At 42.4% G+C, this 144,179-nt stretch overlaps 7 protein-coding genes, 1 long non-coding RNA gene and 1 pseudogene across 13 annotated transcripts; 5 read left to right on the plus strand and 4 right to left on the minus strand.

Annotated features, from left to right (window-relative positions):
* The first annotated feature begins 13,097 nt into the window (after positions 1–13,097).
* LOC110522328 (elongation of very long chain fatty acids protein 4) lies at positions 13,098–25,475 on the plus strand. The gene is made up of 7 exons (XM_021600648.2): positions 13,098–13,445; positions 16,778–16,873; positions 19,177–19,364; positions 19,912–19,992; positions 23,563–23,734; positions 23,941–24,068; positions 24,266–25,475. Exons 2-7 carry the CDS (start codon positions 16,807–16,809, stop codon positions 24,548–24,550), a joined length of 921 nt encoding a protein of 306 aa, XP_021456323.1. The 5' UTR covers positions 13,098–13,445; positions 16,778–16,806; the 3' UTR covers positions 24,551–25,475.
* A 13,913-nt stretch (positions 25,476–39,388) lies between these two features.
* Positions 39,389–40,166, plus strand: LOC118964449. Its single transcript, XR_005051488.1, has 2 exons — positions 39,389–39,618; positions 40,038–40,166. It is a non-coding gene; the product is annotated as an uncharacterized LOC118964449 (long non-coding RNA).
* Positions 40,167–42,365: 2,199 nt separating this feature from the next.
* On the plus strand, positions 42,366–48,267 carry LOC110522329 (protein SOGA3). The gene is made up of 10 exons (XM_021600651.2): positions 42,366–42,627; positions 43,030–43,940; positions 44,924–45,148; positions 45,284–45,442; positions 45,543–45,611; positions 45,729–45,998; positions 46,204–46,584; positions 46,713–47,342; positions 47,747–48,058; positions 48,251–48,267. The coding sequence occupies exons 2-9, from the start codon at positions 43,140–43,142 to the stop codon at positions 47,855–47,857; spliced, it is 2,646 nt and encodes an 881-aa protein (XP_021456326.2). The 5' UTR covers positions 42,366–42,627; positions 43,030–43,139; the 3' UTR covers positions 47,858–48,058; positions 48,251–48,267.
* Positions 48,268–48,383: 116 nt separating this feature from the next.
* LOC118964450 (uncharacterized protein KIAA0408-like) lies at positions 48,384–54,523 on the plus strand. 2 transcript variants are annotated; one of them, XM_036975912.1, is made up of 6 exons: positions 48,384–49,440; positions 50,659–50,927; positions 51,666–51,995; positions 52,400–52,509; positions 52,647–53,535; positions 53,619–54,523. In XM_036975912.1, the coding sequence occupies exons 2-6, from the start codon at positions 50,784–50,786 to the stop codon at positions 53,874–53,876; spliced, it is 1,731 nt and encodes a 576-aa protein (XP_036831807.1). In that variant the 5' UTR covers positions 48,384–49,440; positions 50,659–50,783; the 3' UTR covers positions 53,877–54,523. The 2 variants fall into 2 exon arrangements, with proteins under 2 accessions (XP_036831807.1, XP_036831808.1); XM_036975913.1 differs by having other exon boundaries at positions 48,387–49,440; positions 52,427–52,509.
* Positions 54,524–83,862: 29,339 nt separating this feature from the next.
* Positions 83,863–87,333, minus strand: LOC110522331 (E3 ubiquitin-protein ligase rnf146). Of its 4 annotated transcripts, none has more exons than XM_036975917.1 (3): positions 87,240–87,333; positions 86,118–86,180; positions 83,863–85,874 (listed from the first exon to the last, which is right to left on the minus strand). In XM_036975917.1, the coding sequence occupies exon 3, from the start codon at positions 85,871–85,873 to the stop codon at positions 84,737–84,739; it is 1,137 nt and encodes a 378-aa protein (XP_036831812.1). In that variant the 5' UTR covers position 85,874; positions 86,118–86,180; positions 87,240–87,333; the 3' UTR covers positions 83,863–84,736. The 4 variants fall into 4 exon arrangements, with proteins under 4 accessions (XP_036831812.1, XP_036831810.1, XP_021456327.2 ...); XM_036975915.1 differs by lacking the exon at positions 87,240–87,333 and adding an exon at positions 86,511–86,733 and having other exon boundaries at positions 86,118–86,217; XM_021600652.2 differs by lacking the exon at positions 87,240–87,333 and adding an exon at positions 86,511–86,732.
* Positions 87,334–92,469: 5,136 nt separating this feature from the next.
* On the minus strand, positions 92,470–100,958 carry LOC110522332 (R-spondin-3). 2 transcript variants are annotated; one of them, XM_021600653.2, is made up of 7 exons: positions 100,743–100,958; positions 100,427–100,540; positions 94,218–97,806; positions 93,954–94,094; positions 93,582–93,728; positions 93,251–93,430; positions 92,470–93,172 (listed from the first exon to the last, which is right to left on the minus strand). In XM_021600653.2, the coding sequence occupies exons 3-7, from the start codon at positions 94,297–94,299 to the stop codon at positions 93,132–93,134; spliced, it is 591 nt and encodes a 196-aa protein (XP_021456328.1). In that variant the 5' UTR covers positions 94,300–97,806; positions 100,427–100,540; positions 100,743–100,958; the 3' UTR covers positions 92,470–93,131. The 2 variants fall into 2 exon arrangements, with proteins under 2 accessions (XP_021456328.1, XP_036831813.1); XM_036975918.1 differs by lacking the exon at positions 100,743–100,958 and adding an exon at positions 97,954–98,006.
* Positions 100,959–113,202: 12,244 nt separating this feature from the next.
* LOC110522335 (histidine triad nucleotide-binding protein 3) lies at positions 113,203–115,488 on the minus strand. Its single transcript, XM_036975463.1, has 5 exons — positions 115,247–115,488; positions 114,841–114,939; positions 113,795–113,949; positions 113,531–113,653; positions 113,203–113,416 (listed from the first exon to the last, which is right to left on the minus strand). The coding sequence occupies exons 1-4, from the start codon at positions 115,451–115,453 to the stop codon at positions 113,581–113,583; spliced, it is 534 nt and encodes a 177-aa protein (XP_036831358.1). The 5' UTR covers positions 115,454–115,488; the 3' UTR covers positions 113,203–113,416; positions 113,531–113,580.
* A 58-nt stretch (positions 115,489–115,546) lies between these two features.
* Positions 115,547–117,002, plus strand: LOC110522334 (annotated as a pseudogene).
* An 11,629-nt stretch (positions 117,003–128,631) lies between these two features.
* Positions 128,632–137,215, minus strand: LOC110522336 (histidine triad nucleotide-binding protein 3). Its single transcript, XM_021600658.2, is given in 6 exon segments — positions 128,632–128,991; positions 129,661–129,787; positions 129,917–129,986; positions 130,095–130,212; positions 136,608–136,699; positions 136,702–137,215. Coding segments are annotated over 6 exon segments (540 nt in total). The 5' UTR covers positions 136,742–137,215; the 3' UTR covers positions 128,632–128,898.
* Positions 137,216–144,179: the final 6,964 nt, after the last annotated feature.

Consider the following 144,179-nt stretch of genomic DNA (forward strand, 5'->3'; position numbering starts at 1 on the left):
TCCTGTCCTGCCCTCAGTGGAAGAGTTTAACTATTCTCCAACACCATCCATCCGTGATGAGCATGTCCTGCACTGAAGCCTACGAACACCTCAACCCCTGTCCTGCACTGAAGTCAAGCCTCTGAACACCTCAACCCCTGTCCTGCACTGAAGCCTACGAACACCTCAATCCCTGTCCTGCACTGAAGTGAAGCCTCCGAACACCTCAACTCATGCCCTCTTTCAATCACTGCTGTGTTCCCTTCCCAACACGGTGTAAGTAGCCATCTCATTCCCATTCATCATATTGTACTATAAAACTTTTTTTTTATGCTTTAGGTTAAAATAAATAGTCTTTGACCATTTTTTTAACACGCTTTGTTGTCTTCACGCCTATACCGTGGGACTCCCGTCCTCTTAAATTGTTCAAGTCGCCAGCCTCCACTGCTCTACTCCTTATATGTAATGAATTGTCAGATATCTGGAAATATATAGATAAAGATATCCCCTGACATTGACCTTTTTCACCCAGCGGTGTGGCACGACATGATTTCACCAAGTAGGACACATTCCTGGATCGTCTTTATTATTGTCCAGGGAACAACATGTCCATCAACCAGTGACATCATCAACATGCACAAGACGTATAACGCACCCTTTGTACCCACCAAAACTCGAAATTGGCGTGCTGTGCACTGCTGCAAAATCTGCACTGCTTTTCAACATTAGAGGTAAGCTGTTCCTTTACCGTGACCCTCAAGTCAAAACATTGCAAGCATGATGATACTGAATGTTATAGACCACCGCTTAGCATCGAGCTAGCCTGCTAAGAGTAATTCATTTCAAAAAGTGAGCAAGCTAGGATTTAGTGAGCTGGCACTGAAGTGCCATCCCATGTTTTTTATTCGCTGACAATATGTTTGGATGATTATTGTTGAATTTGTTGAAGTCTTGCAAGTAGCTTAAAGTAAATGGTGGGAAAATAGTTAACTAGCTAGTAACAATATCATTATCAGCTAATAGGAAGTTAATACTAAACAAATGTGCCATTTAATATTAGGCAAATGCTCAAGCACAAACATATTATTAAAAGTATGGTCTAAGGGCCCGGGGCTGGGTTTCTACTAAGCTAACATTGAATTGTTTTAAGAAGGTCATACCAAGGATCATTTAGCTATTTGATTTTGTTTGTGCAGAAATTCTTCACAGTTTCATCAGCTGGTCTCAGAAGATCCCACAGGTGAAGATGTGGATGGGGCGGTCCTGGGCTGGCGTGGTTACACGTGATCTACGGTTGTAAGGCCGGTTGGACGTACTGCCAAATTCTCCAAAAACAACATTGGAGGTGGCTTATGGTAGAGAAATGAACATTCAATTCTCTAGCAACAGCTCTGGTGGACATTCCTTCAGTCAGTATGCCAATTGCATGCTCCCTCAAAACTTGAGACATCTGTGGCATTGTGTTGCGTGACAAAACTGCACATTTTAGAGTGGCCTTTTATTGTACCCAGCACAAGGTGCACCTGTTTAATGACCATGCTATTTACAGTTTTTTACAATCGCTAGGACCCATTTCCCAATACTTCGGTCACTTTTTCGAAACACTTCACACAGTTCTCTTAACCAACTTTCAGCTTGGCATAGCAGTTCATTTCACATCCAAAATGCACTAAAACTACCAAAACACTTCATACATGTCTCAAATCGTCTCATTCTTCCATAACACTAGCAAAGGTTGTCACCCAACAAGTACTCTTTGTCACTCATAAAACAACTACCTAAAAAACACTAACAACAGGAAGATTTCACAATGTTTTCTTTGGAAAAATGACTTTACAAAACAAGAATGACACCTCTCTACTGTATAGAATTCACTGCAGTATATGTTACAGGAATTAATCAGACATCATGCAATATGCTTCAATATGTTTATGTCATTTTTTTGCATTGAGTGATTCCAAAATACAAAAATGTGTATATACACCATCTACCAATACAGATACAGTAGCAATGCTGGTCAACCCTGTCTTCTGCATTTGGCCACAGGTTCTCATCCACATCCACATCTTGGGCAATACACCTAGGAAATAATATTTTGGCATGTTTTTATTCATAGGCAGTCATCCGATGGTTGAAGAAGACAGATTCTGGAGTCAGTGGGCCTCCTCTATGGGGTTGAAGAATGGAGAGTAAGGTGGAGAGTAAGGTGGGAGGAAAAGTGACACCATCCTGGGATGGGTGCAAACCACTGTGACTGCATGGGAGTGGTGAAATGTTACATTGTCCCACACAAATACAAACGTTGGCCGATTCACTGCAACCCTTTCCTCACCTGGCACAACCCTTCCATGGAGGTCATCCAGGAATGAAATGAGACGCTCAGTGTTGTATGGCTCAATTTGTGTAACAGCAATCGATCAGAGGATATTGCTGCACACATTGTGATGTTGGCACCCCTCTGGCCCGGGACATCCACTGTGGCTCTTTTCCCAATATATTCCTTCCTCGCTGCCGTGTTTTGGCCATGTTGAAACCAGCCTCATCCACAAAGATGAATATGTGGGGTGTTTGCCTGGCTTCAATCTCCATGACTCTCTAAAAATAAATCCACAAGGCAACATAAGAGTTAGGCTATTACGGTAGTTTATATTACACCTAATAACATGCCATTGTGTGCCTCTGCCCTGCTTGGTTTTGTTCAAAACCAGTTCTGTATTTATTAGTCATCTTACCTGAACATATTGGTTCCTGAGTTGCTTGACTCATTCAGAGTTCCTCTCAAAGGGGACAGTGTACAACTGCTTCATCCTGACTTGATGTTGTTTCAGGACTCTAGAAATAGTTGTTATGCTTACGTTGTGAATATTTCCAAATGTAATGTCTGCCAACACTCTGTCCCGAATCTCTGTGAGTTTTATGCCATTGTTTCTGATGACCATATCAACGATTGCAGTTTCCTGCACAGCAGTGAAAATCCTACCTGTCCCGCCTGTGGGAGGTAACATTTGGGTCAGAAATACAAAAACAATTACACCCACAAGTGGGTTTGGAGGCTGTGCTCAATTTACTTCTGTAATGTGCAGTTCAGTCAGATGCCCTTGCAGAATGCACATCTTACCTGTTGTTTTGACAGAAATTTCTCACAATAGATGCCACTGTTGAGCGTTGCAGATGTGGCTGCACTCTCAGACCAGCCTCTCCCATCGATAGAACATGATTTATTACATTATCAATAATAGTAGCCCTAATCTCATCTGAGATTACAGCTCTTGATCTTCCTCTCAGTCTTCCACCACGCATACGTACTCCTCTTCCTCTCCCAGACACTCTTCTTCCTCTGTCAGGCACTTCTCTATCTCTGGCTGGGTCCATGTTTATATTACAGTGCAGCATTATTCCCAAGATGTCCCCTTTTGTATAGATGGTAATGAAATTGAAAGACTAACTCCTGGGTAGGTGTTCAGCTACAATGGGAATCAGCTGTGGTTGGTCCAATTGTTTTGATAGTGTTGAATTTTTTAGATTTGGAATATATTTCAATACGATATTACTATAGAAATGTAGCAAATTGCTGTCCTATTCAATGTTGTGTTATGTTAGGTTTTGAACTTAAGTTGAACCGTTTTAAAAAGAGTATGTAAACATGTGCAAATTGGCCTGTAGGTACATAGAGTTTTGGTGATGGTTGTGTCTGAGTGAGAAAATAATTCATGAAATTTGAAAGATGTAGTCATTGAATGCATTCTGTGCCAAAGCAATGACAAATGATCCACAGTTTAGCCCACATAGACTGCTGTTTTGTGTGAAGAGTTTTGAAAAAGTGACCTAAGTATTGAGAAATGGGTCATAGCGATTGTAAAAAACTGTAATCAGGTTCTTTATATGCCACACCTGTCAGGTGGATGGTTTATCTTGGCAAAGGATAAATGCTCACTAACAGAGATGTAAACAAATCTATGCACAAAATTAGATAGACATGAGCTTTTGGTGTATGTGGAAAATTTCTGGGGTCTTTTATTTCAGCTCATGAAACATGGGACCAACACTTTACATGTTGCGTTTATATTTCTGTTCAGTGTAGTAACTCCACAGCAATAGCCAGCCGAGTGTACATTTAGGGTATTTCACTGGATTGTACTATATGAAATGTACCTCTTATTTTTGCTTCATCCTTGTGCTTTATTTTTAGATGTTTCATGGTTCACAAAGATATGTGCGAAATCAACGCATTGAAACAAGTCTTCCCTGAATCAGATGTTCTCCTATGCTGGTATCACATCCTTCAATTAGCTGTCAAAAGTGTGAATGGCCATATGACTGTTAGTCCTGGATCATCAAGTGCTTGTAGCCATTTAAAAAAATCTTTATATTCTTCAAATACTAGTATGGCAATTTTATTCTAAATGTTATGTCTGTTGTAGTGAACTCAGATAACATGTTTTTATTCATAGGCAGTCATCCCATGGTTGAAGAAGACAGATTCTGGAGTCAGTGGGCCTACCAATAAAGACTGAAAGCCTGTGCAATGGTATGTAGTGTTTTACTAGTATAATAGCTTTATACTGCTAATGGCATGGACTGTATGTTGCTGTAAGTACCCCTGCACAGTTCCATACTAAGGAAAAAAATTATATTCTGTTTTTCAATGCAGAGGTTTGACTTTTAGGAAACTGCCAAGGGTTTCAAGCAGTACAGGGAGAGGCTTGGCCTTTACATGGGAAGATTTTGGATATTGCTACAAGTTTGGGGAATCTTACATCAGCAATTTGGTTTCAACGGTAAGTAAATCCAAAATCACAAAGACACTTTTAACCTTATTGTTATAGCAATACCTCATCCTTATGAATAGTCATTCATCATTTGATCAGGTTCAGTACAGATTGCATCACATTTTATTTTATTACTATAGCAACCTTAACTTCTCAACTGCAATAGAGGGAGATCCAAACTTTGACACTGGTGTAACATTAGATTTTTTTTTAACTTTGCGAGTTGCTGATATAAGCTTGCAATCAAAGGAGAGGAAGGAGTCCATGGTGCAGTTCTGCTATGCTTAAGGATTTCATCTTAAAGATTTCAGGGGCAACCATACGTTTCAGCAAAGGACAGGAGGTTGGAGGTATTGAGGGTGCTAAGCAGGGACCGCCACAGTCATGAGGATCCAGGATCACCATAGTGATGACAATCTGGGACCACCACAGTCCAGGACGTTCCAGGACTGCCACAGTCATGACGATCCAGGACTGCCACAGTGGACAAGAAGGAAATTTGACTAATATAATCCAACAAATTTCCATAAGATTAGCTTCTTATTATATTTTTAGCTAGTTTTTAGCAAGCTAGCTAACTATTTCCCCTCTATTTACTTTAAGCTGCTAACTATACTTCAACTATAATCAGCCAAATATATTATTAGCTAATAAAAAGCATGGCAAGGCACTTCAATGCCAGCTAGCTTTAACGCTAGTTCTCACACTGTTTTCCCTTCATTACTTTTTAGCTAGATAGCTTGCTTGCTGCTAGCTTAAAGCTAAACCGTGCTCTAAAAATAGTATAATCCGCTAATAAAAAGCATAGCAAGGCACTTCAATGCCAGTTAGCTTAATGCTAGTTAGCGTTCTGTTTTCCCTCCATTACTTTTTTAGCTAGATAGTTTGCTTGATGGTAACTTAAAGCTTACCTGTGCTCTAGAACAATGCTAAGCAAAAATCGTTTTCAATAAGGTGCCATTTTTTTTATATTTTGGGTCATGGAGATGGAAAAATATTATGAAACGTTTCTACCTATTGAAAAGCAGTGCACACGTTGATTCTGTATTTCCTGGAAAGGCAGAGTTTTACTTTTGCACAAGTGAGGAGGTGGGACTGTGCTCGCACAAACTGATGATGTTACAAGGGTGCATGACTGTCTAATTAGTTGATGAACTTGTTGATTGAGGGGTAAAATAATAAAGACAATCCAGGAGTGCATCCTACTTGGTGAAATCATAATGTGCGTGTGTGTGTCTCAGTCCCCAGATCTAAACCCAATTGGGTCCCATAATATGCACTCACTACTGTAAGTCGCTCTGGATAGGTGCGTTGTGCGTCTGCCAAAATGTAAACAGTTATGGAAGATTCTGGCGCGGCACTTGAGACAGCATTTTCCACTTAGTGAAGCTGACTAAAGGCGTTAGCATCCTTCCTAGACGTAAGAGTTTGTGAATATATTATGACTACGTTTTTGTCGTTTTGGACTTCGGTGAGTTTTTTTGGGGCGGTTTGGAGGCAAGCCGAAGTTCGGAGCTGAAGTCTACGCCCCTTTGTCAGTGATTGGTCAACAGTAGGGATTCTTCAATAAAGCCTTTGTTGCCATTCAACGAGAGACAACTCGTTTTCATGCAAATTCTTTCATTAAGAAATACTGCACCAAACATAATTAGATGTAAAATTGCACAACTAAGATCTCTGCAAAAACGTCACAATTAATCACACATTTCTTGAGTTACTTTTGTGTATATACTGGCTACAGCATCTCAAAATAGACAAACAGTACTATTGCCGCTTTTTTCTCATTTTGTCACGACTTCGGCCGAAGTTGGCTCCCCTGCCTGTTCGGGCGGTGCTCGGCAGTCGTCGTCACCGTCCTACTAGCCGCCACCGATCCCTTTTTCGTTCGTCTGTTTGTTTTGTCTTATTAGTTTCACCTGTGTTTCTGTTGTTTGGTTTAATTAACTTCCCTATATTTAGTAGGTAGAGCCGCCCTTGTTTTGTGCGGGATTGTCTTTATGTTACGTGTGTGCATTTTAGGTAGTGGTGGATTTTCTTTTCTTTAACTTGGCAGCCTGTGGTTTTTTGGTTGTCTCGTTGTGTGTCCTGCGCCCTGTATTTGTTGGGCTTATTATTTTGTTGTGCCTGAGTAAAGCACTTAACCTCAGTGGAACTCTCTCTGTGTCTGATTCCTGCACCCACCTAGTCCCGCGTGACACATTTTTCAAGCAAAGATCTTTTATTAAGGGAGTATGCGAGTACACTTGTTTGGTTCGGCTAGCCGAGTTCGCCTAGGCGCCAGCCAAACTGAAGCATGCCAACGCCTTTATTCAGCCCACTATCTGATGCTCTCCCCAGTCTGCAGACCTCCCAGCAGGCATTTGAACAGGTGTCACGGTGCAGTTGCCATCAAGTGTGTGTGTTTGTGTCTGTTCTTGGAGCCCAAACACTGCACCCTGCGTGTAGTATCTGAGCATTTATGTTTGTTTGGTTTGGCAGCGGTGCTGAGGCAGAGCCCGTAATGAAGGCTGTATATGGTCGATTGACAGTGAGAGCAGGTGGATCTATGGAACTTTTTATTTCTTGCTCTCTCTCACACTGATACACACAAATAAACAATATCTCTCTTGCCCCCTCTTCTCTTTTTCTCATGTATTGACTATCACTCTCTGTCTCTCTCTTCCGTTTTCTCTTGCTCCCTTTCTTCTCTCTCTCTCTCACTCTCTCTCACTCTCTTTCTCTCTCTCATTCTCTGTCTTTCAGTCTCTCACACACACATACACACACACAGTGCTGTAGAGCCCTGCTGTTGGCTCTTGTGCTTGGCCCAATAAACAGATTCCTGCATCAGATTACTGAGGGGAAATGAGAGAGATGTGCTCCTCAGGATCATCATGCAACACAGAAACACTGTGACCCTTCAAAGTGCTGCTTCCTCCTTCCTCTCCTCTCCTTTCCTGTCCTCCCTACACTCATCTTCACAGAGGAAGGTGCAGGCAGTGTGTGTGTGCGTGTGTGTGCATGTGCGTAGGTGTGTAGGTGTGCGTAAGTGTAGGTCTGCACCCCTGCCCACTAGCTCTGCCCTCCCCCTCCCTAGAATAGCAGAAAAACTGCAACATTTTCTCTCAGACTCATAGCAAAATGTATAGAATAGCATGAAATTAGCTTTAAAACAGAAACATTTTCCCTTTTCCCCATGGCAAAATGGATCAAATTGCAGGAAATTAGCTGCTTTCCCCCAAAAATGTGTACATAAATAAAACACAATGGGGGAGCCTCGTGAAACTGTTGTACGTGTGTGCGTGCGTGTGTGTTAGATGTGTCCGATTAGTCCATCGTGAAATTGAAGACAGGAACGGGTACTGTAACATATTGTGTAATATTTTCCCCTCCCTTGATTCGTGAATGAAGCAGGGCCTTGGATGCGGTTTGGAGAGGACCCTCCAGTTGGAACTTTGACATCCCTAATGGAAAAGTACAAAATAACAGACAGAGGAATAAAAATTAGAGTGTCAAAGGTTTGAGCGAAGGATTTCCTGACTTTGGGTATCATTATGATGTCCAAAAGCAACAACAACCCAAATATACCCTCTGACTGGTTATCTAAGTAGAACTAATTGTGTCAGTGAAGCAGTGAAAATACAGTAGGTAGTCAATCTTTTACTTTCAATCAAATTAATTCAATGGAATCTTGGGCAGAAATTTGAGAATATTGAATATTCTGTGCAATAATTACCATGAGCCTACTGCCAGTGGTGTAAAGTACTTAAGTAAAAATACTTTAAAGTACTACTTTAGTCGTTTTTTGGTGGTATCTGTATTTTACTTTACTATTTATATTTTTGCCAATTTTAACTTTTACTTCACTACATTCCTGAAGAAAATAATGTACTTTTTACTCCATGCATTTTCCCTGACACCCAAAAGTATTAGCTACATTTTGACAGGAAAAGGGTCCAATGCACACACTTATCAAGAGAACATTCCTGGTTATCCCTACTGCCCCTGATCTGGTGGACTCACTAAACACAAATGTTTCATTTGTAAAGTATGTCAGAATGTTGGAGTGTGCCCCTGACTATCCGTCAATAAAAAATAGAAATAAAATTGTGCAGTCTGGTTTGCTTAATATAATAAATGTTTTAATGGTTTATACATTTTAGCAATTCCATTTACTTTCACTTAAGTCATTTTCTATCTTTACTTTTACTCAAGAATGACAATAGAGTACTTTTTCCACCACTGCCTAAAAAAAGAAAACTTGGTTACAGAGAATGTAGGCCAGAGGAAGCTCTCTTCTGTAACCAACAAGTAAAGCTGGGTTGTATCTAATGATGGTGTGACACTTCCACCTAGCGGTGAATTCAAAATATATCTCAATGTTGACCACCTCAGTGACTGGACTATAGGACTAATTGATAGGCTAATGGTTTGACACACTATGGGACATTGGCACATATCCAAAAGCTACTTACAGCCACAGACCTATAGCCTAAATAGCAACTAGAGAGAGAATACACACATTTGTTGTATGAAGCATCTCCTCTACCCAAATTAAGCAATAATAGAATCACTAGGCTATTTATATTTCTGATTTAAAAAATGCCTCGTATAGCCTATTCTTGGTATAAATTAAAGTCCAAATCTGCAATGACAATACTGACAATGTAGAATATCCTACTAATGGGTGTAATCAAGGCCAAAAACGCAAATGCATTTGCAGCAAATGCATTTGTCCAGGAGGTTCCACACACGGTGCAACAGCAGAGATGCGCCCTTATATCAAGCTGTCAATCCCAAACCATCCCATCACCCCAACCAACTATTTTGGCGGACCCTTGTTGTCACGTGTTGTTGACGAAACGCTAAGGGTGACTTCCAGAGAGTGGAGAGGGGATCAATAAACACATCAACTTCGGAACACACTTCTGACTTGAATGATGCAATTCATGTTCTACTTTTAAATCATACAAATTTGAATGAACAAATTCCCTTACAATTTTCTTTGAAATTGTGCAAACTCCAAACATTTATTGAACTGCATTGTTGGTTAAGGGCTCGTAAGTAAGCATTTCACAGTAAGGTCTACTACACCTGTTGTATTCGGCGCATGTGACAAATAACATTTGATATGATTTGATTTGATAACACAGTGCGTTGTATGGATAGCTCTTTGCTCTGAAGCCTACAGCATTGCTGGCTTGGTCGAAGAGAGTCATGGGTAACTGCATACATGGAGTGTGTCTAAAAGTGGGCGTGTCAACAGAACTGGGAGGATCAACAGAAGTGGGTGTATAGTAAGGGAAATAGATAATTGGGCAGATTTGTTGCCACTTAAGACCATTTGTGTGGCAGATTGGGCTGCACAACAAGTCGATTGATGACAACTGGAGAATTCTAGCTAAGCCTAACCCTTTTCCTAACCTTAACCTCATTCTCCTAACCTGCCACATGAATTATCCTAACCTGCTATGCATTTTAGCTAACCCTTAGGTATCCCCCTTTCCCTAACACATTTCCTAAACTTAACCTTATTCTCCTAACCTGCCATGTTAATTCTCCTAACCTACCACGTTAATTATCCTAACCTGCTACGTTAATTATCCTAACCTGCTACATTAGTTATTTGAACCTGCTATGTAAACATTAAACTGACCCGCAGTGCACCTGGCTATGGCCGTTCTAACCAATAATGGAGTGCTGATGTTACACCCATCGCTGTTGATCCACCCATTGATGTTACACCCATCACTGTTGATGAACCCACTGATGTTACACCCATCACTGTTGATCCATCCACTGATGTTACACCCATCCCTGTTGATCCACCCACTGATGTTACACCCATCACTGTTGATCCATCCACTGATGTTACACCCATCCCTGTTGATCCACCCATTGATGTTACACCCATCACTGTTGATGAACCCACTGATGTTACACCCATCATTGGTGATCCATCCACTGATGTTACACCCATCACTGTTGATCCACCCACTGATGTTACACCCATTGCTGTTGATCCACCCACTGATATTACACCCATTGCTGTTGAGCCACCCACTCCTTTTGCAACGCCGACTTTCTGACACTCCAAGTAGGCAATTACCCATATTTGGTTAAAGTGGCTATCTGAGAGTCTAATCATTTTCCCTCCTTCAGCTTTGAGAGACTTGTGCAAATGTCAGAGGCACGCGTGAATTTGCAAATGGAGGGCCACCGGAGAGGGAGTGATTTGCGATTCAGCTAGAGAATGATAGAGAAAGCGTCCCATTAGTTTCCATTATGGCGTCTGAGCGCACGGGCAGTGCCATTAAGGCAATCTCCATTTTGAAGTAGTCCATTTTCTTCGTCACGATTGTCTGATCCATCCTGATGACCCGGTTGGACATGACTCCAACAGGGTCATCAGGAGGAATCAGCCAATAAGGTTGGAAGTCCCACCCAGTTGACTACATTGAAATGGTGGAAGCCCTCAATGGCGCTGGACATGCTAAATGACCATTTGGCCACTAGAAGCCTTTGTCATTCTATATGGATTCAGCCAAGTTCTTGCTAAGATTCATTTTTAGTCATCAAATGTATTTATATAGCCCTTCGTACATCAGCTGATATCTCAAAGTGCTGTACAGAAACCCAGCCTAAAACCCCAAACAGCAAGCAATGCAGGTGTAGAAGCACGGTGGCTAGGAAAAACTCCCTAGAAAGGCCAAAACCTAGGAAGAAACCTAGAGAGGAACCAGGCTATGTGGGGTGGCCAGTCCTCTTCTGGCTGTGCCGGGTGGAGGTTATAACAGAACATGGCCAAGATGTTCAAATGTTCATAAATGACCAGCATGGTCCAATAATAATAAGGCAGAACAGTTGAAACTGGAGCAGCAGCACGGCCAGGTGGACTGGGGACAGCAAGGAGTCATCATGTCAGGTAGTCCTGAGGTATGGTCCTAGGGCTCAGGTCCTCCGAGAGAGAGAAAGAAAGAAAGAGAGAAAGAGAGAATTAGAGAGAGCACACTTAAATTCACACAGGACACCGAATAGGACAGGAGAAGTACTCCAGATATAACAAACTGACCCTAGCCCCCCGACACATAAACTACTGCAGCATAAATACTGGAGGCTGAGACAGGAGGGGTCAGGAGACACTGTGGCCCCATCCGATGATACCCCCGGACAGGGCCAAACAGGAAGGATATAACCCCACCCACTTTGCCAAAGCACAGCCCCCACACCACTAGAGGGATATCTTCAACCACCAACTTACCATCCTGAGACAAGGCTGAGTATAGCCCACAAAGATCTCCGGCACGGCACAACCCAAGGGGGGGGTGCGCCAACCCAGACAGGATGATCACATCAGTGACTCAACCCACTCAAGTGACGCATCCCTCCCAGGGATGGTATGAGAGAGCCCCAGTAAGCCAGTGACTCAGCCCCTGTAATAGGGTTAGAGGCAGAGAATCCCAGTGGAAAGAGGGGGAACCGGCAGCAAGGGCGGTTCGTGGCTCCAGAGCCTTTCCGTTCACCTACCCACTCCTGGGCCAGACTACACTCAATCATATGACCCACTGAAGAGATTAGTCTTCAGTAAAGACTTAAAGGTTGAGACCGAGTTTGCGTCTCTTACATGGGTAGGCAGACCATTCCATAAAAATGGAGCTCTATAGGAGAAAGCCCTGCCTCCAGCTGTTTGCTTAGAAATTCTTGGGACAATTAGGAGGCCTGCGTCTTGTGACCGTAGCGTACGTGTAGGTATGTACGGCAGGACCAAATCAGAGAGATAGGTAGGAGCAAGCCCATGTAATGCTTTGTAGGTTAGCAGTAAAACCTTGAAATCAGCCCTTGCCTTGACAGGAAGCCAGTGTAGGGAGGCTAGCACTGGAGTAATATGATCAATTGTTTTGGTTCTAGTCAGGATTCTAGCAGCCGTATTTAGCACTAACTGAAGTTTATTTAGTGCTTTATCCAGGTAGCCGGAAAGTAGAGCATTGCAGTAGTCTAACCTAGAAGTGACAAAAGCATGGATTCATTTTTCTGCATAATTTTTGGACAGATTTTTGCAATGTTACGTAGATGGAAAAAAGCTGTCCTTGAAATGGTCTTGATATGTTCTTCAAAAGAGAGATCAGGGTCCAGAGTAACGCCGAGGTCCTTCACAGTTTTATTTGAGACGACTGTACAACCATTAAGATTAATTGTCAGATTCAACAGAAGATCTCTTTGTTTCTTGGGACCTAGAACAAGCATCTCTGTTTTGTCCGAGTTTAAAAGTAGAAAGTTTGCAGCCATCCACTTCCTTATGTCTGAAACACATGCTTCTAGCGAGGGAAGCCATTTCTAGTGTCTTCCCCATTCTCCTATCACTTGAAGGGGCTGAATAAGGGGACAGGGTGGAAGTTGATCATCTCTATCAAGCAAAGGGGCCATCAGTCTTTCCAGTCAGTGTAGCGGTCCCTGGAGTGCAATAACCGCATGCGCAGTGCCATCAGTCTCGTCGTGTATCCTGAAGATCGAAAACAGAGAAGATGAGCCTGAGCACCCAGCACGGAACTCATGCATGATTTCCGCTTGCCTTTTGTAGTTTTTGCCTAATTCGGGGTTGATGTCGAATTGTCCAGCAGTGTTGGAGATCAACAGCTATAACGGCAGAATACGGTAATTTAAAGGTGTTGGGCATCACATTGCACCGGATGTCATTACACGCACCTAAATCTCGAGAAGGTATGTAGATATGTATTTTTTCTCCATTATAAAGAAATGGTTAATACCGAAATAAAAACCGTGTGCTTAGGCTATGAGTCTTTATATAGGACATTTGGGGAACATATTAGTGCACAACCTTGGAAAGTGTAGGCTTAGTCTTGTTTAATTAGTCATGAGCTGCTTTGAGGAATTGAACCGTTACATTCTGTTTCGTTCGTGCATTACTTTTATTCCATTAGGCCTACTCCCTCCTCCTTAAAAAACAGTGAACTTCTATGTGAGCGTGCATGACAGATGGCAATAATGTAGCCCGTAAATAGACTTGGCGGAAAGAAACGTGTAGTAGGCAAGCACGTTGTTAGAATAAGATGGGTGGCACATAGAAACGAACGCACTGGATACAGCCTATAAAATGTGTCTATAAAGTGTTTAGAGACTATTTTCATTATATTTTCCTACGAATGGTTGTCCTACTAAAGTTTTTGTATGAATTGTTAACCACATAATTTCCCCTGTTCAATCAACCACATTTTGACAATCCCCTGTCGCCCTGCGAATGTGGGTCGTCCGGCATTTGCACTTACATCTAAGCTCGTAGATCAATTGGATTTAAGCCTCTTGAGTGCTCCGCCCGAAACCTGCTGACACGCCCGGGGTCTTTGTGTGCGATCATGCCCGTTTCCATGGGCGACCGGGTCTATTCGCTGGGTGACGTTTTTTCTCCTTCCATCCTCTCCTTTCCTCTTCCGTTTTGAAAACAAAACTAAACCCCCATTGTCAGTGAATGCATATGTTTTTTCAGGGTCCCCCAAACTTCCCAATACATTTTCACAAATTCATTAGGCCTAACATGATCTATATGCATATGAGATGGTTCTAGTGTATGGTTCTTTAGTGCATGTTATTATAATAATATAACATTAACTTTATTTGTATATTCCTTTTCAATAAAAGTATCAAAGTGCTTCATGTCATAAAATATCAAATAAAAGTACTAACAAAGTAATAAAAACAAGAGGAACATCTTTAGGCCTCTGCATTCTCATCTGTGGCGACTGTTATTGAACTGATCCACGGGTTGAATAATAGATGAATAAATGGACACCTGTTGTAAGATGGATAGGGATAGGCCTATACTGTTGTAAGATGGATAGGGATAGGCCTATGCTGTTGTAAGATGGATAGGGATAGGCCTATACTGTTGTAAGATGGATAGGGATAGGCCTATACTGTTGGAAGATGGATAGGGATAGGCCTATGCTGTTGTAAGATGGATAGGGATAGGCCTATACTGTTGTAAGATGGATAGGGATAGGCCTATACTGTTATAAGATGGATAGGGATAGGCCTATACTGTTGTAAGATGGATAGGGATAGGCCTATACTGTTGTAAGATGGATAGGGATAGGCCTATGCTGTTGTAAGATGGATAGGGATAGGCCTATGCTGTTGTAAGATGGATAGGGATAGGCCTATACTGTTGTAAGATGGATAGGGATAGGCCTATACTGTTGTAAGATGGATAGGGATAGGCCTATGCTGTTGTAAGATGGATAGGGATAGGCCTATGCTGTTGTAAGATGGATAGGGATAGGCCTATACTGTTGTAAGATGGATAGGGATAGGCCTATACTGTTGTAAGATGGATAGGGATAGGCCTAGGCTGTTGTAAGATGGATAGGGATAGGCCTATGCTGTTGTAATATGGATAGGGATAGGCCTATACTGTTGTAAGATGGATAGGGATAGGCCTATACTGTTGTAAGATGGATAGGGATAGGCCTAGGCTGTTGTAAGATGGATAGGGATAGGCCTATGCTGTTGTAAGATGGATAGGGATAGGCCTATACTGTTGTAAGATGGATAGGGATAGGCCTATGCTGTTGTAAGATGGATAGGGATAGGCCTATACTGTTGTAATATGGATAGGGATAGGCCTATGCTGTTGTAAGATGGATAGGGATAGGCCTATGCTGTTGTAAGATGGATAGGGATAGGCCTATGCTGTTGTAAGATGGATAGGGATAGGCCTATGCTGCAATTATGTAACGTTGTTCTCCATAGCTCATATGTTATGCATCAACTCAAATCATGCTAGAGTGGCACACTGTAACGGTTGTCGTCGGGAGAAAGAGAGGACCAAGGTGCAGCGTGGTAAGTATTCATTGTAATTTAATAAAGAATGAATACTGAAACAAAAACAATACACGACAAACAAACAGTCCTGAACGGTGCAACAAAACACAGAATATAAAATAAACACCCACAACTCAAAAGTGAAACCAGGCTACCTAAGTATGATTCTCAATCAGGGACAACGATTGACAGCTGCCTCTGATTGAGAACCATACCAGGCCGAACACAGAAAATCCCAAATTATAGAAAAAAGAACATAGACAACCCACCCAACTCACGCCCTGACCATACTAAAACAAAGACATAATGAAAGAACTAAGGTCAGAACATGACACACACATTTGTCAACTTTTTAATCAGTGTTTTTTTTTCTAATCTTGTTGCAGAATGGGTAACCCTAGGGATGGGATAACCACACACATATAGACCTACAGCCATGTGTGTGGAGACAGAAAGAGAGAGAGAGACCCTCTTATGAACATTGATCTCTCATCTCTTATCCTCCGTAATGAACTTAAACTGCTTTTATGGCAGCGACCGGCCAGGTCTCTCACAGGTCTCTTATGCATGTTAGCATTACCAGCAGCTAGCTAGCGCCTCGAACAGTGACAGCTGTGTAGGGGGTTGAGGAGGCACCCCGCCTTATTAATGGTCAGACAAACACTGATCAGTTGTTCAGTCCTCTTTCAGATCTGTGCAATTAGTGTGAGGCTGGAAATAAACCCTGCACAAACAGTTTAGACCAGGGAATGTTCTTACCAATTGGTGTTGCATGTGCAGAGTTTGGCAAACTCAGGTTTTGAACTTGATGGGCATCATGAAAACTTGGTGCGGCACACGGGGGATGTGTGAAACCTACTCCTTAGAGTGAAGTGTCCCCACTTGCACTAGTGGATAGCTAGTGTTTTGCATGGCGGCGACTGGTAAGACACTTCAGGAGGGCAGTCACGCGTGCTTGCAAGGCACAGGTCCTGGGTTCGAGCCTCGGTTTGAGCCGCATCAGGAGAAAGTGGTACTCACTAAACAAGCAGTGTGACATCCTTTACATTAGAACCAAATGTTATGTTAAGGTTTTCAACTATCTAAAGGGGCTAATTGCATTTCTTGTCTAGCTTTCTTTACGCTAACACACCTGCTCCTTTTCCCAGATGAACTCGCTTAAAAGCGAGCTCAAGTAGTCTGTCATGAAGTTTCTCCTCTATCTCTCACTGCAGCATAAGCAGGACCAAATCCAGACGCAGTCATGGAAGCTCTCACCCACTTTATGAATGACACGGTAGAGTTCTACAGATGGAGCCTTACTATAGCAGGTGAGTTAGTGTTGATCTCTCTTCTCTCACATAGCAGGGGCAGTCTGCTAATGTAACCACACACATGCACACAAACCCAGGTACACCACACACACATACAGTACCAGTCAAACGTTTTGACACCCCAACTCATTCAAGAGTTTTTCTTTATTTTTTTACTATATTCTACATTGTAGAATAATGGCAAAGACATCAAAACTATGAAATAACACATAAGGAATCATGTAGTAACCAAAAAAGTATTCAACAAATCAAAATATATTTTATATTTGTGATTCTTCAAAGTAGGTGCCCTTTGCCTTGATGACAGCTTTGCACACTCTTGGCATTCTCTCAACCAGTTTCATGAGGTAGTCACCTGGAATGCATTTCAATTAACAGGTGTGCCTTGTTAAAAGTTCATTTGTGGAATTTCTTTCCTTCTTAATGCGTTTGAGCCAATCAGTTGTGTTGTGACAAAGAAGGGATGGTATACAAAAGATAGCCCTGTTTGGTAAAAGACTAAGTCCATATTATTGCAAGAACAGCTCAAATAAGCAAAGAGAAATGACAGTCCATCATTACTTTAAGACATGAAGGTCAGTCAATCCGGAAAATTTCTGGAATTTTGAAAGTTTCTTCAAGTGCAGTCGCAAAACCCATCAAGCGCTATGATGAAACTGGCTCTCATGAGGACTGCCACAGGAAAGGAAGACCCAGAGTTACCTCTGCTGCAGAGGATTAGTTCATTAGAGTTACCAGCCACAGAAATTGCAGCCCAAGTAAATACTTCATGGAGTTCAAGTAACAGACACATCTCAACATCAACTTTTAAGAGGAGACTGCGTGAATCAGGCCTTCATGGTCGAATTGCTGCAAAGAAACCACTACTAAAGGACACCAATAATAAGACGAGACTTGCTTGGGCCAAGAAACATGAGCAATGGACATTAGACCGGTGGAAATCTGTCCTTTGTCTGATGAGTCCAAATTTGAGATATTTGGTTCCAACTGCTGTGTCTTAGTGAGATGCAGAGTAGGTGAACAGATGATCTCCACATGTGTAGTTCACACCGTGAAGCATGGAGGAGGAGGTGCAATGGTGTGGGGGTTCTTTGCTGGTGACACCGTCTGTGATTTATTTAGAATTCAAGGCACACTTAACCAGCATGGCTACCTCAGCATTCTGCAGCAATACACCATCCCATCTGGTTTGCACTTAGTGGGACTATCATTTTATTTTTCAACAGGACAATGACCCAACACACCTCCAGGCTGTGTAAGGGTTATTTGACCAAGAAGAAGAGTGATGGAGTGCTGCATCAGATGACCTGGCCTCCACAATCACCCGACCTCCTTCCAATTGAGATTGTTTGGGATGAGTTGGACTGCAGAGTGAAGGAAAAGCAGCCAACAAGTGCTCAGCATATGTGGGAACTCCTTCAAGACTGTTGGAAAATAATTCCAGGTGAAGCTGGCTGAGAGAATGTCAAGAGTGTGCAAAGCTGTCATCAAGGCAAAGGGTGGCTATTTTGAAGAATCTCAAATATATACACTTTTTTCGGTACTACATGATTCCATGTGTTATGTCATCGTTTTGATGTCTTCACTATTATTCTACAATGTAGAAAATAGTCCAAATAAAGAAAAACCCTTGAATGAGTAGGTGTGTCCAAACTTTTGAGTGGTACTTTACATACTACTGTTGACTGTGTCATGTGACTGTTAGAATGTTCTTTTTCATGTTTGTTTGACTAACCTAGAAAAAGTATCCTTCTTTTCATTTGACTAACCTACACAGCACCCTCCAACAACACATAAGCACTGTAACTCCTATGGTTGTCCATATGTCTGCCTATGCTGTGTGTGGGGGTCAATCACTGTCTCAGCATTCAAATTGAATAGATATTTAAATAACTTCTTCAAATAACTATTTTTACAATACTCCAGTCCCACCTGTCTACACTAATCTCTATCTCAGTCTGTCTTCAGTTCATTGTCAGTGATACCTTACACTGAAAGCTACACCTGCAGGCTACGTGCACTAACAGTGTGTGTGTGTGTGTGTGTGTGTGTGCGTGTGTGTGTGTGTGTGTGTGTGTGTGTGTGTGTGTGTGTGTGTGTGTGTGTGTGTGTGTGTGTGTGTGTGTGCAATACAATACACTATTAGCGCAATATGGAACTAGAGTTGAGTATGTCCTCAAGACACCATTGGTGCAACATTATGTAGTCTTACATTCATACATTATGTGGTCTTACATGTGAGTGTCTGTTATAATGACCGGTTCTGACATTACCCCTTTCCTCTCCTATCCCTCTTCCAGACAAGCGGGTGGAGAAATGGCCAATGATGTCATCGCCCGCCCCCACCCTGGCCATCAGCTGCCTGTACCTGCTCTTCCTGTGGGCGGGGCCTAAGTACATGCAGAATCGCGAGCCTTTCCAGCTAAGGAAGACCCTCATAGTGTACAACTTCAGTATGGTGATACTCAACTTTTACATCGCCAAAGAGGTAACCAGCTCCTTTCCTTTTTCAACAAAAGTAATTCAGGAAATTTTCCATTTCGTTTCAGGCCATGGTATTTATGATTCCCAGTCCCAGTGTCAGTGTCTACAGATTGGAAAGGGCTTTAAAGTTGATAGCAATATGACACCTGCTCCAGCTAATGTATTGGTGGGCAAGGTTGAGCCATCACCAAATGGATGATGTAGCATGCCATAGACCAACCCTGCCTGAACTCAATACCATACTCCCATACCATACCCAGCACTGCACCTGTCAAACATCCTCTACAGTTACATCTATATAGTCTTTTTAGAACTGTAGGCACAGAGGATACAGGGTCTAGGGCACAACTCCAATCCTCAAAGCCTGCAGTACTGGTGGTTTTCATTTCTCCCTGGCAATTTCTTTCACACGTCCATTCACCCAGGTGTAAATTGGTCTCTGTGGCCCTTGAGGACTATTGTTGTGTATCTGTGGTCTAGAGGAAAGGGACTACCCCAAACGTTGTGTACTTAACGTTGTGTCCCTAACATTGTATCCCTGTGGTCCTCAGCTCCTCCTGGGTGCGAGAGCAGCGGGATACAGCTACCTATGTCAACCTGTCAGCTATTCCAACGACGTCAACGAAGTCAGGGTGAGCAAACTTGACACACTACAGACATACTCTTAATTTGATCACTCTGTTGTTGCAGAGTGTCGTGTCTGTGACTATCATTAAATGTGAAGACTTATTTTATCATGTCGTTGTTGTTTTCTTTGTTGGGATCGCCGGTCCGTCTGCTGGAGAGTCAGTTCATCAGAGACTCTCTGGTTAACTTCCCCAAGAGTCACAATGTCTTTCGTAGTTGTCGCTTTCTCAGTGGCTCTGGATAGCGTCTGTTGTAATGATACGTCAGGCATACAGATGGTTGTTGCATAGAATAGATGCTTCCGCGGTTGTTGTTATTCTCGCACTAGATTTACGTAATTTCAAGCTGCAGACTAGTAATTCTATGTCTAGGATTTGCTCATATTCTGTAGTGATCGATAGTCTCAGAGTTGAACCATTTCCAGCCGTGTAGCCAACGCTCCACGCTGTATGGTCTTGTCCTTTGGTAATAGAATTGTAGCCATTTCAACGTGGGGACGAAGTCCAAGACCAAGTGAATTTCGTCACAGGGGTTTATATACTTGGGGTAGAAAAGGGGGTGTTTCATCATTCCCACCCAATGTCTGTGTTCATTTGGGGCGGGACCACCGATTGAGAATAAGCTACAATGGAAAATAATTCTCATTTAGAATGCTAACATCACATTGTTGTCTTCACAAGAGACAACAACAACAAGAGTACCATTATTCATTCAGTTAGATGCAAACCTCATAACTGGGAAGTGTGGACAAGCAGAGATATCCTTATCGTCCTCCTTATCGTTAGATGCAAACCTCATAACTGGGAAGTGTGGACAAGCAGAGATATCCTTATCGTGCTCCTTATCGTCCTCCTTATCGTTATCCTTATCGTTATCCTTATCGTCATCCTTGTCCTACTACCTTTCCGTGATGTCACAGAATAAAATAACTTTTTTTTATTTTTACCCCTTTTTCTCCCCAATTTTGTGGTGTCCAATTGTTAGTAGCTACTATCTTGTCTCATCGCTACAACTCCCGTACGGGCTCGGGAGGGACGAAGCTTGAAAGTCATGTGTCCTCCGATACACAACCCAACCTAGCCGCACTGCTTCTTAACACAGCGCGCATCCAACCCGGAAGCCAGCCGCACCAATGTGTCCATGCACCTGGCAACCTTGGTTAGCGCGCACTGCGCCCGGCCCACCACAGGAGTCGCTGGTGCGCGATGAGACAAGAATTTCCCCACCGGCCAAACCCTCCTGACGCTAGGCCAATTGTGCGTCGCCCCACGGACCTCCCGGTCTGTTACGACAGCGCCTGGGCGCGAACCCAGAGTCTCTGGTGGCACAGCTGGCGCTGCAGTACAGTGCCCTTAACCACTGCGCCACCCGGGAGGCCCAGAATAAAACAACTTTGACAAGATTGTTCTTTAATTACCCACGGAACATTCCCACATTCTCAAAAATATAAATATTGTTTAATTATTCAAACTTTTGATGTCCATGGGTCTCTCTGTGTTCCACAGTTTACATTCCAATCTCGAACACTACAGAGCACAGAGGCAGCATATTTTATGACCGCCATAAAACAGCCGACTTCCAGCTCTCCCCCTCTATGAGAGAGAGCACGCTGTAGAGCGGACCCACTCTAACCTGATCCTTCAGATCACCACAGGAGAGTCATGACATTCCCCCTCTACGAGAGAGAGCACGCTGTAGAGCAGACCCACGGTTACCTGATCCTTCAGATCGCCACAGGAGAGTCATGACATTCCCCCTCTACGAGAGAGAGCACGCTGTAGAGCGGACCCACTCTAACCTGATCCTTCAGATCACCACAGGAGAGTCATGACATTCCCCCTCTACGAGAGAGAGCACGCTGTAGAGCGGACCCACTGTTACCTGATCCTTCAGATTGCCACAGGAGAGTTATGACAAGAGAGCATTAAAAAAAAAACCATTGTATTCACGATTTAAAAAGGCTTCTAAAGTTTGTAATTTCCACTTAAACATTTCAGACTTGATTTTCCAAACGAAAAATGTAACAACACCTACTAAAATGTCCATGAATTATCATCCACATAATAATTCACATTTCTTGTTGCAGCAGCATTATTTTCCTGCTGTAAGAAACTGGTCAAATTAAGATAGTACATCTGTACACTCCTGAAATCGATTTGGTGGACAGACCAAGAGCTAGAGCTTGTCTGGTCATTCTGTTCATAAGCCAGAAAAGACCAGACATGATAGCCTTCTACCCATTTCTTATTGATACAGGCTGGGTCTCTGTATTTGAGGTGTAGAATGAGGTCCAGCTTTAGCAGCATGTGGTTCTCTGTAAGTCTAAGCAGCCGTGCTGTAATCTTATTGTAGACTATTACTCTATGTGTGTGTGTGTGTGTGTGTGTGTGTGTGTGTGTGTGTGTGTGTGTGTGTGTGTGTGTGTGTGTGTGTGTGCAAGAGAAAGAGAGAGGGAGAGTAGGAGAATGTCAGAGATAGATCTACGGTGATTCCAGGACAGAGGGGGTGTGACCTTTAACATAAAGGGGAGGAGTTATTAGGTCTCACCACTTCTGTCCCCGCCCATGGCATGATGGCATTACTGAGGGATAAGAGTGACACTCAGAGCACTGTGTGTGTGTGTGTGTGTGTGTGTGTGTGTGTGTGTGTGTGTGTGTGTGTGTGTGTGTGTGTGTGTGTGTGTGTGTGTGTGTGTGTGTGTGTGTGTGTGTGTGTGTGTGTGTGTGTGTGTGTGTGTGTGTGTGTGTGTGTGTGTGTGTGTGTGTGTGTGTGTGTGTGTGTGTGTGAATTACAAAGGGATACGACAGAGAGAGAGTATGTTGGTGGGAGGTTGGTAATGGATAATGACAGGCTACTTTGTCCCATAGATAGTCTGACATACAAGAGGTTGAGCTCTACTTTCCCTATAGGGAACAAGCCAGCAACAAGCCTGATACATCCCTCAGTTAATATCAGTTATCAGATTTTACTGTACCAACCCCTTATCAAGCCACTTTCTCTACCAGACCGCAGGCTAACATGCCATGTCATTCATCAATGACCCCTTTCATTGTCATCACCAATCCCCTATGGACGGAGTTGACGCTAACATTGTTGACTCTGACTTTAAAATTAGGCAGATGATCCAATCACCGTCTGAGCATTCAAATTGAATAGATATTGAAATAACGTGTGAAAATAACTATTTTTACAATACTCCTGGTCCCACCTTACTCTATCTCAGTATAGTCTCTTCAGTACAATGTCAGTGTTATCTTACACTGAAAACTACACCTGTAGGTTACATGCACATGTGTGTATATGTGGGTGTGTGCATGTGTGTGTCCTTGATACATATGTGTGTAGAGGATGCATGATGATGAGAGTGTGTGTGAAAAGCAAGGTGGCTACCTTTTGATCTCCATAATCCCAACCCAGTGGAATCCATAGAAACCTACAGAATCCTCTTTAAAGTGTTTCAGGAAATTGGGAATCTTTATTGTCTTTGAGACTCGTGTCTCTGAAACCAGACGGTTTTGAGCACCAATGATGTAATCTTGTGTTAAAGCTCACTCCCTCCCTCTTCCCGTTGGCAGATAGCATCGGCTCTGTGGTGGTACTACATCTCTAAGGGAGTGGAGTATCTGGACACAGTGTTCTTCATCCTGAGGAAGAAGATCAACCAGGTCAGCTTCCTCCATGTCTACCATCACTGCACCATGTTCATCCTCTGGTGGATCGGAATCAAGTGGGTCCCTGGAGGACAATGTGAGTACCTGGGGGGTACATTGGCGTATTGTGTGTGTGTGTTCATGCATTTGTGTAGGGTGGGTGATTAAATGTTCCCACCTGGATACACCAGGTTCATCTCTACCCTTCACTATCATACTGTTCTGAAATAGCATACTAGCCACTCATAAGCAGCCCGACTTGTATCCCCTTGGAAATACCTTTATCCTTTAACCCCCTCACAGCGTTCTTCGGAGCAGGCATAAACTCGTCCATCCATGTCCTGATGTATGGGTACTATGGCCTGGCCGCTTTCGGACCCAAGATCCAGAAATTCCTCTGGTGGAAGAAATACCTGACCATTATTCAGATGGTAAGTCTCCCTCTTGCTGTGGCCATAGCACAGCTGTTCAGGTAGTGTGTGATTGATACCGAAACACATCTTTGCATGTCAAAATATATTTCATTGTTTGGAGTGTGCGGTCTGACTCATTCATCACGGATTATATTGGGATTATTACATTTGGATTGAGCATGTCAGGTCTGTTGTGTGTTTTGTGTACGTCACAGATCCAGTTCCACGTGACCATTGGGCATGCCGGCCACTCTCTCTACACTGGCTGCCCATTCCCTGCCTGGATGCAGTGGGCCCTGATTGGCTACGCCGTCACCTTCATCATCCTATTCGGCAACTTTTACTACCAGACCTACCGACGCACCCCACGTTCTGCCCACAAGGCGGCCAAGCCCGTCACTAACGGTGTCTCCATGGCAACCAACGGCTACAACAAGCTACAGGAGGTAGAGGAAAATGGGCAGAAGCAGCAGAAAAAGGGAAGAGCGAAAAGGGAGTAAGGAGAAGGTGGAGAGGATGGAGGAAGCCTCTGTCAGACCAACACGAGGACCGTGGGGTGAAAAGGCAGAGGAGATAGGGGGGTTCAGGGGTGAAAGTTCAAAAGTCAAATGGGATTCCACCACACCACTGCCCCTGCAGGATGTTTCGAGGATGTGATTTGTGACCAATTTGTGTGTGTGTGTGTGTGTGTGTGTGTGTAAGGGGGGGTGGGGATGATTTGGTGAGGTTTGTATTCTGGGATTTGGTAAGGTTTGGGTATGGAGGGATGGGGGTAGGAGGAGGGTGTTGGTTGTCTTTTTACAACAAAAGAAGATTGCTGCTCTTCATGTAGAGTCTGTGCTCTGTCTCCTTACTTTGGGGTCCTGGTCGAAGACAAGACCTTAAAAAGACCACAACACAACCACAGGGACTCCCAAACTGCTCAGCAGCTGCAACGTTTCCAACCAAAACTCCACCACCATTTTGTACTTTTCTTTGTTTAACTCAATGCTGATGTAGTGATGCAAATGCTTATTTATTTTTGTAGCATTGTAAATGGTATTTTACGTATTCAATTATTTCAATTTAAGAATCTTCCAGAAACGTATACCAAAGAGGATTTATATTTCATTGCGTGATGAGTAAGGGAACTACTGGAGGAGCATTATTGAGGAATAAATAGTTGTTTTACAGTACAGGGGCTGTTCTCAATTATATTTGTGGCAGTATTACTTGTCTACGTGAAACACACAGACTAGCTGCAAGCCCCCTCTGCCATACAGACCTGCCCTAAAGTACATAATAAACACATACACAAACACAAGAATTCAGATCCCTTGACTTTTTCCACATTTATTTACGTTTACAGCCTAATACTAAAATTGATAAAATACATTTTCCCTCATCAATCTACACACAATACTCCATAATGACAAAGTACATTTTTTTTTTTTAAACATTATTCAAATGTACTAAACAGAAAACAGAAATACCTTATTTACTAAGTATTCAGACCCTTTGCTATGAGACTCTAAATTGAGCTCAGTTGCATCCTGCTTCCATTGATCATCCCTAAGATGTTTCTACAACTTGATTGGAGTCCACCTGTGGTAAATTCAATTGATTGGACATGATTTGGAAAGGCACACACCTGTCTAGATAAGGTCTCACAGTTGACAGTGAATGGCAGAGCAAAAACCAAGCACGGAGGTCAAAGGAATTGTTCATAGAGCTCTGAGACAGGATTGTTTCGAGGCACATATCTGGAGAAGGGTACCAACAAATTTCTGCAGCATTGAAGGTCCCCAAGAACACAGTGACCTCCATCATTCTTAAATGGAAGAAGTTTGGAACCACTAAGACTCTTCCTAGAGCTGGCCAAACTGAGCAATCGGGAGAGAAGGTCCTTGGTCAGAGAGGTGACCAAGAACCCAATGGTCACTGACAGAGCTCCAGAGGTTCTCTGGAGATGGGAGAACCTTCCAGAATGACAACCATCTCTCAAGCACTCCACCTATCAGGCATTTATGGTAGAGTGGCCAGACAGAAGCTTCTCCTCAGTAAAAGGCACATGACACCCCACTTGGAGTTTGCCAAAAGGCATCTAAAGACTCTCAGACCATGACAAACAAGATTCCCTGGTCTGAGGAAACTGAGATTGAACTCTTTGGCCTGAATGCCAAGCATCACGTTTGGAGGAAACCTGGCACCATCCCTACAGTGAAGCTTGGTGGTGGCAGCACCATGCTGTGGGGATATTTTTCAGCGGCAGGGACTTGGGAGACTAGTCAGGATCGAGGGAAAGATGAATGGAGCAAAGTACAGAGAGATCCTTGATGAAAACCTGCTCCAGAGTGCTCAGGATCTCAGGCTGGGGTGAAGGTTCACCTTCCAACAGGACAACGACCCTAAGCACACAGCCAAGACAACGCAGGAGTGGCTTTGGGACAAGTCTCTGAATGTCCTTGAGTGGCCCAGCCAGAGCCCGGACTTGAACCCGATCTAACATCTCTGGAGAAACCTGAAAATAGCTGTGCAGCGACGCTCCCCATCCAACCTGACAGAGCTTGAGAGGATCTTCAGTGAAGAATGGGAGAAACGCCCCAAATACAGATGCGCCAAGCTTGTAGCGTCATACCCAAGAAGACTCGAGGCTGTAATCACTGCCAAAGGTGCTTCAACAAAGCACTGAGTAAAGGGTCTGAATACTTATGTAATTGTGATATTTAAGTTTTTAATTTTTAATACATTTGCAAAAAATAAAATAAATAAAAAATATATATAAAAACCTGTATTTGCTTTGTCATTATGGGGTATTGTGTGTAGATTGATGAGGGGGGAAAACAATTAAATTCCTTTTAGAATAAGGCTGTAACATAACAAAATGTGGAAAAAGTCAAGGGGTCTGAATACTTTCTGAATGCATTGTACCTGGCATGTGTATGTATGTACAAGAGAGTGGAGGAAGTGCATGTTTAGTGCATGGTATTATAACTATAGGAGATTGGGTGGGTAATCATCTGTGCAAGTTGTTAGTGTATCATTATGAAGATTGGGTGGCTACCATACTGAACATGCAAGTTGGCTGACCAATACCTTTACTCCTAGACTGTTTATCTATTGTCTGTTGTCAAATTGGTCCTGTGCATTTATATGGTTATCTTTTTTTGCTGTTGTGGATCTTATGGGTTTTCTGCATAATTTTCCTCTCTTTTTTTGCTGTGCAATGTAGCTATGGTGCAACTGGGAAACATGTCTAACTCAAGATGGGGAAAATGATACCTCATCCCAAAGGGCTTTAAAAAAACAACAACAGTATATTCATTATTTTGTTTAAATAAAACACATACAGCTACTGGCTACAATGGAAATAAAGAGGATGCCAACACCCTCCTTGTTCTGTGTGTATGTTAGTGTATGTTAGTGTCTATGTTTCCCCATCAATGTGTATCTTCGTTTGCATGTTTTGTCTTTTATTTAGGACTTTTAAAAAATGAATACTTGAGCTAACCAATACCTCAAACCTTCAATATACTCTTTCCTAACCCTAAACCTGCTAAAAACCCTTCTTTCTCTACCGCCATCTACAGAAGCCTTTAGAAATCTCATTCTCAATGTTTGCAAAGGTCTGTGCATATCTTGCTCTGATGAGTAGGATTCCTCCACCTCTCCTCTCCTCTACCAGCCCACCCCACCCCCCTCTCCCTCTGTCCCCTGGGTCAAGCAGATTCCTGGGAGTAACGGGGAGGAAGAGAGGCCTGTGTCTCTGGGGCTTGGCCAGACAGCTCTATTGTAATCTGTGGGGAGGGGGGGGGGGGGGGTAAATTGGCTTTAGCTGTAAAAGAGCTTATGTCCACGTCACACAGCTAGTTAACCGAGGAATTCATGTCACTGTGGAAAAGAGGAGTCTTCTGTAATCTTCCATTGGGTCATTGACACTCACATATACAGTATGTACATACATGCATACTGGTATGAATATAGTACACTGAGTTCACAAAACATTAGGAACACCTGCTCTTTCCATGACATAGATTGACCAGGTGAATCTAGCTGAAAGCTGTGATCCCTTATTGATGTCACTTGTTAAATCCACTTCAATCAGTGTAGATTAAATAAGGATATTTAAGCCTTGAAACAACTGAGACATGGGTTGTGTACGTGTACCATTCAGAGGGGGAATGGGCAAGACAAAAAATGTAAGTGACTTGAACAGGGTATGGTAGTAGCTGCCAGGCGCTGCTGGGTTTTCCCGCTCAAGACTTTCCCATGTGTTTCAAGAGTGGTCCACCACCCAAAGGACATCCAGCCAACTTGACACAACTGTGGGAAGCATTGGAGTCAACATCGGCCAGCATCCCTGTGGAATGCTTGCAACACCGTGGGATGCAACTCAATATTAGGAAGGTGTTCCTAATGTTTTGTACACTCAGTGTAGATAAATATATATATATACAAACACTGAGAGAACAATATGCAACATTCACACATAGTAACACACACAACTCCACATACAGTATGCAACGCACACACAGACCGGCTGACACTCTCCTGTGCCAGGCAAACACGTTGTTTCCATGTGTTGGATGTGTTTGGTATTATTCCATTGATTACATTCCAGCCATTACAATGAGCCCGTCCTCCTATAGCTCCTATCACCAGCCTCCTCCACTATCGGCATTGGTTTTCTCTAGCATGTCCTCAATACACTGCCCCATCCTCTTACCTTCTCCATTATCACTGCCACATTTTACTGTCTTTATAAACTTACAAACTACACTGACTCACACCACTGCAACTTCACATGAACCCCTTCCCCCTCTAACTATATTTCCGGGATGGAGGAGAGGATGAAGTGATGAGTGTGTAGAGGCTAGAGGTGTTTGTCCTCCCAGGGGATACAGCGGGATCTATGCCGAGCTCTAAGAGGATTGCAGTAGGCCATGGCTTTCCATCAGGGTCACTTAACACAGGTCACCATAACCTGTACTGCACCTGGGCTCTTAGCACTGCTCTGAACTCACACTACCTCCTAACCACAGATCTAGGATCAGATTACCTACTCAATTCTAGCCTTCATTATTAGTAGGAGGAACAAAATATCTGACCCTGTATCAAATCAAATCAAAGTTTATTTGTCACGTGCTCCGAATACAACAGGTGTACACCTTACAGTGAAATGCTTACTTACAGGCCCTAACCAACAGTGCAATTTTTAAGTAAAAAATAGGTATTAGGAGAACAATGAATAAGTAAAGAAATAAAAAAAACAACAGTACAAAGACAGTGAATAATAACAGTAGCGAGGCTATAACAGTAGCGAGGCTATAACAGTAGCGATACAGGCACCGGTTAGTCGGGCTAATTGAGGTAGTATGTACATGTAGGTATGCATGTATATATGCATGTATACTATGCATATATAATAAACAGAGTAGCAGTAGCGTAAAAGAGGGGTTGGCGGGTGGTGGGTGGCAGGTGGCGGGACACAATGCAAGACAATCGTAAAGGGGGCACGACAAAGCCTATTCCCCCTCAGGAAACTAAAAAGATTTGGCATGGGTCCTCAGATCCTCAAAAGGTTCTACAGCTGCAACATCAAGAGCATCCTGACTGGTTGCATCACTGCCTGGTACGGCAACAGCTTGGCCTCCGACCGCAAGGCACTAAAGAGGGTAGTGCGTACGGTCCAGTACATCACTGGGGATAAACTGCCTGCCATCAAGGACCTCTACACCAGGCGGTGTCGGAGGAAGGCCCTAGAAATTGTCAAAGACCCCACCCACCCCAGTCATAAACTGTTCTCTCTACTACCGCATGGCAAGCAGTTACCTGGAGCGCCAAGTCTAGGACCAAAAGGCTTCTCAACAGCTTTTACCCCCAAGCCATAAGACTCCTGGCTACCCGGACTATTTGCATTGTGGGTGGGGCCTATTCCTGAGGGGGAATAGGCTTTGTCGTGCCCTCTTTACGACTCTCTTGGTGTGTTTAGACCGTTCTATTTCTTGGTGATGTGGACACCAAGGAACTTAAAGCTCTCAACCTGCTCCACTACAGCCATGTCGATGAGAATGGGGGCGTGCTCGGTCCTCCTTTTCCTGTAGTCCACAATCATCCCCTTAGTCTTGGTTACATTGAGGGATAGGTTGTTATTCTGGCACCACCCGGCCAGGTCTCTGACCTCCTCCCTATAGGCTGTCTCATCATTGTCAGTGATCAGGCCTACCACTGTTGTGTCATCTGCAAACTTAATGATGTGTTGGAGTCGTACCTTGCCACGCAGTTGTGGGTGAACAGGGAGTACAGGAGGGGACTGAACACGCACCCCTGAGGGGCTCCAGTGTTGAGGATCAGCGTGGCAGACGTGGCAGATTGCTACCTACCCTCACCAAGTCCAGGATCCAGTTGCAGAGGGAGGTGTTTAGTCCCAGGATCCTTAGATTAGTGATGAGCTTTGAGGGTACTATGGTGTTGATCGCTGAACTGTAGTCAATGAACAGCATTCTCACGTAGGTTTTCCTTTTGTCCAGGTGGGAAAGGGCAGTGTGGAGTGCAATAGAGATTGCATCATCTGTGGATCTGTTTGGGTGGTATGCAAATTGGAGTGGGTCTAGGGTTTCTGGGATAATGGTGTTGATGTGAGCCATTACCAGCCTTTCAAAGCAATTCATAGCTATGGACGTGAGTGCTACGGGTCTGTAGTCATTTAGGCAGGTTGCCTTTGTGTTCTTGGGCACAGGGACTATGATGGTCTGCTTGAAACATGTTGTTATTACAAACTCAATCAGGGACATGTTGAAAATGTCAATGTTTTTATAGTTGGGATATCGCGTTCAAAAGAAGGTTCAGACATCGCTGGAGGACGTCTTGCATTTGGAGGACATTGCATTTGGAGGACGTTGCATTTGGAGGACGTCTTGCATTTGGAGGACGTTGCATTTGCCATTTAATGCATATAAAGACAATACAAAAAAACAAGAGAATATTGTTTTACATTGAGGTTTAATTTCATTAAATCAAAGGCATATTTATGGTAGTGCTGGAGCACAATCCTTTGTACAACAAACATTCACACACCAACTATAGAAATGGGTTTATAATAGAAGACATATTCATCACAATTAGAACAAAATGTTGGTATTTGTCCAACATTTACACAAAACAGCAATTCAGAATAATATATATAGTTATATGCATCAATGTATGTACAGTAATCTTAAAGAATGGACTGTGAAATAAATAACAATTAAACAAGTCCAAACCACTTCCATCATTTGAAATAGATTTTCAGCTCCTACTTATTTCCTCCTTATTTCTGTGTATGTGTTTGTAAAGTCACTCCCTCTTCTACACCATCCATATCTACTTTTCAGTCTCATAAAAGGGAGAGCCTGTGCAGACGGTTGGAGGGATGCTGCTCTGAGGATTTTCTCTTTCCTCTGTTTTCTCCTTCCTCACTGCCTCCATCTGTTTTAAGGCCTCCAGCTCCCATTTAAACAAGGCAGCAGCAGCAAAATCCTCAAATGGCATCCTTGAATTGTTTAGACATTCTGCTGTGTAAGTGCAGGTGACAGGGGACGTGACTGGGACACTGACCATTTCACTCTCTGCAGTAACATAATGCCATAGCTGTGTGTCTCTAGGAGCTTCTCTGGGCTGGTGTTAAGAGCAGAGCAGATCCACATGCATCAGGATCTCTTCCGCCCGTGGTGCTTGGCCAGGAGCCCATCACTGGCAGCTGTAATGGGCTCTGTCCATCGGCCGTGGTGCAAGATGAAGAGGCAACCTCATCTCTTGATGGGCCCAGTGGAAAAGCTGTCAAGGGCAGCGGTAGTGTGGCTAGCAAAGGTGTACTTGGCAGATCTGAAACAGAGGGCCAATATAATTTTAATGACTAAGGCTTTCCTATACAGTAACCTATATTGTCACACCCTGATCTGTTTCACCTGTCTTTGTGCTTGTCTCCACCCCCCTTCAGGCGTCGCCCATCTTCCCCATTATCCCCAGTGTATTTATAACTGTGTTGTCTGTTTGTCTGATGCCAGTTCGTTTTGTTCGTCAAGCCTACCAGCGGTTTTCCCCTTGACTGTGTTTATACAAGTTAACATAAGAGAGTTTATTCCCTCAGAAATTGGTACACTGTACTTAAAACAATAATTACATTATAACTTGTGATAGAGTTTTAATACAGTTGAATCAGTTTATAGATTTTTTTTGTATTCAATTCTTTATTATAATAAAGTTTATTCCCTCAGTTCAAATAGTTTTACAGGAGGGGAGGGGCCCACAATGATTAACTAGTCTTACAGGAGAGGGGCCCCACTGTGATCAACTAGTTTTACAGGAGAGGAGGGGCCCCACTGTGATCAACAAGTTTTACAGGAGAGGAGGGCCCCACTGTGATCAACTAGTTTTACAGGAGAGGAGGGGCCCCACTGTGATCAACTAGTTTTACAGGAGAGGAGGGGCCCCACTGTGATCAACTAGTTTTACAGGAGAGGAGGGGCCCCACTGTGATCAACAAGTTTTACAGGAGAGGAGGGCCCCACTGTGATCAACTAGTTTTACAGGAGAGGAGGGGCCCCACTCTGGTCAACTGAGTGCCTCTTCAGAGCAAGGCATATATGTCCTGTGAAATGTAATGTCAATACAAGCAAAATCTGAAGATAAACACATAAAATGGAATGTTCCACTTTCAATATTCTACCTCAGCATTGACATGCTTCATGATCAACACCTATTTATTAATTACTTCATGCATCAAACCTAAATAGTTGTTTTAGGTCTGTTTAGTGTAAACAGTTTGATATGTGAATGTAAATACATTGCTTTTTATTTTCTTGAATTGATCTTAAACAGAGGCCCAATATAATTGACTAAGCCTTTCCTATACAGTAACCTATATTGTCACACCCTGATCTGTTTCACCTGTCTTTGTGCTTGTCTCCACCCCCCTCCAGGTGTCGCCATCTACCCCATTATCCCCATTGTATTTATAACTGTATTATCTGTTTGTCTGTTGCCAGTTCGTTTTGTTTGTCAAGCCTACCAGCAGTTTTCCCCTTGCTCCTGTCTTTGTCTAGTTCCTGTTTTCTAGTTTTCCCGCTTTTGAACCATTGTGTGTGTGTGTGTGTGTGTGTGTGTGTGTGTGTGTGTGTGTGTGTGTGTGTGTGTGTGTGTGTGTGTGTGTGTGTGTGTGATATAATTTGAATTACCTGTATCCAGCAGAAACTCTTCATAGCAATCCTCTTTTGTTGTGGCAGGAGCTGGTGCCAAAGGGGAGCCTGTAGGGAGGACCACTGTTAGAGCTGGGCCTGCACTGCTGGGGCCGGATCGGTCTCAGCAGAGAGTAGAGCCAAAATGTAATTCATGTCGTTCCTCTCCTGAAATAGGGGCACAATTACCTTAATGCCGTTTGGAACAACTTCAACATTTGATGTGTAAGAAAATGAACGTCTAATTCTGAAGTGAGATGTCCAAGCACGGCCGCAGGTAGCGAAGAGGCGCTGCGTGACTTTGGGGTGGGAGCCGGGTATAAACTCAGCAACAAAAAACAAACATCCTCTCAACTGTCAACTGTGTTTATTTTCAGCAAACTTAACATGTGTAAATATTTGTATGAATATAACAAGATTCAACAACTGAGATATAAACTGACACGTGACTAAGAGACACGTGACTAACAGAAATGGAATGATGTGTCCCTGAACAAAGGGGGGGTCAAAATCAAAAGTCAATATCTGGTGTGGCCACAGCTGCATTAAGTACTGCAGTGCATCTCCTCCTCATGGACTGCACCAGATTTGCCAGTTCTTGCTGTGAGATGTTACCCCTCTCTTTCACCAAGGAACCTGCAAGTTCCTGGATATTTCTGTGGGGAATAGCCCAAGCCCTCACCCTCCGATCCAACAGGTCCCAGACATGCTCAATGGGATTGAGATCCGGGCTTTTCGCTTGCCATGGCAGGACACTGACATTCCTGTCTTGTAGGAAATCACACACAGAATGAGCAGTATGGCTGGTGGCATTGTCGTGCTGGAGGGTCATGTCAGGATGAGCCTGCAGGAAGGGTACCAAATGAGGGAGGAGGATGTTTTCCCTGTAACACACAGCATTGGGATTGCCTGCAATGACAACAAGCTCAGTCTGATGATGCTGTGACACACCGCCCCAGACCATGACGGACCCTCCACCTCCAAATCAATCCCGCTCCAGAGTACAGGCCTCGGTGTAACGCTCATTCCTTCGACGATAAACGCGAATCCGACCATCACCCCTGGTGAGACAAAACCACGACTTGTCAGAGAAGATCACTTTTTGCCAGTCCTGTCGGGTCCAGTGACAGTGGGTTTGTGCCCATAGGTGACATTGTTGCCGGTGATGTCTGATGAGGACCTGCCTTACAACAAGCCTACAAACCTTCAGTCCAGCCTCTCTCAGCCTATTGCGGACAGTCTGAGCACTGATGGAGGGATTGTGCGTTCCTGGTGTAACTCGGGCAGTTGTTGTTGCCACCCTGTACCTGTCCTGCAGGTGTGATAATCGGATGTACTGATCCTGTGCAGGTGTAGTTACACGTGGTCTGCCACTGTGAGGAGGATCAGCTGTCCGTCCTGTCTCCCTGTAGCACTGTCTTAGGCGTCTCACAGTACGGACATTGCAATTTATTGCCCTTGCCAAGTCTGCAGTCCTCATGCCTCCTTGCAGCATGCCTAAGGCACGTTCACGCAGATGAGTAGGGACCCTGGGCATCTTTGTTTTGGTGTTTTTTAGAGTCAGTAGAAAGACCTCTTTAGTGTCCTAAGTTTTGATAACTGTGACCTTAATTGCCTATCGTCTGTAAGCTGTTAGTGTCTTAACAACCGTTCCACAGGTGCATGTTCATTCATTGTTTATGGTTCATTGAACAAGCATGGGAAACAGTGTTTAAACCCTTTACAACAAAGATCTGTGAAGTTATTTGTATTTTTACAAATTATTTTTGAAAGACAGGGTCATAAAAAAGGGACGCTTCTTTTTTTGCTGAGTTTAATAAAGCTGAACTTTCCTTAACTTTTCCTATTCATTCTCAATGGTAAGTCTTATCACAACATATGTAATATATTTATGTCAACTGCTTGGTTTTGTGGCTCTGTTCCACTCCACATAGGCCACTGTAGAAAGGGCAATTTAAGTATGTCTATACTATAACATTAGCTACGTCACGGAGCAAGCAGCGAACAACCATCACTGTAGACACAAATCTCAGTTATTTAATGTTAGTTATTGCAGACCGATCTGGCATTTCTCCATCTGGAAATTACTAACAACACAACTGCAATAATTTTCATAAATTTTTGTCCAAGATACAGTAGGTAGCTAAGAAGCTAACTGGCTAGCATCTTTTCTTTCATTTATGTCCAAGATACAGCAGTTAGCTACGAAGCTAACTGGCTAGCATCTTTTAATTTTTTTCTGCGTCTGACGAATGTTCTTTTTTGTGATCCGAACACCTCAAACTGAGATTTGTTTGTCCATAAAAAAAAATTAAAATCTTCCTCTGTCCAGTGTCTGTGTTCTTTTTCCCATCTTAATATTTTATTTTTATTGGCCAGTCCGAGATATGGATTTGTCTTTGCAACTCTGCCTAGAAGGCCAGTACACCGGAGTCTCCTCTTCTCTGTTGACGTAGACACTGGTGTTTTGTGGGTACTATTTAATAAAGCTGCCAGTTGAGGACTTGTGAGGCGTCTGTTTCTCAAACTACACACTCTAATGTACTTGCCCTCTTGATCAGTTGTGCACCGGGGCCTCCCACTCCTATTTCTATTCTGCTTATTGCCAGGGCTATTGCCAGGGCTTCTTAAAGAAAAACAAACAGGTCTGTGAGAGCCGGAATTCTTACGGGTTGGTAGGTGATCAAATACTAATGTCATGCAATAAAATGCAAATTAATTACTTCAAAATCATACAATGTGATTTTCTGGATTTTTGTTTTAGATTCCGTCTCTCACAGTTGAAGTGCACCTATGATAAAAATTACAGACCTCTACATGCTTTCTAAGTAGGAAAACCTGCAAAATCGGCAGTGTATCAAATACTTGTTCTCTCCACTGTACCTAACTAATCACACAGAATTACATATACACAGAATGAATCATACATTGATGGACCTTATTATGTCATAAAGAAAACGTCCCTGGTGGACGGAACAGATACGACGGCTGGTTACACAAAGATAGGGTGTTGGGTTTGAGTGAAAGAGCGGGAAGACTGAGTAACAAAGGGAGAAGCTGTGCTATCATAAATACAGAATCTTATGCTTTCTAAATAAACGCCCATTTGAAAAAGGAAAATGAAATAAATATTTACTCTGAGCTGCACTTCGATCGGTTGGTCGTAGATGGGAGGCCGGGTTGTCCTTTGAAGAATGTCTGATGGTAGAATGGATATTGGTAGTACCGTTGTCTTGCGGTAGAACACATACTCTGTCCATCCTCTCCTAGCCCACGTCTACAGTTGCTGCGCTAACGCGACGGCTAGGAGGTATCACTTCTTTAGTGAATAAGGGTTCAAATTCATACCAAGTTGACATGCTATATGCTCATGCTATATTCTGGCTGGTATAGTCGAAATTTATCCTTCCAGCGTGTAGGTCGTCACCTTCACATTGAAATTAGATGTTGATTTCGTTAGATTCTTGCTGAGGTTGGCTTAGTTCTGAAGGTGGTCTTTGTCCTTTCAACGTGGGGACCTCAAGTCCACACGTCCTTGGAACAGGTTATTATCTGAGCCCTTTTAACGTAGGATCGTCGCCCTAATGTCCTCGGAACAGAAAGTTACATTTTTGTCAAGGGCTTTATGTATGTCTACTACAGAACCAATGTCTGTTCACTTGGGCGGGGCCTCTGAGTGAGCAGAGTGGTGTTCTTCTGACAAACCGTTCTCTCATTAAGAAGCTAAAAATTTAATTTAATCTTTTCAAAAATAGTTTCATATTTAAATACTTAAATTGCACAACAATTCCATGTGAATCTGATAACTAGAATGTGTAGATTTTCCAAGATACAGTTTATGTCGTCCTATCATCAGTAATCATGTCTCAGACGCCAACTGAACTGACATCATTTTCATTAAGTCCCAACGCATATTTTCAACTGGTTGGATTACCGAAATATGGTTCCTTTTCCCATATTTTGATGTCACCAGACTCTCTATGTTAACAAAGGGATTTCCAATAGTCACATTGGTAGAGTAGAGAGAGGAAAAAGGGGAAAGGTATTTATGGGGGTCATAAACCTCCCCCACTCAGGCCAACGTCATGACAGTACGTACACACATGCAATGTAACCTAAATTGTTCAACTCAAATTTGATTTGATTTGAATGATGACTAAGCCCTAGAGGTTTTGTAACTGCAATACAGATCTGAATGTTTGATATCCATTTTACTATACACTGTTGATAGTAGCTGAAGCCAAAGCTCATCACTGAATGTCCTACTACAAGGACTCGATCAGGATGACAAACGTCTGTGTCATATGAACACAAACACACCAGGGATTACGGCATGACCACTCAGTTCACTCTCCGCTCACTTACAGTCAGTAATTGAGCAAAAAATGTTTTGGTTTGTCAGTCAGCTGTTCAGAGCGCTCATAGTTTCTTTTTTGTTTAATTCAGTCACTAAATGCATATTATGAGCTTTTCCCAACTGCTCAGTGTACTCACCCTGGTAATCCCTGGTGTGTGTACTCACATAGTTTAGATTTATGATTATTTTCATTTAACTCGCAATTTTTAAGGTTAGGGTTAAGTTCAGGCTTTAACTCCAAATGATTAAGGTTGGGCATGACCTCTGACTGGTTAAGGTTTGGGATAGACTCAATACAAAAAGATCAAAACCAACTTTCTATCATTGGATTCGAACATGCAACCATTAGGATCAGGCAGATGCTAAGTGTTTAACACTACAAGCTCTCACAGTCTAACTTTAGGCATTAACTCTGAATGGTTAAGGTAATGGTTAAGGTTTCCACTTCATCTCCCAACATTCTCAGACATGAATGGACATTGAATACTGACTTGTATCACAGGGTGACCTGGCTGGTATAACATGATTTTTGAATGACGACTTCCATCTCTGTACCCCACACACATACAATTATCTGTAAGGTTTCAAACACCGATTCAACCACAAAGACCAGGGAGGTTTTCCATTGCCTCGCAAAGAAGGGTACTTATTGGTAGATGGGTAAACATATTTCCAATTGGGTGCCGCCCTAAGGGACTCCCGAACACGGCCGGTTGTGATACAGCCCGGGATCGAACCAGGGTCTGTAGCACCTCTAGCACTGAGATGCAGTGTCTTAGACCGCTGCGACACTCGGGAGCACCTATTAATTACACTTTGGATGGTGTATCAAAACACCCAGTCACTACAAAGATACTGGTGTCTTTCGTAACTCAGTTGCGGAGAGGAAGGAAACCGCTCAGTGATTTAACCATGAGACCAATGGTGACTTAAAACAGTTTCAGAGTTTAATGGCTGTGATAGGAGAAAACTGAGGATGAATCAACAACATTGTAGTTACTCCACAAAACTAACCTAAATGACAGAGTGAAAAAAAGGGCGAAGCCTGTACGTAATACAAATATTCCAAAACATGCATCCTGTTTGCAATAACGCACTAATGTAAAACCACACACAAAAAATAACTTTATGTCCTGAATACAACACGTTATGTTTGGGGTACAACCCATCACTGAGTACTACTCTTCATATTTTCAACCATGATGGTGGCTGCATCACGTTATGGGTATGCTTGTCATCTGCAAGGACTAGGGAATTTTACAGGATAAAAATAAATGGCATAAAGCTAAGCACAGACAAAATCCTAGCGGAAAACCTGGATCTGTTTGCTTTCCAACAGACACTGGGAGACAAATTCACCTTTCAGCAGGACAATAACCTGAAACACAAGGCCACAATATACACTGAAATTGCTTACCAAGATGATGTTGAATATTCCTGAGTGACCTAGTTCCATTTTTGACTTAAATCGGCTTGAAAATCTATGGAAAGACTTGAAAGTGGCTGTCCAGCAATGATCAAAAACCAACTTGACAGAGCTTGAAGAATTTTCAAAACACGTCAATGGAAGCCCATATGGATTTGGCTTCCCACCAATCACATCAAAAGCAAAACGTTATTGACAGAAATGTTTTATTATTGCATCTTGTTGTCCTCTGGTGGCTAGCTAGCTAGCTAAAATTGGCCCTTTCCTAAATTAGCCATGGATGGATATAGGAATTTGGACTTGTGATTTTACTTAATTCTCTGTACTGGCCAATGATTATAACGGTGATTGTGCTGCCATCCTGTTAGAAGGTAACAGATTATTTTATTACAATGGTTCAATTGGATTTTCATTGTGTGCAATGGTGTTATTTGCCCCCTAGTGGATGTTTCTGGTACTTAGAAAGACTACGCAAACAGGAAGTAGAGAATTTGTTCTGCACGCATAGAAGCAGCTACAAACAACGCTACGGTGCAGGTCTTTCAATGTAGTTATTTCTTGTCACGCTTCAGCCTTGGAAAATATTTGTTTGTAAGTTCAATTCAAGCATTTAGCTAATGATTATAATATTGTTATTGATAGAGTTGCTTACATATCAATGTTGGTTGCATTTACTCACAAATTGCAATGCCTTTCATGTATGTCGTTAGCTGTATTACTTTGCTCGTGCGTCATGCAAACGAATTGTAAAATATACAATACTGTAGTTTTGTTACTGTTCCTAGTGTAATATGCTTTGTTATTCTACATAAATGGTTGTACATTATTAGAGTAATGAAAGGAGCCAATTACCATATGAGTAACAATTAGCTATATGGTTTGGCATCATGCCAGATGCATGGTACCTTAGCGCGTGCTTTGTATTTATGCAACTTCAAATGTATAATGTACAGCTACAGTGTTTCGGTGTGAATTGAATACTAAAGTATATTCTTTTCTGTATTTTGCAGTTTCACAACATAAACGTTTTCAATATATTCATTCAAGAAAAGTCACGCCTTGGGAGTTTTATTGAAGACTTAGTTGTTAGCTATCTGTCTAGTTTTGCATGGGAACGCAACTCAAGGGCAGAATAGTGATTCTAATCCAACCATAAATCCAAACATTGTGCCCCCGGCTTGAGAGGATGGAAGTTCAATATGTAGCTAGATGTAGTAGGCTAATGTTAACTATACGGCTCATTTTTGCCCATGAAAGAAAGTTAGGCTAGCGAGCAAGCATTTTTGACAGGTGGCCTAGGACAACAAAAACTAAAAGAGTGTACTGTATGACAGTCATAGACGTTTCATCAACATGAAAGAGAGGAGGATGGCATTGGCATTTCTCTACAAGTAGGGTGACTCAACATGTTTCTTTCTACTTGCACAATGCACGCATGCACACACACACAAACACATATGTAGGAAACATTAATTTGGTTGACCATGCTGTAGGTCATGTAACTGTTTATGACATTCAATTTGCTTTGTGGACTTCACCTGACAGAGGTTGCTCTCCGGTTTTGTGATGAAACAAAGGTGTGGTTGAATTTATTCTGCCACTGTGCATTCGTATTGTCTGCTTTAAGCCCAGGGAGCGAATGATGGGGGAGCCAGTGGGGGACTCAGCTCCCCCCCTGAATTAGAAATTAGCTCCCTTAGATGCAATAAAGGTTCAACATAAATAATGCTAATTTAACCATTCTTCCATTTGTTTAAAATGCATGGGTAAAAATGTTTTACAGAGGTAAATATGAAAATAAAAGCTTTCAAAATAAACAAACACCCCCACCTCTCTGTCATGGTTTAAACCATTTATTTCTACTTTGCTGCACAAAACGTCTCCCTGTCAACGAATGGTAGGCCTACTGTAGAATTCTATAGCTGGCTATACAGCTGCGCTGTCCACTCAGTAGTGCTGAATTTCGGCCTCAGCTGAGCTCCTTTAAACGCATCTATTTCTATTTGTACTTCCTAATTTTCACCATTTGTTTCCTATGAGTCCTTGATAAAAAAAAATTGCTGTGCCTTTATTTCAATGCATTAGATTTAGGCTATCTGTGATTTATCATTGTTTGCTTTTGTCAGTCAGCTGTTCAGAGCGCTGAAAGTTTTTTTCAGGTAAGCTGGGTATTGGTGTTCTCCGTGCCGTCCGGAGTATTATTTTTATTTTCTGGATCAACTGGTGATGGTCGGCAAAATCACTATACAACTAGCCTACAGCTAGACACCAATGTGCATCCAATCCATCCAACAAGTAGGCTATACGTTAATGACAGTAGGCCTATAGTTGACTCTTTCGGTTAGAAGCAATCGAATTTGCAATGGCATATGTTTACATTATTTGGGATTTGTGTGCCCATAAGCACTGTTTTCACGGCGAAACATTAGAAAATGTTACATAGGCCTACACTTACAGTGCATTTCCCGAGATTCCAGATTTTGGAGTGGAGAACATCCACAGGTAACCTACTTTTTAAAGTGATTTGTTTGACAATCATTTGAAAACATCCTTATTGGTTGTGTTCATGCCACATTAAAACAGTAGCCCAATTGATTTTTAATGCTAAATTACATCTTTATTATTAGGCCCCCTAAAAAATTGTGTATGAGCATGCGCCCAAGAGACCCCACCCACCTCACACTGCTTAGGCCAATATGTAGCGGTGGAAAGGCATATGAACTCAGAGTTTATAGAGCAAACCATGCAATTATCACAACACATAGGCTGTAATATGGAATGCCTGCCTGCCTGCCTGCCTGCCTGCCTGCCCGCCCGCCCTCCCTCCCTCCCTCCCTCCCTCATTATATCTGAGTTAGTTGATACAGTCAGTTGGTGGTACCTTGTCTACACAGCACAGATGAGCCCTTTATGATGGTGCTGATAGATGGGTGGAGACCACCCTCCCATGGCCACCACAAATCATTGCATGCAAAATATGGGTTCTTGAACTTCTAGTAGTACTAGGCCTACTGGTTTCCTTTTCTCAATCTTTGTATTTGATTGGTCAGAGAGTATGCTGTTCCCCGGTCAGAAGATTGTAGAGATTTGGAAAAATAATTAATTTGAAAACAAAACAATAACTATAGCCTAATCATTGTGTGGATGTTTTTCAAGTTGTGTGGATGTAGTGTAGTGGTGCTCCGGAGTGGCGCAGTTGTCTAAGGCACTGCATCTCAAGAGGAGTCACTGCAATCCCTGGTTTGAATCCAGGCTGCATCACATCCGGTTGTGATTGGGAGTCCCATAGAGCAGCGCACAATTGGCCCAGCTTCATCCGGGTTTGGCCAGGGTAGGCCATCATTGTAAATAAGAAATTGTTCTTAACTGACTTGCCTAGTTAAATATGTATATATTTTAAGACAGTAAGTAAAGGCTACAATGGGTCCTTTACAATGGGCCTGGAGAAAGATATTCAAATGTTTGTTTTCTGGTTTGACGTTAAAATCACCCGTCATGAATACTGTGTGGCTAGTCGTGCCCCTGCAGTGCCTGGTGGTACCTTGTGTCAGCGTCTCTCCAGCCCACTAGCGCTGGGCTGAAACTGCACTGTCTCTTGCGGTAAGAAGCCTAAATAAAATAACACGTTTTTGGTACGACATTTTACAGAAAATGCATGGAAATTTGTGTTTGTAGCCTAATTTATTAACGAATGTTTATTTTTTATTGAACAAAAGTTACCGCACTTTACAAAACTCACTATAGAAGTAGAAACCCATGTAATTGTATATCTTGTATCACTATATCCAGAATAATAGCCTCCTTATCCAGTCTATAAGTTAGATTCTATTGACCTTGTTTTTTTAAGTCAAAACTACTATTGCAATGTCACTCTGCAGACGTCATATCTCATTTGCAGCATAGGCTACGAGATTTAGTTCATTTCACCCAGACTTTCTATTTATAGTAGGCCTATAAATTGTGGAACCGGTTGACCATCATATTTCATTGTATCTTTTTCAGTTTATCTAAAGGATAATAGGCCATATCAATACTTATATTAAGGTTTTATTATTTCCATAAATAATAATAAAATCATACTTTGAGATGGGCGAGTGGAAAAGTCAGGACTGATGGATGACACGATGAACTCTGCCGCAAGCGGCGCTGCGGATTTTCCAGTGGCAGCATCAGACAATAGCACAGCGAGGCTGCATCGGGCTCCCTCGCCGACCAAAAGCCAGGAATGCGCCCCAAAACCGGCCCAGAAATCCTCCAGTAGATCCAAAAATATAGTTTCCAAAGGAGGATCGAGGAATAAGGTGGGAAACGAGGGGCTTAGGACCGCTGTCGTGAGGGAGAAGGAGATCGAGAAATGCGACGTGGAAGCTTTTCACTCGGATGGTGCTGAAACCGATGCTGTCAATTGCAATGCAAAGAAGGCGGATGCTAGCAGAGAGGAAGGTACGGAGGAGATATTTCACCAGCCGATAGATTCTCAAACCCGTCGTTCCTCGTTACGTTTATCCTGCCTCAAAGGCGAGTCTTCCCAACATATTGGGTCATACCGGCCAGACGGCTCCAGCACCGCGGGTTCGGTGAAAGGGAAAGCGAAGAAGCGGGGAGGGGAGGCAGTGACAGCATCAGCAGGCTGCCGCAGGAATAGAAGCGGGGAATACGTGGGCTGCGTGCCGGGCCTTGGTCTGTGGAGCGGTGGTTGCTTGCAGACTGAACTCATCCACTTCCACCTACATAAGAAACTGAAGAGAAGCGGCAGTAAGATGCACACCAAGGCAGAAAGGGCTCCGGGCGCGGAGGCCTCGGCCGAGACGGAACCGGCTACAGAGGCCATAGATGCGGAGCCCGTGACACAGCAAGACGAGGGCCCGGAGGACGAGCTGGAAAGACTGGTGGATGAGAATGAAGATCTCAAGGTTTGGCGTCACTGACGTACAATTCATTATGTTCAATGTATGCAAACACACTGTTGGTATGGACCACTTTTTGTTTGATAAGATTAATTGTGAAATCAGGCCTATTGCCCAAAGTTTGGCACTGACATAGCCCTATGCTCATATAATGCATTTAATGCATGCTTAATGAACTATTATACATAGTAGGCCTAAGTGAAAAGGTAGACTTATTTCGTGTTTGATGATAACACTGCAACTGAGTTAGTATTGCTGACGTTATACCAGGCATATTCCCCAAGGTTTATCATTAGGCCTATACTGGAAAACTGTATGTTGATACAATGAAGCAAGCATCTTTTTTTAGCCCACAAGTAGTCTAACTGGACAGTTATTATTCTTTCCATAGCATTACAAAGAACTGATGTAGAAATGTGTCTACTTCCCTTTGGTTTGTTATTGATGCTTGCGAAAGCTATATGATTTAGGTAGGCCTATAGCTTACAGAGCCAAACCCTTCCTCCCTATTCAGAACAATAAAAAGCACCATCCTGTGTTTAGCCTACTTCTAATCATTGATTGACATACAGATGTAGGATCTTAATTTGAGCCGGTTTGCTACAGCAGGAAAATAATTCTGCAGCAACAGGAAATGTGAATTGTTATGTGGATTATAATTAATGGACCTTTTTGTATGGGTTGATACATTTTACATAAGGCATAATCAAGTCTGACATTTCAAAGTGGAAATGACAAACTTTAGAAGCCTTTTTAAACCTCAAAAACAGGACAGTTCTCCAGCAACAAGATGATCAAATTAAGATCCTACATCTGTAATGATGACCCTATTGATCAGTTCAGATTGGTTTGTCCCTATCCAATTACATCATGTTCTGAGGACCGAAACACTCAACACCAATAACACTAAAGCGTGAGCCCCACGTACCCTGTAGGCTACTACTACCCTGTAGTGCCTGACTGACTGATCACTCCTATTGATGTCCCAGACGGAGATCGAGGAGATGAGGACGGAGATGGACGAGATGCGTGACACTTTCTACGAGGAGGACACGTGCCAGCTGCAGGAAATGAGGCGTGAACTGGAGCGAGCCAATAAGAACTGCCGGATCCTCCAGTACCGGCTGAGGAAGGCTGAGAGGAAGAAGCTGCGCTATGCCCAGACGGGAGAGATCGACGAGGAACTACTGAGGAGCCTGGAGCAGGACCTGAAGGTAGGGAGGGAGGGAGGGAGGGTACGTAGGCTTGATATTTAAACTCATTTATTTAGTTAGTTGATGCGCTGTCCACTCACCTAGTGGTTGATTCAATCAACTTTTAATCAATGTCCCTGATTCTGTCTAATGCAGGTAGCGAAGGATGTGTCTGTGAGGCTCCACCATGAGCTGGAGAATGTGGAGGAGAAACGTACAAAGACAGAGGACGAGAATGAGAAACTGAGGCAGAAACTGATTGAGGTGGAGGTGACCAAACAGGCCCTTCAGAATGAGCTGGACAAAGTCAAGGAGGTAAGAGCACACACCCACAGTACACTATATCATCTATATAGCACATATATTGCTATAATACATATTACATAGGGTTATTCTGTTATTCAATTCCTAACAGTCACAGAAGAGAAGAGGAAGCAAGGAGGTTCAACGGTCTGACAAGAAGTCTGCCCAGACCCCAACAGAGGTGTGGCCTCAAAATGAACTGGTTTTATCCTAGAAATAAATAAAAAGTGATTTTGTTGCAAACACCAGCGAGAGTTGTCTGTACATCTGAAATCTTCCTTCCACTTCCCCCTCTCAGGACCACAATGAGGACCTCAAGTGCCAGCTGGCTTTCATCAAGGAGGAGGCCGTGTTGATGAGGAAGAAGACAGCTAAGATCGACAAGGAAAAGGACCGGCTGGAGGCGGAGCTACAGAAGTACCGCTCCTTCTACGGGGATCTAGACAGCCCCCACCCCAAGGGTGAGGCCGGGGGACCCCCCAGCACCCGTGAGTCCGAGCTGAAGCTGCGTCTGCGTCTGGTGGAGGAGGAGGCTAACATCCTAGGGAGAAAGATTGTGGAGCTGGAGGTGAGAGAGACAGGATGTGATGCAGAGGGTTTGATGTAGGTTGTATGATGTATGTCATCAAAGAGACCAGGAAATAAGTTTGCACTTGGGAACACAACTATTCCAAGCATTTCTGTTAGTTCGGTTCAGAAGCTGCTTTCAGAGGGAGGATGCTAGTGATTCATAACATAACTGATCAAATGTTTTTCATGTCATGTGTTTCCAGGTGGAGAACCGGGGACTGAGGGCCGAGCTGGACGACCTCAGGGGAGAAGGGGAGGGAGAAGGGGGGTCCGGTGGCGGGGCTGTAGGCAGGGTAGGGGTGGGCCGGGGCCATGGGGAGGCCATGACAGAGCTGAGGCAGCAGCTGCAGCTGGTGGAGGACGAGGCAGAGTTACTGAGGAGGAACCTGGCAGACGCTGAGGATCACAACAAGAGGGTGATGGGAGAACTCAACAAGCTCAGGTTTAAGGCTGGGACCCACGAGGGAGGAGCGAGGCATGGAGGAGGGGTGGCAGGAGGAGGAGGACTAAGCACAGAGAAGGCAGATGCACTGCAGGAAGAACTGAAGACCGCCCGGCTACAGATTAATGATCTCAGTGGGAAGGTGGGATGGTTTTCCCCCTTTATTTCTGTGACATAACATACATTGAAAGTATGGTATATGTTAAGCAAAAAATACATGGTCATAAACATAGCATGCCTCCTTCATCCTGTCCTCTTCTCTCTCCCCAGGTGATGCAGCTGCAGTATGAGAACCGTGTTCTGCTCTCCAACATGCAGCGCTACGACCTGGCCTCCCACCTGGCCCTGAGGGGGTGCACAAGCCCCCGGGACAGCGATGCAGACAGTGACGCGGGTGGGACCGGCCCAACCGTGCAGCGCGAGAGTGATGATGACTCCTCCTCCTCCCGCATCCTGCCCCCGCACCGCAAACGCGAGGGCCCAGTGGGCGGGGAAAGTGACTCAGATGAGGTGCGGAACCAAACCCGCTGCCTCACACCCACCCGAGGTCTCTACACACCGCCCCCAGAGGTCGCCGCCCGCTTCCTGCCCCGCAGCCCACGGGATCGCCAGCAGATGATCGACATCCGGGTGGAGGCGGAGCGTCTTGGCAGGACCATCGACCGGTTAATTGCCGACACAGCAACCATCATCGCAGAAGCGCGGGTGTACGTTTCCAATGGTGACCTGTACGGGCGAGGCAGCGGGGGTGAGGAGGAGGATGAGGGGGGTAGGATCAGGGAGCATGAGCTGCTGTACAGGATCAATGCCCAGATGAAGGCCTTCAGGAAGGAGCTACAGGGCTTCATAGACAGACTGGAGGTGCCCAAACCTGAGGACAGGGAGGAGGAACCACTTTCGGTAAGTGTGTGTGTGTGTGTGTGTGTGTCTGTTCATAACCCAGAAAAGACCAGACATGTTAGCCTTCTATCCATTTCTTATTGATACAGGCTGGGTCTCTGTATTTGAGGTGTAGAATGAGGTCCAGCTTTAGCAGCATGTGGTTCTGTGTAAGTCTAAGCAGCCGTGCTGTAATCGTATTGTAGACTATTACTCTGTGTGTGTGTGTGTGTGTTTTAATTAAAGAGACATACGACCTGGCCATAAGCCACTTTCAGATATGGTTTGGCTGTATCACCACAGTCTCTTCTCTTGTCCCTGACCATTGAATATTCTGCTGAATCTATTTTCCTTCTTTCTCTGACCCTATTTTCCCTCTCGTTTCTCCTCCGTTGACACTCACGTTCTGTTCTTCCTCTGCCCAGATGTTTCAGCCCATAATTTTACTCATCCTCATACTAGTCTTATTCTCCTCCCTCTCCTATGCCACCATCTTTAAACTTGTCTTTCTGTTTACCCTTTTCTTCGTCCTGTGATCCCGCCTCAATAGCATAGCCACATCCTTTGTTTGTTTGTTTCTGTTGATTTTTACATTGGTTGTCAAGGTCAATGCACAGGAGCCTCCCTATTCAAGCACAGGCCACAGTCACATAACTGGATTTACAGTATGCTTATGTTCAACACTGGAGAGTACATTACCCACTACCCACCACTTCCTTCATCACCCCCAAGTAAAGGTGAGTTAGCTAATGACACCTGTTTTGCCTAATTCCAAAATCAAACCCATTAGCCATGAAGGTAGGCCACCACATCAGGTAGCCTAGTAGATATGAATTTTAAACAAACATAATAGTGACAATGCAGCTGAATGGTGTTTGCCCCTAACAACATCTTATTTTGTAACAGATTGTGACAGTGCTGTGTTGTAGTCTTTTTCAGATTTAGCCTATAGGTCTACATTAATCAACGATTATGCTGCTTTTACCTCAAAAAGGTAAGAACAAATGTGTTTTCTCTCCTTCCTGTCACCATACTCATTCTGGTAAATTAATGAGGAATGAGTAGGCATACAGTAGGCTAGCTCCTATACTGAGGAAAAACGTATGACTCCCGGACATCGTACCAAAAAAACGTATGTCTCCCGGACATCGTACCAATAGATTTGAGTCAATAACACGGTCACACAAAAGGTTCATATTACCTTAGTCTGAGGATTCCCACATTCCTATCCACACCAAATATATTTTGGTTTTGAGCGATCAGATGCGTTTTGCAACGCTTCTTGTTTATGTCGACAAGTGTCAGTAAACTATTTGGGTCAGAACCTAGCGGGGATCAAATGACGCGAGCGGTGATATTGTGCAACCTTCACCAACAGCAATTGACAATATGAAAACAAATCAACTGTAAAATAGTGGTGAAATAGGATCAAAGTACCTGCCAACGCGCCAGACATCCAGTTTTGCGGCGTAGCCTTTCAAATCCAAATATTAGCGCAGTTGTCACATATCGGTAGTCTACATTTTGACATTATAAATGGTAAACAATTACGAGTAGCTTGGAGTCACAAGACGAAATCTGCCAAGCACCCCAAAGCGGAGTAGCAACAGGGGTGCCTATTGGCTCAGAGAACGGCAGCTAAAATAGCTATGTAAACACTTTCCCTCTCTCCATTGCTTTGTAATTATAGACAGGATGGTGGTGAAGACAGTCGTGCTAGAATACATTTGACATTATCATACTTGATCCTGGCCCCAGTGACGCGGTGTAAATACCAGGCGCACTATAAAGGCAGGGTCCCCCTCTGGAACAGAAGTTGTTTACCCTGGGGGAAAAAGGCACCTGCTCCGGATTTAACCCCGCTGCCTAGGAGTGACAATCCACGCGACTTTACGTAATAGAGTGGAGGCAACCGAAAGGGAGAGCTGTGGAAGAGGGGAGCAGAACCGCCACCGGGCAGACACACAGTTTGCGAGCTAAAGAGAGGGCCACTGTGAAGACCTTCACTAGACTAAAATCTGGATTAATTTTCTGCTATTATTTATTATAAGTATATGCCACTGCAATATACCTCCAGCGATTGGCAATAAAATCTTCAAGGAAACTATTGCACAGCCAGGTAAGGCCACACTCAGAAGTTAATATTTTATTTTGTGGAAATATATAAAGCGTTCCATTAAGTTTTGTTGTAAGCGTTGTTTTACCCATAAGGCTAGTTGATCATCTCTACAACTTTGGTTTCTATCAACATAATCATTGGACAAAGGTTAAACATTGTAAAATATAACCCTGCAGATCCACTGTGGGCTTTGTGTATTGGGTCACATTTGATCAACCTGTGCCTTCCTTCTGGTGCCTTTTTCTACGCGCCTCCAAATAGGTTGCATTTGGCCATGTGTGGATTTCTTTATTAGACACCTATTAATATAAAAACATACGCCATGCACATTTATTCTCTCTCTCTTCCGCCCTCCCAAGTTTACAATGCATATTTACAGGTTTATAAATATATCCGTACTCTTACGTTGGTGTTCGGTACTGTCGAGAGGGTAAACGCACTTAATCTCCCTTGTAAAAATGTACTGGATGTACTGTAATATATTACTGCAGCGATAGGCCTACGGAAACCCGTGAAAGCCATGCCAATATTGTGTGGCATATGGTCAATTTTCTAGTGGTGAGTCGGCCATGCAGCCAAGTCGGCAATACTGGAATCTTTTAGCGTTGACACTGAGGGCAGAAATGCCCATTGTGCATAATGTGTGAACATTTGAAAAATGAGGAATGCATGTACGTTAAAATGGGTAATGGCTGCCAGATATGTGCATGCCCCCGAAGTTGAAATGTATACCAAATTCCAGTATAGAAAGTTGTGAAGGACAGTCTGGTTACCGTCTCTGATCAGCTATACCATTCCACTCCTTGCCAGTCATATAATTTGCCAAATGAATGTTAGCTGAAAAGACTGGTACCCAGACTAAGAGAAGGGTTGGAGCAGAGGGGATGGTGACCAAGAGCCAAACAGTGAAGTTGTCACAAGCAGAGTTGGGGTAGTGAACGACATGTAGTAATTTAACTACATTTTGCAATAGCTTGGTGGTAGTTGAACTAAATTCAAATCTTGGTAGTGTTTTCAGTAGTTGATTGCTTTTTTTTGCCAGGTAGTGGTGTAGCTAACTACTGGAACTACACACTTGAATCTTTCCATGAAATCTGCTAAATGCATATTGAGACCCTTTGTTTATTGGTTGATGTACACATGGCTAATGTCCTCTAGTTCTTCCATGTCTTATCGTCCACAATAATCATCTCTCTCGCTCTCTCTCCCCCTTTGCAGTTTACCTCCAACTATTCCACACGTTGGTGACCCCATCAAGACAGAAAGACGCGAGGAAGTTGAAACAGAAAAAGAGAGGAAGTTTGTGACAGGAAGTAAGAAGCTGCTGCAGGAAGTGGCCCAAAATGGAGGCCATCAAACTACAGCAGAGTCTGAAGCGGTCTGGAAGGGGCTGGGGAACAGAGAGGGGGGAGCTTCTGGACAGCTTCGACTCAGAGATGCAGGAATGGGAGGACCAGCTGCAGGACATGCAGAGGAAGATAGAGGAGGTGAGGGGTCAACCACGGTCAGATACAGTCCAACGCGGTCCAAACTAAAGTAAAACATGATCCAAATACATGGGATAGTCTAAACGTTGTCCAACATGCTCAAGCCCAGTTCTGACATGGTCAAACAAGATCCTAGGTAGAGTAACATTACCTGACATGGGGTTCACTACATCAGTAGTGTGAACATACTTGTGAATATTTTCACTTTGAGATAATGTCTTTCTCGTCTCACACTCTTGGTCGTTCCTGAAGAGTGTTTAACTGGTTGGGTGTGTGTCCTATAATAAACTGTTGGCAGCACTCCCCTTCCTGCGACCCTATGCATTTCTGGACTAAGGACACAGACACGTGTTAACAAGCTAATTAAACTGTGATGTGCTGACAGACAGTCAGAACACACACACACTGTGAAAGTTGAAACTAATGAACACATTAAAGGTTGGGATGGCAAAGGAAGCACACACTCCAGCTGAAGTAGCAGATGTGCAGATTATAGAAAATAGTTGGGTTGTGTAACTGTTTCGGCATGGTGCGATGGATTGCGTAAACAAGGCCGGTTGACATTGTCATACGTACAGAAGGGTTTTGTGTACATATTGCTATACAGAGCTTTTGTATTGACATTTGTGTTTTGGAATACGTCTACGTTGTAAGTGTAAGGAATTGTCGTATAAAAACTTGTGTTCATGTTGTGAATGTAGAGTCTTGATAATCATCATGTTTATGTGCATATTTCAGCTTTACAACGAGGTGCAGGCTCGGAGAGGTGGAAATGATGTCACCATGGACAACAGCAGAAATGATAGGATGATTGATTGCGGCCGTGGGCATCATGACAATGGCTTCTGTGACCCGTATGGCAGCCACATCAACGCCACCAAGGACCACCCCAGTGCTGTAGATGCTTTTAATCACGGCCCCAACGGTTACGGCTACCCTGTCAACCATCAGAATGGCGGCTATGGTTATCCCCTTAGCAACAGTGCGGTGGAACTTGGAGACTTGTTGCAGGATTATCTTGGACATGGTCACGGAAAGACCCGGAAGACCAACTCCGCTATCAACAATGTGAGTAGCTACAGTAACTAAGGGTTACAGTCATTAGGCAGCCCCATCCGGAAACAACTTTTATCCTATGACTCACCTCTTTGGTGTTTGAAGATGGGAAGAAATCTGATAGGTGAAAGCAATGTGGTAGAATCTCCCCTTAGCTCATTGGAAGACGAGATGGGGCCAACACCATAATGATTACACCTATTTGGTTCCTTCATGTCTGCCAGCACTGGAGGGGCAGGGGATAGGCAGGGTTGTTTTCAGGAATATTAATATAAATAGATTACATAGAACTGGCATGGCTTCATACTCCACTGGAAATTGCATCAGCCATGCCAGTGTGACTGCACAGCTGAATTTGATATACTGTATCTATGCTATTTGCACTATTCTGCTTCACTGATTATTTTCCCTCCCAGGTAACCCTTGTCCCACTTCTCTCTCAGCATCTGAAGGAGATCACTAAAGGGAGCCAGGATCAGTCTGTACACCAGGATGAGATGAAGAGGAGGCCTGTTGGGAATGAAAGGTAAGATACCTTTCATACAGACATCATTTTGTGAAGTTCATTTTGAGAAAATTAATTTTGAGAGTTCAATCCACCTATGCAATTCCTTATTTTAGTTATCTTACTGATGACATTTTTTGCTTGTTGATCTGTTTTAGGATTAGTAAGGTGCGGTTTGCAGACGAGGAGGCTGAGAACAGGAAGAACAGGGTGTCACACAGAAAGAGTTCCCCTTGCAGAGACCTTAACAAGGAGAACACAGGGGCCAATCCCCCCCTCAGACAGCGAGAAGGTCCTCCCATACCCCCCCGATCCACCTCCCAGATGGCCCCTCCCGACACCTTCTCCCCAGCCCTGGACAGGATGTCCAATGCCCCTGGGGTCCTTGTGGACAGGAAGTGTGGTAGCCCCTCAGTCCTCAGAAAGTTTGGAGCCATGCTCCAGGAAAACGAGGGCAAAACCCTCACTGATACCGGTGTGGTGACCAACCAGGTGCCTACCGAGAACAAGTGCTCCACCGCCATCTGTCAGCACAAAGGGCTGGGCGGCAGCAGGACGACTGGGCGCGTGCCTGTCCAGAAGTGCCAAGCAGATTCCGTCCTGCTAACAGCGAGGATGGATTGCAGCCAAGAACGAGGGGCAGTGAAAGACTTTAGGAGAGAGAGCCAGCTGGGAGAGGGCAGAGGCACCTCAATGGCTAGCTATGCTCATCCTAAAGGACTCCATGCAGGGGTTCAGAGGAGGACCCAGGTAGGAGGCAGCCCCAAGCCCAAAGCAAGGGCTCTCGGAAGGGCAGACAGAGACATGGGTCTGGTCCAGGGGGAGAGGGCCAGGAGGCCTGCACCTCAGCCTGGGGAACTCAAAGTGGACTACAGGAACCTGAGTGGATCCTATGTTGGGGCTCAGATGATCCAGAGGGGAGGGCCAGTTGCAGGTCAGAAGAAGGACAGTGGACTCATTGAGCTACTGGATATGCTGGACATTGAGCACGAGTACAGCTTCTGCTCCCAAGCCGCACAGACTGCCTACAGACAGGACACACAGCAGGTGAAATAGGCATAGCAAGTACAGACACACACACACATACACACACAGTCTTGACCTGACCAACTTGTATTGTTTCTCTCCAGATGAGCCCAGCCGACTCATTCTCAGCAACCCCCACAAGGAACTTCTCTCGTCCTGCTCGTCCAGCTAATCAACGTCCTCCATCCAGGTGGGCTTGCTGTGCCCCCACCGCCTTGATCTCTGCCCCCTCCGGCCCAATTTCCCACCCCCCAAGCACCTTGGCACGCACTCCTAGCCCGATAGCAAGAACCCCAAGCCCCGCCCTGAAGCAGCAATCTTTCTGCTCCTATTTGCTCCACACTGAGACTGCCATTATGTGAGACACCTGCCCCACCCCCCTCTAAACCTTGCCTCCCCTCCCCAAATTCAACCCACAGGACTCAGATGACATAGTCCTGCCCTCTCTGTAAATACTAAAGACTGTTCCTTCTATCTGGCTTTAAAAAAGTGCTTTAAGAAATGTTCTATGAGATTACCCACATGACTGTGTATGTGTGGTCTATGAGAAACAGAATAGTTGACTCTTGTTCAGTCTCCAGTGTTACTGTGGCCTTCCCTTCTCCTGTGCCAAACTTCTTTATGTCTTTTATTTCTTTCACTCTCTTAACTTCTCTACCTTTCTTTCTTTTGTATGGGTGATTTTGGATGGCTGTGTAAAATGTGATATAGCATGCCCCCTTTTACTTGCGGGTGCATGTCCCTTTATGTATGTTACTCAACCCTAATAAGTGCCATGTTGGCTTGTTTTTATAAATGGCCAACAAGTCAATTCAGAGTTGATCCTGTCCTGTCAACACAGAAGCAACATGCTAACTGTCTATAGTATGTTTTACTGTATCATATTATCAAAGTAACGCATTTGAAAATGTTCAAGTAACCATAGTGAGACATACAGTTATGACTGTGATGCTTTTCATGTCCTTTTTTCTCTCTTGATAAGAAATAAACACGACAATGCTTTGACGAACTGACTCCAGCTATCTTTGGAATTGCATCCCCATGATTTGTATTGTTTGATATGTGCCTGTTATTTCATTGGTTGGTGGTGACATGGTGTTGCTACTTCCATGTATCAACACTACTGAGATTCAGTACCATACTGAAACAATCCTGAGTGCCACTAAACATTGAAAGCAACTAGCTCAGCTACTACTGTTCAGGGGATTCAGCTACTTTAGGTCTCAGGGAAGGTGACATCAATGCCTGAGGCCAAGCTAACTATGACTAGCTGATGTATTCTACATTAGCTGGAGCTGAATGAAGGAGAGGGGGGAGGAAGCTTCTCCGGTGCCAAATAAACTATTGTTCAAAAGTTTGGGGTCACTTAGAAATGTTCTTGTTTTTGCAAGAAAAGCCAATTTTATTTGTCCATTAAAATAACATCAAATTGATCAGAAATACAGGGCAGACATTGTTAATGTTGTAAATGACTATTATAGCTGGAAACGTAAGATTTTTTATGGAATATCTACATAGGCATACAGAGGCCCCTTATCAGCAACCATCACTCCTGTGTTCCAATGGCACGTTGTGTTAGCTAATCCAAGTTTATCATTTTAAAAGGCTAATTGATCATTAGAAAACCCTTTTGCAATTATGTTAGCACAGCTGAAAGCTGTTGTGCTGATTAAAGAAGCAATACTGGCCTTCTTTAGACTAGTTGAGTATCTGGAGCATCAGCATTTGTGGATTTGATTACAGGCTCAAAATGGCCATAAACAAAGAACTTTCTTCTGAAACTCATCAGTCTATTCTTGTTCTGAGAAATTAAGGCTATTCCATGCAAGATCTTGCCAAGAAACTGAAGATGTCGTACAATGTTGTGTACTACTCCCTTCACAGAACAGCACAAACTGGCTCTAACCAGAATAGAAATAGGAGTGGGAGGCCCCGGTGCACAACTGAGCAGTTAGCCTTTTAAAATGATAAACTTGGATTAGCTAACACAACATGCCATTGGAACACAGGAGTGATGGTTGCTGATAATGGGCCTCTGTACGCCTATGTTGATATTCCATAAAAAATCTGACGTTTCCAGCTACAATAGTCATTTACAACATTAACAATGTCTACACAGTATTTCTGATCAATTTTATGTTATTTTAATGGACAAAAATGTGTTTTTCTTTCAAAAACAAGGACATTTCTAAGTGACCCCAAACATTTGAACGGTAGTGTAGGTTCCGAGACAGCGGATGACAGGATGATTTTTGGTCAATCTGATCATGTATAAGCAATATCTTCTTGGGAAAGACCACCACCTATGAAATCCCTATTTATGACCTGGTTACTACATGTGAACAACTCACTTTGACTAAACACTGAGTCAGTGCACAGTTATTTTTTTAATTTTTTTTTTATTTAACCTTTAACTATTTTATTTAACATACATTCTGGGCTAGATTTACTAACCGTTTGCACCATAAGTCATTGGTTTGCATCAGTGCAAAGTGTCTCTTTCAACACTTTACCATATGATATCTACATATGGTAGTGAATGCTCAGTAAATAAGTGCCCGTGGCCATAATAATAGGGTTTATATTGTAGGATAGTGTCTCACTCTTTCCAACCCTGTTACCAGGCAGACTAACACAGACTGGGGTTGCGTGAGAAGACTGTTGGGGGTCTATATTAGATGTGTTTTCATGCCCTGAGGTTCTCTCCTCATAAAACTGCATGAACAACCAAGAGGCGGTTTGCCAACTTGTCTGCTGCCACTTTGTCTGCCATTCAAGACACACAGCAGGTGGGTCCTCTCTAACACACTTACAATTTCACATACACACACTCTCTCTCTCTCTCTCCCTCTGGCAGAGCTGCCATATCTGTCGGTGCCATCTTACTACCTGTCTCTCTCTCGCTCTCTCTAACACACACACACACACACACACACACACACACACACACACACACACACACACACACACACACACAGACAGACAGACAGACAGACAGACAGACAGACAGACAGACAGACAGACAGACAGACAGACAGACAGACAGACAGACAGACAGACAGACAGACAGACAGACAGACAGACAGACAGACAGACAGACAGACAGACAGACAGACAGACAGACAGACAGACAGACAGACAGACAGACAGACAGACAGACAGACAGACAGACAGACAGACAGACAGACAGACAGACAGACAGACAGACAGACAGACAGACAGACAGACAGACAGACAGACAGACAGACAGACAGACAGACAGACAGACAGACAGACAGACAGACAGACAGACAGACAGACAGACAGACAGACAGACAGACAGACAGACAGACAGACAGACAGACAGACAGACAGACAGACAGACAGACAGACAGACAGACAGACAGACAGACAGACAGACAGACAGACAGACAGACAGACAGACAGACAGACAGACAGACAGACAGACAGACAGACAGACAGACAGACAGACAGACAGACAGACAGACAGACAGACAGACAGACAGACAGACAGACAGACAGACAGACAGACAGACAGACAGACAGACAGACAGACAGACAGACAGACAGACAGACAGACAGACAGACAGACAGACAGACAGACAGACAGACAGACAGACAGACAGACAGACAGACAGACAGACAGACAGACAGACAGACAGACAGACAGACAGACAGACAGACAGACAGACAGACAGACAGACAGACAGACAGACAGACAGACAGACAGACAGACAGAGCAAGAGAGAGGTTCTCTCTCACACACACAAAGCAAGGGGAGGTAGCTACAGTGTGAAATGTCAGGGCTGTGAAATGTTAGGGCTGTAGGGGTACGGAAGTCCCTTGGCCCTACGACGCCTCAACCTCGTCACCCAACCCCACTCTGAAATGTTGCCCCTCTGACTGAAATAGCAATCGTGACGTTGTTTTGGTGCCAGAAATCTTAGCCTGCTGCTGATGGAGGTATAAATAAAGAAGAGGGGTGTGTGCTGCTGGTTCTCTCTCTCCCTTTTTGTCTCCCTTTTTCTTCCTTTCTCAGCACTTTCATCTCTATCTCATCACTCTCTTTTCCCTCCCTCTCTATTGTACAGTCGTGGCCAAAAGTTTTGAGAATGACACAAATATACATTTTCACAAAGTTTGCTGCCTCAGTTTGTATGATGGCAATTTGCATATACTCCATAATGTTATGAAGAGTGATCAGATGAATTGCAATTAATTGCAAAGTCCCTCTTTGCCATGCAAATGAACTGAATCCCCCCAAAAACATTTCCACTGCATTTCAGCCCTGCCACAAAAGGACCAGCTGACATCATGTCAGTGATTCTCTCGTTAACACAGGTGTGAGTGTTGACGAGGACAAGGCTGGAGATCACTCTGTCATTCTGAGTTCGAATAACAGACTGGAAGCTTCAAAAGGAGGGTGGTGCTTGGAATCGTTGTTTTTCCTCTGTCAGCCATGGTTACCTGCAAGGAAACATGTGCCGTCATCATTGCTTTGCACGAAAGGGCTTCACAGGAAAGGATATTGCTGCCAGTACGATTGCACCTAAATCAACCATTTATCGAATCATCAAGAACTTCAAGGAGAGCGGTTCAATTGTTGTGAAGAAGGCTTCAGGGCGCCCAAGAAAGTCCAGAAAGCGCCAGGACTGTCTCCTAAAGTTGATTCAGCTGCGGGATTGGGGCAGCGCCAGTACAGAGCTTGCTCAGGAATGGCAGCAGGCAGGTGTGAGTGCATCTGCACGCACAGTGAGGCAAAGAGTTTTGGAGGATGGCCTGGTGTCAAGAAGGGCAGCAAAGAAGCCACTTCTCTCCAGGAAAAACATCAGGGACAGACTGATATTCTGCAAAAAACTGCTGAGGACTGGGGTAAAGTCATTTTCTCTGATGAATCCCCTTTCCGATTGTTTGGGGCATCCAGAAAAAAGAAGACAAGGTGAGCGCTACCATCAGTCCTGTGTCATGCAAACAGTAAAGCATCCTGAGACCATTCATGTCTGGGGTTGCTTCTCAGCCAAGGGAGTGGGCTCACTCACAATTTTGCCTAAGAACACAGCCATGAATAAAGAATGGTACCAACACATCCTCCGAGAGCAACTTCTCCCAACCATCCAGGAACAGTTTGGTGACGAACAATACCTTTTCCAGCATGTTGGAGCACCTTGCCATGAGGCAAAAGTGATAACTAAGTGGCTCGTGAAACAAAACATTGATATTTTGGGTCCATGGCCAGGAAACTCCCCAGACCTTAATCCCATTGAGAACTTGTGGTCAATCCTCAAGAGGCGGGTGGACAAAGAAAAAAAACACAAATTCTGACAAACTCCAAGCATTGATTATGCAAGAATGGGCTGCCATCAGTCAGGATGTGGCCCAGAAGTTAATTGACATCATGCCAGGGAGGATTACAGAGGTCTTGAAAAAGAAGGGTCAACACTGCAAATATTAACTCTTTGCATCAACTTCATGTAATTGTCAATAAAAGCCTTTGACACTTATGCAATTATTGTAATTATACTTCCGTATTCCATAGTAACATCTGACAAAAATATCTAAAGACACTGAAGCAGTAAACTTTGTGAAAATTAATATTTGTGTAATTCTCAAAACTTTTGGCCACGACTGCATACGTACACTTCCCAGTCCCTTTTTAACCCCTCTCTCACATCTCTGTACCAATTCTCCCAGCTTGTTTCATTTTCTTCGTGTTCCCTGTATGCCTTTTTTCTCTCTCTTCTCTCCATTTTCATTTTCTTTATCTCTATCCTCATGCTAACTCTCTCTCTTGTCCCAGCTAGGTATTTATTTCTCTCTCTCTCTCTCTGCCCCACATTGCCTGTGTGTCTGACTGTGTGTAAATGAGAGGGAAGCTCACAGGTTGGCACCTCCCTGGGTCCACACTGGGATATCTTAACAAGGCATCCCGCCAGCCATCAATCCTGGGTCCTGTTTAGGCCCCCCTCTGGATCAGAGCTCCTTTATTTCTTATCTCGACACCTTTCTCTTTCCCTCACTACCTTTCCCTCACAATTCCTCCCTTTTGTCTCCCCCTCACTTCCTAATTCTCTCTATTTAATCTCCCTCTTCCTCTCTGTCTGTCTTTCTCTTCCTTCCTTCCTTTCTTCCTACCTCTCTCTCTCCCTTTCTGACTACCTCTCTCGCCCTCTTTCCTGGCTCATGGCCTAATGAAGGACAGAAACAGACAGGCTGAGGGCACACTGTGTTCCCTGCTGGGTATTTGTGTGGAGGAGCGGGAGGAGTAGCGGTGGGCACATGACCAACCCAGAGGGGAAAAGCACAGTAAAGGCCTATGGTAGCCATGGTCACATTGACCTCACCACAGGCCTTTTGGCCACACCAAGTTATCACACTGTAACCCCTGGGTACGTATACCCCATCATAAAAGCTTTTTACATAACCCTGCAAATGAGCAAGGGTATGCAGATATGCAGGCACACACACACACACACACACACACACACACACACACACACACACACACACACACACACACACACACACACACACACACACACACACACACACACACACACACACACACACACACACACACACACACACACACACACACACACACTACAGTGAGCTCCAAAAGTATTGGGACAGTGAGTTTTTGTTTTGCCTCTGTACTCCAGAACTTTGGAGTTGAAATGATACAATTTCTACAAGATTTAACTGCAGACAGTGAGCTTTAATTGGAGGGTATTTCTATCCATATCGGGTGAACCGTTTATAAATTACAGCACGTTTTGTAAATAGTCCCTCCATTTTAGGGAACCAAATGTACTGTGTCGTGTAGAAAAGGAGTATTAAGTTTAGTATTTGGTCCCATATTCATAGCACGCAATGACTACAACAAACTTGTGATTCTACAAATTTGGTGGATGCATTTGCTGTTTGATTTGGTTGTTTTAGATTATTTTGTGCCCAATAGAAATGAAATGTAAATAATGTAGTGTGTCATTTTGGAGTCACTTTTATTATAAATAAGAATATAATATGTTTCTAAACACTTCTACATTAATGAGGATGTTACCATCATTAAGGATAGTCCTGAATGAATCGTGAATAATGATGAGTGAGAAAGTTACAGATGCACAAATATCATACTCCCAAGACATGCTAACCTCTCACCATTACAATAACAGGGGAGTTTAGCATTTTTTGGGGGGGGGGGGTATGACATTTGTGCGTCTGTAAATACCCTCAAATTAAAACTGTCAGTCTGCAGTTTAACCTCATTGTCATTGTAAAGTGCTGGAATACAGTGCCAAAACAACAAAAAAATGCATCTATATCACTGGGTAGAGGGAAGGGGCAGCTGAACACTGATCCATCTATACTCCTCACGTAGGTCGTAGCCAAGCACTTGATTTGTCTTAGTACACCAGAGGTTAAGGTTAAAGTTCATAATGATTTGTCTTAGTACTCCAGGGGTTAGTGTTAAAGTTCATAATGATTTGTCTTAGTACACCAGGGGTTAAGGTTAGAGTTCATAATGATTTGTCTTAGTACTCCAGGGGTTAGTGTTAAAGTTCATAATGATTTGTCTTAGTACACCAGGGGTTAAGGTTAGAGTTCATAATGATTTGTCTTAGTACTCCAGGGGTTAGTGTTAAAGTTCATAATGATTTGTCTTAGTACACCAGGGGTTAAGGTTAGAGTTCATAATGATTTGTCTTTGTACACCAGGGGTTAGTGTTAAAGTTCATAATGATTTGTCTTAGTACACCAGGGGTTAAGGTTAAAGTTCATAAGGATTTGTGTTAGTACACCAGGGGTTAAGGTTAGAGTTCATAATGATTTGTCTTAGTACACCAGGGGTTAAGGTTAGAGTTCATAATGATTCATTATACAGTATATATACCTTCTGTCCTTTCCTTCCTGAGTTATAGCTAAAGTTGGAAAGTGCGTGTGTGTCTGTTGCTGTTTTGGGAACAGTAATGATATATGAGCACACACAGATTTACTGTGCTGGTAACTGTTCTACTCCTCAAAGTCATATGAGAAGCTAAACAACGGGAGTGTCTTTATCAAGCTCTTCGGCCGATTTCAAACCAAAACCCATACAACACATTTGCCAATGCTGGGGTGCGGTCAAGTGGGGAGAAATAAGGTGGGTGGGAGAAATATTACACTTTGGTTTCAATTGGTTGACCTTTCTGTGTTAAACCAGCATGCATTGCATCACAAGTTGAAACATCCCCAATTTTCTAACAGACAGTACAACACAAACCTAGGCCATCCCAAGAGGAATTACGAAACCATTGAGTTGGCTGTGGGTACGTTCTTGTGAGAACGAGTGTGGACTCCAACTAGCACTCCCCCTACTGTATTATTACCTCATGCTTCACCCACCCAGCCAGGACAATGGCAACAATAGACAAAACAAGATATACACAAAGCAAATGTTTTACTTCATAACTATCAGCTTGATACAGTGGGGAGAAGAAGTATTTGACACACTGACGATTTTGCAGGTTTTCCTACTTATAAAGCATGTAGAGTTCTGTAATTTTATTATAGGTACACTTCAACTGTGAGAGACGGAATCTAAAACAAAAATCCAGAAAATCACATTGTATGATTTTTAAGTAATTAATTTGCCTTTTATTGCATGACATAAGTATTTAATCACCTACCAACCAGTAAGAATTCCGGCTCTCACAGACCTGTTAGTTTTTCTTTAAGAATCCCTCCTGTTCTCCACTCATTACCTGTATTAACTGCACCTGTTTGAACTCGTTACCTGTATAAAAGAGTCCACACACTCAATCAAACAGACTCCAACCTCTCCACAATGGCCAAGACCAGGGAGCTGTGTAAGGACATCAGGGATAAAATTGTAGACCTGCACAAGGCTGGGATGGGCTACAGGACAATAGGCAAGCAGCTTGGTGAGAAGGCAACAACTATTGGCGGATTATAAAAAAATGGAAGAAGTTCAAGATGACGGTCAATCACCCTCGGTCTGGGGCTCCATGCAAGATCTCACCTCGTGGGGCATCAATGATCATGAGGAAGGTGAGTGATCAGCCCAGAACTACACGGCAGGACCTGGTCAATGACCTGAAGAGAGCTGGGATGACAGTCTCAAAGAAAACCATTAGTAACACACTACGCCGTCATGGATTAAAATCCTGCAGCGCACGCAAGGTCCCCCTGCTCAAGCCAGCGCATGTCCAGACCCGTCTGAAGTTTGCCAATGACCATCTGGATGATCCAGAGGAGGAATGAGATAAGGTCATGTGGTCGGATGAAACAAAAATAGAGCTTTTTGGTCTAAACTCCACTCACCGTGTTTGGAGGAAAAAGAAGGATGAGTACCAGCCCAAGAACACCATCCCAATCGTGAAGCATGGAGGTGGAAACAATTCTTTGGGGATGCTTTTCTGCAAAGGGGACAGGACAACTGCACCGTGTTGAGGATGGATGGATGGGGCCATGTATCGCAAGATCTTGGCCAACAACCTCCTTCCCTCAGTAAGAGCATTGAAGATGGGATGTGGCTGGGTCTTCCAGCATGACAACGACCCTAAACACACAGCCAGGGCAACTAAGGATTGGCTCCGTAAGAAGCATCTCAAGGTCCTGGAGTGGCCCAGTCTCCAGACCTTCTTTGTGGCTATCTGGCTAGGTTACAGTACTAGTAGCTAGCCAGTTAGCCCTATTGACTTATTACGGGCTTGCTGTCTACAGTACGTAGGCAGGTAAACATGCCAAAATTAACACAGCATGTATTTATTAACGTATGAAGATTAAATATTGTAGTCAGGCAACATATAAGATGTGAATAGGCAACATTTCATTCCAAAGTTGGAGTGTATTTTCTCTGGCTTCAGCTGAAATAATGGCCACCATTGATTTCCAGACATTTTTTTCCAGACATTTATACACAAATGGATTATGCATTTGAGAAGTGCCCTCCATCCTCCATTTAACATACTCCTACACTCCCATGCTCCAATTTGCGGTTGAATGCATTTTGACACCCTGTGTTTTTGGCACATCAGAGATAAGCCCTGGGGGAACAGAGGTGACAATGAAGGTACTGGTGGTGTCTGAGGGGCATGTGTGTAACGCTCCAGCCCTGTCCTCTCTCTCTCTCTCCCTCCCTCCCTCCCTCCCTCCCTCCCTCCCTCCCTCCCTCCCTCCCTCCCTCCCTCCCTCCCTAGCTCTCTCTGTAACCCTCCCCCACTCTCTCCCTCCTTCGCTCCTTAGCTCTCTCTCTCACTCCCTAGCTCTGTCCCCTCTCCCACTCTCTCTCCCTTCCTCCCTCCCTACCTCTCTCTCCTCACTCATAGGACCTCTGCAGAAGCCTGTGGTGACAGCCACAGCATGTCAGTCCGCTACTGTGAAAGCCTTGAAATAGAAATTTAACTGCCACTTAAACATTTGTGTGTATGTATGTGTGTGTGTGCCCATGCGTGTGTGCGTTCACATGTGAATAGGAGAGTGATAGGACAACCCTGGTAATAGGTTAACAGTAAAGACTAAAGAACTGAACTCGAGAACTCATACCGGTTTGCGGTATTCACAGGTGCAGTCTTTACTGGGAATGTTTTCATTTGTAAAAGTTTAACAGTCTGCGGCTGTTTGCATGTTGAAGACATCAGGCATGTCAGGGACACTTTCAGTTATACAGTGTTTGCAATTCTCGGTAAGATGTCCCTTGTTGGCATCCATACTTATGCAGGACACGTACTGTCATTGATTTACATTATGCTTGAAGTTGATCAACATGTCATAAGGGTTGAAGGCAGACCACATTAGGTTATTACTGCAACTGTGATACTACGACTGTGATGTGGTTGTCTCACCTTGCGATCTTAAGATGAACGCACTAATTGTAAGTCACCCTGGATAAGAGCATCTGCTAAATGGATAAAATGTCAATGTAAAGGGGTCATTCCATGAAAAGAGTCCCTTTTTTGGAAATAGAAATTGTGCACAAATATTGACTTTTAAAAACCTGTTATATAAAATAAGGTGAGCTTTAACATAGAGCACATAGAGAATTCAATACATCAGATTCATTTGTATGAATAAAGACTTGCTAAAGTTCCAAAATACAGCATTTTGACATGTCCTTCCTTGCACCCTCTGACTTCCAGGAAGATTTTAACCCATTTAAGCACAAAAACCTCAAAGTCTTCATCATCATTGTAAAGCCCTCGTTATTTTGTTGCTTTGACAAAGTAATTTCTGAAGATTATTATGTATTTTATGTGATTAGTGATTCATTTACATCTGTCCTTCATTTTAAGGTCAACCCTGTTACGTGAACTCTCATTTTAATATGGTGAAACTATTCCTTTTAAAATATTATCTTCAAAAGAAAATTGAACATCTAATAGCTAATCATAGTGTCACGAACAGGCTCGTAGCCCTTAACAAAAAGGGAGACAACATAGAGATCAAGGAATAACAAAAATATATTTATTAACTAAAGTAAACTATAAACACTGGTGTGTGTAGTCAGTAGTGTAAGTAAGTGGTTGCATGCATAGATGTGATAATGAGGGGTGTTGAAAGGTGCAAAGCAAACCAACAAAACAGTCACAAAAATGCCACGACCAAAATCCAACAGTGTGTCTGTGTAACCGTATAGCTTACGTCCCTCTCCTCACCCCTACCTGGGCTCGAACCAGGGACCCTCTGCACACATGGACAACAGCCACACTCGAAGCATCGTTACCCATCGCTCCACAAAAGCCGCAGCCCTTGTAGAGCAAGGGGAACAACTACTTCAAGGTCTCAGAGCGAGTGAAGTCACCGATTGAAACGCTATTAGCGCGCACCCCGCTAACTAGCTAGCCATTTCACATCAGTTACATCTGCATGCAGAGTCTCCCCAATAAATGGGAGAAAGGCGTATTTATCCCCAGGACACACCCGGGCCCAGGTGTGTCCCATTTCGCTGACGACCCTCCTGGCTCCACCCACCGACATCCTAAAAAGGAAAACAAGAGTGTAGTTGCAATTCAATGGCTCAAACACGAGACGTATGTGGCAGAGTCTACACACAATCACGGATTCCAAAAAGAAAACCATCGCGGACATCAACGTCTTCAACCCCGTTCCGCTAGCGGAACCCCTCGCCAACAGCCAATGAAATTGCAGGGCGCCAAATACAAATCAACAGAAATCTCATAAATCAAATTTCTCAAACATACAAGTATTAGGCACCATTTTAAATGGTGATGATACAATTGATGATAATGATACAATTCTTGTTAATCCAGCCACAGTGTCTGATTTCAAAAATGCTTTACAGCGAAAGCTCCACAAATGATTATGTTAGGTCACCACCAAGCCACAGAAAAACCCAGCCATTTTTCCAGTCACAAAAGCCACAAATGGAGATTAAATGAATCACTAACCTTTGATGATCTTCATCAGATGACACTCATAGGACTTCATGTTACACAATACATGTATGTTTTGTTCGATAAAGTGCATATTTATATCAAAAAATCTTATTTTACATTGGCGTATTAGGTTCAGTAGTTCTAAAACATGCAGTGATTGTGCCGAGAGCCACATGAATTCACAGAAATACTCATTCTAAATGTTGATGAAAATTCTAGTATTATGCATGGAACTTTAGATACACTTCTCCTTAACCTGTTAGATCTCTAGGGGCGCTATTTCATTTTTGGATAAAAAACGTTCCCGTTTTAAGCGCGATATTTTGTCACGAAAAGATGCTCGACTATGCATATTCTTGACAGTTTTGGAAAGAAAACACTCTGAAGTTTCAGAATCTGCAAAGATTTTGTCTGTAAGTGCCCCAGAACTCATTCTACAGGCGAAACCAAGATGATGCATCAACCAGGAATTAGCAGAATTTCTGAAGCTCTGTTTTCCATTGTCTCCTTATATGGCTGTGATTGCGCAAGGAATGAGCCTACACTTTCTGTCGTTCGCCCAAGGTCTTAGCAGCATTGTGACGTATTTGTAGGCATATCATTGGAAGATTGACCATAAGAGACTACATTTTCCAAGTGTCCGCCTGGTGTCCTGCGTGGAATTCGGTGCGCAATTGCCAGCTGCTCGTACTTTTCCATTTGATATAGGGGAGAAACCATGTGTCCAAGAACGATGTATCAATGAAGAGATATGTGAAAAACACCTTGATGATTGATTCTAAACAACGTTTGCCATGTTTTCAGTCGATATTATGGAGTTAATTTGGAAAAAAGTTCGCGTTTTGAGGACTGAATTTTCGGATTTTTTTTGGTAGCCAAATGTGATGTATAAAATTGAGCTATTTCTAATACACAAAGAATCTTTTTGGAAAAACTGAGCATCTGCTATCTAACTGAGAGTATCCTCATTGAAAACATCAGAAGTTCTTCAAAGGTAAATGATTTTATTTGAAGGCTTTTATGTTTTTGTTGAAATGTTGCGTGCTGGATGCTAACGCTAATGCTAACGCTAAATGCTAACGCTAAATGCTAACGCTAGCTAGCTACTTTTACACAAATTATTGTTTTCCTATGGTTGAGAAGCATATTTTGAAAATCTGAGATGACAGTGTTGTTTACAAAAGGCTAAGCTTGAGAGATGGCATATTTATTTCATTTCATTTGCGATTTTCATGAATAGTTAACGTTGTGTTATGCTAATGAGCTTGCTGATAGATTTACACAATCCTGGATACAGGGGTTTTTTCATAGCTAAACGTGACGCAGAAAACGGAGCGATTTGTCCTAAACAAATAATCTTTCAGGAAAAACGGAACATTTGCTATCTGAGAGTCTCCTCATTGAAAACATCTGAAGTTCTTCAAAGGTAAATGATTTTATTTGAATGCTTTTCTGTTTTTTGTGTAAATGTTGCCAGCTGAATGCTAATGCTAAATGCTACGTTAGCCATCAATACTGTTACACAAATGCTTGTTTTGCAATGGTTGAGAAGCATATTTTGAAAATCTGAGATGACAGTGTTGTTAACAAAAGGCTAAGCTTGAGAGCTAGCATATTTATTTCATTTCATTTGCGATTTTCATGAATAGTTAACGTTGCGTTATGGTAATGAGCTTGAGTCTGTATTCACGATCCCGGATCCGGGATGGGGAGATCAGAAAGGCTAATGCCACCGCTGTGTCAGATTTAAAAAAACGTTACGTAAATGCATAATCTGAGAACGGCGCTCAGAGCCCAAACCAGCCAGAGAAATATCCACCATGTTGGGTATTCAACATTATTCATAAATAGCATTATAAATATTCACTTACTTTTGATGATCTTCATCAGAATGGTCTCCCGGGAATCGCAATTCCACAATAAATGCTTGTTTTGTTCGATAATCTCCATCATTTATGTTCATTTATGTCCAATAGCTTCTTTTGTTAGGGCGTTTGGTAAACAAATCCAAAAGCGCGATCTGGTCCAGTCGGACGAAAAGTTCAAAAGGTTATATTACAGGTCGAAGAAACTAAGTATAGAATCAATCTTTAGGATGTTTTTATCATAAATGCTCAATAATGTTCCAACCGGAGGATTCCATTGTCTGTAGAAAAGCAATGGAACGAGAGATACCTCTCATGTGAAAGCGTGTGACTGAGAATGAGGCTGCAGGCAGACCCCTTAGTCAAACAGCTCCCATCCGGCCCCACTTCACATGAGAAGCCTGAAACAAAGTTCTATAGATGGTTGACATCTAGTGGAAGCCTTAGGAATTGCAAAATAACCCATATCCCACTGTGTATTCGATAGGGGGGAGTTCAAAAATGACAAACCTCAGATTTCCCACTTCCTGTTTGGATATTTTCTCAGGTTTTTGCCTGCCATATGAGTTCTGTTATACTCACAGACATCATTCAAACAGTTTTAGAAACTTCAGAATGTTTTCTATTCAATACTTATAATGATATGCATATATTAGCATCTGGGACTGAGTAGGAGGCAGTTCACCGTGGGCACGCTATTCATCCAAAAGTGAAAATGCTGCCCCCTATCCCAAAGAAGTTATCGCAAGGCCCAGACGGCATACCTAGCCGCGTCCTGAGAGCATACGCAGACCAGCTGACTGTGTGTTTACGGACATATTCAATCAATCCCTATCCCAGTCTGTTGTCCCAACATGCTTCAAGATGGCCACCACTGTTCCTGTAACCAAGAAAGTAAAGGTAAGTGAACTAAATGACTATCGCCCCGTTTCACTCACTTCTGTCATAATGAAGTGCTTTGAGAGACTAGTCAAGGATCATATCACCTCCACCCTACCTGTTACCCTAGATGCACTTCAATTTGCTTACCGCCCCAATAGGTCCACAGACGATGCAATCGCCATCACACTGCACACTGCCCTAAAAGGACTGGACTAAAAGGAACACCTATGTGAGAATGCTATTCATTGACTACAGCTCAGCGTTCAACACCATAGTGCCCTAAAAGCTCATCAATGAGCTAAGGACCCTGGGACTAAACACCTCCCTCTGCAACTGGATCTTGGACTTCCTGACGGGCCACCCCCAGGTGATAAGGGTAGGTAACAACACATCCGCCACGCTGATCCTCAACACAGGGGCCCCTCAGGGGTGCGTGCTCAGTCCCCTCCTGTACTCCCTTTTTACTCATGACTACACGGCCATGCACGACTCCAACACTATCATTACGTTTGCCGATGACACAACAGTAGTAGGCCTGATCACCGACAACAACGAAACAGCCTAACCGGGAGGACGAGAAAAAGGAGACTGCAAAAAGCAGGAGAACGGGGAAAACGCTGGTTGACTTGGAAACATACAAGACGAACTGGCATAGAGAGACAGTAAACACAGGAATAAATGCATTGGGGAAAATAAGAGACACCTGGAGGGGGTGGAGACAATCACAAGGACAGGTGAAACAGATCAGGGCATGACTTTAGATTTGATTTGATCACATCGAGAGCAAAAAGCCATTGACATGAAAAACATGCATCTCGTTGTGTTGTTGTCCTCCGGTGGCTAGCTAGCTAGCAAAAATTGGCCCTTTTCTAAATTAGCCATGGATGGAGATAGGGATTTGGACTTGTGGTTTTACGTAATTCTCCGTACCGGTCAATGATTATGACGGCGATTCTATGTAGCTAGATGTAGTAGGCTAATGTTAACTAGCTGGCTCATTGTTGTCCATGAAAGAAAGTTGGGTTAGAGTGCAAGCATTTTAGCCAGGTAGCTTAGAACAACAAAAACTAAAAGTGTGTACTGTATGACAGAGTTATAGACCGTTTCGTCAACATGAAACAGAGGAGGATGGCATTGGCGTTTCTCTACAAGTACGGTGAGTCAACATGTTTTTTCTACTTGCACAATGCACAAAACACAGACACAGACACACACACACACACACAGAAATCAGAACCATGGACAGCCACATCATATTTAGCTTGCGTTGATTCGACTAAATTGTTGTCATTGTATTAGACTAAGCATTGGTGATTTGATGATGTTGAAATGTTGAAATTGAAGTGATGCTGGAACAGTGGAGGCAGCCCATTTTTCTTTGTGACTTGCGGTAACTCTGTGATTCTATATCAGTAGTTGTTTAGTAGTCCGAAAATGTCAGAAACGTTAACTTGCTTGACCACGTAACTGTTTGTTACATGTAATATTCTTTGTGGACCTCACTGGACAGAGGCAGCTCGCCAGTTTTGTGATGAAACAAAGGTGTGGTTTAATTTATTCTGCCACTGTGTATTCTTTTTTGTCTCTGCCTTAGGCATATATATCATGGTCGCAAGGCATATGAACTAACAAGTTATAGAGCAAACAATGTATGCAATATGGCTTTGTTTCCCAAGTGATTTTACCCACGCACCGCTACAGTGACAGAATGTTCCAATTAAGTGAAATCAAAGTTTTATTGAGCAAGTTACACCTCCCCAAAGGCACCAAAATGGTGGAACGACCCAAAAGGTATTTTGTCCAATCCCACAAACACTATTCCCTCCTGTAGGACATCTACAGTATCTTAGAAATTAAAAAAATGGACATTTTCAAATCTACTCTGATTTAGGCATAATAAACTACGGTGTACAAAGCCACCACTCCAAACCTCCTTGTTTAACCCACTTTCTGTCGTTGACACCTGGTCCCAGCCGCCAAAGAAGACCAATATCACGGTCTAACTCTTTCTTATCACCGTCAGTCTGTCCAAGTTGTCAGTGCCCACGTCGGCCCAATTGAGGTGTCCAGCTCAAATACCCGATCAAGGAAAACTGGGAGGACCACTAAGGGTCTTTCAAAATCTCAGCCACCCCATGAAAATAGAAAGGGGCCCAAAAACATCCCTTTGAAAGGAGATCCGGGCTAGGGGCTCGGCTTTCAAAACAAGCAATGGGAGCTCTCGTGGGATTAGTGAGTGTGTTGCCTGGCAGAGGGGACTATAATCGACCACTTTACGCGTGATGAATGACGATCCAATTTGGTTTCTGTGGAGGGGGTCTGGGTGTGTCATCGTGCCCGGTTGTCCAAAGTGGAGCACACCACAGGCAGCCGGTGGCACCTTAACTGGGGAGGACGGGCTCATAGTAATGGCTGAATCAGACACCAAATCTCCATGTGTTTGATAACATTCCATTCACTCCATTACAGACATTATTATGAGCCATTCTCCCTTCAGCAGCCTCCTGTGGCACACACACACACACACACACAGGCACACTCACACACACGCACACGCACTCACACACACCGACTCACACACACACACACACACACACACACACACACACACACACACACACACACACACACACACACACAAGCTCCCTGCTGTGACTGGCTCATCTTGTCGTGTCCATTACGAGTGAGTGATGGGGGGATGAAGAGGGGGGTAGCTAGAATGAGTGAGAGCTGGATTACAGAAAGAGTTGGATTCTCTAGGCTATGGGATAAAGGCAGATATGATGTCAGCGCTTCAGTCTTTTAGGGTTCAAAACTGAGACCTGAAACTGAATCAACTCATCCTTTCACTGAATCTGGGCTTTTAGTATGTATAAGGTACTAAATGGGCTTTTACTATGAGATAAACTTGCTCTAAATTCTAAATCTTAGAAACAAACTTCTCTAATCCTGTCAGTATATCTATGGATTAAAACATTCTAACTTCATGGCACTTGATTCATAGTAGACTACAGAGTACTGTATAAATGACCATTGGAGGTGTTTATCTGTCGAAGTCAAAGGCCTTTGATACACTAAATATTTAATTTATTTTGCAAATATGGAACAGTCTGAAATGAGCCTTGAATACAAAACAAAGTGGACACAGAATATAAGTACACTGAGTGTACTAAACATTAGGAACACCTTCCTAATATTGAGCTCCAACATCGAGAGCATCACTACCTGGTACGGCAATTGCTCAGCCTCTGACCGCAAGGCACTACAGAGGTAGTGCGTACGGTCCAGTACATCACTGGGGTTAAGCTGCCTGCCATCCAGGACCTCTACACCAGGCAGTGTCAGAGGAAGGCCCTATATATTGTCAAAGACCCCAGCCACCCCAGTCATAGACTGTTCTCTCTACTACCGCATAGCAAGCGGTACCAGAGTGCCAAGTCTAGGACAAAAAGGCTTCTCAACAGTTTTTACCCCCAAGCCATAAAACTCCTGAACAGGTAATCAAATGGCTACCCGGACTATTTGCATTGTGTGCACCCCCCAACCCCTCTTTTACGCTGCTGCTACTCTCTGTCTATCATATATGCATAGTCACTTTAACTATACATTCATGTACATACTACTTCAATTAGGCCGACCAACCAGTGCTCCCACACATTGGCTAACCGGGCTATCTGCATTGTGTCCCACCCACCACCCGCCAACCCCTCTTTTACGCTACTGCTACTCTCTGTTCATCATATATGCATAGTCACTTTAACCATATCTACTTGTAGTGGGGCAAAAAAGTAAGTAAGTCAGCCACCAATTGTGCAAGTAATCCCACTTAAAAAGATGAGAGAGGCCTGTAATTTATCATAGGTACACTTCAACTATGACAGACAAAATGAGAAAAAAAATTCCAGAAAATCACATTGTAGGATTTTTAATGAATTTATTTGCAAATTATGGTGGAAAATAAGTATTTGGTCACCTACAAACAAGCAAGATTTCTGGCTCTCACAGACCTGTAACTTCTTCCTTAAGAGGCTCCTCTGTCCTCCACTCGTTACCTGTATTAATGGCACCTGTTTGAACTTGTTATCAGTATAAAATACACCTGTCCACAACCTCAAACAGTCACACTCCAAATTCCACTATGGCCAAGACCAAAGAGCTGTCAAAGGACACCAGAAACAAAATTGTAGACCTGCACCAGGCTGGGAAGACTGAATCTGCAATAGGTAAGCAGCTTGGTTTGAAGAAATCAACTGTGGGAGCAATTATTAGGAAATGGAAGACATACAAGACCACTGATAATCTCCCTCGATCTGGGGCTCCACGCAAGATCTCACCCCGTGGGGTCAAAATGATCACAAGAGCGGTGAGCAAAAATCCCAGAACCACACGGGGGGACCTAGTGAATGACCTGCAGAGAGCTGGGACCAAAGTAACAAAGCCTACCATCAGCAAGGGCATTGAAGATGAAACGTGGCTGGGTCTTTCAGCATGACAATGGTCCCAAACACACTGCCCGGGCAACAAAGGAGTGGCTTCGTAAGAAGCATTTCAAGGTCCTGGAGTGGCCTAGCCAGTCTCCAGATCTCAACCCCATAGAAAATCTTTGGAGGGAGTTGAAAGTCCGTGTTGCCCAGCCACAGCCCCAAAACATCACTGCTCTAGAGGAGATCTGCATGGAGGAATGGGCCAAAATACCAGCAACAGTGTGTGAAAACCTTGTGAAGACTTAAAGAAAACGTTTGACCTCTGTCATTGCCAACAAAGGGTGTATAACAAAGTATTGAGAAACTTTTGTTATTGACCAAATACTTATTTTCCACCATAATTTGCAAATAAATTCATTAAAAATCCTACAATGTGATTTTCTGGATTTTTTTTTTTCTCATTTTGTCTGTCATAGTTGAAGTGTACCTATGATGAAAATGACAGGCCTCTCTCATCTTTTTAAGTGGGAGAACTTGCACAGTTGGTGGCTGACTAAATACTTTTTTGTCCCACTGTACATACTACTTCAATCAGCCTGACTAACCGGTGTCTGTATGTAGCCTCGCTACTTTTAAAGCCTCGCTACTGTATATAGCCTGTATTTTTACTGTTGTTTTATTTCTTTACCTACCTATTGTTCACCTAATACCTGTTTTGCACTATTGGCTAGAGCCTGTAAGTAAGCATTTTACTGTAAGGTCTACTTCACCTGTTGTATTCAGCGCATGTGACAAATAAACTTTTGTTTTGAGTTGCACCCCTTTCACCCTCAGAACATACTCAATTCGTCGGGGCATGGACTCTTCAAGGATTTGAAAGCGTTCCACAGGCATATTGGCCCATGTTGATTCTAACAGTTGTGTCAACTTGGCTGGATGTCCTTTGGGTGGTGGACCATTCTTTATACACACAGGAAACTGTTGAGCGTGAAAATCCAACCACCATTGCAGTTCTTGACACCCTCCAAACGGTGCACCTGGCACTTACTACCAAACCCCGTTCAAAGGCACTTAAATCTTTTGTCTTGCCCATTCACCCTCTAAATGGCACAGATACACAATCCATGTCTCAATTGTCTCCAGGCTTAAAAATCCTTATTTAACATGACTCCTCCCCTTCATCTACACTGATTGAAGTGGTTTTAACAGGTGACATCAATAAGAGATCAGCTGTCAGCTGGATTCACCTGGTCAGACGATGTCATGGAAAGAGCAGGTGTTTCTAATGTTTTCTACACTCAGTGTATATAATATCAGCATAGTTTTGTGACCACCACATGCTGTATAATATCCCAATTTGTAGTACAGGCTTACTATGGTAGAACCAGGGAGGGCACCAGATATTATGCCATTGGCCCAGAGCCAGAGATCAATCTGAATGTTCCCCAGAGACAGGTCAACCTGAGAAGGCTTAGCTGAGGTGGCAAAATCATTCACTACTGTCTGACTATACACATCTGACATATATCAACACATCTAGCATATATCACACCTCTGAGATATATCATTGACACATCTAACATATACAGTTGAAGTCGGAAGTTTACATACACCTTCGCCAAATACATTTAACTCAGTTTTTCACAATTCCAGACATTTCATCCTCATAAAAATTCGCTGTCTAAGGTCAGTTAGGATCACCACTTTATTTTAAGGAGGTGAAATGTCAGAATAATAGTAGAGAGAATGATTTATTCAGCCTTTATTTCTTTCATCACATTCCCAGTGGGTCAGAAGTTTACATACACTCAATTAGTATTTGGTAGCATTGCCTTTAAATTGTTTAACTTGGGTCAAATGTTTCGGGTAGCCTTTCACAAGCTTCCAACAATATGTTGGGTGAATTTTGGCCCATTCCTCCTGACAGAGATGGTGTAACTAAGTCAGGTTTGTAGGCCTCCTTGCTCGCACACACTTTTTCAGTTCTGCCCACAAATTTTCTATGGGATTGAGGTCAGGGCTTTGTGATGGCTCTCCAATACCTTGACTTTGTTGTCCTTAAGCCATTTTGCCACAACTTTGGAAGTATGCTTGGGGTGATTGTCCCTTTGAAAGACCCATTTGCAACCAAGCTTTAACTTCCTGACTGATGTCTTGAGATGTTGCTTCAATATATCCACATAATTTTCCACCCTCATGATGCCATCTATTTTATGACGTGCACCAGTCCCTCCTGCAGCAAAGCACCCCCACAACATGATGCTGCCACTTCCTCAAGTCACGGTTGGGATGGTGTTCTTCAGCTTGCAAGCCTCCCCCTTTTTCCTCCAAACATAACAATGGTCATTATGTTCAAACATTTCCATTTTTGTTTCATCAGACCAGAGGACATTTCTCCAAGAAGTACGATCTTTGTCCCCATATGCAGTTGCAAACCGTAGTCTGGTTTTTTTATGATTGTTTTGGAGCAGTGGCTTCTTCCTTGCTGAGCGGCCTTTCAGGTTATGCCGACATAGGACTCGTTTCACTGTGGATATAGATACTTTTGTACCTGTTTCCTCCAGCATCTGTTGTTCTGGGATTGATATGCATTTTTCGCAACAAAGTACGTTTATCTCTAGGACACAGAACGCATCTCCTTCCTGAGCGGTGTAACGGCTGCGTGTTCCCGTGGTGTTTATACTTGCGTACTGTTGTTTGTACAGATGAACGTGGTACCTTCAGGCGTTTGGAAATTGCTCCCAAGGAGGAACCAGACTTGTGGAGGTCTACAATTTTTTTTCTGAGGTCTTGGCTGATTTCTTTTGATATTCCCATGATGTCAAGCGAAGAGGCACTGAGTTTGAAGGTAGGTCTTGAAATACATCCACAGGTACACCTCCAATTGACTCAAATGATGTCAATTAGCCTATCAGAAGCTTCTAAAGCCATGACATAATTTTCTGGAATTTTCCAAGCTGTTTAAAGGCACAGTCAACTTAGTGTATGTAAACTTCTGACCCCCTGGAATTGTGATACAGGGAATTATAAGTGAAATAATCTGTCTGTAAACAATTGTTGGAAAAATGACTTGTGTCATGCACAAAGTAGATGTCCTAACCGACTTGCCAAAACTATAGTTTGTTAACAAGAAATGTGTGGAGTAGTAGAAAAATGAGTTTTAATGACTTCAACCTAAGTATATGTAAACTTCCGACTTCAACTGTATCACATAATAAAACCTATATGGAAATAGCAGCCATAGCAACAGTAAGCTAATGGTTTTTGCACAGACAACTACTGAGCTTTGGTGACACCCCTGCCCATGGCAAAGTCAATTTAAACTATACAGTATGTACCATTAGGGAATATTCATAGTACTGTATCTGGTGGCTATTAAAAAAATACTTAGAGTTGAGAGAAGTGAACATGCAACTATTTAAATGTAAAAAAAACAAGTGAACTTGACTTTGGCCAAGCGAGAAGCTAACTCTCTCACAGTGAGCTAGCAACAGTCCCAATGCAGCATGTGCGGTGTACAGTATGATGCTATGTGAGTTATGAGGGAATGTGTTCAGACAGGCTGTCTTGTTGGCTTCCTGACCTGTAGGATTCTGAGTAGAGCTGCAGGGTTTGAATCTGACCCTGTCAGTCTGTGTGCAACAGGCTGAAGGGACAGCTGACCCTGTTCAAGCAATTACCACGTAGGAAGATGAGACCCCTACAACCAGCAGGAGGCCTGACAACAGATTGGTCGTGGTGGCCCAACACCTTATTAAGACACTTTATGTTGGTGTTTCCTTTCTTTTGGCCAGTTACCTGTTTCTCCCTCACACTTTCTCTCTGTCCTCTCTTCTATCCTTCATCAGACTAGCTCCATTTATTTCTGTCATACTCAATCACACACTCAAATCTCTATTAATCCATTCTGTCATTTTTTTCTCTGTTTATGCTTGCATGTTACCACTGCTACGGTGCCTTGGTTAATGTAACATGCATGGTGGACGATAAACTAGAAATAATTATATGATGTCCAGAACTGTGTCATAGGTCGAGATGATTATGAGCATAGGAAGGTGATCATTTTTTATTTTTTTTAATTTAACCTTTAATTTAACCAGGAAGAGCTCATTTAGGTTTGAAATCACTTTTTCAAGAGCATCCTGGATAGGCAGCGCCAACTCATTACACAACTACAGACAGACAACATGAAAAACTATTCTAGTAATCTAGTAAAAAACATAAAATTCACAAGAGTATAACAAAATCATTAAACAGCCATTTAAAAACATTGACAGGTCAGGGAATCAGTCTCAAAATCCTTCATCAGTGATTTAAAATCACCAAATCACCAATCGGGACAAGTTCTTCCAGTTTAAAAGTATTTTGTAAGGCATTCCAAGCCGATGGCACAGAGTACATAAAAGCCCTTTTACCAAATTCAGTTCGGACATTTGGCACAGTTAGCAGGATAAAGTCCTGCGAACGAAGAGAGTACCCACTACATTTCTGAACAATAAAAATGCCAAAATAAAATGGTAGTAAACCCAAAATGGCTTTGTAAATTAAAGTCTACCAGTGACTGAGGCTAGCCCAACCTGGTATACAAAGTGCAGTGGTGCGTAAGGGTTTTGCAGTTTAAAATAAATCTCAATGTGCCATGGTAAAGGGTGTCAATTGACCTCAAACACTGAGTGGAAGCATAAAAATAAAATATCCCCATAGTCTAGTAAAGGCATAAATGTAGCTGATACTAGCCTCCTGGCTTCAAAAGAAAAACAGGCCTTATTCCTAAAATAAAATCATAGCCGGTGGGTGACATCTGAGAGTTTTTAATGTTCGTAGTGGCACTGTTTTCACAGTGGGATGCCATCGGAGTATTAATGGTTTAAAGCAGATGATGGTTACAGTAGAATGAGGTCATGCTGGTTCCTATTGGGCCGAGACTACAGACACGTCTGTGAATCTGACCGCATCCATGTCTGTTCTACCACTGGAAATAGACTACCCAACAACCACACACACACATGCACACACACAAACGAATGCATGCATGCACACATACGTACGCAAACTTACAGACATGCAAACTTAACTCTTACCTAATGGAAATGTGGTTTTAATAGATAAATCGACAAAATAGAATGGATTAGCTCAAACATGTCTCAACGTATCAACAGAACATAACTCACAATGTAAGTAATACACAGCCTCTAAGCATTAAACAAGAAATAACAGTCCCATCCCAAGCAAAACAAGGTTGCAAAGAATAACACACACAAAAACAATTGTGCTCTTGAACTACAGGGTGGTGGGAGTCAGATAGACAAGAACAATCCAACTATTCCTGTAGAACTGGGGGTTGTATCCCGGTATATTGCATGCAGAGAGAGGGGGGGACATGATAGGGTGTAGACTACATACATGGGTTATGGGAGAGTTAAATTACTTTTGCCTGTCTTCCCTCTCTCTCTGTCTCCCCTCTGTCTGCCTGTCTGTCTGTCCATTTTCCCTGTCTCTCCGTCTGTCCATCTTCTCCATCGTCTAGCGCCATGGCGGATGAGATAGCAAAAGCTCAGGTTGCCCAGCCCGGCGGTGATACAATCTTCGGCAAAATCATTCGCAAGGAGATTCCTGCAAAAATATTATTTGAAGATGTCCGTCCGTCCGTCCGTATTTATTCAGGGCTATGTCTGGCCTAGTGCATACATACCTAAGATTAATTATTTTACCCGGTTCTCTTTCATCATCCCTATTTTTTTCCATCCCTTCCTCTCTCCCACTGATTGCTCACTCACGTTCTTCTTCCATCATCATTCTTTCACTCTACCTCTTTCTCCACCCCCCCTCTCTTCTTCCTATCTCTCATTGCTCTCTCTCACTTTCTCATCTTCCTGTCTCCTTCTTTTACTCCCTCCCACTCCAACCACCTTCCTCTTTCCTCCTCCATCATCACTCTCTCTTTTTCTCTCCCCATGTATCTTTCACATTGGCATCATAAGTGTGTTGAATTTCTATATTTATCACCCGGTGACCATAATAACATCTATATACAGTATGTCTTTCACATGGCTCTCATCTAAAATGTCAAATTGCATTACATACCACGGCTGGAAATGCATTATTTTTTTATAAAATCTTGAAAAAATGATGCTTAATATGTTCAGCCATTAGAGGTCAGAGTTGCCTCTTACTTGCCCTAAAAAACAATTGTTGGCATATGAGAACAACAATAACTACAACAATGACAGTGTCTATCATAAATGAAAGCTAAATAAATACAAGTACAAACTGAATGTCTGAGAACACACTATGTGAGAATGCTATTCATTGACTACAAGCTCAGCATTCAACACCATAGTACCCTCAAAGCTCATCACTAAGCTAAGGAACCTGGGACTAAACATCTCCCTCTGCAACTGGATCCTGGACTTCCTGACGGGCCGCCCCCAGGTGGTGGGGTAGGTAGCAACACATCTGCCACACTGATCCTCAACACTGGAGCTCCTCAGGGGTGCGTGCTCAGTGCCCTCCTGTACTCCCTGTTCACCCATGAGTGCATGGCCAAGCACAACTCCAACACCATCATTAAGTTTGCTGACGACACAACAGTGGTAGGCCTGATCACCGACAACGATGAAACAGCCTATAGGGAGGAGGTCAGAGACATGGCCGGGTGGTGCCAGAATAACAACCTATCCCTCAACATAACCAGGACCAAGGAGATGATTGTGGACTACAGGAAAAGGACCACCGAGCACGTCCCCATTCTCATCGACGGGGCTGTAGTGGAGCAGGTTGAGAGCTTCAAATTCCTTGGTGTCCACATCAACAACAAACTAGAATGGTCCAAACACACCAAGACAGTTGTGAAGAGGGCACAACAAAGCCTATTCCCCCTCAGGAAACTAAAAAGATTTGGCATGGGTCCTGAGATCCTCAAAAGGTTCTACAGCTGCAACATCAAGAGCATCCTGACCGGTTGCATACACTGTACTCTCTACTACCGCATGGCAAGCGGTGCCGGAGTGCCAAGTCTAGGACAAAAAGGCTTCTCAACAGTTTTTACCCCCAAGCCATAAGACTCCTGAACAGGTAACCAACGGTTACCCGGACTATTTGCATTGTGTGCCCCCCCCCAAAACACTCTTTTACGCTGCTGCTACTCTCTGTTTATCTTATATGCTTAGTCACTATAACTACACATTCATGTACATACTACCTCAATTGGCACGACCAACCAGTGCTCCCACACATTGGCTAACCGGGCTATCTGCATTGTGTCCCACCACCCGCCAACCCCTCTTTTTACGCTACTGCTACTCTCTGTTCATCATATATGCATAGTCACTTTAACCATACACACATGTACATACCACCTCAATAAGCCTGACTACCCGGTGTCTGTATATAGCCTTCCTACTCTTATTTTCAAATGTCTTTTTACTGTTGTTTTATTTCTTTACTTACCTACACACACGCACACACACACACACACTTTTTCCCTCCGCACTATTGGTTAGAGCCTGTAAGTAAGAATACACCTGTTGTATTCGGCACACGTGACAAATAAACTTTGATTTGAACACAAAGTACATCATGGTGTGTGATTTGTACAGGTGTACTGAGGATTTATTGCATAATGGCATGTACAGAGCACACGGAAACTATTCAGACCACTTGACTTTTTCCACATTTTGTTACATTACATTATTATTCAGACCGTTTACTCAGTACTTTGTTGAAGCACCTTTGGCAGAGATTACAGCATTGAGTGTTCTTGGGTATGACGCTACAAGCTTGGTACCTCTGTATTTGGGGAGATTATTCTATTCTTCTCTGCAGATCCTCTCAAGCTCTGTCAGGTTGGATGTGGAGCGTCGCGGTACAGCTATTTTCAGGTCTCCAGAGATGTTCGATTGGGTTCAAGTCCAGGTTCTGGCTGGGCCACTCAAAGACATTCAGAGACTTGTCCTGAAGCCACTCCTGCATTGTCTTGGCTCTGTGCTCAGGGTTGTTTTCCTGTTGGATGGTGAGCCTTCGCCAAAGTCCGAGGTCCTGGGCGCTCTGGAGCAGGTTTTCATCAAGGATCTCTCTGTACTTTGCTCCGTTCATCTTTCCCTCAATCCTGACAAGTCTCATTGTCCCTGCTGCTGAAAAACATCCCCACAGCATGATGCTGCCACCACCATGCTTCACCGTAGGAATGGTGCCAGGTTTCTTTCAGACGTGACGCTTGGCTTTCAGGCCAAAGGGTTCAAACTTGGTTTCATCAGACCAGAGATTCTGAGAGTCTTTAGGTGCCTTTTGTGAAACTCCAAGTGGGCTGTCATGTGCCTTTTACTGAGAAGTGGCTTCCGTGTGGCCACTCTACCATAAAGGCCTGATTGGTGGTGTGCTGCAGAGATGGTTGTGCTTCTGGAAAATTCTCCCATCTGCACGGAGGTATTTTGGAGCTCTGTCAGAGGGACCATCGGGCTCTTGGTCACCTCCCTGACCAAGGCCCTTCTCCCCCGATTGCTCAGTTTGGCCGGGCGGACAGCTCTAGGAAGAGTCTTGGTGGTTCCAAACTTCTTCCATTTAAGAATGATGGAGGCCACTGTGTTTTTTGGGACCTTCAATGCTGCAAACATTTTTGGTTACCCTTCCCCAGATCTGTGACTCAACACAATCCTATGTCTGAACTTAACAGACTATTCCTTCGAACTCATGGCTTTGTTTTTGCTCTGACATGCACTGTTAACTGTGGGACCTTATATAGACAGGTGTGTGCCTTTCCAAATCATGTCCAATCAATTGCATTTACCACAGCTGGAAACATCCCAAGGATGATCAATGGAAACAGGAGGCACCTGAGCTCAATTTCAAGTTTCATAGCAAAAAGTCTGAATACTTATGCAAATAAGGTATTTCAGTTTTTTTATATATACATTTGAAAAAAATGATGGGGTATTGTGTGTAGATTGATGAGGAACATGTTTAATTGAATACATTTTAGAATAAGGTTGTAACATAACAGAATGTGGAAAAAGGCAAGGGGTCTGAATACTTTCCGAAATTACTGTATGTTCTGTTGCTGGAGGCGTCTATCATTACGCAGCTGTCACGAATAGCGATTTGACCACACAGGCCATAGCCATGGAAGCACCCACCTACATCACCACAGACTCTGGTGGTTATCTTTGAGCGGGGCAAAGCTGCTGAGACGACTGCAGGAGCACACCGTGTGGGTGGAGTTAGACATCACATACACAGATTTGCAGATGTTATTGCAGGTGCAGCGAAATGCTTGTGTTTCTAGCTCCAACAGTGCAGTAATACCAAGCAATAAAATAAAAAACAATACACACATCATCCATAAATAAATATTAAATAAGTTATATAGGATTAGACATGACTGGAACACAGTATATACATAAAACCCTATTAAAGTGACCAGTGTTCAATGACTATGTACAGTTGAAATCGGAAGTTTACATACACTTAGGTTGGAGTCATTAAAACTAGTTTTTCAACCAATCCACAGATTTCTTGTTAACAAATTATAGTTTTGGCAAGTCGGTTAGGACATCTACTTCGTGCATGACACAAGTCATTTTTCCAACAATTGTTTACAGACAGATTATTTCACTTATAATTCACTGTATCACAATTCCAGTGGATCAGAAGTTTACATACACTAAGTTGACTGTGCCTTTAAACAGCTTAAAAAATTCCAGAAAATGATGTCATGGCTTTAGAAGCTTCTGATAGGCTAATTGACATCATTTGAGACAATTGGAGGTGTACATGTGGATGTGGATGTATTTCAAGGCCTACCTTCAAACCCAGTGCCTCTTTGCTTGACATCATGGGAATATCAAAAGAAACCAGGCAAAAAATTGTAGACCTCCACAAGTCTGTTTCATCCTTGGGAGCAATTTCCAAACGCCTGAAAATACCTCTTTCACCAGTACGTACAAAGAATAATATGCAAGTATTAACACCATGGGACCACGCAGCCATCATACCGCTCAGGAAGGAGACGCGTTCTGTCTCCTAGAGATGAACATACTTTGGTGCGAAAAGTGTAAATCAATCGCAGAACAACAGCAAAGGACCTTGTGAAGATGCTGTCGGAAAACAGTTACAAAAGTATCCATATCCCCATAAAACGAGTCCTATATCGAGATAACCGGAAAGGCCAAAGCAAAGAAGTAGCCACTGCTCCAAAACCGCCATAAAAAGCTTATCCACAGGCTCATCAAGATCCACACACCAAGTGAATCCAGGGAAACATCTACACAATTTTCATCCAATCAGTTTGTTTGCAAAACAATTCCCTCATTTTCCTGCTGCTTAGTCATTCTGTATGGTCAGAGGCAGGAGGAATAGAGCAACTCACATGTTTCAATCCAAACAAGTAGTGTCTTTGTCATGCAAAGGTTTCTGTTTTATACTTGATGAAAAGACGAGTCATTGCGTTTGTCTCATGCCTCCAAGTAACCACAGGTTAACCATCTTTTTCCATCAACATCCGTTTCATTTTGTCATTTTTCATCTGAGTGAGGAAGTCTCCTGATATAGAACTTCCCATAATTTCCACCTACTGAGCTGATTTTAGAATTTGGTCTTAATTGACCTGCCTGGTCAAAAATGTTGAATAAAAAAAACCTTGCGGGTGTAAATTCACAATGCTGAGTCACAACGCTCATGCACACTGAGCATATTGTATCATCCAAAGTCATATGCATATGTAATAGCTATCACCTTCCAATAATTGTCATATTCCCATTAAGTTACCAATAACATTGAACTCATGACTTTTCAATTAATGTCAAAGACAAACTTTATTGTTTTTGCAAAAACACAGTTAAACAAAGAGACCACACACATGTTAAATCATATTAAATAAGTCAAAAATACTTTTTTGTTGACAGAAGAGTTCAAATAATAGGTTCAAACTTCAAAACAGACTCATTAGCACTCACAATACATCTCCCATCCACACTGTTTCCATAGAATACTAGAACAAGTAATAGAAATCGTCACTCGTCTCTACTCTCAAGACCTCTCGACCAGTAGGCTCTCATCACCTTTCACACACAACACAAGCACACACTTTTTATATTAAGATGGAATATGACCTCAATACACAGACAAAAGAACAACACAAGCACACACTTTTTATATTAAAATGGAATATGACCTCAATACACAGACAAAAGAGCACGCACACACACACACACACACACACACTCAATAGAGATGAGAAAATACATTTCTTACAGCAAAAAACAATGTACAACAAAACAAGATATTTATTTTTTGCCTCCGGTTAGAGATGGGATGCTACATTTAAAAGGTTAAGTCCCCTCCAAATCTCAAACCTTTATCCTTTCACCATTTCTCTTCAAATATTTAGTACCAACGCATGGTTAACTTGGGCTCAAATGGCTACAGTGGCAGACAGTGGAGCAGTATGGGCTATTTCATTGTGTGCAATGTTGCATAATCTTGCTGGCTGACATATTATTATAAACTATTGATTAGCATATGTGCCTGACTGAACTGTATATGTAATGGAAATGGCTGATCTGCTATCTTCCCCTGGGTTCTTCACTACCACCATGGGCATGAAGTGAATGCATTTTTTTGCTGAGCCGGGATGAGTGCAGAGACAGTGGTCCAGTTGTGGTCACACCTCAGTGACACTGCACTGACCGTCAGGGCTGCGTGAGCGCACAGTAAGGCCTCCGCTGGATGACCCACCACCAGGTGGCAGTCTGTCAGGCTGGACCTCCCTGAGCCACCGCTGTAAGAGTCTGTATCTGGTCCTCCGTCGAACTCCTACTTCTCGTCCCCTCCTCTCCCTGTCCCACCCCTGGCCTACCTCATCACCACCACCATCCTCATCCTCACTGCTACCAGATGCTGACTCGTACGCCTGGCTCATGCTTGAAGCTACCTCCTCTTCATCCTCCTCTTCTTCCCCCTCTGGTTGGCTGATGAGGAGCTGGGACAGAGAGTCTTCCAGGGAGATGAAGGCTGGGGTGGCAGGGTGGGCCCCCAGGACTGTAGGGGGTCTGACAGGAGGAGCTGGGATGAGAACCCCTGAGCGACCTGCCTGTGACCGTCCAGTCACATCCTCCCCGTCAGCAGAGCTTGACCGCTCCACTGTCGCTGTTGTGACCAGAACAGCTGCCATGGCAACTACTGGCGGGGCGGGGTCAGGGTCCAGTCTGAGTCCGGCTACACCCTTTTTGGGAATGTCCACCATGTCACGCTTCATGCGGCGGCGGCGACCGTGCTCGTTGCGGCGGTACTGCACCATGTTCTCCAGGTCAGCCACGTACAGGAAGCCAGCAATCAGCATCTCGGCACGCTTCCTGCCCTTGGCCAAGGCGTCCTCCAGCTCACGGCTGGTCCTCTCGTCATACTGCCACCATCCATTCCTCCCCTCGTAGTACCAGGCATTGTCTCCCCCAGCGTTCCTCGGCCCGGCTCCTCCTCGCCCCCCTGCAGCTGCTGCCTTCAGCTCCTCTGGGGACAGCAGGGTGGGATGCTCCAGGAAGTCCTCAGGTACTTCCTGTCTGCAGAGAGCACAGCGCTTGCTGTGCCAGGAGGCTCCTTTAACGCACAGGAAGCAGAAGACGTGGCAGCAGGGCAGGCGAACCGGGTAGACACAAGTCTGGAGGCAGATGGCACACTCCGGCAAGGGGTTGGCCGAAGGTTTAGGGGAGGTGGGGGAGTCACCAGTACAGGCGTCCCCTCCATCTTCCACCTTAGAGGACACAGAGTCCACAGTGTGGTCTACCTCACCACAGCTCGCCATGCTGAGGGGGGAGACAGATCATTAAGCTAATGCTGAGACACAGAAAAAGACAGTCCTGCGGACTAATTTTAAGCAATATTCTCAGCTCCCAGTTGAACAAAATCACATACAAGCTGTCACGAGAGACTCAATTAGCAATATGCCTAAATATCTCAAATGTGAATTTCAGATGATTTAGCTGGCTAGAATATTTTGTGTCAATCATATTTCCCTAATTACTATGATGGAATTTTTTTTTACTTACTCTCTCAAGCGCAGTTACTGGGATGACATCAGGGTAAATTCTGTATTCTCTCAAAGTTCCTCTCTATGGAAAAAAAATATTGTTGAAAAGAGACAGGACTCTTTCCCAGAGAGATAAAAACACGGGTTAGCTATAATTAGAGAGATGTTGCTATAACGTTAGCCATTTTGCTAATCTAAAGCGAAAAGGACAATCACCATAAAGAACATAGCTAGCTACTAAATACACACATCAATAGTATGATGTCGCCATCAAACTAGTTAGCTTCTGTACAGTAGCCATTTCTTGTTGACAAGCTTTGCTTTCAAATTACTGTTAGCTTCGGAGGCCACAGTTGTCAGTGACACACCGCTTGACTGTCTTCTACCTCGAGCGAATTTCCTCCACACTCACCTGTCATGAATAGCGTTTGACCATCGCTCAGTGATGTTTTTAGATCATTCGCAAATTATTGATCGTTTTCGACCTATAAACGCTAGGTAATCACTAAAATATCTTCTACCAAAACAAAGCAAAATACTGACGTTCCTGCTCCTTCCGTGTATTCATACACGTAACGGGATGACGTTGCGTGGTCTGTCTGCCACCTCAAGCGTCGGAGGAGGTAGATCATACAGCATTACGTGTGGGTGGTTTTATTTGCCTGCTTCTCCTCGTGGCTATGACCACATCACAACCATGATACATTGGCATTAACACATGGCCTCATGTTTTATTGCTTGCGTATAACATGTGGGTGCTTATATTTGTCCTGTTTCATACATGTACAAGTGTGTCAGCTATATGCATGTGTGAAATGGAAATGTGTTTTTTGATATCCCAACTCCCTGAGACACCCTCGGAGAATAGGGTCACGGCCAGCCATTATCAGAAACGAACATGGATCAATCAAGTTTAAGTGCCTTGCTCAAGGGCACATCTAGCTATTGAAAACTCTAGGCAGCATTATGCGTTCTCCTTACATTTCTCAGGCATTAGCTTTGCCCACGACTGCCTCGTGTGAACTACAATCCCGACACTGTGTTTTAACGTTTTCATCGCTTGCAATACCGCTTTTGAAACATATGGCCCTTAGCTTTCATAAGCAAGAAAGTATCCTTCAACTAAAAAAGTTACACTTACAGTAGCAGTTTTGCACAGATCCATACAGCTATGAGTGTCTCCAACCGAAAAAACTACACTTCCCGAGTTGCACATGTACATTACACACAGGTGTTCGGAGGATGCTAGATAGCTGTCTGTTTTCCATAAACAAGCGCTGTAACATGGAGATATTGTTTGAATGCTAAATGACGAGACAGAGGCATTGATGCGAGTAACCAGTCTTGTTCAGTACATCACAACACATCCGGGTATCTGAAGCACCCCGGTAAAACACAAGAGTTGCAGTAATGAACATTTACCAACAGATGGCATCACTGTGCCATCTTACACCCATAACATCTTCCCTTTAATAAAATAGGACAGGAGGTGTCAATTCACTAACAAAACAAACCTAGTAACAATTTCCAACATGAACAGTTTAGTATTTTTTTTTTTTTTTTTTTTTTTCCAGAACAACAACACATTTTGATATTCTCTTCACTTTTATCTCTGTCAACAATCCCTGATGGGAAACCTACAGATTAAGTCTTTTTGGTGGCTGGGACAGACGCCCGCATCGTGAAAAGACAGGGGGCTTGTCTGCGAGGACTGCGGGTTCCCGCACAGGCGTGTCACCTGAATGTCTAAGGGGAGAATTGATGGGTGAGGGAGCGGCCGACCTGTGATCCCCTGGCTCTTCGCCCAGTGCCTCAGGCCCCATGTGACTTGCTGGGGTTCTGTCTTTTGTCATGCGACCCCTTTGACCATCAGGGTTCTGAGTAGGTGCTGTCTCAGCAATCCGAAGGTCAACCCTGTTACGACGGTACAGTGATCCATTCACTTCGACCAAGTAGGAGCGTGGTGCCACTTTCTGTACACAGGATCCGAGTCTCCAGAGGCCTGTCCGGTCCCCTGGTAGTGGCTTCATTCGCACCGTTTCACCCACCCTGAGCTCAGGTAAGTCTTTTGCTGATTTGTCGTAGATGAACTTGGAGACCTGTCTCCTGTGACGTAGCTTCACCAGCACGTCTGTCACCACACATGGCTCCAGGAGAGTGCTGGCTACTGGCAGAGCTGCTTTTAAGCGCCGTGCCATGAGGCGCTGTGCCGGGCTGCTGTCCATGCCTTCTGTCGGGGTATTGCGCCACTGCAGGATTGCTTTCCAAGCATCTTTGCCCTCTCGCAGAGCCTTTTTGCAGAGGTTCTTTGCGATTTTTACTGCGGACTCTGCCTTCCCATTAGCTTTTGGGTGTCGTGGTGATGAAGTGACGTGCTCGAATTCCCATCCTGCAGCAAATTTTCGGAACTCAACTCCGGAGAATTGGGGTCCATTGTCTGAAATTACCCTATCTGGCTGTCCATAGCGGGCAAACTGAGCCTTGCAGCGTTTGATCGTTGTCTCTGCTGAGAGGTCGGGGAGGAGGTCGATCTCCCAAAAGTCTGAGTAATGATCGACTACCAGCAGAAAGTCTTTGCCACTGTGCTGGAAGAGATCTAGACTTACTATCTGCCAGGGGCGCATCGGTAGCTCGTGGGACATCATCGTCTCTCTCTGTTGCTCAATGGCATATTCATTGCAGATTGTGCATTTACTGACATAGTCTTTAATTTCACTCTGCATTCCTGGCCAATACAGTGTGTCACGTGCTTGTCTGTAACAGGCCTCACCTCCTATGTGACTTGAGTGCACGCGTGCCAACATCTCAGGGCGCAGAGACCGGGGAATAACGACTCTCTGACTCTTGAATATCACTCCGTTTTGAACACTGAGCTCCTCTTTGATTGGCCAATATTCTCTGACGGCTAAAGCAGTTTCTTCCCTGCAGTCGGGCCAGCCCATCAGAATCACAGACCTCAATGCCTGGAGTTGCCCGTCCCTGTCTGTGTGCTGTCTGATTTGTATAAAGCGCTGGTCCGTAACATTAAGGTAGTCAGCCTGGTTGATGTGTTCAACATCCACTTGCTCTGTTTGCAAGCTGCACACTGCGTGTTGTTCATGCATGGAGCGTGTGTGAGTGCCTGATGCAGTAGCCCTGCTGAGCGTGTCACTCACATACATCTCTGGCCCTGGCTTATACACCACCTTGAGGTTGTAGTTTTGTAGGGCCAGTAGCATGCTCTGCAGTCGTTTTGGGGCATTCAGGAGAGGCTTGCTGAATATAGCAATAAGGGGCTTGTGATCGGTCTCTGCGGTAATATTGTCGCGCCCGTACAGGTAGTGGTGGAAGCGTTGGCATGCAAACACAATGCTGAGGCACTCCTTCTCTATCTGGGCATAGTTCTGCTCTGTTGGGGTGAGTGCCCTAGAGGCGAATGCCACAGGCTGGCCCTCCTGCATGAGGCAACAGCCAAGTCCATACTGGCTTGAGTCACTCTGAATCGTGACAGGTTTTGACACATTGTAGTATCGCAGTACAGGTGTCTGGGTGACCAGTTGTTTTATTTCCCTCACCGCTGCGTCATGTTTTGGGAGCCAATGCCAGATGGTGTCCTTGTCCATGAGCCTCCTCAGTGGCTCACACACTTCAGAGAGCCGCGGTAGGAATTTGGCCAGGTAGGTGACGAATCCGACGAAGCGCTGCACTCCCTTCACGTCAGATGGGTGGGGCATTTCCAAGACAGCCTTCACTTTTTCAGGATCCGCCTTCAATCCGGTGGAGGACAAGATGTGCCCATGAAAACGGACCTCTGGCACTTTAAACTGAAGCTTTTTTATGCTTAGCCTTAGCTTGACCTGTCTGCATCTGACCATCAGGGCCAGCAGCTTGGCGTCATGGTCACATTCTGCCTCCTCATCACTGTCCCCACAGCCCACTACGAGAATGTCATCTGCTATGGGTTCCACGCCACTAAGTCCCATCAACAGCTCATGCTGTTTCCGCTGATACACCTCTGGAGCCACGGAGACACCAAACGGAAGCTTCAACCACCTCTTCCTGCCCCAGGGTGTCCAAAAGGTGGTCATGTAGCTGCTGGGCTCGTCGAGCTTGCACTGCAGAAAGGCATCTCTGGCATCCACGAGCGTGAAGACTCTGGCCTTTGGGAGCTTGTAAAGAACATCCTCCAACGTGGGCATAATGTAATGTGAACGTCGCAGAGCCCGGTTGAGGTGTTTAGGATCAATGCATATCCGTAGCTTGTCTGGTTTCTTGACGATAACCATATTACTTATCCAGTCCGTAGGCTCGGTGACGGATATGATGTGGCCATCTGCTTCGTATTTGTCAAGCTGAGCCTTCGTAGCTGCTTTCATGGCCACTGGTACATTGCGGGGTGCACACTGGACAGGCTGGATTTCTGCGTCCAACTCAAAGTGGACTTCCCCAGGAACTGACTCGACCGGTGCGTTGAAGACATCATGGTACTTGCTTAGGAGTGTCTCCTTGCTCAGGGGCCCAGCCTGGACTTTGTCAATAATGTTAAGATCAGCTGGGATGGTGAAGTTAATAAGTCCAAGGCGCTCGCATGTAGAACCTGACAGTAATGGCTGTTGACTAGCCTCAACTATTTCAAACTCAAGGGTGTATTTCTGGCCACGTAAAACACACTCTGTCACAAACAGGCCTAAAGAGGTCATGAACTGGCCTGAATACAGTTTCAGCTTGGTGCTACTCTGTGTGAGTTTGTCTCTGGGCGCAAGCCTCCTTTTGTCTTTAAGGCTCATAACGTTGCATGTGGCCCCTGAATCTAGCTGGCATTGCTGTGGTTTATTATTAAGTAGCAGAGTGACAAACCACTTTTGTCCTTTTGCCCTCACTGCCCCTATGCACTCGCTAGCATATACATCCTCTGTGCTGTCGTTCCCTTCATCTGTGTTTGTTTCCATGGAGTGCACTTTACCCTCCTTTCTCTTGCTTTTCATGCAGACCCTTGCGAAGTGATTAGCTGTACCACAGGATTTGCATATTTTTCCATAGGCTGGGCAGTGTTCTTTTCCTCGTCCATGAGAAATGCCACAATATCGGCATGTATTGGGGTTGTCTACTGCAGAGTTGGCTGTAGTATTAGCATTAGCTGTGGCAAAGGGGAATTTCTTTACTGGCTGTCTGAATGTAGCATTTACATTGTCCGTATGTTGCCTTTCTAGCTCCATGGACCTCATCCGTATATCAGTAAGCTCTGCTGCACGGCATGTCTCCACTGCCAAGGCCAGCGTCAGGTCACGTTCTCTCAGCAAACGTCTGCGGGTGCCCTCATCCGTTATGCCAAGCACAATCGTATCTCTGATCAGTTCATCTCTTAAAGCACCAGTCACATGTAGCTGCCTTTTCCCTTAACCTAGTGACAAAGCTGTCAATGGACTCCCCGTCCTCCTGTTTGCAACGACCGAAAACATAACGCTCGTAGATGACGTTTTTTGCTGGCGTAAAGTAATGTTCAAGAGCATCAAGAATAGCTATAGCGTTACCTTGCTGTGCTGCTGTTAGGTTCAGGTTGTGTTTGTATACGTGTCGGCATTCAGTTCCCATTATAGTCCTCAAAGTGGCAGCCACTACCTCATCTTCCTTTTCCAGAAGTCCCGTTGCTAGCGCGTAGTCCTCCCATTCACCTCTAAACGTATCCCAGTTCGTGCTCCAATCCCCGCTGAGCTTCATAACGGCGGGAGGGGGAATGTTCGCTGCCATGTCTAACCGATGCTAACAACACTGAAGCTAACTAGCAAACTCACTCTAGCTTAAGGCCAATCCCGGGCGAAATTTTACACAAATAAGCATTTGTTTGTAAACCAGAGCAGGTGACTCTAATTTGCGGAAAGCATGGTTAGTTATCCGACTCTGACACCATGTTTGAATGCTAAATGACGAGACAGAGGCATTGATGCGAGTAACCAGTCTTGTTCAGTACATCACAACACATCCGGGTATCTGAAGCACCCCGGTAAAACACAAGAGTTGCAGTAATGAACATTTACCAACAGATGGCATCACTGTGCCATCTTACACCCATAACAGATATGGCGGTATGAGAACACTAACCCTAACTGTACCAATGTGTGTATCAATTTAACCTTGTATTTTTTTCTGCTATGGAAGATAAGGTCCTTATGATGCCAATAATTTACAGCAAGCGACGCTTGTTACTGTTCAGATTGAGCATCCCTGTACAGAACACGCCTTCGTCAAATGACTCTTATGTGTAATGGAATGGAACTGAGTCATGATCAAGGGCTAGGGCACATCGACAGATTTTTCACTTTGTCGGTTTAGGGATTTGAACGCTCCAACCGCTAGGCTACCTGCCGTCTTAATGTAGGAGAACATGTATAGAACATATTGTATAGAATGTGTTTTATTTAGCTAGCTATAGACATCTTTGGAGTAGGCTTTCCACCTAATAACGTTTTTTGGTTCATTTTTCATTCATTTTCATTTTTCATGTTTGTGAAGACAATATACTGTAATTTACTATAAAATCTCCTACACAAACATTTTATGTAGGTCTATAACAATGATTGCAATCATGAAAAGGAATCAATAGTTTCAATTTGACTTGCTATACAGAGAAATGCTACACATGTAGAACAAGTGGGCTAGCCACCATCATAATAGAAACAAAAAAAAACGAATTAGAATAACACACTTTGCTTTTTGAACACTGCTCAATTCAGTCCATATCAAGTTAATGACCTTTTCCTGGAATGGATCGTGTGGGTGACATGTCGTAATGAGCAAAAAAAAAATTGAACACAAAATTCTAGAGCAGATGATAATGTTATCTTCTCCAAGGTCTCTCAACCAAGGCAGGTCAACAGCTGGTCACAAACATAGAGGAATAAATTGTTGCACACTGTTCCTGACTACAGAAACGACTGAGGTTCAGGCAATGGAGGTCTCTCTTTCAAACCAGTTAATCCAGTCCTCCTGTCCTTCCATCCTGTTTTGGATCACATCTGCCACTTGCTATTATTTTGCTCCCACCAATGATCTTGCATCAATGTTCTGTTGGCCTAATGCCTTTGCCATTTGATCTTCCTGTGGAAAGGGAGAGGACAATGCAAGATGTGTGAAAACTGAAATAAGTCAAACATTTCACTTTGATCACCAGTATACCTGGACTCAGTCTCCTTTTGATGACACATTTCCTCCACTCTTTGACTTTGGGGCAGGGGTCGCCGTACAGGGTGGGGTGCCGTAGGACCTCTCGTCTTCGTACCTCCACAAAATTCCTGTAGTCCCTCCCTCTCCGAAAGCAGAGGCTCCAGTCTCCCCATTCTCCCACCTTACAGTGTACTGAGAGAGAGAGATGGGGGCATGACATTGTAGGGTAGATAGATACACAAAATGTACACTCAAATTTGTATTGTAGAGTGATCGATCAATGATCTATTGGGATGGCTGGAATGGCATGTACAGAGATGGGGGAACACAAAGAGTCACTAACCTTGAGAAATGCACTCCATGAGCTGTCCATCAGGCTCAAACCCCCCTGGGCAGGTATGATGGCACTGGCCATGCAGGAGGTACAGTCCTGCTCTACAGCTGGTGCAGGTGTTCCTTGTCACACACACCTCACAGCCCACTAGACAATCTGGGACGGAGGGACATAGACGTTAAGAGACGCATTTCTATATAGATCTCTCTCCCTACTGTAAATATGTACTTTATATGTCTTCTTCCACAATGTGTGATTTTGATGCATCCAAGCCCAGATTCTTGGCCGACCAATACTGGATCTTATTAGTTTTAGCCAGACTTTGAACACATTATGACTATGAAGGAAGATCACAGTTCAGCTGTAGTGTTATAGACTTACCATTGCACTCTCTTAGTGCAGTGTTTGGGGTCAGGCCCTCGGGGCAGCTGTTCTCACACCTCCCTCTGTACAGGTAGTGGCCCTGGTGACAGTGAGTGCAGAAGTTCCTGTTGAAGCAGGAAACACAGTCCTCCCTGCACTCTGAGACACAGACAGGGACCATGGTTAGAGTGGATACATGATCAGGGCATTACACTGTGTATGACATTATTATCACAACACTCCATAAGAGTGTCGGTGTTGTTCATCCATCACATGACTCACTGGTGCAGGTGTTGACATGTGGGGAGCGTGTCCCATAGTGACCTCTGGGGCAGGATAGCAGACAGGTCCCCCTCTCCCGCATCCCATCATGCTTCAAATGGAAGAAGAGGCGGGGCTTACAGGACAGGCAGCCGTTTAACGCTGAGCATGTCAGGCAGCCAGCATGACACAACCTGCTCACCACTAAGCTACCTGGAGAGAAGAGCTGGTGTTATGGCTGTGTGTGTCTGTCTCTCTCGTTCTTTCACTCACACACGTGTGTATGTGTTCCTTGATAAGAGAGGATTCAGTTACATGTCTTGAGCACGTGCATGTGAAATTTGGTCAAACTTGAATCCCATACAACTTCAGTCTTTTTTGGAAGAACTACATTATCACAAATCATTATGCTCTCTACTCAATGTATACAGCCAATCTCATAAACCTGAGTAGTGACTTACTATCCCTGGCACATTAATGTTCCAAGAATAGAAACAGGAGGTTTATCAAACCCTCAGCCAAACTTTACAATGTGTTGTATGGTTCACATAGTAAGCCAACGCGTATAAACCATGAAAATATATGACCGCATTGTTCCCCGAAAGTATAATTTACTGCACCCACATAGTAATGTCCATGCTTTTACACATGTATGAAGAGGAGTTGAATGTGCGTATAATTACGCAGAACAGGTGTCCGCATTTCAATCCGGTCACATCAAAATGTGTCGGTTGACTACTTACGTCTGTGTCGTGGATGTCTTGAGAAATATTGTCCGTTAATAAGATCCATGAAGTGCAGAATCCAAATCAGAAATGGTACCCAAATTAGCATTTTTACCCTCTTTGGAATTAAGGTTCTTTGTCCAACAGCTAAGTCACCTTTTGATGTAAATAAAATAACTGAAAAATATTTTCCCCCCAGAATTGTGTTAAAAGAACATCATCCACAATGGTCCCAACCCCAGTATGCACGCTAGAGAACAAATCTGTTTTCCAGAAGAAAAATCCAAGAAAAATTCCATGAAATCACCCATGCCGTCAGAATCCATAAGGAATGAAAACATCTCAGAACATCATGATAGTCGCACCTCAAACCTAATGCAAGGTTTTGGGTTAGCAGCGAGTTTGCTTTCTCCCCCTCTCTGTCTCACTCACAAACTCATTTTCTCACACACATACACCTGTTCTCAATGCAAAAGTTGTCATTAAAGTAAGCACTTCAAGTAGACCTATTAACTTGTATTGTCCTGTTGAGTCTGCTTCACCTACTTGGGATTCTCCTCATCTGCATAGATACCTTCATCATTCCACAGCCACATGTCTTCCCCCATTCTAATGAAAAGAGGATGACTGGGTGACTATGTGTAAGAAATATGTCAGTGCATTTGGTTTCATTTAAAACAGAGGAGCATAAGTGCACTTGTGAGTCACCTCACAGATTTTACACCGGGCACTCTGTCAATGTCACCCTGGCAGCTTGGATTGAGTGAAAAAATATAAACTTCAAAAAGAAGCCGGATTCCCCTTGTATCTACATTTCCGACAATACATTGCTGACTGAAAGCTTGACGACTTTTCCCTGAAGTTTATGCCCCAAAACTATGCTGAGACTGTGTTTCAGATTAACTCAGAAGTGAATGTTACCAGAAAACTAAAACCAAACTCTCAAATACAGAGCGACTTTCTAACGTCCGACAAGAAAACAAAACAAAGATAGACAGGAAGGTGTCAGAAAGCATCAACCATTGCCACTTCTGTTCGCTATGGGTAACAGGCAAAAGCCACACACACTTCCAAAGGGATAATTGTTTGGAATCCCAGTTTACATTATGGCCTGGGAACCACAAACCGATGCAAAAACCACCCGACAGACTTGCCTTTGTGTCTTTTACATAGAAGAAGTGTTCTCTCTCTCTCTCTCTCTCAGAAACTCTTAATTTTTTTATGACTATCAGCTAATATCCTGTTTACTTCACCTAGAGCTCATCTGAACAACACAATGTATTTATTGTCTGTTGGTAGCTAGATGGACACCATAGTGCTTTTTTTGAATGTGCTTTTCAGCAGGGGAGGATGGAGATTAATAACATCTCATCTAAAGTTCTACTTCTGGTTTCTGGAAAAAATGTAAAAAAATGGTATCAGAGGGAGCATTCATGGGGTTGACGTTGCAGCGGATTTATCTGTTGAGACAAAAGCCAAAGACGCTGCTAGACTGGAGCTGGATGAGTCGAAGACCAAATTGAAAACAGGTTCTCCTATACACACACACACACATTTTTACATTAAAAGAAAATTACTACTTTATTTCCCCAGTGAAATTACAGAAATGTTCACGTTGTTCCCTCAAAGACAAGATAACACTGATATTAAGACCAAACAGAACCCTCTTCTAGCTGTATAAATATGCTTTCATGCAGTGTTGGGAAAATCATGTTTTTGCCTTTCCAGTTCCCACTGAACATCACATCTGTTTTGTTTTTTTACCCTACATCTGCATCTGGACCCTGAACATGAGCTGCTCTGCTGTAAGTGTCTTACTGGAGCAGCATGCAGGAGCTGATGACAGTAAGGGGAGCCATGTGAATCTGTGGGTCAGTGACAGTAAGGCTAGGTAGCACGCGGGTGGGTGGGCTGTCACGGGCAGACAATGGGACTGTCGGGGTCAGAGGGGTGGGGTTCCACACCCAGAAACCCCCCTACATCACTGGAACGCCAGATCAGATTCAGAGGAAAACAAATCGCTAGAGGAGGCGGCAAATCAACCCAGCTGTGTGGGGGGGGGGGGGGGGGGTCCTGGATAAATGAAGATGTCTTACACAGGCAGTTAACCATTGAAAACAATTGTCAGTTCCGGTCTACTTAAGGGGTGGCTCTCCCAAAGACACCAACATGATAGCCGCCGGGTCTGGTCTACTTAGTTCATTGACTAGAACAAATGAGTGAGATGTCACCCATCCTTTCATCTCTGGGGGGAAAAGCAAGAGAGATAAGCAGGGGGGGGGGGGGCTTAGATTGTTGGTTTTCTGCACTGGCTTAGGTTGTTGGTTTAACAACCACCAAAATATGATTATGCATGAGGATGAGCGCAGGCAGAGCACTAAAAACAGAAACTTGAGGCATCTGTCCATTAGTATAATTACAGCGCATTTTTTCCTCAATGTTATTCTCATAATAAACCTGATTATAACAATGTAGAAACTTAACATCCCTACAGCAGACCACCTACAGGGCTCTATAAGATTACTACCAGATAAGTGTCTTCTTGAGCAATTTGATAGGAAAGTGAACACATACCACACATGTCAAATGCCATGGCTTCAGAAAACCCTGTGATAAAAGATGAGTGAGATAACATCTCGACACGCAGATAATGTATGTAGCGTGAAGAGGTGAGGAATTTGGGAGAAGTCTTGGCGGCAGGCCAATGCTTAGTGAACAGTCTGAAAGTAAAGACTAAAGATTCAAACTAAAGAAAATAAAACAAAATACAGGTTAAATTTATAACTCAGACAAATTTGACTTTAAAAAAGCCTTGTAAATCGGGTTGTTGAATCATGTTGTAGAAAGGTGTCTCCACTTCACCCTCTGGCTCGTTTTAGAAGTTTCTAAGGAAAGACGATCAAAACATCATTGACATTTTAAAAGTAGCATGATAAGATGCTATTTTTCACATTCAAAGTCATGAAACATAACTGACAAATTAACTTAAGGAATAGGACATCTACAAATGTAGGATATCCTACATGACTCACTATGATGATATCTGTCATGTCTATACAGCAACCACAGGAATTTACCCCTCTGTCTATAAAGGATTCAAGAAAAAGGCAACATTTCAATAACCTCATTTACATCGTTCTGATATGAAAACCCTAGGTAGCCCAATATTAGATGTTTGATTAATGATTTCATTATTTAATGAGACTAGGTCTAAGGGCATTCCATAGCGACTGCATTCGACATAACTCATGGTCCAATGACCGTACCTGCTAGCAGCATGTGTCCCCGGTCCAAAGCTAGATTCCATAATCGGTAGACGGTTCTATTAAATTCAGTTTTTAGATGCTACGCTCCAAAATCTAATATGGATGCTAATGTTAGTTTTTCGCTTTGCGCACACCGGTCTGTTATCTAATAAGTCCGGCAAAACAGGCAGGTGCTGCCCCACATGAGAAATAAAGGAAATGCGTGCACGCAAAGCTAGACATTGGCATCCATATTACATTTTGATTTGGGGAGGGGGTAGCATCCTAAAAGCTGGATTTAATACTTTCTTGTACACTGCTCGGCAATGCAAACTGCGATTCTACAATCAGAACCGTCTACCGATTATGGATGTAGCTTCAAACGCGGGACATATACTGCTAGCAGGTAGTCATTGGACCATAAGTTATCTGACCAGGGTTGCCATGTCCACAGTTTTCCGCAATTGGGCTATTTTGAAAACGATGTTATGAAAATGTTTTGGTCACAGTTTTTTTTATTTTGCTACTTTTAAATTAGACCATGGCATATCTCTTTCTGAGGTGGGGGGGGGGGGGGGGTCTGTGTGCTTGGAGAGAGGGCTGCAGCATGCAGCTGAGTCACAAGTGAGAGGAGAGCAGCACGCGCACACATCATGGCAAGTAAGAAAGACAGTACTAGCTAGCTAATATGGAGCCACATATTGGATACATGTGGCAACTCTTGCTGGAGCAACATATTTTGGGCCTAGTTCAGTTGTCATTGGGCTAGACATTTTAACTAAACCTGGCAACAGTCACTATGGAAAGCCCTTAGACCTCATTCTTATTGGTATATTGGCGATCACACAATTGTATGTGGATCCCGCCACCTACTATGCAGGATGGAAACAGGATTCCACCAAAAAACTGAACTACCAAATAATAAATACATCAGCCAACTTTGTTAAAAATAAATCAAACAGATCCCTACATAGGCTCAAGGGGAACCTGGGAGGGCGTGTCTTCCGGCGCCAGTACCCCTTGCAAGTCTTTCGATGTAAAATCTTTGTCTCAAAATCTTTCCTGCTGCAGCCACAATGTCTAGTTTCTTCAACTTCTGTGGCAATGAATGCAACAAAATCCACCTTTCGTCTGGCAGTAAACATTGACTACAGGCTGTGTTGTATCCAATACCATCTCTTCACTAGCACCACTTGTTTTCTCAATTCTTTTAAAAATCGCCGCCACATAGGAGTTTCGATTGACCGCTAACTTTTGCCACCTCAATTTCTTCACCCTTACAGGGCACTCAGGATCCCACCACAATTGCAACACCATCATCCTTTTACACACCTTTCTTCACTATACTCTGTCTGCACACACTTGAAACATGGCCCAATCCTTTACAATTCTTACACTACAATACAAAAGCTCTTACAGCATACCTTACATAACCAAGCTTCACATGCATAGGTATTTGCTCTTTATCAAAAAACAGGACCAACAGACTATCTTTCTCCATTCACCCAGTGGGTCAGACGCTGGGCACCAACCACACCAGGAATTCCCTTCAGGTATTTAACCTGAACATCCGACGTCACCCTTGAGATGACTCCTTTGACTGGTGCGCTACTCCAAGGTTCAAAACTTCTGTTGTTCGGATTCTTCTGAGGCCCACTGCAGTCTTCCTCTGTTCTTCAGAAATACAATTCATCAAAATTACACCACTCCTGGTCACTCTGACAGACCTACCCTTTGACACCTCAATCGGGTTTCCCACATACGCATCCTTACTCAACGAACACGATTCATTATATTTTACACACGTGTCCCCTACTCCAGTTTCCTTTTGTTCCAGTTTTCAATACTACTGTTGTCCATTCAGAACATTCCTCTAGACCAAATTTACTCGACGCGCTGCTTAATTCAAACTCAGCAACCACTCCCACCTTAATTAAATCAGAGGTCTAATATTGGGCTGTCCAGGCTATTTCAGATCAGTGTTAATGAAGGAGAGGAGGCCCTTTACAACAGGGTTGTCAAACTCATTCCATGGAGGGCTGGTCTTTGTTACTTTCAATTTGTGTCTAATTAAGACCTAAACAACCACATGAGGGGAGTTCCTAACTAATCAATGACCTTATTGATCAATCAAGTGCAAGGGAGGACTGAAAACCCGCAGGCACTACGCCCTCCATGGAATGAGTTTGACACCTGTGCTTTAGACCATTGAAATGCACCCTGTGTGTCCTACCACCCAATGTTGTTCAGTAACCAATACCTTGGATACTGCTTTGACGTGGTGTGCTTTGATAGTCGCAGATTTCTCCTCAAAAGCTTTGGTCCTCGCCTCTTCTGCGAGGCTATGCAGAAACAGCAGCACGTTCAGCTCGACCTAGGAGAGGAACATTCCGTTTCAGACACCGATGGTTAACTATCCTACTACAGTAGCTGGTTAAGCTAAGTTACAAAACTAACGTTAGCTATGTTTGCATGTACCTTAAAACTATTCGTTTGAAAACAATATTTTAACGTTAGCCTCGCTGGCTAGAATTGTTAGTAACGACAGTTAGCTACGATGGCATTTTCAAACATACCATTGCATCTGCGGCTGTGCCTACACGAATGTGGGCTTTCTTCTTCATTAGAGACTTTAATGTTGTCTTGGGTACCCTTTTCAACATATTGATAAATTACTTATCCTCAAAACAGCGACATTTGTTTCACAGAACAAACAAATCGGTGGTTGTTTACGTTTTTCAATCCCCCCCACGTCGCTCACTACGTGCGCATAATGTGACGTCAGTGTTTTCCATGTTTGCTTTATAGTAAAATATATTTCAACACTCATTGTTTCTCTCGATTTAGAAAATAATTCATATTTATTGCGTTGAGTTGATGACCATCGAAGGGCTTTTGTTATCTTTTCTGTGTTCTGATGTTTTTTATTTAACTTGGCAAGTCAGTTAAGAAAACAATATTATTTACAATGACCGCCTACCCCGTCCAAACCCGGACGACGCTGGGCCCATTGGGAGTCCCATAGGGTGGCGCACAGTCACGGCCTGATGTAATACAGCCTGGAATCGAACCAGGGTGACGCCTCAAGCACTGAGATGCAGTGCCTTTGACCACTGCGCCACCCACTTTGATTAATAAAAGGAATTTGAAATTATTTATACTTTTACTTTCGATACTTAAGTATATTTTAGCAATTACATTTACTTTTGATACTTAAGCATTCATTTTACTCAAGTAGAATTTTACTGGGCTGGGTGACTTTCATTTTTACTTGTAATTTTCTATTAAGGTATCTTTACTTTTACTCAAGTATGACAATTGGGTACTTTTTCCACCACTGGGTAGAAGTGGTTGTTTTGGGGGCTTGGTTTTGTCAATTTGTTTTTTTTATTGGTTTATTTTGGGTGGATTGAGTTAGTTTCCCTGTCACATATGGATTTGATTTTTACCTTGTTTTTTTTCACCACTGTCCAGTTAGTGGAGGTAATACACCTTTTTGGCTTGTAGTCTGCCATGAAACCCACAAAGAAGAACTTTGCCGCGATTTACTTGTATATGGTGGACATGTACAAATGAATGTGATATGAGGCGCTCCTCCCAGATTGATAGGACAATGTACACACATATTTAAAGTTTGTGAGTGTGTGATATGGGACTTGGAGACATGTTTATTTCGAAAAACTTTCATAAACAATGGCAACATTACCATGTTTTGCCAGCAGCATACCACCCTGCATCCCACTGCTGGCTTGCTTCTGAAGTTAAGCAGTGTTGGTCCTGGTCAGTCCCTGGATGGGAGACCAGATGCTGCTGGAATTGGTGTTGGAGGGCAAGTAGAAGGCATCCTTTCCTCTGTTCTAAAAAAATATCCCATTGCCCCAGGGCAGTGATTGGGGACATTGCCCTGTGTAGGGTGCCGTCTTTTGGATGGGACTGACTCTGTGGTCACTAAAGATCCCATGGCACTTGTGAGAGTAGGCGTGTTAACCCTGGTGTCCTGGCTAAATTCCCAATCTGGCTTTCATACCATCATGGCCACCTAATCATCCCCAGTTCACAATTGGCTCATTCATCCCCCCTCCTCTCCCCTGTAACTATTCCCCAGGAATATATCCTTAAAAACACATGGAAAGAGGGTGATAGCGTGGCAGGCACAGCTTGTCCCATTAATTAATCACAAAAATTTAGGATTAGCTGATAATGAAACAAACAAACATTGTGGAAAATAAAGAGAATCTCTACCAATTTATTGATCAGCATTTTGATATGTTCGGAAAAGAAACTGATACATCGAAGCAAACAAGAGAATACCTTTCCTCGAGTTCTGCGAGCGAAACAGGAGGAAAGCCACCGTCTAAAATTCCGAATTTAACATTGGAGTGGAACGTTTTTATGACTATGTCTCCAGAAGACAGAGCTTTTTTTACAAGCATGAGCGAGCAGATAAAAAAAAAACTGGATATACAGTGGGGAGAACAAGTATTTGATACACTGCCGATTTTGCAGGTTTCCTTACTTACAAAGCATGTAGAGGTCTGTAATTTTTTTTAATCATAGGTACACTTCATCTGTGAGAGACGGAATCTAAAACAAAGATCCAGAAAATCACATTGTATGATTTTTAAGTATTTAAGTTGCATTTTATTGCATGACATAAGTATTTGATACATCAGAAAAGCAGAACTTAATATTTGGTACAGAAACCTTTGTTTGCAATTACAGAGATCATACGTTTCCTGTAGTTCTTGACCAGGTTTGCACACACTGCAGCAGGGATTTTGGCCCACTCCTCCATACAGACCTTCTCCAGATCCTTCAGGTTTCGGGGCTGTCGCTGGGCAATACGGACTTTCAATTCCTCCAAAGATTTTCTATTGGGTTCAGGTCTGGAGACTGGCTAGGCCACTCCAGGACCTTGAGATGCTTCTTACGGAGCCAATCCTTAGTTGCCCTGGCTGTGTGTTTTGGGTCGTTGTCATGCTGGATGACCCAGCCACGACCCATCTTCAATGCTCTCACTGAGGGAAGGAGGTTGTTGGCCAAGATCTCGCGATACATGGCCCCATCCATCCTCCCCTCAATACGGTGCAGTCGTCCTGTCCCCTTTGCAGAAAAATATCCCCAAAGAATGATGTTTCCACCTCCATGCTTCACGGTTGGGATGGTGTTAATTCTACCGTTAACTTGAATCCCTTTATCCCCAGTGTTAGCCAGCCCGCCACACACTAGAGACAGCAAACCTGTTGACATGGATAAGGTATTTATTAGGTATTGTCAACAGGTTTGTTGTCTCTAGTGCCATGCGTCCTCCGAAACACAACCCAACCAAGCCACACTGCTTCTTAAAACAGCGCGCATCCAACCCGGAAGCCAGCCGCACCAATGTGTCAGAGGAAACACCGTGCACCTGGCGACCTTGGTTAGTGTGCACTGCGCCCGGCCCGCCACAGGAGTCGGCGCGATGAGACAAGGATGTCCCTACCGGCCAAACCCTCCCTAACCCGGACGACGCTAGGCCAATTGTGCGTCGCCCCACGGACCTCCCGGGCGCAGCCGGCTGCAACAGAGCCTGGGCGCAAACCCAGAGTCTCTGGTGGCCACTGCGCCACCCGGGAGGCCCCGAAACAGACCCTTTACAATGAAGATCTGCGAAGTTATTTGGATTTTAACTAATTATCTTTGAAAGACAAGGTCCTGAAAAAGGGATGTTTCTTTTTTGCTGAGTTTATATGGACACTTAACCATCATGGTGCTTTTTAATGGTAAGTTTACAAACATTGGTTGTGGTAAGTATAACTGAAACTTGGTAAGTGTGGAAATAAGTATAGCAAGTTATAATTGTAATGGCTTAGCAGATCATAAAAAAAGACGATACATTTTTACACAACTAAAAGAGAAAGAATATAATATCTATTGTTTACAGGAAACTCTTTCTACAAATATAGATGAGGTTGGGTGGAAAAAGGACTGGGAAGGAGAAATATATTTTTTGTCATGGGCAAAGAAACTCAAAAGGGGTGATTATATTAATTAATACAAATTTTGATCCGATTGTGCAAACAGATCTGCAAGGAAGATGGAAAATTTCAAATATGCTATTGGACCAAAAACAGATTTGGCCTATTAAATCTATATGGGCCAAATAATGATGATCCACACTTTTTTGAATATATATATATATATATATATATATATATATATATATATATATATATATATATATATATATATATACATACAGTGGGGCAAAAAAAGTATTTAGTCAGCCACCAATTGTGCAAGTTCTCCCACTTAAAAGATGAGAGAGGCCTGTAATTTTCATCATAGGTACACTTCAACTATGACAGACAACATCTTTAAAAAAATCCAGAAAATCACATTGTATGATTTTGAATGAATTTATTTGCAAATGATGGTGGAGAATAAGTACTTGGTCACCTACAAACAGGTTGAAATACATCCACAGGTTCATCTCCAATTGACTCAAATGATGTCAATTAGCCTATCAGAAGCTTCTAAAGCCATGACATCATTTTCTGGAATTTTCCAAGCTGAGAAAGGCACAGTCAATTTAGTGTATTTAAACTTCTGACCCACTGGAATTGTCATAAAGTGAATTATAAGTGAAAGAATCTGTCTGTAAACAATTGTTGGAAAAATTACTTGTGTCATACACAAAGTAGATGTCCTAACTGACTTACCAAAACTATAGTTTGTTAACAAGAAATTTGTGGAGTGGTTGGAAAACTAGTTTTAATGACTTAAACCTAAGTGTATGTAAACTTCTGACTTCAACTGTGTGTGTATGTGTGTATATATATATATATATATATATATATATATATATATATATATATATATATATATATATATATATATTGAGCTCACAAGCAATGAAAATCTATCATTATGGTTGGAGATTATAATACAGTTTTAATTACCTCAATGGATCATAAAGGAAATCCCTCTATCACCCTCAAGCACTTAAGGAGATCAAAGGTCATGGATACATTAGAACTACTGGATAAACGGAGGTTGAAAAACCATGACCTCGTGATATCTACATAGGAGACTACTTCCTAGTCTCGTTCTTGCTGGCATGACAATGGATGACAATTTGTTCTTAACAAAGACAAAATAATTAATAATTAACTTTTTTTGTACAACATAAGTACAGCCAATCTTCTTATTGTATGGGACACTTTCAAATGTACTTTGAGGCCATTCAATACAATAATTATCATTAAAACTAAAGCAGTTTAGGTCAAAAGAGATTACACTAATAAAGGAAATAGGAAGCAACAGCGCAGGTAGTAATGGAAACTGTACTATAGAGGCACAACATAGGTTAGAGGAAAACAAAAAGAATTGGAGGTACTTATTCAAGAATGATCAGGTGTAATTTATTACCAAAATAATACGAATTGACAGAAAATTGTGAAAAATGCAACAAAAAATCTTGAATCTTCAACAGAAATTCTAATAATTTACAGAAACTCATTACAAATGATGCATCAAATTATCAAATTATATTTTGAACGAGGAAGCAAAATATTTTAAGCATATGTTTTCTTTTGTCTCCTCCATTTCCACTGAATGATGTTAACTGTAAGGATCTCTTTCCTAATAATAATGTAAAATTAACAGATTTACAGAAAGATCTGCGTGAAGGCCAATTTACAGCAGAGGATCTTTTTGAGGCAATAAAGTACTATCCGTGTGAAAAAACACCAGGGCTTGACGATATATCAGACCTTTTTTTGATGTACTCAAATATCCATTATTAGCATGTTTTAATTACTCTAATAAAAATGGTCTGATTTCATTACTACTAAAACAGGACCCAGGTGGTAAGTATAAAGATCCAGTCCATTAAAAAACTAGAGGCCTCTAACACTTCAATGTTGCAATGTGAAAATGCTGGTGAAATGCATAGCACATAGAATAAAAAAGGTTTTTACCAGATGTTGTTCATCCTGATCAGACAGGTATTTTTACATGAACGACATATTGGAGATATGAGAATTAATTGAAACAATTGAATATTATGAAACAAAGATACCAGGCCTGGTCTTCATAGCAGATTTTGAAAAGGCGTTTGATGAAGTATGACTTTAATTGATATAAATGCCTGGATTACTTACATTTTGGTGAATCTCTTATACAATGGGTTAAAGTTATGTACAGCAACCCCAAATGTAAAATAATAAATAATGGTTACTTCTCAGAAAGTATTGAGATTAAGAGGAGTCAAACAAGGCTGTCCGTTGTCTCCATATCTATTTATTATTGCTAGCTATTAATATTAGATCGAACAAGAACATCAAGGGGTTAGAAATCCAGGGGATAAAAACAAAAGTGTCATTGTATGCCGATGATTCTAGTTTTTTCTTAAATCTGCAGTCTGGATCCCTGTCTCATTGAAGATCTTGGTCACTTTTCTAGCCTCTGGATTAAAACCTAATTATGACAAGTGTACCATATTACGTATTGGATCGTTAACAAATACAGTGTTTACATTACCGTGTAGTTTACCGATAAAATGGGCGGATGGTGAAGTAGACATACTTGGTATTTACATCTCAAAAAACGTAATTAATTTCAATAGAAAGTTAGCAAAAATAGATAAGATTCTGCAACCATGAGGTAAATACTTGTCTATTTATGGAAAAAAATCACTCTTTGGTCCTATCACAGTTTACTTACTTACTAATGGCACTGCCTACTCCAGATGACTTTTTAAATCATATGAGCAAAAAATATTTTATTTGAAATAGTAAGCCAGACAACTAAACATACCTATTTATATAATGAGTTTGGGGTTCTTAAATTATTCAATATTGAAGCTATAAACCTCTCATTAAAAGCTTCCCTCATACATAAAGTATACTTAACCCCAAAATGGTTCTCTAGTAGATTCTTAAGAAAGGCTCATTCTTTGTTCAAAAATTGCCTTTTTGCCTTAATACATATTACAACTTCTCATTTCTGACTAGTTGGAAATTACATTTTGTTTCAAGTATCGCCCTTTCTTAAACAAGCCAAACAAAGCTGGTTACAATTTCAGCTTTATCCTCCAGAAAAGATAGAACAAATGTTATGGTTAAATTCAAGTATACTGATTAATAAAAAAACATTTATTATATTTGTTACTGATATTATGAATAGAAACGGAGTAGTTATCGAATATATTTGGGAATATCTGCTCAATCCAAATTTACAACCAACTGATTGCGGCACTACCACAAAAATGGAGGGGGCAAGTGGAAAAGGGAGGAGGTAGAGAACTTGTTTGCCAGCCCGATATTAAAGATACAAATTGGCTGAAAGGAACTGGTATAAATAGAAAAATATACCAGTTTCATCTGAGGACAAAATGTTGACAGCTGTGCCATACAAGGTGCAAAATAAATGGGAGGAGATTTTTGATGTACCAATTCCATGGCATATGGTTTATGAACTGGTGCAAAAAAACTGCACTTGATTCAACACTTAGTTTTTCAATTTAAATTATATACAATTCTTGCCAACAACAGAATGCTATATATATATATATATATACACACACAACAATCTCAGCTCTGTAGATTTTGCTGTGAAGAGACAGAATCAATAGATAATTTATTCTGGCATTGCCCCGATGTAGCTTGTTTCTGGTCACAGGTTCAGGAATGGTTCAAAAATCACAACCTGCAATTCAAATTAACCTTACAAGTAACAGTGTTGGGCTATTTGGAAAGCATTGGTCAGTCAATACATAATACTCATAGGAAAGGTTATCTTAACTCACAATCTGTGGATAAAATAAGATTAGAAAGGTTCAAACATTTTGTAAAACAGCACAATTTAAAAAATACATGGCACATGAAAACCAAACCAGGGTGATCTATGGTGATAGGTGGGATTGGCTGAGAGTGGCTGAGGGTTGGGTTTAAAGAGTTTGTTTGGTAATGTATTGTTATGTGATTGCTTTATATAAAAGTACCATGTATGTAACATATATGTAACGTACGTATGTATGTGTAGCAAAAAAGCTGTAAAAAAAAACCCAAAGATATTTGTCCTCTGAAGAGGGGTGGTGGAGGGGTTAATAAAAACAAATCTTCCCCAGGTCTTTGCTGTAAATGAGAATGTGTTCAGTCAATTTACCTGGTAAAAATTTTAAATAAAAACATTAAAATTAAATAAATGTTGCACTGAGCCATGCATTCGGAAAACCACATCAGTGTCCGACTTTTGGCTGTAGCAGATCCACCTCCCCCGACTTCACTCCTCGACTTTCGCCTTTAGTCGGTTGGTTCAGATATAGCAGTCAAACAAGCCCATTGTGTCCATTTTACAGTAGCATAATCAGACAAAGGTGTAATCCAGACACGTCACAGGGGCTATAAAACTGAAGCATTCCTTTTAGAACGTTTGCTCAACACCATATATGGTAGTGAGATGAAGTCCTGTCGTGGGTATTGGAAAAGGATGGAACTCGGTGAAACTGGGCCGACATCCTGCTCATTTTCTAAATCGATGAAACATCTGATCTCAATACATTTCTGTTCCCAAAACTAGAATCTGTTGCGAACACAGTGTATTAAGTTGTATAAACTTGACTTTTTCTTAAGTGGTTTTTAAGAAGTGCAAGACCAAATTGAGTTTGTGCACACGCGCACTTCAGAGGGGTTCCTAACGGAAATATGCAAATACATGCTATTGGATCTGCTTAGGTCGTACTTGGCTTTCCTACCTCGTTGCTTGTTCTGCCCACTCTGCTTAATTTGCTCCCACAGTTAATCTCTGTCGTTTACAATCTTGGGTTAGTTATGAATATCTTTGGCATAATCAATGCCATATTGACTTCTTGATGCGGCACAATGTATTATGCATTTCCAATGTTCTGACATCTACAAGGCCATTCTTTGGTAATCATAGGGCTATGACGCCCCCATGTGGCCAAAATAATTGGAGTCAACGCACAAGGACGCTTACTTACAGTGTACATGATAATGAAAAAAAAGAGCAAAATGCCGAGGATTATCATCAAAACTATTGTTCATCATTAGACTGTCTGCAATGATACACACATTGGTAATAATATGTAACAAGGCATAGAAATAACCCCAAAGTAACATACCCTACTAGTGCAGGGATAGGCAACAAGATGTTTTCTCCACCTAGAAAAACGATCAAATCTGAGCACAAAAGGCCCTTTAATGTTATTTCCTTTGTTGCTCTCTGAGAAGAGAGAAACAGTGCTGTTCCACATTAAAGAGTGAGTTTGTGTCAGTGGGCCACACACGTATTTCTCTTAAATTTGGTGCACAAATTTGTTTACTTCCCTGTAGTGAGCATTTCTCCTTTGCCAAGATAATCCATCCACCTGAAAGGCGTGAAATATCAAGAAGCTGATTAAACATGATCATTACACAGGTGCACCTTGTACTGGGGACAATAAAAGGGCACTCTAAAATGTGCAGTTTTGTCACACAACCCAATGCCATAGATGTCTCTAGTTTTGAGGGAGCATGCAATTGGCATGCTGTCTGCACTAATGTCCACCAAAGCTGTTGCCTGAGAATTGAATGTTAATTTCTTTACCATAAGCCGCTTCCGTTGTTTTAGAGAATTTGGCAGTACATCCAACCGGCCTCACAACTGCAGACCACATGTAGCCATGCCAGTCCAGGACCCAGGACCAGTGCATTTTGAAATAGCAATCATGTCATCAAAAAGAAAGGAGGACCAAGGCACTCTTCATATAATTGATTAAAATGCCTTTATTAGTATGGCATGTTCAATAGAAACTTTTTTTTATTTTTAAACTGACAAGTTTCAGCTGCATGGCCTTCGTCAGGGAGTACAAAAAAAAGAATACAAGGTCCCCTTTTTAACAGCTTTACAATTAGCCCTAATTGGAAAGAAGGAGTGGTTACACAATTGATTGGACACACCTAGTAAGCAATACTATACACATTAAAAGGTGAAATACTGTAGCAATGTTATCATAAAAATACAACTCCAAACTAGAAGTATCAGAACACTAAAAGGTAGTTCTAACCTTAAATATGACTGGGAGAGGTGTCAAGAATAAGAAAGCTATATATTCCATAGTACACTAGAACACAGCAAACATGAACAACAGTCTAACCATAGCTGAGGGCAATAGAGCAAAATGTCCACTAGATGACAGCAAATGGACCCATCACGACCCTACAGGAAGGGTGAGAAATCCATTTCTTCATTTAAACCAGGGTATTTAGTGGCCTGTAGTTTGTTAATCCAAAAACTTTCCCTTTGGTTTAACTGTTTAAGACGGTCTCCTTTTCTAATAGAGGCTGGAACAGGATCAATACCCATAGCTTGTAGGGAGGCAGGGTTGCCATGGTGTAGGGACTTGTAGTGCTTAGCCATGGGGTAGTCGTCATTACCTATCCGTATGGCATACTTGTGTTCCGCTAAGCGGTCTTGAAGGCGTCTCTTTGTCCGTCCAATGTAGAACACCTTGCACTGTGGACATTCCAATCTATAGATGACATGAGTGGTTTTATAGTTAATGAAATGCTTGACGTAATACTCCATTTTGGAAGCTGTGTCAACAAAATACTTATTCTGTGCAATATTTCTGCAATTGTTACATTTAAAAGAGCCCTTGGGTTTGTGGTCAAGCCAAATGTTTTGAGAGTCACCCGGAAGATAACTGTGGACTAATTTGTCATTTAGGGTAGGACATTTCTTAAAGCTTATGACTGGTGGCTCAGGAAAGACTTGGCGTAGTAGCGTATCACTTTGGATGATTCCCCAATTATTTTTAATGGTTCTTTTAATGCTCTCTGCTTCAGTGCTGTATTTTGTGACAAAATATACTCTCTCCGATGTATCACGAGGCTCTCCCCTTCGCAACAAGTTCTCTCTGTCAAGTAATCCAGCCCTTATACCGGAATCGTTCAGGACCTGAACGCTGTAGCCCCGATTCAAGAAGCGATTCTCCAATTCAGCAGATTTGACACTGTAGTCTGTTTCCTGATCGCAAATTCTGCAGACTCTTTGGAATTGGCCATATTGAATGTTTTCTTTCAGCCTTTTGGAGTGAAAGCTGTCTGGCCTCAGAATGGTATTCCCATCTGTAGGCTTCCTAAAGACTGATGTGTGCAAACAACCTTTGTCATTTTTACTAATGTCGAGGTCCAAAAAAATAAATGATATCCTTGCTGTACTCCATAGTTAGTTTGATGTAAGGATTAAGCTATGGTGGAAGGAAATAAGTTCATCTTCTGAGCCGGACCAAAACAGACAAGCATCATCAATATAGCGTCCCCACCATATAATCCTGTCAAAGAAATGGTTATTAGAAAGATCCAAAATGAAGTCATTTACCCATTTACCCAAGTACAAACCAGCGTAGGAAGGGCTGTAGCTCCCATGGCACATCCTTTAACCTGTTTAAAGATACGGCCCTGAAAGATAAAGATGTTATGATTAAGAGTCCATTCAGTCAGTGAGACAATTAATTCTGTAGGAGGCACCTCAGTTTCAGGTCTGGTACTCAAGAAATGGTGCATAGCTGCCAAACCTTGTTCATGCTCAATGGTGGTGTATAGAGACTCCACATCCATGGGGACTAAAAAGGAAGCTGTACCTATATTGTTCAATTCCTTCATGTTGTTCAACACGTCTGTGGTATCTTGAAGATAGGCTGGGAGTGATGTCAGAACAGGCTTAATAAAGTAATCAATGTACTTAGAGATGGGTTCTGTCAGACTTCATTACCACTAATGACTGGTCTGCCGGGGGATTTTCAAGATTTTTGTGGATCTTTGTAAGGTTAAAAGAAGCCATACTGCCATTGAAAACACATTTGAACTCATTGTCTGAAATGTAGCCATTCTCCTTAGCTTCTGTGAGGATCCCTTTCAATTCAGTTTTTAGGTCCTCAGTAGGGTTGAAGGTAAGAGATTGGTAGAATTCATCATTGTCTAATTGACGGTAGGCTTCTGTCACATATTTGTCTTTACTCCACACTACTGTAGCACCACCTTTGTCTGCTTTTTTAACCACAATCTGTTCATTTTTGGACAATGATTCAACTGCATCCTGCTCTGTCTTAGAAAGATTATGTTGTGTTTGGTTGGAGTCAATTTGACCCTTAAACAGATTCTCCACATGAAAATTAACTTTCTTAGCAAATGTATTTAGTGTGGCATTCTGGACGATGGGACAAAAAGTAGACTTGGGCTTAAAAGGTGATTTAGAGGGAACAGAAACTGCCTGACCTGAGACACTGGCATCTGTAGTTGTAGAGATGTTTAGCTTCTACCAGGCCTTCAGATGTAGATTCCTGTAGAAACTAAATAGGTCAATCTTTGTATTAAATTCATTAGTTGAATATGTGGGGGCAAAGGACAGTCCTTTAGACAATACCCTTATGCAATCATTGGAAAGGGGTTCTCCAGAAATGTTGATCACAGCCTTGTTCTGGTCCTGCTCCGTGTGGTTGGATAGTCTTGATTTCTTCCTCCCCCTCCATGTTGGCCTCTTCCGCGTCCTTTCCTGTTGTGGAACCTGTGTGACGACTCTACCTGATCTAAAAAATCTTGGGAGGAGCTGGCCTCTGAGCGTCTGGGGTGATCCTCGTCGTCACTGCTTGTAAAGTTGAAAGAAACAGATCTAGGCTTCCTTCTCTGCAGCAGTGATTCTGCATTATTGCGTGTTGATTTTCTCCAGGCAAAGACCTTGCCATCTATATGGTCTACTTCATCTCTTCTAAATCTTCTTAGCTCGTCTTGTTTCAATATCAGAGTGAATGTGTCTACTTTCTCTTTCAAGATCTCACCACATTGTGCTTTGTGAGAATTGTCACTGTGCTCTGATTTTCCTTTTTACTTCTTCAATTTCTGTTTGGACTACTTGTCTGTCCTCTTTAGATTCTTCTATTATAAGTAGCATTAGGTCAAAAGAACACTTGTTGAGAATAGCCTCCCATTTATCTCTAAGCAATAATTTCATACCTTGAATTACATTGAGACACGGTCACATCTTTTATTTTTTGCAGAATTCCTGGTGATTTTACTGTGTTTTTTAACCAAAAACAAAACAAATATTTTTGCAGGCCAGTCCTTCAGGTTAGTGGATGTTAAGTATAGGGAGGGAATGCAGTCAAGCATGTAAGAGTTGTTGACCAGTGCTGTTGTTTCCTGCTAAACCAGGTGTGTTCTTATTTGACCTGGTTCTGGGTCCTTAACTGCTGGAGCACTTTGTCTACCTACAATAGAGCACAGACAAATTATTTCACACACAGAGATCTGAATATTGTAAACATGACACAAACATGAAGGACCACCCATAGTGAAATGGTATAGGTTGCTGCTCCACTCACAGTGATGAACCAATAGGATTGTGGCCCATAGTTCCTGAGTGACCTGATGCTCATCTGACAGGAGCAATGACGTGGAGATGTAGGTGAGGGACAGAGGAGAAAGGGGGCATGTGGAACCCCATCCTATGGAAGACAAAAACAAGGGAACAAGTTAGGATCCTCAGAAATTGCAACACAGATGGGCCTGTACTCTAATGTATTATTAAGGCTGAGGTCAATGTGATCTGTCTCAATGACATGGCTAATCATAATGTAGACCTTTACCTTATGTCATCCAGGTCAGTCACCTTTTTCTTCTGCAGTACACTCCTTCCCATCTCCTCCATCTTCTCCACTGCAGAAATTAAAGAGCCTATCAATACTCTCCATTCAGACACCATGTGATTATGTACACAACATTTCAGAGGATAATATATGGGCTAGGCCTGTCTATTTCCAATTAATTTGTGCTGCTCTATTTGTAAATCAAATGTATTTATATATCCCTTTGTACATCAGCTGATATCACAAAGTGCTATACAGAAACCCAGCCTTACAACCCCAAACAGCAAGCAATGCAGATGTGTCAGCCTCCAGTATTTATGCTGCAGTAGTTTGTGTCGGGGGGCTAGGGTCAGTTTGATATATCTGGAGTACTTCTCCTGTCCTATTCGGTGTCCTGTGTGAATTTAAGTGTGCTCTCTCTAATTCTCTCTTTCTTTCTCTCTCTCAGAGGACCTGAGCCCTAAGACCATGCCTCAGGACTACCTGACATGATGACTCCTTGCTGTCCCCAGTCCACATGGACGTGCTGCTGCTCCAGTTTCAACTGTTCTGCCTTATTATTATTGGACCATGCTGGTCATTTATGAACATTTGAACATCTTGGCCATGTTCTGTTATAATCTCCACCCGGCACAGCCAGAAGACAACTGGCCACCACATAGCCTGGTTCCTCTCTAGGTTTCTTCCTAGGTTTTGGCCTTTCTAGGGAGTTTTTCCTAGCCACCGTGCTTCTACACCTGCATTGCTTGCTGTTTGGGGTTTTAGGCTGTGTTTCTGTACAGCACTTTGAGATATCAGCTGATGTACAAAGGGATATATAAATACATTTGATTTGATGTAGTAGCACAGGGGCAAGGGAAAACCTAGAGGAACCAGGCTCTGAAGGGTGGCCAGTCCTCTTCTGGCTATACCGGGTTGAGATAACAGTACATGGCCAAGATGTTCAAGCGTTCATAGATGACCAACAGGGTCAAGTAGTAGTAATAAAAAAGTGGTTGTAGAGGGTGCAACAGGTCAGCACCCCAGAAGTAAATACTTTACCTTACCCAAAGGTATGTGCTCCTTCCGGAGTGTGTCCTAGGTACAACCAGGTAATGATGCCGTGCCCCGGGTTTCAGGTCACGAAAGCAGACTAGTTCATCATCCTTACGCATTTGACAATAATAAACATTTGGCTTTTTATGTTGGCATGATGTAAGACACACAATATCAGTAGCTAGTAGTAGTAGCCTACTATCTAGCACGTTTTATGCTGCGTTTGCGTGCTAGTTGAAACTAGGAAACACTGAAATGTTCGACTGGCTAACCGGTTGAACGCGGCACGTGTATACCCACAAGTTAGTAAATTGGACATTTGAGTTTCCAAGTTCCAGCTAGTACTTGAACGCAGCATTAGACTTTCACCTCATTGGCTAGCTATTTTGTTCGATTCTGTCAAATGACGAAACTTACAAAAAGCTGCATTTCTGTGTCCGATCCCGACTGTTCCTTGGCAATATTACAGAAACAGCAAGTTTTGTCATTCTTGTTTGGAGATGTGGTGTCCTTTGCTTCATTAGTGCTTTCATAAGTTGCCATTTCACTGTGATGGGTCGTTCGCGACCTAGCTGCTCTTTTTTTTTTTATGAACCGAATCGCATGAGTGAAAGAGCCATTCATTAGGCTCCCTGATTTACATACAAGTACACTGTTGTTGTTTTTTTGTCTCAAGACAATGATTACCTGCAGATACGTTACAAAATAATTGTCAAAAGAGGGTGAATACTCACTGCAGAAACAAGAAAGCTGTCATTCTGGTCCACGCTCATTTTTGCAGTGTGTTTAAAGAAAATTCATTTTTGTAGGTGAATAATTTATCCAGGTAAAAATGTATTTAAACGTGCATTTCACGATCTGACAAAGGTAGCTAATTAGTAGTTAATTCCTGGGCTTTACACCGGCGATTTGCAATTTTCCCTTGGTTCTCTATCGAGTTTTAAAGTATTTTGAACGAGGATCCAGTTGGGAGCTCACCGAAATGACTCAGAATGACCTTCACTACATTGCCAAAGATTTGTATAGATAGAACATTGTTCTATATGTGACTGTACACCTGAGATATAACTTGCTAAAACACCAGCCTCTACTTCCTCGTCGTGTTGACACGTGGGTCGCGCGTCAGCAAGGCTAGCGCGAAGCCAGAGATGTTTGAAAAAGATGATCATTACATATACCGGGAGGCCTCGCATCTCATTCATTCCCATCTGCTGCAGGTCGGTCGCAAGATATTCTGTTTTATCGGAGTGGTGAAAAGGATGTCTGAGGAAGGGAAGCTTTTTGTGGGTGGCCTCAGCTTTGACACTAACGAACAGTCATTAGAAAATGTATTCTCCAAATATGGGCAAATATCTGAAGTTGATGAAATTAAAGACAGAGACACTCAAGGTCCAGGGGCTTTGGTTTCGTCACCTTCGAGAACCCAGATGAGGCCGAGGATGCTATGCTGGCCATGAACGGCAAGTCTCTTGATGGCAGACAGATCCGTGTCGACCAGGCGGGCAAATCTGGCGGTGGTGGCAGGTCCGGAGGCGGATTCCGAGGGGGCTCTTCAGGCGGTGGAGGAGGATACTTCCGTGGAGGCAGAGGTGGTGGAGACCGGGGATATGGTGGTGGACATTACGACAACAGAAGTGGAGGCTCATATGGATCAGAAAGAGGCTACGACAACAAATACAGAGCACAAGGAGGAGGATATGGAGATCGTTCAGGTGACGAGGGTGGCTGGTAGGACAGTGGCGCCTGTCGTCTGGGCTCGGCCCCGAACCCCGAACCAGCGGCCCCATCTCGATGACAGCGGACCTGGCCTGGCCTGGTCCTAGCCCAGCGCCTGCTGCTCCGCGACACTTTAAATCTTCTTCTGAAACCCACCATGTAGATAAGAGCAGTCCTGGATAAGTGTGGGGAGGGCTGGCTTGCACTCCGAGCCACCCACCACCTGTCTGTTCCAAGTTTTTTTTGTTTTTTACTTTCTGATCCTCCTTATTTGTTATTGAAAATGAACAAAATTTTACATTTACAGTTTTTGTGGGGAGCTCGAAAGAGCAAGGCTCATGTGCTGTAGGCCTTTGCCTCACTTTGGGCTGTGCACAACCTGAAAGACAGGGAATGTATCTTGGATAGAGAATGGTAATGCAGTTGTAGTTTCAAAGCTCTGCTCTGTAACAAAGTACGAAAATGCTTGCACTTATTTTGGTTGATTTGCTTGTGACTGCTTTGCCACCCATTAATGGTGATGAGTCTGAATGAGGGAAATGTACACAAAGGTCTGAAACCTTCCATCACCACCATCATGTTTCCACTGTTCTACCTGACAGAGGGAGGGATGGTGGAGACGTTCTCTAAATGTTCTCTAGTCCACTGGGCTTTTTAGGATCGCTGTGGGTTCTGGTAAATGAAGAGGGCCTACTCAATTGTTTTCTGGATCACTGATCTGTTGTTTGACTGACCTACCTATCTTGTCTAATTTATTTTGGTTTCTACTGAGAATGTTTTTTTATTTTATTAGCATTTTGAATAAGGAACTGTCACATGACAGTTGAGTACACAGCGGTGAATTAATGTGAAGCGGGCCAGTTCTTAAAGGTAACTACTACTTATGAGCTGTTTTCAACAAACCTACTTTTTATGAGGGTACAAATGGAGTGATTTAACAACTGTTCTCGTCATAGCATCAGATTGGTTTTGTATTAGATTTTTTTTTGTTTAAGCATTCTGAATCTTCATGGTTGTATTTTCCTAAATAAAAAAACCTTTACAAAAAAATAAAATAATGTTTGAAAAAAGAGTCCCAGCACGAAATGTATAGAGAATTTAACGCTTCGCCCTGTCGACTGTCGACCAATCGCGTTCACGTTATCATGCTGCGTAATGTGGTTGCTTAGCTATTCGTAACGAAATCAATTTTGTAAATCAGGGTATGAGTCGAGAAACCTGCCTATTCTCCTTGAAAGTACGCACTGTCACGATTTGAAATCTATACGATATAACAGGACAAGTTCGTTATCTCAAATCCTGGAAAATATTTGTAATGTTGAGCTTCTTGTTTACGTAATTCATGCTAATGTTGGCCTTTTGTGTTCGCGCCCAATTTACTCCCATAGACTCATTGAAGGAGAGAGCGCCTTGTCTGAGTGTAACCAGAATGCACAGCGCGGGCCATCGACAATGGACGGATACAGTGGGCGTTAATGCGATTGTATCTATGGCGAAGAGTTTCCCATCTCCTAAAAGTATCTCTGGCGAAGCCGCATACAGTCAGAAGAATTTGCTGGTGTATTTTCAACAAGTGTATGTAATTTCAGTGGGTGTGGTGTACAGTACACACAGACCTTGGGTTTGCACTAGAAAACACAGCCACAAAGTCATATTCCACAGCCTCAAAGTCAAAATTGGCTACAAAGATTTTCTCTTTGAGTAGCTTAAGGTTGGGCATAAGGTTAGCAGTGTGGTTCAACATGCACTATATATAAATTGCTCTGCCATTTCCCGGTTGCAAAAATTAAAATTGTTTGCCAAATTTCAGTTTATGTGACAAAACAAGCAAGTATAGTGTCATTGTACCATCTATACCACTGCAAATTATATTTTCCATAAGCAAAAATATTGTATTTTCAGCTGTTTGAAGCTGGTGTACAAAACCAAAAGTTAGACGCAAAAACGTCAAAGAAATAGCGAACATAGAACAGAAAGTCCGTCTGGTGGACCGGCCCGATAGGTATGTCCTGCCTTCCGGCCAGATAGCTAGGACAGTTCAAAAAGAGTAATCACTAGTGTTCACTAGATTAGTGTCGTAGGTGCAACAGTGCGTGACGATGGCCCTGAAATTACCGATTTAATATTATGTTGATGTTTGCCGTACGACTGTAAGAGGAACAAACATAACCTTTTGAAAGGTAAATCGTCTTTATTGCGACCGGACTATACACTGACTTTAGAAGAGATAACGGGACCTGTCACACTGTTTGATGAGTTTTCAAAAGCAGTATGTGGCTCCTGTTGCAATCTCCTACTCAAATATAAAAGAAGTGCCAATGTTGTGGAAAGATTTGGATGTCTTTTTTAAATTAAATTTTACCCCCTTTTCTCCCCAAGTTCATGATATCCAATTGTTAGTAGTTACTATCTTGTCTCTACAACTCCCGTACGGGCTCGGGAGAGACGAAGGTTGAAAGCCATGCGTCCTCCGAAACACAACCCAACCAAGCCGCACTGCTTCTTACCACAGCGCGCATCCAACCCGGAAGCCAGCAGCACCAAAATAGTGTCTGTTCAGGAAGGCACAGAGAGTCTGATACAAGGCCTATTCAAGGACCCAGCGACAGATGATCAGCCACCAGTTATGGGAATTCAATACCTACCAGCATCATCAGCTGTAAGTGATAACAACGAAAGTGATCACCTCATAGTTAAAGTGCTCTACCTTCAAACAACATACACTACATAACCAAAAGTATGTGGACACCTGCTCGTCAAACATCTCTTTACAAAATGCCTCCACTCTTCTGGGAAGGCTTTCCACTAGATGTTGGACCATTGCTGTGGGTACTTGCTTCCGTTCAGCCACGAGCATTATTGAGGTCGAGCACTGATTTTGGGCGATTAGGCAGTCAGTTAGCGTTCCAATTCATCCCAAAGGTGTTCAATGGGGTTGAGGTCAGGGCTCTGTGCAGGCCAGTCAAGTTCTTCCACACCATTCCCAACAAACTTGGTAAAGGATGGATGCCTAAAAAAAGACTGGGGAGGACTTGGTGTCTTGAGCCACAGTAGCAGCAGGTAGCCTAGTGGTTAGAGTGTTGGACTAGTAACCGAAAGGTTGCAAGATCAAATCCCCAAGCTGACAAGGTAAAAATCTGTTGTTCTGCCCCTGAACAAGGCAGTTACCCACTGTTCCTAGGCTGTCACTGAAAATAAGAATTTGTTCTTAACTGACTTGTCTAGTTAAAGAAGATGTGGGATCCACATTGATTAGGGTATCTATCTTTGGGACTGATCCCTTCTCATCTGAAGAGGACAGAGCAGCACTTTGCTCAGCAGTATCTTTATTTATTATTATTTATTTTTTACACACATTGAAAAGATGACAGTTTACAGAACCAATATCTACAACTAATATGACATTAACCACAAGCAACAGTGGGGGAGAGGGGTCAGCCAAACAAGATGCCACACAAATAGGTACACTTCTGAGCAAGAGAAGCCTGTCTTCCGACAGCATTAACTCACAATTATCAGCAAAGGTGTTAGCTTTGCTGGCTGAACACCAGCGATTAAACAGAGACTCTTTGTCTCTAGTAAACTCAACAAACGTCCGGTGAGATGTTTTCTTGTGGTTCCTGAAGCGCTGCCTATAAGCTTCAGGCACCAACTCATAAGCCCGCAACACGGTAGTTTAACTGTATCGTAGTGTAAACCGTCTTCCAGGGAGAGAGCAGCTACTACTTCCTGGGCTTTCCCAGACAAGTTACATTGTAACAGGAGCGGCCAAACCTTGAGTGGCCAATGCAGCGCAGCGGCCACATGCTCAAACGCAGAGAAATAGGCATCAACTTCCGACTCTCGAAATGGAGGGACTAAAGCAATATTTCTACTTACATCAAAGTGGACTTGATGATAAGCAGTTTGTGGAGTCGAACTGGAGCCAGCATCTAGCTCTAGTTGTCGCATCCTCACCTCCTTCCTTCCTCACCTCCTTAGCTTCTATTTTCCTAATTTCAAAATTCATCCGTCTATCTTTTTTCTTTTTTCTAAACGCGCCAGCCTCACCTTCAGCCTAGCGGTCCCGTTTGAACGACCTGAAGCAGAAGATAAAGGGTCAAATCTGGGCAAGGTAAAGGGGGTACGAGCAACCCCTTCCTCCGCCCTGTCCGACTTGGCGTCGGAAGGTCTACCCGTCTCCTCTCCTTGCAATGAGCGAATTCGTTATCTCACTAAACCCTCCCTGACTAGCACCAAAAGCTCAGCCTTTAGGGCTTTCTCAGGGATAACAAATCCATAATGGTCAGCTATAAGGTCTACTTTACAAAACCTCACCAAACAATCAATATAGGGCACTTCAAAAAACTTGGATGGCTGAGGCAGCCATCTTGTACACAGCAATCTACTGGACACACATAAACTAAACAAGTCATCCAAACTCACAACCTACCATCACACCTCGATTACTAACCACAGAGAGCTCAGAGCAGCAGGGTCCAGTGGGTTTAATGATCCCGGATGAGCCCCCATTATGTTACGCCTCTATGAAGAGGGAACGCAACACCCTGCTACAACAACTCCCCGTGAAGTGAAAGAGGTTTGGACTGTAGGTGCGAGTAAGGATGACAAAAGGTAGAATGTGGTACCGTTTACAAGGAATTTATTCCATCACACTGTAATATGGAGAAAAGGGTCTGGACGGAACCAAAGCAAAGAAATTAAATGTCAAAGCCCCCCCCATCTAACCTGGTGTGCTAACCAAAATAGAAGGGGGTGGTCCGCCCAGGTCATACCTAGTGTGCCTAGACAGTGAATATACTACGGGTATATGTATGACCGCGGGCCTCTTGCCTAAGCACTCCCTAGGTGCCTTCCTCCCTGGGAACAAATGAAACAGAATAACACAAACAATTTCAATAACCAAAACACTGTGTCCTATTGACACACAGACATAACCAATCAGCTCTCTCACTCAACCAATACAGGACACACTAATCATCTCCCTCTGAGAACAACCAACACAGTATATCACCATCAGCCTCCACTCTCAGCAATGATCTTTCTGCAATCCCCTCTCAGCAATGATCTCTCTTCTGAACAGAACACTGGCTTTTATATAGCTTCAGAAGGAATGGGTAATTGGAGACAGCTGCGTCTTGACAAGGGGGCGGGGTCAGCTCTCCAATTAGCCATGGAGTTGACCAATCAGCTGCTTGGGGAGAATTCAGGAAGCCATCTCCTGAAACACACACTCCAATACACAAGCTATAACACAGAAACTGGGGAATGTAACAATCAGTTGGAGATGAGATTCATATGGGCTAGTAATGTATTCCAGACCTTAATGAATGCAGCTGTTTGATGGGTTTTTGAAATTGTGATTTGTTCCATGTGTACATATTCAACAATCAGTTGGTGCCAATGCTGTATGAAGTTGCTTTGTTTTTTTCTTCCCGTTTTAAAAGATGCATTGCTTCCCCAGAGCAAAATCCAGAGAAGTCCAGAGAAGTTTGTTTTGGTGGGGTAGAAGGTCAGGGTGGCCCAGAACGCCCAAGGAGACAATTTGTCCACATTCTGATTGTGCCCACCAGACATGTGTGGACGATTTAAAAGACGCATTATGGTCTGATTGTGATCTTCCTGACCACCTTCGGAGGTAGTCAGGCACACATTGTGTGGATGGATGGATCTATCATGCCTTCTGAAATCATTGACAGGTGGCACCATTGACTTAGGGCATCCATAAAATAAATATTATTTTGAAAGAATAGCTGTCAAATAATTTGCTACAGGAAGTGTGGGCACAATCAGGAAAATGTGGGCACAATCACAATGTGGACAAGATCAGGACAAAGGACAGGTGTTAGCGGCAGGTATAAACGAGGCTATAGGGAGGGAGATGGGAGGATACTGTGGCCCGGGGACAGAGACATGGTGGAAGCAACTTTTTGAAAAGAGGCTTCTAGTAACTGTCTAAGCAGAAAATCTCACAAAATCTTGTGGTGACACAAAATTCAGTCCCATTCAAAATCCAATTTTCCCTAACTAAACCTTACCCTAACCTTAACCCCAAAACCAAATCTTAACCCTAGCTCTAACCTTAACCCTAAACCCAGTAGAAATAGCATTTGACCTTGCGGGGACTAACAAAGAGTCCTAACAAAAAGGTCAAATTGTTGTTCATTTACTATTATAGTATATTATAGTATAGTTAAACACGTCCACGCACACAGGTTAGTGCTTTCAGATACATACCCTCTAACAGAGCACATCGGGAAACACACACTCTGCCCCCATTACCTCACGCAAAGACACACACCTCCTTTACCTCACACACAGACACACACCTCCTTACCTCACACACAGACACACACCTCCTTACCTCACACACACGCCTGGCTATATGTGTAGTGTCACTGTCAACACCGCCAGCTTCAATCGCACCCAGTGGTGCAGGTGTAGTGGTGGCCATGCATATGTCCACCTACTGCTCTACAGATATAGAGTATACTCACATTTACTCACTAATTACCAATGAGCATAATTGAATAAGTGAACAATCCATTTGAATTCCTTTCATCTCTGCCATTATTAAGTGGAGGGAAGGACCAGCTATTTCTAGCTACCTACACCATATAGACAATTGCTGATAATTAATTCATACTCACCTGATGGCAGAGAGACCAGCTATATCTAGCTACCTACACTATATAGACAATTGCTGATAATTAATTCATACTCACCTGATGGCAGAGAGGGTGATGGTCAAAACTTGGTATGTCAAGCCGTGTTAGCTGGAGCTGGCTAGACTTGAATGATTATTGGACAGTGTACACACAGACGCACACACAGACACTTGTTTGATATGATAGCTCTCTAGCTTGAGCTCGATGCTTTGTGGGTTTTAATGTAAGCTCCCCGTCTTGTCTGTCAGTAAAGCTACCAAGCACTGAAGGAAGGCATTTACATTTCGCTTACTGAAGGCTCTAACTTACTTACCTGACTATCGCTCCAGCTAGCTAGCTTTCACCAGGTTAGTTATAATATTTTCCACCACAATTTGCAAATAAATTCATTAAAAATCCTACAATGTGATTTTCTGGATTTTTTTTTCTCATTTTGTCAGTCATAGTTGAAGTGTACCTATGATGAAAATTACAGGCCTCTCATCTTTTTAAGTGGGAGAACCTGCACAATTGGTGGCTGACTAAATACTTTTTTGCCCCACTGTTTCTTTCAACTATGCTGTGATAGATTGAAATTGTATGTTAACTATCTAATCGAATATAATCCACAGATTGTGAGTTGAAGAAAAATACTTTTACTAAGAGTATTAGTCTATTAGCAATTGATGGACCCGGTCTCTCCAGATATCCTAACAGTACTATTTCTAGGGTCAATTTTAGATCAATGCTATGCATTTTCAGCCCTTCCTGAACCTGAGACCAGAAACAGGCTACCTGTGGGCAATACCAAAATAAAGTCTATCGATTCTGTATCCTCACAACAAAATCTTCAGAGCTTCGATGATTTTATACCCCAAATATTCAACATTTTGTTGGTGGCAAGAATTCTATATAATCATTTTAGCTGAAAAGCACAAAGTCATGAATCTTGCGTTGTTTTATATATCAACACATACACCCTGTACCATGGAATCGGTACATCAAAAATCTCTTCCCAAATATTTTGCAATCTGTATGGCACATTTGTCTTCATCCTGATCCTCAAATGAAACTGGTATACTTTCCTATTTATGATATTTTTATTCCTCTGCCAGATTTGATCCTTTATATTGGGCAGACAGACAAGTTCCCTACCTCCTCCCGCTGCCACCCGAGTCGTCAATTTGTGGGGCAATGCTGTAATCAATTAGTTGTACTCTTGGATTGAGCAGACCTTCCCGTACAATTCTGATAACTCCATGAAGGACCTAACGAGGTCTCTACCATTCCAATTTACAATATAATTTAAGAACAAAATACCATTTTCAAACATCTTTCCCATAAATACAGGTATTTTATCGACCAGCACAATTGAGTTCAGCCATAATATTTGTTATATCCTTTCAGGGGGATGAAATTGAAATTGTAGCCAGCTCTGCAATGCTTGTTTCAAATATAGAGATCCTTTGAAAAAAGTATCATTTTCAATTAATCGAAAATGAGACATGGCAATCTGCACAAAGGCCATTTTTAAACAGTGGATGAGCTTTTTTTAGTAATCTACTTGAGAACCATTTAGGATTAAAATAAAACTTTTGAATGAGTGAAGCTTTTAGAGAGAGGTTTAGTGCTTTTATATTTAATAATCTCAACCCACCCAATTCATATTCATTATATAAATAGGCACGTTTTATTTTGTCTGGTTTAGCATCCCAGATAAAGTGAAATATGTTTTGCTCAAATGATTTGAAAAACGAATCATCAGGAATAGGCAGCGCCATATGTAATTGAGTAAACTGAGATATGACTAAGGAGTTAATCAGGGCAATTCTTCCATAAATAGACAGGTATTTACCTCTCCATGGTTGCAGGATCTTGTCTATTTTAACAAGTTTTCTATTGAAATTCATTGTGGAGAGCTTATTTATATATTTTGTGATATGAATACCAAGTATGTCTACTTCACCATCAGCCCATTTTATAGGTAAACTGCAGGGTCATGTAAAAGTTGATTTTTTAAAAAGATCCAATACGTAATTTGTGTACTTTGTGTATCATAATTAGGTTTTAGTCCAGAGAGTACAGAAAAGTTATATAGATCTTCAATGAGACATTGCAGGGATCTATCTTGCGGAATTAATATAAAACTTGATTAATCGGCGTACATGGACACCTTTATTTTTAAGCCTTGGATTTCTAATACTCTAATGTTATTGGATCTGATTTTAATAGCTAGCATTTCAATGGCCATTACAAATAGATATGGTGACATCAGACACCCTTGTTTAACTCCTCTTGACAATTCAAAACTCTGAGAAGTAGCCGTTATTTACTATTTTACACCTGGGGTTACTATACATATTCTTTACCCATTTTTTAAGAGTATTAACAAAATTGAAAAAAATCCAGGCATTTTTGCCTAAGCTTTTTATGTTTTTTGTTGTTGTTGTTATCCCTAGTTTTGCTTAGCCCTGTTATTTTTTTCAATATCCAACATGTATATCAATTACACCTACTGTAGTTGAAAAAAAGCTTGTCCAGTTTTCTAATTGTTATTTACTGGTTTCACTTCTGTATTTCATCACTAGGTGAATACATTGATCACACCACATCGAGTACCAACCTGTATTGTCGACCACATTCTCTCATTAGCACCACCAAATGAAGAGTGTTTTCTCCCTAATTGTCTTCCCCATGCCCTATATGAACTTGTCCATTCCCTCTGTGATTATTTTGAAGGCCAAAATGTCGATCTTTTAAACTTGTCAAATAAAACTATGCATTTTTAATGGCGAGTGAGCTTTGCGCCTTTTCCTATCCAATGATATCTACACATTTTTAGGTTGCACCTCTACTCACGTTGTTTGAGCACATTCTACTTCTTTCTAAGAATTGAAGGTCCCAACAAATGTTAGTCACCATAATGTTTTACTGTCATTAACAAAAATCAGCTCCTCCCTCAACAGGGATCGATCAACTTAAAGTTTAAAGGCTTCGGCCCACCACCTACCAGTACAGCCAGGGGACTGGCCACTCCTCTGAGAGTGAGCCTAGTTCAGCTAGGTTCCTCCCTTGTAGGGAGTTTTTCCTTAGCCTCGTACTATGATTCCGGATCTCGCAAGCTTACATAAATATGTTTTGCTACACAGCAGAACGAGAGCGGTCTCTTGGATCAGGCTAATTTTTCCTGACCACGTGCTTCTGCTTTTACATTGCTTGTGTAGCACATGGGGATGTGTGAAACTTAATCCTCAGCCTGAAGTGTTGCTACTTGTTCTGCTGAATTGTTCACTTTTCAGTGGTGCCGACTGGTAAGATGCTTCAGGAAGGCGGTCACGTGGTGGCAAGGCAGAGGTCCTGGGTTTCGATCCTCAGTATGAGCGGATTTAGGAGAAAGCGGTACTCACTAAGCAAGCAGTGTGACATCCATTACAAATGGTACCGTGACCCGGATCTGCAGTTGAACTCAGCACAACGCTGGGTTCGGTGTAGAGGAAGTTTGGGGGGGGGTGTGATTGTAGCACATGGGGATGTGTGAAACTTACTCCTGGGTGCGAGCCTCGTAAGAGCAGAATCAAGAGGAAATGGTACTCACTAAAGCAATCAGCCTTATGTCAGTTACACTTGTTCCTTGGGGTTTTAGGCTCGGTATCTTTCAAGCACTTTGTGACAACTGCTGATGTTAAAAAAGGCTTTATAAAATAAATATTATTGACTGAAAGCTAGCCTATGCCTCCTCCTCACTGGTTCTATTATTCAGTAGTAAACATTGCTACACATTTTTATTTAATGTGATCACCTCCCCAGATATCAATTTTGTGCACCCAGTTCCTTTAGGGAAAGGGGTTATTAGGCAGTTGCACAACTGAATGCATTGAACTGTTATAAATGTCTTCCACATTTAACCCAACCTTTCTGAAGAGAGGTGCCGCATACTGCCTTAATTGACATCCACGGTGCCCAGGGTTGACTGCCTTGCTCAAGGGCATCATTTTTACACCTTGCCGACTCAGAGATTCAAACCAGCAACCTTTCGGTTACTGGCCAAATGCTCTTAACCACTAGGCGACCTGCCGCCCCCCTGTTCTTTACCATTTACATAGCTAGGTAGTCTACTGGTGCCAAAATTTGACTGCAGGGTGTCAGCAAATATAATTAGATGTTTCCCCTATTCATCTATGGCAAAGACTCTTACGGGTTTCTCCTTTCCTCTGTGTCTGTAAATGCTGGGTGAATTCAATTTTCTTTTACAGCACCCATTTTGATTTGAACAAAAACTTCCATACATATTGTCCCATTATAGAAGTGCTCAGAAAGTGACTTTCTGGACCTGAATGCCAAAACATTCAAGGGATAAAGGTGTTCAAAGTTGACCTATTTTGCCTAACCCACCTTACCATGAGACATCCATGTCTTCGTCACTGAAGAAGATAAACAGTTAAGATTGATATGTGTGAAAGATTACAAACAGGGTTGTCAAACTATTTAATAAATTGATCAAGTATCAAATATTCTGCATTCAGATCCAAAAAGTCCCTTTCTGACCTCTTCTTCCATGGGCAAACAGGTATGAAAAGTTTTGTTTAAATCAAAAGAGATGCTGTAAAAAAGTGATTGAATTCGAATGGGTTTACTCCCATGTTAGCTAGTTACTGGCTAGTTAGGATGGAACAAAAGGGGGGATGGGTCCTTTAAAACTCAGACGCAGTTGAACTTGTCCTGTCAACACATCTGTCAGTGCTGCTGTAAATGCAACAGAAGAGACATGCCAAATGGGAGTTGTATACAGTATATACAAAATATATATATATTTGGTTTATGAACATAGTCTGGCAGTAAATATATATATATTTTTTTATGAAATTGTCCAAAATTAACTAGCTAGCATTGATTAAACAGTAATGACAATTCCCTTTTAGCTCACTAGCTAAATTATAAAAGCATTTTTTATATATTGATGCTGTTACATTAACCAAACAAAAGGCTATTTTATATGGAAATCAGGATGTCTGCCCGGGACCTTTAACCTACCTGGTATTTTGTCAACCTGTGTAGATAAACTGGTTGGTGCAGTCAACTCTAGTGGCCCTATCCTTAAAGGTCTAATGCCGCTGTTTTTATCTCAATATCAAATCAGTTAAGCACCTCTAGTACTGTCTAGGAGTGTTCTGATCGGAAAGGGGAAAACTGAATATTAGCTATTATTGGAAGAGAGGTTTGGAACTCTTTTTCTTATTGGTCTTTTAACTAATTTACCACCAGGCAGGCCAAAAATCCATCTCACCAAAACAGGCTGACATTTCAGGGGGTCTTTTCAAACAGCTCTTACACTAAAATGGCAGTATCATAATTTTCACAATTACACAGTATTATTCCAACCTCATAGTGTGGAAATATATAAAACACAGGAAAATCCAATTTTCGACTGCACTGGGGCTTTAACTTGTATAAATCACAGTATTCATTATGAAGTGAACTGATCAGGTTTATTAATTATTTAGTGAACTTCAGAGTAAAAAAATAAATGGAGCAGATGTCTTAATATACAAATGTATTGATATTCTTTGATAGACTATACTATGTTTTCATAATTGTGAGTTTAGGACCCTAAATAACGCAACTTATCCATTAAAAAAAGTATGGTTTTAGCCCTTTTCGCTAAATTCTCCCATTCTAACATCTCTGACCCCGCAGACAGGCTGCCCCTCATTCAGAGAGCCCTCTCCCACCGATGCATGTAAGCATCAGATAATGATCTGGATCCACTCCACTGACCAGGGTCCTGCGCAATAAATCCTCCTGCAGGAAATTTACATTTTACACTAATTGAAGACACATTATGTATGTGTACCTGTATATGAAAGTGTGTTCTGCAACTATACTGAACAAAAATATAAACACAACATGTGTTGGTCCCATTTTTCACGAGCTGAAATAAAAGATCCCAGAAATGTTCCATACGCACAAAAAGCTTGTTCATTTCTCTATCATAAGCTTCCTCTAATGTTGTTTTAGAGAATTTGGCAGTACGTCCAACCAGCCTCACAACTGCAAACAACTTGTAACCATGCCAACCCAGGAACTCCACATCCGGCTTTGTTATTTGCGGGATCGTCTGAGATCTGACACCCGGACAGCTAATGAAACTGAGGAGTACTTCTGTCTGTAATAACGCCCTTTTGTTGGGAAAGTCTAGTTCAGATTGGCTGGGCCTGGTTCACCAATGGGTGTGCCTGGCTCCCAAGTGGGTGAGCCTTTGCACTGCCAGGGCCACCCATGGCTGCGCCCCTGCTCAGTCATGTGAAATCCATTGATTAGTGCCTAATGAATTTATTTTAATTGACTGATTTCCTTATATGAACTGTAACTCAGTCAAATTGTTGAAATGATTGCATGTTGCGTCTATATACTTGTTCAGTATATACTGTATGTCACTGTGTGTGTATATATCCTACTGTATCCACTCACTGTGGCGAACCTCATTGTGCCTGGTGTGAACTTGTGTGCCATGTCGTCAGTGATCTCACTTGTCGGGGCGAGGACATGGAGGTGGAGGTGAGGTACAGAGATATATGGAGGTCTGTGGAACCCCATCCTGTAGATGGACAGACAAGATCACTGAACCTACCAGACCAGCGGCATACAAATACAAGCATGAACATGCATGTTCACGTGATCGTTCTCTCTCTTTCACACACACGTGCAAACACAGGATACTTTATACCTGATGTCATTTGGATTGACAATGCCATTTTCCTGCAACACAGCCCTCCCCATCTCAGCCATCCTCTCAACTGCCACATAAACAAATACATAATCAATTAACATTCAACTGTGTATTTGCATATGAATAATGAACAGTATTTCATGTAACGTTAGTTATTGGATTAATCATTCCTCACCTAGCTTTACGTGCTCCTTAAAGAGAGAAAAGCAGCTCACTATATGTTTTTTTGGCACAACCAGGTAGTGATGTGGTGCAGCGGGGTTAATGTCCCGAAAGCAGACTAGTTCAGAATCCTGTAAAGAAGATTAACAAAATAAATGGAGACCTTCAATGGAGTAGGAAGAAGTTACCACTAAACACTGTTCTAAATTTTGGGTCAGGTTTTCCATTAGCCAGGTAATAGCTTTTGCCCCTCCCCCCAAAAATGAAAAGCCAATAAATACAATTGGTACCGGTGAATTGTCAGCGAGAAGGAAAAAAATCCCAATGCAAAATAATGCCTTTTAGCCTCTTCATTGATGTAAATACCAGTCAATATAAATGCATTTGACCGGTCATGCTTATCGGTCTACAGGTTATTTTGCATAATTTAGGGGAATTAAATTGGGGCGTGAGTATTTTTGTTAGTCGTTATGCATCTTATATATCACACGCACACAGCATACAGATAGAGCCTACTTTGAGCAGAAAATCTACCAGACAGCACAAGAGCTGCTGCTACATCTCCTCAAAAAGCTTATTTGTTGCTTCTGGATTGAAACTTATTATTTTATAATCCTAATCATTGCACAACAATTCTAAACACAATCGTTTATTAAAAACAGTCTTGATGGCCACGATTAAAATAACTACTATTTTTATTTCTCAAATGGTAATTGAAGCGCCCTTCCCATTCGCCAAGTGCACAGGCAACAGTAGGCAGGCATCAGCACATCACACACCACTTTGCAATGAACAGGAGGCAGTATGCATCTATAAAACATATAGGCCTACGTAACTGTTGAAATCTGAACGTTTTACATCATATGATGAGGCAAGTCTTACCTGCATCAAAGTAGCCTAGCCAAAATCTGACCATAGAAACTTGGAGGCAATTCTTTTATAAAGACTTCCATATGCCATTAAAACCAGAAGCTCATTTCTCTCATGTTCTATTGGTTTTCAACTGTCTTTCACTGTCCAGTAGCCAAAGGCACAAGCATAATCTTAGTCATATTAGCAACCCATGCTAGTTTTTGAATCTCCAAATCTCCACTCTTTCTAACAGATATTTTCATCTCTGTCACATGAAACCGCTCGCATGTGCAGTGCACTTTTCACAATGCTGTTTTCCTGCTAATTGCAGTATGGAACGAACATTCCTATTTAGCCTACTGCCTTGTGTGCATTGCTGTGCTTATAATGTGAATAAATAATATCAACATTTTAAGCTAAACGTTCTGATCTGTTGCATGATCACCATTGCTTTTTAAGTTGTTGTTGTTGTTGTTGTTTTTTTTTGGGGGGGGGGGGGGGGGTAGCCTAGTGGTTGTATGAATTTGGGGTCTATCATCCCACAACTGTCCCAGAGTCTGCTTGGATTTGGAAAAGGCCATTTATTTCTTGCACAAAACGACAAGTTGACCAATAGAATAGGTCAACGTTTCTACAATGGGGGATAGTAGATTGACATAGCCTAGGGATTTTGCTGTTCATTACTTGTCTTGTTGGCTGAGGAAAAGTCAATGTGGACAGTTATTCTAACATATGCGGTGCATGGGTTTCAAGTTTGGGGAAGCTCATTTTCACCATAAAAATGCACCTTTATAATAAAGCATTCCATGCATCCTCACATTTTCAGATTTATGTAAGATAGCCTATTATTCCTAATGGGATGACTAGATTGGATAATCAGAATTTAGGTTAATAATATAACTCAATCACTGTTTGCAAAACAATATTGTTCAATGCAGGGTGTAGTGGCGTAGAGAAGGCCTGGGCTATATCACAGGAAAACACATTTCATGCAATTCTATTACATTTATATGACTAGAAACATTAGCAGAATGTTTTTTTTAATGAAACAAACATTACAGGGTAGTCTACTCTGGGCCTATTAAAAGGGAAGACGCAAATACATACATATATATATATATATATATATATATATATATATATATATATATATATATATATATATATATATACATATATATATATGACGTCCATCTAATCTGGAGGAGGAAAATATTGTCCATAAACAAACAAAAGTGGCACTGACCCAATGATCAAGACAATCAATATGCACACTCAACGGGGATATGGCCAGATATTGTCCATGGGTGCCAATACGATAGGCTACTTTTAGCTCAATTCAGTTGAGAATTTTTAGAATTAAAAAGGCAGATTGGGGCCTTTACATTGTCTTCTAGCTACAGCAATAGCCTTTTCGCTTTCCAAATGTTTTTCACGTGATTGTATTTTTAAATATTGAGATGAGCCTGGCTGGGTCTCTCTGCTTTTCACTGACAGTCACAACTCAACAATAATCTATTTGGTATTTGCCATGCGCTTTGCACAAATTGCCCCTTCCGACTGTAGGAGCAATCCGAATTTAAAACAATCCACAGTAAAAAAAAAGAAAATAAGCTAATGATCATCATTACTACAAATCATGCTTTCTGGTGTATTAGCCTATTTTTAATGATTGTATTTATTTCTGTATAGAATAGAGGTCGATCGATTAATCGGCATAGACAAATAATTAGGGTGGATTTATAGTTTTCATAACAATCAGTAATCGGTATTTTTGGATGCCGATTATGGCCGAATACATTGCATTCCACGATGAAACTGCGTGGCAGGCTGACCACCTGTTACGCAAGTGCAGCAAGGAGCCAAGTTAAGTTGCTAGCTAGCATTAAACTTTTCTTATAAAAAACAATCAATCTTCACATAATCACTAGTTAACCTAGTAATATCATCAACCATGTGTAGTTAACTAGCTTGTCCTGCGTTGCATATAATCAATGCGGTGCCTGTAAATGTATCATCAAATCACAGCCTACTTCGCCAAATGGGGGATGATTTAACTAAAGCTCATTCGCAAAAAAAAGCACAATCGCTGCACGAATGTACCTGTACCTAAAATCACAGAAGTATATATTTTTAAACCTGCATATTTAGTTAAAAGAAATTCATGTTAGCAGGCAATATTAACTAGGGAAATCGTGCCACTTCTCTTGCGTTCATTGCACACAGAGTCAGGGTATATGCAACAGTTTGGGCCGCCTGGTTCATTGCGAACTAATTTGCCAGAATCTTATATAATTACGACATAACATGTAATGCAATATTTTGACTTAGGAACGGTATTTCACTGAAAGAATAAACGTTTAAATGATCGTTTCCAGATTTTACCAAATTAAATGACCAAAGGCTTGTATTTCTTTGTTTATTATATTAGAATTAAGTATACGATTTCATATTTGATAGAGCAGTCTGACTGAGCGGTGGTAGGCGGCAACAGGCTTGTAAGCATTCATTCAACTTTACTGCGTTTGCCAGCAGCTCTTAGCAATGCTTGATTCACAGCACTGGTTATGACTTCAAGCCTATCAACTCCTGAGATTAAGCTGGCAATACTAAAGTGCCTACTAGAACATCCAATAGTCAAAGGTATATGAAATACAAATGGTATACAGAGAAATAGTTGACGCATCATAATTCCTATAATAACTACAACTGGGAATATTGAAGAACTGGGAATATTGAACCACCAGCTTTCAAATGTTCTCATGTTCAGAGCAAGGGACTAAAACGTTAGCTTTTTTAATGGCACATATTGCACTTTTACTTTCTTCTCCAAAACTGTGTTTTTGCATTATTTAAACCAAATTGAGCATGTTTCATTATTTATAAGAGACTAAATATATTTTATTTATGTATTATATTAAAATAAAAGTGTTCATTGTTCATTCAGTATTGTTGTAATTGTCATTATTACAAATAAATAAATATATATATATATATATATATATATATATATATATATATATATATATATACAGTTGAAGTCGGAAGTTTACATACACTTAGGTTGAAGTCATTAAAACTCGTTTTTCAACCACTCCACAAATTTCTTGTTAACAAACTATAGTTTTGGCAAGTCGGTTAAGACATCTACTTTGTGCATGACACAATTCATTTTTCTAACAATTGTTTACAGACAGATTATGTCACTGTATCACAATTCCAATGGGTCAGAAGTTTACATATACTAAATTGACAGTGCCTTTAAACAGCTTGGAAAATTCCAGAAAATTATGTCATGGCTTTAGAAGCTTCTGATAGGCTAATTGACATCATTTGAGTCAATTGGAGGTGTACATGTTGATGTATTTCAAGGCCTACCTTCAAACTCACTGCCTCTTTGCTTGACATCATGGGAAAATCAAAAGAAATCAGCCAAGACCTCAGAAAAAGAGTTGTAGACCTCCACAAGTCTGGTTCATCCTTGGGAGCAATTTCCAAATGCCTGAATGTACCACGTTCATCTGTACAAACAACAGTACGCAAGTATAAACACCATGGGACCACGCAGCCATCATACTGCTCAGGAAGGAGACGCGTTCTGTCTCCTACTGATGAACCTATTTTGGTACGAAAAGTGCAATTCAATCCCAGAACAACAGCAAAGGACCTTGTGAAGATGCTGGAGGAAACAGGTACAAAAGTATCTATATCCACAGTAAAACGAGTCCTATGTCGACATAACCTGAAAGGCCGCTCAGCAAGGAAGAAGCCACTGCTCCAAAACCGCCACAAAAAGCCAGACTACGGTTTGCAACTGCACATGGGGACAAAGATCGTACTTCTTGGAGAAATGTCCTCTGGTCTGATGAAACAAAAATAGAACTGTTTGGCCATAATGACCATCCTTATGTTCGGAGGAAAAAGGGGGAGGCTTGCAAGCCGAAGAACACCATCCCAACTGTTAAGCACGGGGGTGGCAGCATCATGTTGTGGGGGTGCTTTGCTGCAGGAGGGACTGGTGCACTACACAAAATAGATGGCATCATGAGGGTGGAAAATTATGTGGATATATTGAAGCAACATCTCAAGACATCAGTCAGGAAGTTAAAGCTGGGTCGCAAATGGGTCTTCCAAATGGACAATGACCCCAAGCATACTTCCAAAGTTGTGGCAAAATGGCTTAAGGACAAGTCAAGGTATTGGAATGACCATCACAAAGCCCTGACTTCAATCCCATAGAAAATTTGTGGGCAGAACTGAAAAAGTGTGTGTGAGCAAGGAGGCCTACAAACCTGATTCGGTTACACCAGCTCTGTCAGGAGGAATGGGACAAAATTCACCCAACTTATTGTGGGAAGCTTGTGGAAGGCTACCCGAAACATTTGACCCAAGTTAAACAATTTAAAGGCAATGCTACCAAATACTAATTGAGTGTATGTAAACTTCTGACCCACTGGGAATGTGATGAAAGAAATAAAAGCTGAATTAAATCATTCTCTACTATTATTCTGACATTTCACATTCTTAAAAAAAACATGGCTGATCCTAAATGACCTAAGACAGGGAATTTGTACTGGGATTAAATGTCAGGAATTGTGAAAAACTGAGTTTAAATGTATTTGGCTAAGGTGTATGTAAACTTTCAACTTCAACTGATAAATAAATATATATGCCGATTAATCGGTATTGTTTTTTTTTGGTCCTCCAATAATCGGTATCGGTGTTGAAAGATCATAATCGGTTGACCTCTAGTATAGACAGGAGTAAGCTATATTTAGGCTATATCATTTTGGCAATTTAATTCAATTCACTTCCGGGGAAAGCTTCCCCGAGCCTTATGGACGCGCCGCCTATGTATTCTAACATCTTCAAATTGCTCATCGGAATTCAGTAAGAATGACGAATGCTGTTACATCAGAGTTGCATGTTCTGTTAAGATAAATTACCATAAACTAAATGTGATTTTTGCCATTCTGAGCACAGTGGGCCACATTTTCCTAACGGTCACTCTGATACTGACCAACATCACACAGGGTTCAGTGACAATGTCATCACGTCATCCAAAAACATGGCACCTCCACTCATAATACCCACAAAACATAGCAGTCAGACAGATAAACGGTTCCAATTGTTCTTTCCATCATTTTAAAACGAGGTCTGTGGGAAAAATGAATGGGGGAGAAACAATGGGAACCATTTCCTTGTTTGACCTCTAAGTTGTATGGGTATTGTAATGAAACAGCAGGGAGCAGGGCTCGAACCCTCGATCTTCGAGCCCGAGATCCTGCGCGCTATCGACTGTGCCGCAAAAGCATGCTCGTGCGGCAGAGTCGTTTTCCGCGATTATAAACCCAGGGTCGTTACAGTATTATGACTCCTACTGTAGTACTCTGTTGGATGTATATAAAATACAAATTGTTATTATCTTCGGCTATGTGTGATGAAAAAGTTTTTATTTGAATAATTAAATTAATGTTTTGTGCACAAAGATGATATCTAGTATTTCTTATTAAGAACTTTCACATCTCTATGTGGACGTTTATGAAAATTGCGTCAGATAACTACAGTACCGAAGCATAACTGTAGCAGCAGCCGAAACAGTGCTTTTAGAACCGAACCCTGACTTGACCGCGAAATGCATGCGTACGAGCCCATCCCCACGATATATTATTACCTGTTTAACAATTTCTGTGTCCTTGTCTTGGTTTTCTGCAATCATACAGAACACGCAGGTGTCTTCCATGTCGCTGGATAAATTACTTTGTAATCGTGGCGTTGTTGTACAGTGTCCCCTACGCTGTTCTCCATTTAGCCGGTCCGGTTCCCGAGATCTATTTCCTGATGGCAGCCGTTTTCGATTTACCGCTTCCGTAACAGGTATGTCACAGATAGAACAATGAGATATATATTTTACCTGATGTATAAATGTGAAGCATCCGCTTGGCGTTTCCGATCACTACCAAATTTAGTATTGAGAAGAAGCCCAGTGGCCAGCAGTGGGAGAAGATAGATTTTGGACGACATTCTGCTAATTTTCTCATCGATGAAACATTTGATCTCAATACAGTTTTCTGTTCCCAAAACTAAAATCTGTTAACAGAGTGGACAGAGTTTTGTAGACTTTGCCATTTGCCAAAATATTTAAAAAATCATGTTGTTCAGGAGTGAAAATGCGAATTCACGGAAATATGGAGATGAATGCTCGAACAGGCAAATATGATCTTGCTAGCTCGTGCTTGACTCTGCCCACCTCCTTACTTGTTCTGCACACTATGACACATTTGTTCGCATTGGAAACGAAAGGATGTGGTCTATCTTGGTTTAGTTATACAAATCTGTGGATATGTTGACGTAGTAGCTCTAACGGTCCGTCTGCTTTGTATAGCTCCCATATATATCATGGTGATACTGTAGTGTATACAGTTGCGCTTTCAAGACAACTTGGAACTCGGGGGGGGGGGGAAACAACATCTGTGTTCGTATACTCATACTAACGTACATTGAGTATTTAGTATGCTTATTGGTCACAGTATGTATATAGTTAGTATGCCAAAAATTCCCGGATGTCGTATTACCTTAGCCAAAATACGGGCTGCATTCCAAACACGTAAAAGACACACCCTCTCCCCTCAGCCCTCAAATTAAGTTCTGATGACGTATAAAGACGTCTGACGAGTTGACAATTGCAGGCAAGGGGACGAAACCTAGTTTACTAGTTAACCAGATATTAATATCACTACACTGTATTTGTCTTCTTATTTTTAATCAGGTTATGCAACGTTTTGAATTCAATGCACAAAATACTGTATCTCTAAATACCAGGGGTTTACGAAACATAACTAAAAGAAAAAGCTATTTTTTGTAATTTTGTAAACAGTAAATGCAGATTTCATTTTACTCAAAGACTCACTCCTGCAATTAAAATTCTAGTTTTTGGAAATCAAAATTGGGAAATACTGTTTATTATAGTCACGGTGTAACCACTCAGCTGGTTATATAATATTGCTTTATAAGTTGAGGTGATATTTCAGTCTTGTTTTTCCAAAGATGGGAGAAGGGTTATATTGTTCTCAAAACTAGATAATGCTTGTTTTATTATATGCAATGTTTATGGGTACAACACTTACACCTCAAATAGGACTTTATTTTTGGATCTTGCTGATACGCTTACTGAGCTGCAAAACAAGTATGGCTCATAATAGCTGGAGACTTTAATGAAACACCTGATAACTTTTCAGATAGATGTACACCTAGAATAGCTCAAAGATCTCAGAATAGTGACATCACATCATTTTGCAGTAAACTGACAGTGATCGATACATGGAGATCCAGAATTGATCTTTCTCATTTCTCCCCCACTTCTACAGTATGTAAACATGCTCCTTTGACTGATCATAAAATTATATTATTGAAGTTAGAATTTGCTGAAATTCCAGTGGCATTCGAGGATACTGGAAACGTAATAATTCACTCCTAAATTATCCTGTCTTTAACAAGAGCACAAATAACTTGAACAGACTCGTTTAACTCAAATGATTTAGAACCAAATCATGGAAGTAACTGAGAAATATTTAAATTCAAGGTAAGATCTTTCGCCATTACACGCAGTAAGGAACTAAAGAAGCAGAAATGTTTGAAAGAAGATGAGCTTATGAATAAATGGAATGTTCTTTTAGAAAAGGATACCCTTTCAGCCGAGGAAGAAACAGATTTGTATACATTTCGAATAGAACTAGATCAAATGTACATTGATTTAGTTAAAGGGGCCTTTATTAGATCTAGAGCCAAATGGGTTGAGGAGGGTGAGAAAACACAAGCAATTTCTTTGCTCTTGCAAAAAGGAACTAAGGGAGCTAACGTTAGTTAGCTAATTCATTTGATAGCCATCATACAGTAGGAGTATATTAATTATATATTTAATATAAGTAGACATACTCAGAATGTACGCATATAAAGCATATAAAGCACCCACAAGCTACAGGTGGCTGAAACACAATCATTGCGGGAGGAACGAGTGACGAATTCCCGGCCAAGGGTGGTCCTTTTAAAAAATCACTCCTTCCTCCCTCCATCGCCCCATGCCCTGCAAGTGTATACTCGTCAAACGTCATGTTACATCATCAGAAGTGTCCACTTAATTTGAGGGCTGAAAGGGATAGGGTGTGTCTTTTAAGTGTTTGGACCGTGGACACACCCTCGTCCATTTACCCTCACCTTTGCCCTTGAGGGAATCCCCACCGCCAAGCAATGGAAGTTTGCAAAGTAAGCCCCTCAGCCCTCTTTTTTAAATGGTGTTTGTGAGTGTACAATTATGTTCACTTCAGGGCCTGAAACGCACCATAATTCAATTCACGATAATTACACATCCGCTAAGAAAAAGTCAGCCAAAACTTAACCTCAAAATCAATATGGAGTCAAGAGGAGTAAGTAAAAACAAATGTAAATAAGTTAGAAATGATGCTACTAATGCACAAACATTTAATAAAAGTACTGATGTTTTTGCTTGGTTAGCTTTTGGAAATTGTAGAAATAAAATTAGACATTTTCCTTCAGAAGTTCCAGCTAGGCAGGCTAACGTTAGTTAGCTAATTCATTTGATAGCTATCATACAGTAGGCATATATTAATAATTATATAGTTAATATAAGTAGACATGCAATCATAATTGACTGTAGAGCATATAAAGCACCCACAAGCTACCAGTTTATTTTTTTTTATTTTTTTTATTTCACCTTTATTTAACCAGGTAGGCTAGTTGAGAACAAGTTCTCATTTGCAACTGCGACCTGGCCAAGATAAAGCATAGCAGTGTGAACAGACAACACAGAGTTACACATGGAGTAAACAATTAACAAGTCAATAACACAGTAGAAAAAAAGGAGAGTCTATATACAGTGCCTTGCGAAAGTATTCGGCCCCCTTGAACTTTGCGACCTTTTGCCACATTTCAGGCTTCAAACATAAAGATATAAAACTGTATTTTTTTGTGAAGAATCAACAACAAGTGGGACACAATCATGAAGTGGAACGACATTTATTGGATATTTAAAACTTTTTTAACAAATCAAAAACTGAAAAATTGGGCGTGCAAAATTATTCAGCCCCCTTAAGTTAATACTTTGTAGCGCCAACTTTTGCTGCGATTACAGCTGTAAGTCGCTTGGGGTATGTCTCTATCAGTTTTGCACATCGAAAGACTGACATTTTTTCCCATTCCTCCTTGCAAAACAGCTCGAGCTCAGTGAGGTTGGATGGAGAGCATTTGTGAACAGCAGTTTTCAGTTCTTTCCACAGATTCTCGATTGGATTCAGGTCTGGACTTTGACTTGGCCATTCTAACACCTGGATATGTTTATTTTTGAACCATTCCATTGTAGATTTTGCTTTATGTTTTGGATCATTGTCTTGTTGGAAGACAAATCTCCGTCCCAGTCTCAGGTCTTTTGCAGACTCCAACAGGTTTTCTTCCAGAATGGTCCTGTATTTGGCTCCATCCATCTTCCCATCAATTTTAACCATCTTCCCTGTCCCTGCTGAAGAAAAGCAGGCCCAAACCATGATGCTGCCACCACCATGTTTGACAGTGGGGATGGTGTGTTCAGCTGTGTTGCTTTTACGCCAAACATAACGTTTTGCATTGTTGCCAAAAAGTTACATTTTGGTATAATCTGACCAGAGCACCTTCTTCCACATGTTTGGTGTGTCTCCCAGGTGGCTTGTGGCAAACTTTAAACGACACTTTTTATGGATATCTTTAAGAAATGGCTTTCTTCTTGCCACTCTTCCATAAAGGCCAGATTTGTGCAATATACGACTGATTGTTGTCCTATGGACAGAGTCTCCCACCAGCTGTAGATCTCTGCAGTTCATCCAGAGTGATCATGGGCCTCTTGGCTGCATCTCTGATCAGTCTTCTCCTTGTATGAGCTGAAAGTTTAGAGGGACGGCCAGGTCTTGGTAGATTTGCAGTGGTCTGATACTCCTTCCATTTCAATATTATCGTTTGCACAGTGCTCCTTGGGATGTTTAAAGCTTGGGAAATATTTTTGTATCCAAATCCGGCTTTAAACTTCTTCACAACAGTATCTCGGACCTGTCTGGTGTGTTCCTTGTTCTTCATGATGCTCTCTGCGCTTTTAACGGACCTCTGAGACTATCACAGTGCAGGTGCATTTATACGGAGACTTGATTACACACAGGTGGATTGTATTTATCATCATTAGTCATTTAGGTCAACATTGGATCATTCAGAGATCCTCACTGAACTTCTGGAGAGAGTTTGCTGCACTTAAAATAAAGGGGCTGAATAATTTTGCACGCCCAATTTTTCAGTTTTTGATTTGTTAAAAATTTAGAAATATCCAATAAATGTCGTTCCACTTCATGATTGTGTCCCACTTGTTGTTGATTCTTCACAAAAAAATACAGTTTTATATCTTTATGTTTGAAGCCTGAAATGTGGCAAAAGGTCGCAAAGTTCAAGGGGGCCGAATACTTTCGCAAGGCACTGTAGCTGGAAATATCGGAAATTCTGAATCTCTGCCTGATTTTGTGGGGATGCCTTTCAGTAACTTCAACAGTTTTCTAGGTGCCGGCTTATCCTTTTTCCTCTAGTGTTTGTGACAGCACTTCTCTTGCAGCATCCAACACATTATCATATTATTGTGGTGTGAACTTCAATGTCCGGAGGGATTGTGGAGTGACCTTTAACACCTAGAGGGGTTGTGGCGTGAACGCTGTCTGGAGGTGTTGTGGAATGAACTCTGATGTTTGGAGCGGATGTGGCGTGAAATCTAACATCCGGAAGGGTTGTGGAGTAACTTCTGACATCTGCAGGGCATGTGATGTGACATCTGTTGTCTGGAGGAGTATCAATTATAAAAGCCATCAGGTACTGTAAATCAAATCAAAATCAAATCAAATTTATTTATATAGCCCTTCGTACATCAGCTGATATCTCAAAGTGCTGTACAGAAACCCAGCCTAAAACCCCAAACAGCAAGCAATGCAGGTGTAGAAGCACGGTGGCTAGGAAAAACTCCCTCGAAAGGCCAAAACCTAGGAAGAAACCAGGCTGTGAGGTGGCCAGTCCTCTTCTGGTTGTGCTGTACTGTACTGTAAGGGGTCTAGGTTGTGTAGCTCATTCTGTTGGCTATATACAAATACCAGTATGTCATCCAGCTGATACGGAAGGGGTTCTCCAATGTGTGGCACAAACTATCTCTGATACAGCTGAAGTCGGAAGATTACATACACCTTAAATGTATTTGTCTAACTCAGTTTTTCACAATTCCTGACATTTAATCCTAGTAAAAAATCCCTGTTTTAGGGCAGTTAGGATCACCACTTTATTTTAAGAATGTGAAATGTCAGAATAATAGTGGAATGATTTCAGCTTTTATTTATTTCATCACATTCCCAGTGGGTCAGAAGTTTATATACACTCAATTAGTATTTGGTAGCATTGCCTTTAAATTGTTTAACTTGGGTCAAACATTTTGGGTAGCCTTCCACAAGCTTCCAACAATAAGTTGGGCGAATTTTGGCCCATTGCTCCTGACAGAGCTGGTGTAACTGAGTCAGGTTTGTAGGCCTACTTTTTTGCACACGCTTTTTCAGTTCTGCCCACAAATTTTCTATGGGATTGAGGTCAGGGCTTTGTGATGGCCACTCCAATATCTTGACTTTGTTGTCTTTAAGCCATTTTGCCACAACTATAGAAGTATGTTTGGGGTCATTGTCCATTTGGAAGACCCATTTGCGACCAAGATTTAACTTCTTGACTGATGTCTTCAGATGTTGCTTCAATATATCCACAGAATTTTCCATCCTCATGGTGCCATCTATTTTGTGACGTGCACCAGTCCCTCCTGCAGCAAAGCACCCCCACCGCATGATGCTGCCACCCCAGTGCTTCACGGTTGGGATGGTATTCTTCGGCTGGCAAGCCTCCGCTTTTTCCTCCAAACATAACATTGGTCATTATAGCCAAACAGTTCTATTTTTGTTTCATCAGACGAGAGGACATTTCTCCAAAAAGTACGATCTTTGTGCAGTTGCAAACCGTAGTCTGGGTTTTTAAATGGGGTTTTTGGAGCAGTGGCTTCTTCCTTGCTGAGCGGCCTTTCAGGTTATGTCGACATAGGACTCATTTTACTGTGGATATAGATACTTTTGTACCTGTTTCCTCCAGCATCTTCACAAGGTCCTTTGCTGTTGTTCTGGGATTTATTTGCACTTTTCGTACCAAAATACGTTCATCAGTAGGAGACAGAACGCGTCTCCTTCCTGAGCAGTACGACGGCTGCGTGGTCCCATGGTGTTTATACTTGCGTACTATTGTTTGTACAGATGAACGTGGTACATTCAGGCATTTGGAAATTGCTCCCAAGGATGAACCAGACTTGGAGGTCTACAATTCTTTTTCTGAGGTCTTGGCTGATTTCTTTTGATTTTCCCCATGATGTCAAGCAAAGAGGCACCGAGTTTGAAGGTAGGCCTTGAAATACATCCACATGTACACCTGCAAATGACTCAAATTATGTCAATTAGCCTATCAGAAGCTTCTAAAGCCATGACATCATTTTCTGGAATTTTCCAAGCTGTTTAAAAGGCACAGTCAACTTAGTGTATGTAATTTCTGACCCACTGGAATTGTGATACTGTGAATAAGTGAAATAATCTGTCTGTAAACAATTGTTGGCAAAATTGCTTGTGTCAAGCACAAAGTAGATATCCTAACCGACTTGCCAAAACTATAGTTTGTTAACAGGAAATGTGTGGAGTGGTTGAAACACTTAGGTTGGAGTCATTAAAACTTGTTTATGTAAACTTCCAACTTCAACTGTAGGTCTGAGAGACAGCAAACATCCATTCAGTGTAGGTTAAAGTGATAGCTACTGTTTCTGTAACTCATTCTGCATTATGAACAACTTCCTGTTTCAGCTCCTTGGCGATGAGGTAAAATCTCAACACACCAAATGTTTGTACTGTGTATACAGTTCTCCCACAGTTATGCCATCCTTCAAGAACACTTTCTTGAAAGTCAAAGATTTCATGAGACATCTTCCCATGGTCCTTTCTTGGATTTCCCGTGGGAAAAACAGTTATTTTGTTTGACCCAAAAGGTCCTTTTTCCAATAAGTTTTTGGAACATTGATAACTCTGCAGCTAATGAACTTATTTAAAATTGACTGATTTCCTTATATGAACTGTAACTCATTAAAATCGTTGCATGGTACGTTTCT

The sequence above is a fragment of the Oncorhynchus mykiss genome, chromosome 4 (genome assembly GCF_013265735.2).
Source record: "Oncorhynchus mykiss isolate Arlee chromosome 4, USDA_OmykA_1.1, whole genome shotgun sequence".
Classification (NCBI taxonomy): Eukaryota; Metazoa; Chordata; class Actinopteri; order Salmoniformes; family Salmonidae; genus Oncorhynchus; species Oncorhynchus mykiss.

Bases quoted from the DNA above. Each gene is read 5' to 3' on its own strand.
- LOC110522328 (XM_021600648.2), top strand. From the start codon at position 16,807: ATGGAAGCTCTCACCCACTTTATGAATGACACGGTAGAGTTCTACAGA. The intron at 19,365-19,911 runs GTAACCAGCTCC...TGTGGTCCTCAG, and splicing joins ACTTTTACATCGCCAAAGAG to CTCCTCCTGGGTGCGAGAGC. The intron at 23,735-23,940 runs GTGAGTACCTGG...ACCCCCTCACAG, and splicing joins GTGGGTCCCTGGAGGACAAT to CGTTCTTCGGAGCAGGCATA.
- LOC110522335 (XM_036975463.1), bottom strand. From the start codon at position 115,453: ATGAATGGCTCTTTCACTCATGCGATTCGGTTCATAAAAAAAAAAAGA. The intron at 114,940-115,246 runs GTAAGTTTCGTC...CAAATGCGTAAG, and splicing joins ACACAGAAATGCAGCTTTTT to GATGATGAACTAGTCTGCTT. The intron at 113,654-113,794 runs GTAAAGGTCTAC...TGTCTTCCATAG, and splicing joins ACTGACCTGGATGACATAAG to GATGGGGTTCCACATGCCCC.
- LOC118964450 (XM_036975912.1), top strand. From the start codon at position 50,784: ATGGAGGCCATCAAACTACAGCAGAGTCTGAAGCGGTCTGGAAGGGGC. The intron at 51,996-52,399 runs GTGAGTAGCTAC...TTTCCCTCCCAG, and splicing joins CCAACTCCGCTATCAACAAT to GTAACCCTTGTCCCACTTCT. The intron at 53,536-53,618 runs GTGAAATAGGCA...GTTTCTCTCCAG, and splicing joins ACAGACAGGACACACAGCAG to ATGAGCCCAGCCGACTCATT.
- LOC110522329 (XM_021600651.2), top strand. From the start codon at position 43,140: ATGGATGACACGATGAACTCTGCCGCAAGCGGCGCTGCGGATTTTCCA. The intron at 45,999-46,203 runs GTGAGAGAGACA...ATGTGTTTCCAG, and splicing joins GAAAGATTGTGGAGCTGGAG to GTGGAGAACCGGGGACTGAG. The intron at 47,343-47,746 runs GTAAGTGTGTGT...TCCTCTGCCCAG, and splicing joins GGGAGGAGGAACCACTTTCG to ATGTTTCAGCCCATAATTTT.
- LOC110522331 (XM_036975917.1), bottom strand. From the start codon at position 85,873: ATGGCGAGCTGTGGTGAGGTAGACCACACTGTGGACTCTGTGTCCTCT.
- LOC110522332 (XM_021600653.2), bottom strand. From the start codon at position 94,299: ATGCGGGAGAGGGGGACCTGTCTGCTATCCTGCCCCAGAGGTCACTAT. The intron at 94,095-94,217 runs GTGAGTCATGTG...TCTGTGTCTCAG, and splicing joins ACATGTCAACACCTGCACCA to AGTGCAGGGAGGACTGTGTT. The intron at 93,729-93,953 runs GTAAGTCTATAA...CCTCCGTCCCAG, and splicing joins TGCACTAAGAGAGTGCAATG to ATTGTCTAGTGGGCTGTGAG.